Raw genomic sequence first — 144,179 nt, forward strand, 5'->3', positions numbered from 1 at the left:
AAGTTGAGGCTGGTACAAATGTTCAAGAGAAGAATATAAGTAGACAAGGGAGGGCAAGGACATAGCAGACAATTAGGGAAAACTGGTGGATTAAACTGCAGTTATTTCAATACAAAAGGCCAGACAGATAAGGCAGATGAACCCAGAGCATGGATGGGAACATGGGATTGGGATCCCATAGATATTACAGAAACACAGCTGAGGGAGCAACAGGAGCAGCTCAATGTTCTGGAGACAGATACTACAGGAAGGATAGAACAGGAGGCACAACAGGAGGAAAGCTGGTGGGTTTGATTGGGGGGAAACATCCCAGCAGTACCTAGAGGGAGGATTCATGTAGAATCGCCCAGTTAAACGATATTAGTGGAACCGAGAAATAAAAATTGGTCATTAGTTTTCTACGGTCGTACTACAGCGATAGGCAATGGGAGATGGAGGAGCAAACATGTCAGGAGATTTCAGATATCTCTTAGAATAATAGGGTTGTAATGATAGGGGATCTTAACTGTTCCAAACCTGGACTGGGATTGCTACTAAGTTAAGCATTTGAATGGAAGGTATTTGTTAAGTGTGTTCCGAAAACTCCCAGTCATTATGTAAGTGGCCCAACTGGAGAATGGGGCTAAACCTGACCTCCCCTTGGGAAACAAGGCAGGGAACGGTACTGAGGTGTTAGTGGGGGAGCACTTTGGAAAGTTACCACAATTGTATTAGATTGAAAATAGCGATGGAAAAGGACAGGCCTGGTCCACAAGTTAAAGTTATTCAATGGAGCAAAATAGTATTAGACAGGAATTTTTAAAGTAGATCTGGGGAGGCTATTTGCAGATAAAGGGAAGTCTGGCAAGTAGGAATATTTTAAACCCGAGATAAAAGGAGCGTTCAGGGCCAGCGTGTTCCTGTTAGTGTGCAGCTCAATGCTGACTGAATTAGGAAACACTGGCTGAGATTCGAGGCTGTGATCAAGGAAAAAAAGGGGTCACATGTCAGATATAACTGGCTGACTCAAGGGAATCCCTTCAGGAGCATCGGGGCTGTAGGAATACACTTAGAATGGAAATCAGGAATGAAAAAGGGGACATGAGATCGCTTTGGCAGAGACAGTTAAGGAGAATCCAAAGAGACTCTACAAGTGTATTAAGAGCAAAAGAAGAGCTCGGGACAAACCCGGTCTCCTTAATGATCAATGAAGGCAACGATGTGTGAAACGACAAGATCCAAAACAAATATTTCACTTTGGAACTTACTGTGGATAAAGACTGGGGCGCTCAGGGAACTAAACAGTGTTTGGCCTGACAACTATTGGAATACTGTGTGTAATTCTGGTCTCAATGCCATCGGAAGGATATCGTGGAACATGAAAGGGTTCAGAAGAAATGACCAAAGATGTTGCCAGGGTTGGAGGGTTTGTGCTTCAGGGAAAAGCCTGAATAGGCTGGGGCTGTTTCCAGTTGAACATGGGAGGCTGAGGAGTTAACCGATAAAAGGTGTTTAAAATCATGGTGGTCATCGACAGGGTCAATAGACAAGGTCATTTCCCCAGGCAAGGGAAACTTTTCAAAGGGGTCTAAAGGACAACTGGCTCCCGCAGAGTGGATGGAATAAGCTGCCAGAGCAAATAGTGGAGGCTGATAGAAATACATTTAAAAGGCATGTGGATGGGTGTATGAATAGCAAGGGTTCAGAGGGATATTGGGAAAATTGTGGCAAATGTGACTAGAAACGTCATGCAGGAGTTGGTCCGAAGGGCCTGTTTCGTGCTGTACATCTCTATGACTCAATGTCTTGAAATGAGTCCACATTATAGAAAAGGAGGTGCTCAAGGTTTTAAAACACACAGGTAGATAAATCCCCAGGACCTGATCAAATGGATCTCAGGACATTGTGGGAAGCTGGTGAAGAAATTGTAGGCCCCCTAGCAGATATATTTGTACCATAGAGAGCTATGTGTGATAGGCAGGTAGACTGGAGGGTGGCATTGTGGACAGTGAAGGTTTTCTGAGATTACAAAGGGATCCTGATGAAATGTGTGAATGGCTGAAAAACTGTAGATGGAGTTCAATCTGAATAAATGCGAGGAAATGCATTTGGTACAACAAACACATGCAGGACTTATACAATTAATGGCAAAACCTTCGGTAGTGTTGTAGAACAGAGAGAACTCAGGGTTCAGCTACATAATTCTTTGAAGTTTGCAACATGGAGAGACAGGATAGTTTAAAAAAAGGTGCTGGCCTCACTTGCTTTCATTGCTCAGTCCTTTGGATATCGGAGTTGGGAAGTCGCATTGAGATTATACAGGCCATTGGTGAGTCCTCTTCTGGAATACTGTGTCCAGTTCTGGTTGCCCAGTTATAGGAAGGATATTATTAAGTTGGAAAGGGTTGAGAGGAGGTTTACTGGGATGTGGCTGGGTACAAAAGGCTTCAGTATAAAGAAAGGCTGAATAGGTTGGTATTTTTCACTGAAACCTGAATGTTGACAGATGACCTCATAGAAGTTTATAAAATCATGAGGGGGATAGAGTTAATGGGAGTTATATTTCCCCTTGGACAGGGGAGTTTCAAGACAAGGCACTACATTTTTAAGTTTAGAGGAGAGACATTTTAAAAAAAGACATGAGGCACATTGTTACACAGAGGGTGGGTTGTGTGTGAAATGAACTTCCTAAGGAAGGGGTGAACATGGGGACAATTACAACGTTCAAAAGACATTTGGATTAGTACAGGAATAGGAAAGGTTTGAAGGGATATGACCCAGGAACAGGCAGGTGGGATGAGATCCGTTTTAGAGTATGGTTAGCGTTAACTGAACAGTGCGGTATGACTCCGACTATGAATATAATCTTTTGTCATTAATTAAGAAAGGCTGCAAGAGAAAGCCAGGGAACTACAGACTGATGAGCGAGACATCAGGGTGGGTCAGTTGTTCGAGGTCATTCTGAGAGGTAGGCCTTGGAAAGACAAGGCCTAATTACAGACAGCCAGCATGGCTTTGTGCGTGGGATAACATGTCCCACAAACTTGACTGGAGTTTGCTCAAGATGTGACCAAAAAGATAGATGAAGGCAGAGCAACAGACGTTGTTTCTGGCTTCTGCAAACCCTTGTTCAGGGTGTAACATGATACATTGGTTAGTAAGGTTAGATCACAAGGGATCAGGGAGAGCTAGCCAACTGGATACAAAATGGGATGACAGTGGGAGACAGAGGGTGGGGGGAGAGGGTTGTTGTTCAGACTGGGGCCTCTGACCAGCGGTGTGCTGTAAGGACTGGTGCTGGGACCACTGTTGTGCACCACTTACATAAACAACTAGAGTGAAAATATAGGAGTCCCTGTTAGTATGTTTATGGATACCAAGATTAGTGGAAGAGTGGGCAGAGAATATAGTTATCGAAGGGGATGTTAATCAACTGGGCCAAGGAATGAAAGATGGAATTTAATTCAGGTATTGGATTTAGTTCAGACAAACCAGGGAGGACTAACACGGGTAATGGTTGGGCCCTGGGCAGTATTTTAGAAAAAAAGAGACACCAGGGGGTGCAGTTACATTGTTCCTTGGACTGGCATCACAGGGCGACAGGGTGTTGAAAGCGGCAATTGGCACACTTGTCTTCATTGGTCAGAGCATTGAGAACATGAGTTGGAGATATTGGTAACACTGTCGTCAATATTTCTCCTGGGCAGAGGAGGCCACGGGGTGACCTTATAAAGGTTTATGAAACTATGTATAGTCTAAGTAAGGTAAATTGCCAAGGGTAGGTGAGTCCAAAGCTAGAGGCATAAACGTGAGGTAAGAGAACAAGGATTTAAAGAGGGAGCTGAGGGGCAACATTATCCACAGAGGATGGTGCATAGACAGAATGGACTGCCAGAGGAAATGGTAAAAACAAGTACAATTACAACACGGAAAAGACACTCGGGCAGGTACATGGAGAGGAGAAGGTTTGAAGGGATATGGGCCAAACACAGGCAAATGCGACTCATTCCATTCAGGAAATCTCAGCCGAAGAGTCATGCCGCACAGAAACAGACCCGATGTCTCCAGTTCATGGAGGAGGAGACTATCGAGACAAGGCATGTTGTAGAGACTGAAGCAAGTTACAGCGATACGAATGGTCATCTGGATGAGAGGTTTCAAATATGTGAAATAATTGGTGAGAGGGGAGGAGATGACAGAGATAGGAACAGTTATAGGAGTTAGAATGATTGAAGACACTGGTCATCAATACAAGCCATAGATACAGTGTTGGAGAGGGAATAGGGAACAGAAAGATCCCAGGCAGCATTACCACCCTCTCGTGGGAGGCCTGCTTTCCCCTCAGTTGTTCTGATGCTCCCTAAGAAAGCACAGGCCTGGACTGATAACTGGGAACTCTCGATGCTGTCTCATTACAACAAAACTTGCAGCAGGCGTGGTGATTGAGCCTGGGGTGTGTCTGTACTGTGCTCCCCCTGCAGCACTTTCTCTATGTCATGTCTTGTTAGCTGATGTTTGGATCCCTCTGCTCTGTGCACTGGAATGATCTTACCTGGCAGCAGGATTTATTGAAGACTCCCGACCTCCCTGACTTTGTCTTTCTGGCTGACCAACCATCGTCCCAACCAGTCGTTGGCCAGTCTATTGAGTCAAGAACACCATGGGTACCTGTAGAAGACACAGAAATAGGCAAAATGGGAAATTAGACGAATGCTTTGAAGGTTACACATACAGAATGGCACTGAGCCCACAGAGATCTGGAAAATCCTGACCTGTGTTGCCTCATCTCTCTGGAGTGGAGAATTCTGTTGGCTTATGATCTGGAGTAGCTTCAAAAGTGAGAGACGCTGACAGAGGCTGCAATTAGACACACACAGTGAGGGATACCACATGGAGAGGTACCGAGTCACATCACCAGAGTGCCGGGTCAAACAATTGTGCAGGAAGAAAGAGTTTTGATTCATGCTGCACCGGGATATACAAACTGTGAGCAGGCGAAGTGATGGCCTAGTGGCATTATTGTGTGACAATTTATCCAGAAACTCAGCAAGTGTTCTCTGGACACAGGTTCAAATCCCACCATTGCAAATGGTTGAATGTGAAGTAAATGCTTCAAAAACGATGTAATTAAAAACCTGTAAGTGAGTATTAAACAATTGCTGATGTTAAGAAAAATCCATCGGGTGCATTCCTGTCATTAGTGAAGTAATCTAAAATGGGACTGGGATATCACAGGTATTACAGAAACAGCAGCTGAGGGAGGGACAGGACAGGCAGCTCAATGTTCCAGGGGACAGATGCTGCAGGAAGGACAGAAGGGGAGCTGAGAGAGGAGGAGAGCTGCTGGTTCTGATTGGGTGAAACATCCCAGCAGGACTGAGAGAGGATATTCCTGCAGGACCGCCCAGTGAAGCTGTGTTCGTGGGATTAATCAATAACAATGGGGCTTCCCTTTCCTCTGATTGTTCGACAGACCCCGAGAGCCCCGCCCTCCTGCACCTTGACCTTCTCAAGATGGCGGCCATTAGCGCTCACTCTTCCCTCAAACAAATGGCGGCCGTGACTCTGGGCCCCTTCCCTGATCAGAGACCGCCGTCTCCTTACCCGGGCCTGGAGGGTCTTTTTCGAGTTATTTTTAACCTGATTCCAGGACTTGTGAAATCTCTCCGCTCCTTTCTCCCAGCTTGGCTCCCACACAACAACTCTGAGCGCCGCTCTCTGAAGCTGATCGCAGCCGCTGCCGGAGAAAGCAGCTCCATGTCTATCTTTCTCAGTGACCTGATCAATGTGACAGTGCGCATGCTCTGTATGGAAACCAAACTGCGCGTGCGTCTGAGATTGCCAGTGAGTTTATCGACAATATTCATAACTGCACAGGATTATGGGTGAAATAACAGTCATTAACAAATGCTCTGTCGAGTTGCAATCATTGAGTGGTTTATATGCAAATAGATTGATCGATCCAATTTAACCATGCTAGCCAGATATGTAAATTACCAATTGTTCTGGGAGTTTCAAAATAAGTTTCTTACTCGACTTGTGTAAACCGACCTGTGAATTATTCTCAGCTTGTCCCCATACACTATTTCAAAATCACCCATGTGTTTCTCTCAGGATTGTTTAAATCTCCCTAATGTACGTTATCAGATTCACATCTCAACTATTTCTTAAAAATCTCACATTGATTCATGGGAGAGGTGTCATGCTCCACTGTGTCGTGAGGATGATCAATTCTGCAAAATAGTTTGCTTTCTGACCAATCCTGAAGCGTTCAACCCCGAGAATGCTTTGGTCCCGCTCCTCACTCACTCTGGTTGGCGGACCGGCCGCTGCTCGGTCCTCCAGTCCAGCCCCTTCCTCCCAATTGCAGAGTTGATTCAGGCGTGACTCAGCAGGCTCAGGGACAAGGGAAGTTAGAGTCGATGCCTTGTGATATCTTGAAACTATCCCGAATCTTGGATCGAGAGGCCTGAGAGGTGCAGGTGTCCCGAAGATATTCCCTAAAGTGCTCTGCTCGGAGGTGTCCAGTCTCCCCAATGTAGAGGAGACCGCATCGGGAGCAACGGATACAATAAATGATATTACTGGATGTGCAGGCAAAACTTTGAGGTAATTGGAAGGCTCCTTTAGGGCCTTGGATAGAGGTGAGGGAGGTAGTGTGGGCGCAGGTTTTGCAATTCTTGCAGTGGCAGGGGAAGGTGCCAGATTGGGAGTGTGGGTAGTGGGGGGGCGTGGACCTGACCAGGTAGTCATGGAGGGAACGGTCTTTGCGGAAGTCAGAAAGGGGTGGGGAGGGAAATATATCCCTGGTGGTGGAGTCTGTTTTGAGGTGGCAGAAATGTCAGCGGATGATTTTGTTTATGCGAAGGTTGGTAGGGTGGAAGGTGAGCACCAGGGGCGTTTTGTCCTTGTTATGTTTGAAGGGGTGGGGTCTGAGTGCAGAGGTGTGGGTTGTGGACGAGATGCATTGGAGGGCATCTTTAACCATGTGGGAAGGGAAATTGTGGTCTCTAAAGAAGGAGGCCACCTGGTGTGTTGTGTGGTGAAACTGATCCTCCTGGGAGCAGATACAGCAGAGGCGGAGGAATTGGGAATACCGGATGGCATTTTTGCAAGAGGTAGGGTGGGAACAGGTGTAATCCAGGTAGCTGTGGGAGTCGGTGGGTTTGTAAAAAATATCAGTGTCAAGTCGATCATTATTAATGGAGATGGAGAGGTGTAGGAAGGGGAGGGTGGTGTCAGAGATGGTCCAGGTAAATTTAAGGTCAGGGTGGAATGTGTTGGTGAAGTTGATGAATTGCTCAACCTCCTCGCAGGAACACGAGGTGGCACCAATGCGGTCATCAATGTAGCGGAGGAAGAGGTGGGGAGTGGTACTGGTGTAACTATGGAAGATCAACTGTTCTACATAGCCAACAAAGAGACAGGCATAGCTGGGGACCTTACGTGTTCCAATGGCTACCCTCTTGTTCTGGATGAAGTGAGAGAATTCAAAGGAGAACTTGTTAAGGGTGAGGACCAGTTCAGCCAAATGAATGAGAGTGTTGGTGTAAGGGTACTGTTGGGGAAGTCGGGAGAGGAAAAAATGGAGGGTTTGGAGGCCCTGGTCATGGCGGATCGAGGTGTAGAGGGACTGAATATCCATGGTGAAGATGAGGCATTAGGGGCCGGGGGAACTGAAGTCTTGGAGGAGATGGAGGGCGTTGGTGGTGTCTCGAATGTATGTGGGGAGTTCCTAGACTAGGGGGGATAGGACAGTGTCGAGGTAGGTAGAGATGAGTTCAGTGGGGCAGGAGCATGTTGAGACAATGGGTCGGCCAGGGTGGTCAGACTTGTGGATCTGGGGAAGGAGGTGGAACCGGGCAGTGCGGGGTTCCTGGACTGTGAGGTTGGAAGCTGTGGCTGGGAGATTTCCTGAGGCGATAAGGTTCTGCATGGTCTGGGAGATGATGGTTTGGTGATGGGGGTGTGGGGTCATGGTCGAGGGGGCAGGAGGAAGAGGTGTCCTCGAGTTGGCGTTTGGCTTCAGCGGTGTAAAGGTTAGTGTGCCAGACTACCACTGCGCCCCCTTTATCTGCTGGCTTGATGGTGAGGTTGGGATTAGAGCAAAAGGATTGGAGGGCTGTGCATTGTGAGAGTGAGAGGTTTTAGTGGGGAAGGGGGGACAACAGGTTGAGGCGGTTAATGTCCCGGCGGCAGTTGGAAATGAAGAGGTCGAGGGCAGGTAATAGGCCAGCGCGAGGTGTCCAGGTGGATGCAGTGTGTTGGACATGGGCAAAGGGGTCCTCGGAAGGTGGGCCGGAGTCTTGATTGTGAAAGTAAGCTCGGAGACGGAGGCAACAGAAGAATTGTTCGACGTCACGGCATGTATTAAATTCATTGATGAGTGGACGGAGGGGGATGAAGATGAGTCCTTTGCTAAGATCTGATCGTTCGTCCCCAGTGAGGGGAACGTCTGGAGGGATGGTGAAAACTCGGCAGGTCTGGGAGCTGGGATCTGGTGTGAGTGTGGAGCTGGGAGTAGGGGCGGAGCCTGTAAATGGAGTGGGGGAAATGGAGGTGGAGTCATGAGCAGGGTTCCACCCCCATTCCCCCCATGCTGACGTCATCATCCTAGGAAAAATACCTCCATTGTCTACCTTTCTAATCCTCTGATCATCTTGTATATCTCTATCAAATCCCCTCTCGCCTTGTTCTTGCCAATGAGAAGAGTTTCAAGTCTCTCAGCCTTTCCTCACAAGACCTTCTCTCCAGACCAGGCAATGTTCTGGTAAATCTCCTCTGCACATTTTCTAATGTTTCCAGATCCTTCCCGAAATATGGGCACCAGAACTGAACACAATATTCCAAGTGTAGCTGCACCAGCATTTTGTATAGTTGCAGTATGGTATTTCAACTTCGGAACTCAATCCCTCCACGAATGAAGCCGAACACACCGTTTACCGCCTTAACAGCGCTATCAACCTGGGTGGCAACTTTCAGGGATCTATGTACATGGACTCAAAGATCCCTCTGCACACCACACTACCAAGATTTTTTCCATTGACCCAGTATTCAGCCTTCCTGATATTCTTCTCAAAGTGCATCACCTCACATTTAGTTGCATTGAACTCTATATTTGCCACCTCTCAGCCCAATTCTGCAGTTTATCCAAGTCCGCTTGCAACCTGTAACATTCTTCCACATTGTCCACTACTACACTGACTTTAGTGTCATCTGCAAATTTCCTAATCCATTCACCTATACCTGCAGTGGTCCCAAAACAGATCCTGGTGGCACATGACCAGTAACTGGACTCATCACGTTTGCCTCATACGCGAAAGGTCCCCAGTTTGAAACTGGGCAGAAACTGCTTTGTTATTCAACTGCAGAATTTTACATGGACAAGAACGGAGCTTTCTTGCTTGCTTTCCCATCTGCAAACCTGCCTTCGAATTTGCTTGAACAAATCTGCTCTCGTAGTGAGACTTGTTTCTATGCCTCTGCATTTTCTCCAACAGCCTACCATGTGGAACCTTGTCAAAGGCTTTACTTTTGTCCATGTATACCACGTCAAATGCCCTACCCTTATCTACAAGCTTGGTGACCGTCTCAAAAAACTCAGGGGTTTGTGAGACATGACCTGCCCTTGACAAAACCAAGTTGACTATCTGAAATCAAATTGATGTTTGCCAGATGATTTTAAATCTTATAATCCTTTCCTAAACCTTTCCTACAACAGAAGTAAGGCTCACTGGTCTATAATTACCTGGATAATCTCTCCTGACCTTCTTGAACAAGGACACAACATTTGCAATCTTCCACTGCTCTGGTACGAAATCTGCAGACAATGACAACTCAAATATCCAAGCCAAAGGCTATGCTACCTTCTCCCTAGCTTTTCAGAGAATCGTCGGATAAATCCCATCCAGCCCAGAGGACTTGTCTATTTTCACTCCTTCCATCATTGATAACACCTGTTTGTAACTAACCTTGATAATTTCTAGTCTAATATCTCACACCTCATTCTCCTCCTCTACAATATTCTCCTTTTCCTGAGTGAAAACTGATGAGAAATGTTCATTTAGCATCTCTCCGATCTCCACAGGGTCAACACTCACCTTCCCATTCTGTCTGTGATTGGCCCTATTCCGACCCTAATCATCTTTTTATTCCTCACATACCTATAGAAAGCTCTAGGGTTCTCCTTTATTCTATGTGTTAAAGACTGGTTGTGTCCTCTCTTTGCTCTTTTTAACTCTCTCCTTAAATCCTTCTCAGCTGATCTGTAATTCTCCATCTCCTCATCTGAACCATCTTGCCTCATCAACACTTAAAAGCTTCCTTCTTCTTCGTAACAAGAGATGCAGTTTCCACAGTAAACCAAGGTTCCCTTACCTTATCACTTCCTCCTGCCTGACAGGGACATACCTATCAAGGACACGCAATATCTGTTCCTTAAACCAACTCCACATTTCCATTGTCTGAATTCCCTGCATTTTGCTACCCCATTCTGTGCATCTAATTCTTGCCTAATAGCATTATAATTGCCCTTGCCCGATCAATAACTCTTGACCTGTGGCATGTACTAATTCCTTTCCATCACTAAACTAAACTTAACTGAATTATGGTCAATCTTTCCAAAGTGCTCACCTACAACTAAATCAAACACCTAGTCTGGTTCATTACCAAGGACCAGATCCAATGTGGCCTCCCCTCTTGTCGGCCCTTCAACATACTGTGTCAGGAAACCCTCCTGTACACATTAGATAAAAACCGATCCATCCAACGTATTAGATTAATAACATGTCCAGTCAATTTTGGGGAAGTTAAAGTCCCTCATGTTGACCACCCTGTTACTTTCACTCCTATCCAGAATAATTTTGCTAATCCTCTCTTCCACCTCCCTGGAACTCTGCAGAGGCCTATATATAAAATAAATTCCAAGCAGTGTGACCTCTCCTCTTCTGTTTCTAACCTCAGCCCACACTACCTCAGGAGACTAATCCTCATCAAAAGTTCTCTCAGCCACCGTTATACACTCCTCGACTAACGTGACATGTATGGACCCATTGCAGTGCTTCAAACTCCATGAGGCAGCCATACTCTCTGACAGACAGACTCAGTCTGGAATCTCCTCTGTCCTTAAGACATTATGCTCTGTCTGTGCTCCTCCATTTCCCCTTTGCACATTCCCTTTCCAACCCATCCCACTTGCATCACTCCACGAATGGTGCTGTCAAGGGCAGAAGTCTATGGAATACCCTCCCTCACCTTCTCTATCCTCCTTTTAAGATGTATTTTAAAATCATTCTCTTTAATCAATATTTTGATCATCCATGAAGCACCTTGGGAGATTTGCCATTGTAAAAGATTCCATTCAATGCAAATAGTTGTTGTTATTGCTGTACATTCGGAGAAACTGGAATGATGCATTCAAAATTCCAACAAGAAAGTCACTGACAGATGTTGTGTGCAGGCCACCAAATAATAACATCACATTGGGATGGGCAATAAACAAAGAAATAACTATTGCCGGTAAAATGGTACAGCTATTATCATGGGTGATTTTAATCTACATGTAGTTTGGTCGAACCAGCTCAGTCAGGGTAGCCTTGAGTTTATTAAGTGTATCCATGATAGTTTTCTTGAACAGTATGAAATGGAACTGACAAGGGAGCAATCTATCCAGCATCTGGCCCTGTGCAATGAGACAGGAATAATTAATGACCTCAGAGTTAGGGATCCTCTTGAAAGAAGTGATCACTGTATGGTTGAATTTAGAATACATATGGAGAGTGTGAAGATAAAATCTCATACCTGGGTCCTGTGCTTCAAAACAGGGAACTACAATAGAATGAGGGAGAACCTGGATAAAGTAGACTGGAAACAAAGATTTTATGGTGGGACAGTTGATGAGCAGTGGAAGATTTTCAGAGGCACTTTACAAAGTGCTCAGCAATGATATATTTCAGTGAAAAGGAAGGACTGTAAGAAAAGGCATACTCTGTGATGGGTATCTACGGAAAGCAATCAAATTGAAAGAGAAGGCATGCAAAATGGCCAAAAACAGCCTGAAACTAGAACTGGGAAAACTATAAAGGTCAACAGAAAGCCACAGAAGAGCTATAAAGAAAAGTAAGATAGAACATGAGAAAAAAAACTAGCACAGACTATAAAGACAGAAAACAAAATTTTATATTGAATGAGAAAAGAGTGGCTAAAGTAAATGTTGGTCCTTTGGAAAATGAGAAGGAACATTTAATTATGGGATATCACAGTGGAGGACACTAATATCTTGCCAATAATTAGCAAAGAGACAAAGATAGGTGAGGATTTGGAAACTGTCATTATTACGGAACAGCTAGTGTTGGACTGTTGGAGTTAATTGAGCTAATGACAGAAAAGTCTTCTGACCCTGATGGAATGCATCCCAGGGTACTAAAGGAGATGCCAGGAGAAATAGCAAATGCACTGGCAGTAATTTTCCAAAATTGACTGGACTCTGTGGCAGTCCCAGCAGATTGGAAAGCAGCAAAAGTGACGGCACGTTTTTAAAAAGGAGGTGGACAAAAGGTGGGGAATTATACACAAGTTAGCTTATTCTCTGTAGTGGGAAAGATGCTTGGGTCTATTATCAAGGAAGAAATAACAGGGAATCTTAATAGCAATTGTCCCATTGGACAACAGAGCGTGGGTTCATGTAGGGCAGGTCAGGATTCACAAATCTTTTGGAATTCTATGAAGACATTTTGAGCAAGGTGGACAACAAGGACCCAGTGGATGTGGTGTACCCGGATTTCCAAAAGGCCTTCAACAAGGTGCTGTGCAAGAGGCAGTTGCATAATATAAAGGTGCATGGTGTTAGGAGTAGAGTATTAGCATGGATAGAAGATTGGTTGGCTAACAGGAAGCAAAGTGTGGGGATAAATGAGTACTATTCTGGCTGGCAATCAGTGACTAATAGTGTGCCTCAGGGATCAGTGTTGGGTCTGCGATTATTTAGAATTGATACAGATGATTTGGAGTTGGGGACCACATGTAGGGTGTCAAAGTTTGCATATGAGACTGAGATGAGGAGAAGAACAAAGTGTGTGGAGGACTGTGAAACTTTGCAGAGGAACAGAGATACATTGAGTGAGTGGGCAATGGGCTGGCATTTGGAATAGAATGTTCATAAATGTAAAGTCATACTGTTTGGATGGAGTAATATTTAAAAAGAGATTATTACTTGAGTTTTAAAAAGTTGCATCATTTGCTATGTAGGGGCACCACCTGAGTATCCTTGTACATGAAGGTTGGTCACCAGGTACAACAATCAATTCAGAAAGCAAATGGAATTTTGTCCTTCATTGCTGAAGGGATTGTGTTTAAAAGCAGAGGTTATGTTCCAGCTGTATTGGGTGCTGGTGAGGCCACACCTGGAGTACTGCATGCAGTTTTTGTCTCCTTACTTGCTCAAGGATGTACCAGCACTAGAGGGGGTGCAGAGGAGGTTAACTAGGTTGATTCCGGAGTTGAGGGGGTTAGCTTAACAGAGACTGAGTAGATTGGGATTATATTCATTGGAAATCAGAAGAATGGGAAACATATAAAATAATGAATGGAATGGATAAAACAGAAGTAGAGAGAATGTTTCCACTGGCAGGTGAAGCTAGGACAAGAGGGCATCACTATAAGACTAGAGGCAGCAAATTTAGGACTGAATTGAGAAGAACTTCTTGACCTCTGTGGAATTCATTGCCCAGGGAAGTAGTTGATGCTAGTTCAGTAAACGTTTTTAAAGCTAAGGTAGCTTTTTAAAAAAGAATTAATTAATTAATTCAGGGATATGGTGAGAACATTTGTAAATGGTTCTGCGTCCACGAAATGATCAGCCATGATCTTAATGAATGACAGAGCAAGCTCAAAGGGCAGGACGGCCATCTCCTGTTCCTAGTTCTTTTGTTGTTATATTTTGCATTCTTCCCACACTCTTGACTTTCAGGTGCTGGTGTTAGATTAGGATGGACAAAATTAAAATTCACAGAACACCAGGTTATAGTCCAACAGGTTTATTTGGAAGGACTAGCTTTGCAGCTTCTTCATCAGGTGGTTGTGTGATTTTTAACTTTGTGTCTCACTCTTGTAACTGATAAACAGCAACAAAAGCCACGAAGCAGTGCGCATGCTCCAAGCAACAATGGGCCCCTGGTAGTTGATGTCAGCGGAAGACCAATGGAAAGGCAGGGGCACAGCTGGAGGACCTGGCGGGGCATTTGGTGCTCCGACCAATCAGAGTAAATGAGGGACGGGACTAGACTATACCACGTGATCATCCTCACGGTGGGCGCGGATGTGCGGGACATGTGGATGGAGAGCTGTTGGTAAGGAAAGAAATAAACAGCAGGAAGTGGGAGGGAAATGGTGTTGGTATGGGCTAAGAGGTTTTACAAACATTTGGTGCACATCGGAAAATACAAATTTGAAACTTACAGTCCTGTTTTTGCAGTAAACTGGAAAATAACCTCATTGTGTGATCACCGCCATCTTTATTCGGGGCAAAGATTCACTGGACACGTGCGCGGCCGCCAGCTTTGTTGGGGGCAAGGTTCAGAGTTATGTATGTGCAGCCCTCCCTGGTAGAGATTCATAGGGCAGGATTTACACAGACCACATTCAAACCCAGAGAAATGGATGGTTTTTTTTTCTTGGATTTGTTTCTTCATCCATTTAAATGATTTGATTGTGAATAGAGCCGGTACTGTTCGTAAGTTTGCAGATGACACCAAAATTGGAGGTATTGTGGACAGTGATAAAAGTTGTCTCAGAATACAATGGGATATTGATCAGATGGGCCAATGGGCTGCGGAGTGGCAGATAGGGTTTAATTTAGGTAAATGTGAGGTGCTGCATTTTAGTAAAGCAAATCAGAGCAGGACTCCCACTGAATTGTCAGGTCTTGGAGAGTCTTGCTGAACAAAGTGACCTTGGAATGCAGGTTCATAGTTCCTTGAAAGTAGAGTCACAGGTAGATAGGACAGTGAAGAAATTGTTTGGGATTCTTCCCTTCGTTGGTCAGAGCATTGAGTAAAGGAGCTGTACAGGACATTGGTTAGGCCACTTTTGGAATATTGTGTGGAATTCTGGTCTCCCTCTTATCAGAAAGAGGCACTGAAACATGGAAGGTTTGAGAATTGATTTTTTAAGGATGTTGCCAGGGTTAGAGGATTTGAGTTACAGGGAGAGGCATAATAGGCTGGGGCCATTTTCCCTGGAGTGTCATAGGCTGAGGTGTGATGTTGAAGAGGTGTATAAAATCGTGAGGGGCATGGATCGCATAAATAGACAAGGTGTTTACCCTGGGGAGGTGGAGCCCAGAACTCGAGGATATAGGTTTAGGGTGAGAGGGGAAAATTCAAAAGGAGCCTAAAGGTCAACCAAAATTGTAACATTTAAAAGGCATTTGAATAGGAAGGGTTCAGAGGGATGTCAGTCAAGTGCTGGCAAATGGGAATAGTTTAGGTTAGAATATCTGGTTTGCATACATGGGTTGGACTGAAGAGTCTGTTTTTGTGCTAGACATCTCTGACTGTGGGATCATAAAAGTGAACAGTGCTCTGATTCACCTCTGGGCTCCTTGATGTCCACTTGTTCATTATCTCGCTTCCTCAGTCTCACATGAGTGTATTTTTGCCATGTTTAGTATTTTACTACTGCGTTCACAGACCTTTTCATAAATGGATTGTCCACTGCTGCCCGACTCCTGACTGTATGCTGCTCCATTATCAGGTTATTTTTTCCACAATATCTTTGACAGTCAAGAATTCTTGTTTTCCAATAGGGAGTGGATTTTCCTTCCATTTCTGACAGTCAAATTCTGCACCATTTTCATTCCCTATAATTCATATTGCACTCCCTGAAACATCATGTGTATTTCTCCTTCCACAGAAACCAGTGATCATTGGCAAAGCCCTGTTGCCTGTGGAGAGGGTGATGTTTGACTTCCTTGTACAACTGCAGTTTGAATGGTGAAGGCGTTCCCACAATGTGGTTGGGTAAGAGACATTACAGACTAATCACTCAGCGATAGTGAAAAGTAGAATATACCTGTACAAATCAACATGTTTTTAATTTCACAAAAATATTGAGAACTTTTGACATAAGGCCACAGCTGGAGAATATTATGTCCAGTGACCAAACCCATTGCCAAATAGGCAATTTTTCAGGAATGCCTTAAAGGAAGAAAGCAGATCTTAGAGGGTGGGAATTCCAGACCGTGTTGCCTTGGAATCTATAGAAAGAGTCACACAGCTGAACTCACAAATAAACACATCATTGGGAGTCTAACTAAAATAAGTTATTGAGATATGAAAGGGTGTGTGGTGCAGGAAGATAGGAATGATTACAGCCAGGAATTAAATAAAGTGTGTGAAAGTAAATTGCTGTTGCTTATAAATGGGAGCCTTTTGATGGATCAGCAAGTTCTGGTACAAGTGAGCTTTTGGGCGGTAGAGTTTTCAATATTCTGGAGATTAAAGGGAGGATGATTGTGGGATGCTGGCCAGGACTGGGTTTAGATAATGAAATCTAGAGTTAACAAAATAAATGAATGAGAGTTTCAGTAAATGAGCTGAGACTGTGGTGAGGTCAGGTGATATCACTGAAGTCGAAATAGTGGCCTTGGAGTGGGACTGGGCTGTCACCCTCACCTCACCTCTGGAATTCAGCTGTTTGTCAGTTTGTGAACGGAGGAACGGAGTGGTCCTGGCAGAACCCAAACTGGGTGTCACAGAAGGTTATTGCTGAGCAGCTGCTTGACAGCACTGTTGATGACACCTTCCATCACTTCACTGCTGAGTGAGTGTCGACTGATGGAGGGAAATTGGCTGGGTTGGCTCTGTCCTGCGTTTTTGTGTTGAACATCCCTGAGAAATGTTCCACAATGTCAGGAGGTGACAGTGCTGGACTTGTCTTGGTGAGCAGCAATTACTGGAGCACAGCCATCAGTATTATTGCCACAATGTTGGTAGGGCTGACAGCCTTTACACTACTTCTCCATTTCTTGATCTGATTTGAAATAAGTTTTCAACCAAGTTGATTCACGTGTGTGATGTCAGGGACCAATGTAGAAGGCTCATCATTTGGCACTGCTGGCTGAAGATTGTTGCAAATCTGTTGTCTTGTCTGTTGCACGGATGTGTGAGACCCCTCCATCGGTAAGGGTGGGGATATCTGTGATGCTTCCTGCAGTGAGTTGTTTAATTGTCCATCACCATTCCTGTCTCGGTGTGGCAGAACTGCAGAGCTCAGAGCTGATCCATTGGTTGTTGGATCACATAGTTCTATTTGGTTTGCTTGCACTGTTTGGCATGCAGGTTGGGTAGCTTCACCAGGTTGGCACCACCTTTTTCGGTATGCCTGGTATTGCTCCTGTGGAACTCTCCATTGAACTAGGGTTGATCCCCTGGCTTGATGTTAATGGTTGAATGGGGATATACCAGGCCATGAAATTTCAGATTGGGCTGGAGTACAGTTCTGCTGCTGCTGTTGGCCCACAGTGAGGCGGAAGTTGCAGGGTCAAGAGGGCTGATTGTGTTGTTGTATTTTCCAGTGCATTAGTAGATGTAATGTGGTCCATCCAGTTTCATTCCTTTGTTGAGACTGTGCAGTGATTAATACAATGAGTGATTTGATGGGCCACTGTCAGGAATGCAACTTTTGAAAAAAGGTTTTGTGATTTACACATGAAAGAAGTGAAACTATCATGGTATTCGAACAGATGAAAGACTCAACAGACAATCAAGGTATTTTTCAATGGATAATTTCAGTTACATCACACTAAATTTTTGCTATAAATTCTGTGCCTTAGAATTGTGCCCTCCACAATCACCTGATGGAGCGGTGCTCCGAAAGCTAGTGTGCTTCCAATTAAACCTGTTGGACTGTAACCTGGTGTTGTGTGATTATTAACTGAGAATATTACAGCACTACTAACAGGGCAGCATGTAAACAGGCTCAGTCCAGTTAATCAATACATTCGGAAGGATTTCCTCCAAGTTTGAAGATGCAATATTCGTCAAAACCGTCAACTTCAACCTGCAAGGTTGTTATTAACAAAAACTTCAGGCTGACACAAATCTCCTCACCCCACTGCAATGTGGTACCCTGGGCCTGGCCCAGGAATTGGAACTGGGACATTTGTGGACTGTGATCTCAAAGGAAGGGAGCAAACACAATTCTGACAGATTAGTCCTCAAAAATGAGTAGCAAGTTTGAGACAAGGCAGGTGGTATACCATCTTGCACTTAGCTTAATCGCATTTCTTATTTACAGTCATTGTTTGCAAAGTATAAAGAACTATGTGTTTGTTTTCCATGGTTGGGGAGTTTTATCCAAATTGATCACAGTTGCTGCCTCTCGCTCCCCAAGTCAAATCATAGGATTGATAACAAAACAATAAACTGCAGGTGCTGGAGATCTGAATCCCAGAAACAAAGTGCTGGAGAAACTCAGCAGTTGTGAAGGCATTGGTGAAGAGAAAAATAATGTTACATTTCAATTTCAGTGACTCTTTGTCTGAACGGACAAATGATCATGAGACTTGGAGCTTCCAATGTTTTATTCCCCTCAGAGATGCTGCTGGACCTGCAGTTCTCCAGCACTGTGCTTTCTATAGTGAACTTTATTTACAAAACCGATCGGAAAAATACTAATCTCTGAAAGTGAAAGGTTCATTGCAAACATGAGCATAGTTTCCACACTTGAGTTACACAAGCACATCTCAGTTTAAAAACAAGATTTAACTCAAAATAATATTCCATCTCAAAATTAGCCAAGTTACACCAGTAATAAAGCTCCTCCACCCAATGAGGCACTTCAGCACAACATCCTGCAGTGTTTCACACAGGCACCTTTACCAAAGAATGATCACATGTCACAAAATTGAAGGCCAAGAGCATGTCTCTTCCAAGGAGCTGAAGTCAAACTCAATTTTTGGAAGGATTTTTATTAAACCTGATTTAAATCTCAGAGCATAATATTTGTTTAAAAAAGCAAAGTGTGTGGGAAATATCCCACATCTTGCTAAAGATTCAGTTCGGCCTGATACATAGAGCCAAAGGTCAAGCAAACATCACACTTTCCATTCACTTCTACAAAGGGCTGACATCACATTTCTTCAGGATTTAAAGTATTTTATAAATTGTTTGTGAAATCAATTGTCACATTAAAGAACTGGACAATAAATGCCATTGTATACAATCAGAGTGAAGCCTGTGACAGCAGATTTATCTTTGGAGGGCAGTGTGTGTGCTTTCTAAATTCTGGGAGCACTTTGGGAGACTGCTCCCAGATGGTGATCGTGAGCATATCTGGAATGCACTGTTTAGATTTGGGGATCCATGGGAATCAATCTGTGGTTTCACTAATACTTGGCTTGTGTTGTTGGTGTACAGTAAGCAATTCATAAAGTTACTTATGTATTGTTGTTGACTACCCGAATGGTATTCAAATTGACCAGATTGCCTTCAACAGTGTGAATGCATCTATTGTAAATATTTGGAATATTCCAGAACTGCCCAGTGCTTGGCAAATTCAGGAGGGACAAAAAATCACATTGAGTAATTTGAAATTAAGAGTCCAAGAGGACGTAACCACTGAAGTATTCAATTCAAATAGTTAAATGGAGTGCTCACATTTAAAATACCTGTTATCCATAGGAATGGATGGACTGACAGAATTGGGATCAAATTCCTAGCTGGGGAGTGTGAAATGTGCTTTGATAAAGTCACCTGCATTTACCAACAATAATTTGGCAAGCTCGGAAATTTAAAAAACAATACGAGCTTCATTGCTGCTCCAGTCGGGTCACAAACTCTGTGAAAAAAATAACAATGTTCAGGTTTATTGCATACACTCTGAAACACGTGTTTCTTCGACAGATCCTGCAAGTTTCCCTAATGTGCATAATCCATCCAAATGATGTTGCTAACTTTGGCCAACTCATTTCTTTCTGAGCCTCTATAACCTGAAGACTGACCAGAAGCAATTACTCCACATACGTGGGAACATTACCGACGAGGATTTTTTCCTTCAGAATTGACTTTCATATAGTCTGTGCCCAGAACAGATAAAAAGCTTGTTACCTTTTATAGAGCAATGATTCAGTGGGAGTAAAACGCCAACCTTTTCTTGCTTAACAATCACGCTGCCTAAGTTTTAAACATGAACACTTCTTAATAGTCCACCAGATCCTAACAAAATATTTTGTGTGAAACAAATCACATGATACATAGTTATTCAGATAATAAAACAAGTTTGTTCATTGAAGAACTCAGAGGAAAAGGTCATGAAACAATGTGATATACCTCAATCATCATTTCAAGTGCATTCTCTGCATAAATCCTCCTTTTCCTCCTCGAAGCATTCAACTTCTTGAATAATTGAGAGAATGAAGTCACAGTTGTACAACACAAAATCAGACCCTTCAGTCCAACTTGCCCATGCTGACCAGATCTCCAAAATTAATCTAGTCCCATTTGCCAGCATTTGATCCATGTCCATCTTTAACCCTTTCTACTGATTATCAGTTTATTTTACTTTAACAGCAGTTGAAATACTGACTTTTTTTTCTCCCAACATTGGTTAAAGAAATCATAAGTTCATTCATCCAAGTTAATTTTGTAATCTTTCACAAAGAAACAAGTGAGAACAACATATAGCTGAGTGCAAAACAAAATACTGCAGCTGTGCGATATCTGGGAACACTGTAAAGGTGAGGCACTGATACTGCACAGGTTTGTCAGCACGGTTTCAATTACTGACAATAATTTACTCATGTCTTAGCCTTCAGACAGTTAACGTACATGTGAGATATCTGAATTTCATGAATTGGTTCGTATTGCACTTTGAGAAGATTAAACCAAGAATAATTTTTGTTGATCAAAGGAAAAAGTGATGACCAAAGAAGTGGACATCAGAGTCGAAAAGTGTCATGCTGGAAAAGCACAGCAACTCAGGCAGCATCCGAGAAGCAGGAGAGTTGATGTTTCGTGCATAAGCCCTTCATCAGGAATCACAGGCTTCAGAAAAATAACTGGCATAGACTTATGCCAATACATATGTAGAAGGGTCAGAGCATGTTACTATCAGATTAGAGACTAATTTCAGATTTGGTACCATTCAGTGCAACATTTCAGTTTGATATTTACATATGTACCGAAAAGAGAAGTTGTCTAAACTTACAAGCTCTAGAATGATTATACAAGTAAACCTGGAAATAAAGCTGGTGAACAAGAATGGCAAAGTGAAGTCCCATCAGTATCGCCTTGGGCAGTGTCAAGTAAGAATTTGACAACAGAGTTGCCACTTTGCTGCAATTTGGCCAGACTGCAGGTTACACCAAAGATCAGTTCAGTTTTATCTGCAACCGATTGAATGCAAAATCCTCCTTGCACAATAATGAGGCAGCATTTTGGCATGTCATTTTTAAAATATATTATTTTCAAAGTTACTCACAATTAAGAGTGATCGCTTGGTGCTGTCTGCATAACACAGTACGAAAAGGAATTAACAAAAAAAAACATTATAACCCAAATTCAGAGTCACTAATTTATTGATATTGCATGGGTCCAGCATTTATAAGTAATCAATTTTTAAAAATAAATACAGATACATTTATTACCTATATTGGAGTACAGTCAAGTTTCTTACTGAACAGTGACAGGATTGGACAGAGTCCGCATGGATTTAAGAGAGGGGAATTATACTTTGCAAATCTACTGAAAGAATCTACAGAGTCGAATATTAAAGAAAGAAATTGCAGGACATTTGGAAAAGCTTATCATTAAACATGGGAGACTGGGTTTTGTGAAAGAGAAACTATATTTGACAAATTTAGCGACAGTTCATTGAGGAGATAACAAGCAGGGCTGATAAAGGGTAATCGAATGATGTTCTGGATTTGGATTTTAAAAGTGTAAATGATAAGGTGCTACATAAAAGTTAATTGCACAATTTAGGAGCTTGTGGTATCGGGGTAATGTATTAGCATGGACTGAGGATTGGTTAACCACACTGGCTGTTGCTGAGTCTTCACTTGGAGTACTGTATACAATGTTAGCTCCCATATTTAATAAAGGATAAACTAACATCGGACACCATTCAAAAAAGATTCACTTAGCTGCTTTGAGGACAAAAGGGTTGACCGAACAAGAATTGATAAGCAGGGGTGATCTAATGGAAACAAGATTCTGAGGAGCTTGACAGGGTAGATGTTGACTAGATCTTCTAGCACCAGTGAAGTCTCAAACCAGGGGACATTACATAAGGGAACATTCATTTTAGAAAAAGGAATGTATTTTTTCTCTCAGTGAATGGCTAGAATTTTCTCGCCCAAACAATTGTGAAAGTTAAATGTGGGAGGGGAATGGTTGGGTTACTCTTCGGAGGGTTGTTCTGGCTTGTTGGACTAAGAGCTTGTTTCCACATAGTAGGGAATCCGTGACTCTGTCTCAAATTATTTTAAAAGAGGGCAGATAGATTTTTGAAATATTGAGCAGTTGAGGGCTATGCGGATCAAGCATAAAAGAGGTGTTGAGGTCTGGATTGGCCAAGCCATGATCTGATAGAATGGGGAACAAGCTGAAGGCGATGAATGCCCTACTCCTGCTCCGTTTCCTTGAGGCTCCGTTTCATGTGTTTTTGTTTCTAAAGAAGAGCGTGATACAATGTGCTAAAGATCTCAGATGTTGTGAAAAGCAGTGAAAATGGGGTGTTTATGTACTGATTCAGATGGCATTGATTCATCAATCACAGCTATACAGACATGAGTAGGAAGGCAATTCCCTCCATGAATAAAGGAAATCTACTGCAGAGCTCACACAAAGGGATCCTTACCCTCAGTAAACTCTCCCATCACATTATCCAACATATCTGCAAAAGCAGGACACACTGCGCATGCTCTAGCCAACAAAGTGACCCGAGGGTGATTGATGTCAGCACCGGACCAATGAAAGCACGGTGGGCGGATCTGGATGACCTAGCGGGATGTTGGTCCTCCAACCAATCAAAGTGAATGAAGGGCGGTGCTAAACTAAACCATGTGATCACCCTCGCGCGCGGCGCAGAGTCGCTGGAATGAATGCTCGCGAAGTTATGGAGAGAAAGGATACGGTAAGGAAAGAAATAAACAGGGAAACGGGAGAAAAACTGTGCTGCTATGAGCGGAGAAGTTTTACAAACAAATTGTGCACGTCGGAAAACACAAATTTGAACGTCCCAGTCCCGTGTTTGCAGTAAATGAGGAATGGCCTCAGTGCGGCTGCAGACCTGAGTAAGCGCCGCCATCTTTATTCGGGACAACGATTCACTGGACACGTGCGGAGCCGCCATCTTTGTAGGGGGCAAGGTGCGGCCAGGCGCATGTGCAGCCTTTCTCTCGTATAATGTCTTTGGGACCATAGCAGCCAATCCTGCTCTGATTCACCTCTGGGCTCCCTCATAACCACTTTGTCAATATCTAGTTTCCTCAATCTCGAACCATGGGTGTATTTTTGGTCTGTTTACTCCTGTATTATTACTTTTATAGACCCTTTGTAAATGAGTTTTTCACTGCGGCCCGGCCCCTGACCATGTACTACTCTATTATCAGATTACTTTTTTCTTGAATATTTTTGACAGTCAAGAATTCTTTTTTCCAACAAGCAAGTGTATTTTCCTTCCATTTCTGAATATCAGATTCTGCACCATTTTCATTCCCTGTAATCCATTTTGCACTCCCTGAAACATCAACTGTGTTTCTCCTTCCACAGATACCAGTGATTAATGCCAAAGCCCTGTTGCTTGTGGAGAGGGTGATGTTTGACTTTCATGTACAGCTGCAGTTTGTGTGGTGAAGGTGCTCCTACAATGTGGTTGGGTAAGTGGTATTATAGATTATTCATTCAGCAACAGTGATAATTTGAAAATAATGTCCAAATCAACAACAGTTTGTATTTTTATTATCATGCTAATAATTTCACAAAAGTACGATTGAGAACTTTAGACATAAGGTCATAGATGGAGATATTAGGTCAAGTGACCAAAAGCATTGCCAAAAAGCAGGTTTTGAGGGATGTCTTAAAGGTGGAAAGCAGACCTGTGAGGTTTTGGCTGCAAATTTCAGACCAAGCTGCTTCAGGAACTGTAGAAACAGCCACACAGGTGAAGTAATGAATTATCAAATGGTTGGGAGTCTCGAAGAAAATGGGTTGTCGAGGTCTCAAAGTGTGTGTGGTGCAGGGAGCTAGGGATTATCACAGCCAGGAATTAAATAAAGTGTGAGAATTTTAATTTGAGGGATATTGGCCAGGTGCTGACAGGTGAGACTAGATTGGGTTGGGGTATCTGGTCGGCATGGACGGGTTGGACCGAAGGGTCTGTTTCCTTGCTGTACATCTCTCTGGCTGTATGCTGTTGATTATAATTAGGAGCCTTTTGATGAATCAACAAGCAGAGATTTAGACTTTCTTGAGATTACAGGGAGATTGAATGTGGGAAGCTGGCCCTGAGTGTGTTGGGAAAATGAAATCTGGAGATAATACAAGGTGGATGAGAGTATATGAGCTGATACAAGGGTAGAATCAGCTAGAAATAGTGGTCTTGGAGTGGGACTGGGCTGTCACTCTCACCTCACCTCACCTCTGGGATTCAGCTGGTTGCCTGATTGTGAATCAGGGCAGTAACACAATCAGGAGCTGAGTGGCCCTGGTGGAGCCTAAAATGAGTGTCGCTGAGCTGACTGTTGCTGAGCAGTTGCTGCTTGGTAGCCCTGTCAATGACATCTTCCATCACTTTACTGCTGGTCGAGTGTGCACTGATAGATGGAACTTGCCTGGGTTGGATTGCCCAGTGTTTTTGTGTTGAACATCCCTGGACAATGTTCCACATTGTCGGTAGATGCCAGTGCTGGAGCGGTACTTGGATTGGTGGGTGGCAAGTTCTGGAGCACAAGATATCAGTATTATTGCCAGAATATTGGCAGGGCCCGTAGCCTTTGCACTACTTAACCATTTCTTGATGTTATTCAAACTGCATCAAACTGGCTTAAAACTCGCATCTGTGATGTTGGAAACCACTGGAGAAGGCTGAGATGGATCATCCCGCTTTGCACTTCTGGCTGAAGATTGCTGCAAATGCTGTCGTCTTATCTGGTGCATGGGTGTGTGAGGCCCCTCCATCAGTAAGGGTGGGGATTTCTGTGATACTTCCTCCAGTGAGTTGTTTAATTGTCCATCACCGTTCACAACTGGGTGTAGCAGAACTGCAGAGCTCCGATCTGTTCCATTGGATGTAGGATCACTTAGCTCTGTTGCTTGCTGCTGATGCTGTTTGATATGCTGGTAGTTCTGTTTTATGGCTTCACCAGGTTGGCACTTCAGTTTTAAGTCTGCCTGGTGCTGCTCATGGCATGCCCTCCTTTCCTGTCCATTGTGATGGGTGCGAGCAGGATTTGCAAACCCATGAGAATACAGATTGTGCTGGAGTACAGTTCTGCTGCTGTTGATGTCCCACAGTGCCTCAGAGAGATCCAGTTTGAGATCCTACATCTTTTCAAAGTCTGTCCCATTTAGAACGGTGATAGTGTCACTCAACACAATGGAGGTTTTTCTCAACTTTAAGGCAAGTCTTTGTCTCCAAAATGAATGTGTGATGGTCGCTCGTACTGATACTGTCATGGACAGATGTATCTGCATCTGGTCAATTCATAACAATGAGATCACTCTTGTTTTTCCCTCTTGTTGGTTCCCTCACCACCCGCTGTAGACTCAGTTGAGCAGCTATACCCTTTAGGACCTGACCACCTCAGTCAGTAATTCTATTACAGAGCTAGTCTCAATTGTGGACATTGAAATCCTGTACCCAGAGTACAATTGACACCATTTTATTGCCTCGATGCTTCCTCCAAATGTTATTCAACATGAAGGAGAAGTGATTCATCAGCCAAGCAAGGACAGGATGTGGTAATCAGCAGGAGCCATGAGACTTCCCCCCTTCCCATTCTTCCAAACATTTACTGGGAGCACTGGGCAGTGGGAAGCAGACAGAGTTGCTATCTTTTTAGGGATACGCTTTGGAGTGATTGGGAGGATCTTCCTACCCATTGGTCAGGATGGAGACAACGTGCCCATCGTTAGGCATTAGCCTTTCACACCCGTGTCTTATTGATGAGGCAGAGCGGCAGCACGGAATGAAAGAAAAGAAAGTCATTCTTGTTCCCCATAACTCACTGACGCTTGGATCATTTTCTCCAATGTGTCAAAGAACAGCTGTGTTCAGTCACATGAGATCTCAAGTTGGAATCTCCTAGAAACCCACAGATTTCCCTCTGAGTTGACTGCTGATGTCCTCAAGGGTAATATGTACAGTAATCCTGGGCCATAAGGAGGGGATGTTGTGAGCTTCTAACTTGAACTGATAGTGACAGATTTTATAAACTTGTATTACAGAATATTACAGGTGGACATTCAGATGGTAATCTCAGTAAATATTCTGCTAAACTCTGATTGAATTACTCAGTATATCAGGATCTGGATATTCGCATTGTGTGTGTGAGTATTGTGTTCCAGATCAATCCCATTTGCTGCTTAAAAATTCTCCTTTGAATCGTCGCATTCTCTCAAAAGGTCTCCCCAAACCTTCAATGTGTCCTGTAATCCTTTTATGATGACCTGATGAGTGTATGGTTTATTATTCGAATGTGTAATTTTTGTATAAGGATGTCTCAGAGAGGGAGCAGAATATTCTTAAAGGGGAGAATAACCATTTTGAGGGGAGGCTGTTGTTTATTGGTATCAATGACATGGGAATAGAAGAGTTCACATTATCGGATCATTGGAATCTCTTGTGGGGTAGAATTGACCTCCATCAGAAGGATGGATTGTACTGGCACTGGAAGGGAACAATTGCTAGTGCTATTAAGGAGGCATTAAACCAGTGAAGGAATGTGGGTAAACCCAGAGAGAGAGTGAGCGAAGAGCTAAGTCTGATGCTTGTACAGTTCAGACGTCAAACAGTCAAGGCAGACAAGGGCAAGGAACAGAATGAGCAGTTACACTGCATATGTTTCAATGCAGGGGGCAGAGGAGCTCAGGGTATGGTTTTGAACATCGCACTGGGATATTATAGCAATTACAGAGGCATAACTTAATGATGGATAGGACCAGCACCTTAATGTTCCAGTGTATAGATGCTATAGCAAAGATAGAAAGGGGGCAACAGAGCAGGGGAAGAGGTATTTTTGATTAGGGATAACATTACAGCTGGGCTTCAAGAGGGTATTCCTGGGAGTACATCCAGGCAGGTTATACAGGTGGAACTGAGAAATAAGAAAGGGAAGATCTCCTTATTGGGATGGTACTATTGACCGCCTCCCCCCCACTTCCCCAATAGTCAGCAGGGAGTTGAGAAGCAAATTTACTGAGAGATCACTTATCTGTAAGAACAGTATGGTTGTGTACAAGACTTGACCTTCTTTGTTATTCATTCACAGGATGAGGGTGTCACTGGCTGGGCCCAAAGGGGCAGTAAAGAGTCAACTTCATTGCTGTGGGTCTGGAGTCACATGTAGGCCAGACCAGGTAAGGATGGCAGATTCCTTCCCTGAAGGATATTAGCGAATCTGATGAGTTTTTTTTTCGCAATAATCAACAATGGATTCATGGTCTTTAATAGATTCTTAATTCCAAATTTTTATTGAATTCTCATTCCGCTGTGTGCCGTGACGGGATCCAAACCCTGGGCCCCAGAACGTTACCTGGGTGTCTGGATTATCCATCTAATGATAATCTCACTAGGCCATTTGGTAGGGCGAGTGACTGAAGTATCCGTGGGGCAGCACATCAGCACCAAAGATCCCATGGTCTCTGCAGAAGATAGAAAGGGCTGGGGAGGGAGATATATCCCTGGTGGTGGGGTCTGACTGTAGGTAGCAGACATAGCAGAGGTTAATGGAGATTAGTGGGTGGCAGGTGAGGACCGGGGGATTATATTCTTATTGTGGTTGGAGGGGTGGGGGGAAGGCGGAGGTACAAGAAGTGGAGGATATGCGTTGGAGTGCATTGTTGATCAAGTGGGAGGGAAATGCGGTCCTTGAAAGAGGAAACCTTTCTGGGATGTCCTGGAGTGGAATTGCTTCTTTTGGGAGCAGATATGGCAGAGGCGGAGGAATTGGGAGTACAGGATCACGTTTTTACAGGAATGTACTCGAGGGTAATCAGGAGAGCAAAAAGGGGACTTGAAATATCTCCAGGACATAGTTTAAGGAGAATCCAAAGAGATTCTACAAATACTTTAAGCATAAAATAATAACCAGACAGAGAATAGGACCCCTTAAAGATCAACAAGGCCATTTATGGAACAACAGGATGTGGGAGAAATACTATGCTATTCTATTCTAGAGAGTTTGGAGAAATAAATAGTGATAACTTGAAAAGTGTCTATGTTACAGAGGAGGAAGTACTGGATGTCTTAAACAGTAGCAAGGTGGATAAATCCCTGGGACCTGATCAGGTGTATTCCAGAAATTTGTGGAAAGCTAGGAAGGTGTTGGCAGTGCCCCTCCCTAAGGTATTTATATCATTGTTTGTGACAGGTGAGGTGCTGGAAGATGGGTGCCATTATTTTAAAAAGGTGGGAAGGAAAGGCCAGGGAACAAGAGAACAGTCAACCTAACGTCAGTGGTAGGTAAGTTGTTGGAAGGGATTCTGAGGGACAGGATTTACATGTATTTGGAAAGACGAGGATTGATTAGGGATAGTCAACATGGCTTTGTGTGTGGGAAATTCTCTCTCTCTAACTTAATTGAGTTTTTTTGAAGATGTGACAAAGATGATTAATGAAGGCAGACTGTGGACGTTGTCTATATGGACACTGAACGATGTTCCACATAGCAGACTCGTTAGCAAGGTTAGATAACATGGAATGTTGGGAGAACTAGCCATTTGGATACAAAACTGGCTTGAAGGTAGGAGGCAGAGGGTGGTGATGGAGGCTTGCTTTGCGGACTGGAGGCCTGTGAGCAGCATTGTCCTGCAGGAATGGGTATTAGGTCCTTAAATAAATGACTTGGATGTGAATGTATGAGATATGATCAGTGGGTTTACAGAAGACACCAAAATTGGAGGTGTAGTGGACAATGAAGCAGGTTAGTTCAGAATGCAACAGTATCTTGACCAGATGGGCCATTGGAGTGAGGAATGGCAGACTGGGTTCAATTTAGACAAATGTAAGCTGTTGGAATTTGGAAAGGCAAATCAGAGCAGGACTTGTACACTTAATGGTAAAGTCCTTGGGAATGTTGCTGAACATAGAGACCATGGAGTGCAGGTTCATTGTTCCTTGAAAGTAGAGTCGAAGGTAGGCAGACTAGTGAAGGTGGTGTTTGTTATGCTTATATTTATTGGTCAATGCATTGAGTTCAGAAGCTGGGACGTCAAATTCTGGTTGGACAGGACATTGATTAAGCCATTTCAGGAATTATGTTTTAAGTTCGAAATTCCCTGTTCTGGAAAGGATGTTGTGAATCTTGAAAGAGTTCAGACAAGATTTTCAAAGACTTTGCTCGGGTTGGAGGATTTGGGCTACAGGGAGAGGGTGAATAGGCCAGGGTTAATTTCCCTGGAGAGGCAAAGACTGAGAGGTGACTTCATGGAGATCGATAAAGTCATGAAGGGCATGGATAAGGTGAACAGCCAGGGTCATTTCCCCCCAGTTAGTTGGGTTCAAAACAAGATCACATGGACTAAAGTTGAGAGGGCAAGGACTTAAAATGGATCTAAGGGGCAAAGTTTTCAAGCTGTGTGTGGTGTATGTGTGGAATGAGCTGCCGGATGAAGTAGTGGAGGCTGATACAATTACAACATTTGAAAGGCATCCGATTGGGTACGTGAATAGGAAGAGTTTCCAATGATACGGACCAATAGCTGGCACATGGGACTCCGTTTGTTGAGGATTCCTCGTTGTCATGGACAAATTGGACCAAAGGTCTGTTTCTGTGCTGTACATCTCTATGACACTAATAAATGAAAATAAGATGTGTTCCTCTTTTGTGGAGAGCTAGAAGAAGCACAGATAATTGTCCTTGGAGCTGAGAAGGTTAAGCAGTGATTTTGACCAGGTGCAAATTTGTTTCTAGGATATCTAATCTGCAGAGTGAGGGGAATTGTTAACAATGTCACAATTTTAGTAACTGTTTTCAGGTAATTGGCAAATAATGTGAATATGTGAACATTATTTTATTCAGTAAGTTCTGAGTATCTGGAACAGTCTGAATGGCAGCTGGACACAGACTCAGCAGTTATTCATAATCAGATTTAGAATTTTACTTTTTAAGGGAAGATTTGGGGGGCTATGGGCAAAGGGGAAGGGAATTGGGACAGATTTGCAGCATCTCCAGAGGAAGAGGGTACATCCCAAATGGGCTGAATAGCCCCAGCCCCTGTGCTCTGTGATACTGCCCCCATTGACTGTGAATGTTGAAGCTCATCCCAGGGCAGAGAGAGGGAGGATCCCACCACTCACCTCACAATGGGCCCCGAATGATTGATATCAGCGCAGGCCAATAGGGGGCAGAGGGCAGTACTGGAGGACCAGGTTGTACCAGTTTGTCCTCCAACCAATTGGAGTGAATGAGGGCATCCTCAAGGCTGGAACTAAAGAAAGGCACATATCACAGAGATCTGAGAAACTGGAGGACATGAGATAGGGAGCTTTCTGTGGCTGGTGAGGAATTATATAAATCAGGAAGAGTTGTGAGGCTGGATGAAGTGACAGTGATCGGGAGAGTTGTGAGGATGGAGGAATTTAGAGTTAGTGAGGATTAGAGTCATAATGTTATACAGCAAGGAAACAGGCCCTGTGGTCCAACCAGTCCATGCCAACCATAATTCCAAACTGAACTAATTGTACCTGCCTCCGCTTGGTGCACATCCATCCAAATATTTCCTATTTATGTACTTATCTGAATGTCTTTTAAATATTGTAATTGTATTCACAGCTACCACTTCCTCTGGAAGTTCATTTCACATGTATAATTTTTTTAAAAACCCTAATGTCTTTTCTGAAATCTTTCTAATTTCTTCTCAAAATGAATGCAGCACAGTTTTGAATCCCCCCCCCTCCCCCCCCAGCAAAACACTTTCTGATTTTGTAAACCTGTAATAAGGTGACCCCTCAACCTCGTGCACGCCAGTGAAAAAAATTCCCAGCCTATCCAGCCTCTCCTTAGAACACAATCCCTCCATTCATGGCAACATCCTGGTAAATCTCTTCTGAACCTGCTCCAATTTAATGATATCCTTCCTATAACAGCACAACCAGAACTGGACAGAGTATTCCAGAAGAGGCCTCCCCAACGCCCTGTACATCCTCAACATAACGTCCCAACTCCTGGACTCAAAGGTCTGAACAATGAAGGTAAGTGTGCTAAGCACTTTCTTAACCACCCTGTCTACATGTAACACAAATTTCAAAGACCTGAAGCCCTCGGTCGCTTTGTTCCCATATCACTACTCAAGGCTCTACTTTTATTGAGTGTAAGTCCTGCCCTCGTTTGTTTTGTCAAGATGTTATATTTTGCATTTATTCCAATCAAAAAAATTTTTTGAGTATAAAGGCAGTAGGAGTATAATTAAAAGAGAAATCAGGAGTCAAAAAAGGGCCGTGAGATAGCTTTGGCAAATAGGGTTAAGGATAATCCGAAGGGCTTTTGTAAATACATGGAAAAAAAAAGGCTAACTAGGGAGAAAATAGAGACCCTCAAAGATCAGCAAGGCAGCCATTGTGTGGAGCTGCAGGCGATGGGTGAGATAGGAAACAAGTATTTTGCATTAGTGTTTACTGTGAAGAAGTACATGGGAGATATAGAATGTGGGGAAATAAATGGTGTCATCTTGAAAAATGTCCATATTACAGAGGAGGAGGTGGTGCTGGATCGGTGGCTAAGGAGCTGGTGCAGGGGAAAAGGATTCACGTTTTTTGGATCATTATGATCTCCTCTGGAGTAGAGTTGACCTGCATAAGAAGGATGGATTGTACCTCAATTGGAAGGTGTCTAATATCTAGGCAGGGAGACTGGCTGGTGATACTCGGGAGGCATTAAACCAGTGAGGGAGTGGGTATAAACCCAAGAAGGTAGTGAGAATAGAGGTATGTCTGAGGCTGGTACAGTTCAGAAGTCAAATAGTCAATGCAGGCAAGGGCAAGGAACAGAATGAAGACGGACTGAGCAGTTGCACTGCATTTACTTCAATAGAAGATGCCTGACAGGGAAAGCAGATGAGCTCAGGGTGTGGTTTTGAACATGGCACTGGGATATTATAGCAATTACAGAGGCATCACTCAGGGATGGATAGGCCTGGCAGCTTAATGTTCCAAGGTATAGATGCTATAGCAAGGATAGGAAGGGGGACAAGAGAGGAGGGGGAGTGGCATTTTTGATTCGAAATAGCATTATGTTTTTGCTTAGGGAGGATATTCCTGGGAGTATGGTCAGTGAAGTTATTTAGGTGGAACTGGGAAATGAGAATGGGATGATCACCTTATTGGGGTTTTCTGCATGGATTTCGTCTGGGCCCTCTGGTTTCCTCCCACAGTCCAAAGATGTGCAGGTTGGGTGGATTATCCAGGCTGAATTGCCCGTAATGTTCAGGGATGTGCAGGCTCTGGGAAATGCAATGTTACAGGGGCAGGTTAAGAGGCTTTCAGGGTCAGTATCAATGTGATGGGCTGAATGACCTGTTTCCACACTGTTGGGATTCTCTGATAATTCTATTTTTAAAATATTTACAGAAAATAATAGACCAGATCGAAAAGTTAAGGTTCTGAATTGGACAAAGGCCAATTTTGATGGCACAAGGCAAGAACGTTCATCTGGCCCCTCAAGCCTGCTCTACCATTCAATAAGATCAGGGCTGAGCTTTTCATGGCCTCAGCTCCACATTCCTGCTCTCTCACCATAACCCTTAATTCCTTTCCTGTTCACAAATCTACATTTTGCCTTAAAAGCATTCAAGTTGATAACGTCAAATGCTGCACTCGGCAGGGAATTCCACAGATTCACAACCCTTTAGCTGAAGAAGCTCCTCCTGAACTCAGTCCTAAATCTGCTCCCCCTTATTTTGAGGTAATGCTCTGTAGTTTGAACCGACCCCAGTGGAAATAGCCTCCCTGCTTCTATCTTATCTACTCTCTTCATAATTTTATTTTTTCCTATCCAACCTCCCATTCCTCTAAATTACAATGACTATAGAACCAGTTTTCTCAATCTCTCCACATACACCAACCCTCTCAACTCCCAACTCAAACTAGTGAACCTCCTGTGCCAGTGCATCCTTGCTAATGTAAGGGGACCAAACCTGGACACAGTACTCCAGGTGTGGCCTCACCAGCATCCTGTACAGCTGCAACATAACCATACCTCTAGCAATGAAGGACAATATTCCCTTCACTGCCATAATTACCTGCTGCACCTGCAAACCAACTTCCTGAGATTCATGCACAAGGCCACCCAGCTCTCTCTGCACAGCAGAATGCTGCAAGATTTCACCATTTCATCATCCAGTTTTCTGTTCGTACGACCAAAATGGATGACCTCACATTTCCCAACATTGAACTCCATCTGCCAGATCATTCACTTAACCTATCTGTATCCCTGTGCAGACTGACAGTGGCCTCTGCAGACATTGCTCTACCTCATCTTTGTATCAAATGTGAACTCTGACACCGGACACTTGGTCCTCAACTCCAAAACATTTGTGTAAATTGCAAACAGTTGTAGTGCCAACACTAATCCAAACACCCATTTATCCCCATTCTTTATTTTTTGCTGGTTAACCGATCCTGTATCTATGATAATACATTACCAATAATGCTGTGCATCTTTACCTTATTCAGCAGCTTTTTGTGTGGCAACTTATCGGATACCTTCTGGAAATCCAGGTACACCACATCCACCGAGTCCACCTTGTCCAACGCACTCGTCGTATCCTCAAATAATTCCAGTAAATGTGTTCTACATGACCTGTCTTTCCTGAATCCATGCTGTGTCTGCTCAATGAGACAATTTCTACCCAGATATCTCACCACTACTTCCTTGAGAGGTTCAAGCATTTTCTCCACTACAGATGTTAAGCTAACGGGTCCTTTTGAAAAATAGTGGCACCACATTTGCAGCTTCCAGTCTGTCAAAACCATTCCAGAATCCACCAACTTTTAGTGAATTTTCACGAGTCTATTTGTTATTCTCCGCCCCCCCCCATCTCCTTTATTCCCTGGGATGCAATCCATCAGAGCCTGGATACCCATCTACCTTTAGGCTGTTATCTTTCCCAACATTACCTCTTTACTGGGAATGATTGCTTCTGTATCCTCATCTGCCATTGCCTCCATAGGCCTGCGACAATGAGAGTACACAGACAGTATGTTCCTGTTAAGGCCAAGGCTGGTAGGTGTACAGAATGCCGCCTGTTGAAAGAAATTGAGAGCCTGGTCAAGAAAATGAAGCAGGCGTATGGCAGGTAAAGACAGCTGTGTTTGTGTAAATCCCTAGAGGAGTATAGGGGCAGTAGGAGTATACTCGAGGTAAACCAGGAGGGCAAAAAGGGGACATGAGATAGCTTTAGGAAATAGGTTTAAGGAGAATCAAAGGTGATTGTACAAATACACTAAGGACAAATGAGTAACCAGGCAGATAATAGGTAACCGCAAATCAAGGCTGTCTGTGGAACCGCAGGAGGTGAGAGAGATTCTGTATGAGCGGAGAGGTTTTACAAACAAAATGTGCACATCGGAAAACACAAATTTGAACATCACAGTCTTGTGTTTTCAGTAAACGGGGAATTGCCTCTGTGTGGCTGCAGGCATGGGTGCGCGCCACCATCTTTATTTGGGGCAAGAATTCACTGGAAACATGCGGAGCCACCAGTTTTTTAGGGGGCAAGGTGCAGCCAGGCGCATGTGCAGCCTTTCTCTGGTACAGAGTCATTGGGCAGGATTTACACAGAGCACATTCAATCTCAGAGAAATGGATGTTTATTTCTGGATTTGTTTCGTCATTCATTTAAATGATTTGGTATCGTAAATGAGTTTGCAGGTCATACAAAATTGGAGGTGTTGTGGATAATCAAGAACGTTACCTCAGATTACAATGAGATATTGGTCAGATGGGGTATAATTTAGATAAATGTGAGGTGCTGCATTTTGGAAAACCAAATCAGGGCAGGACTTATACACTGAATGACAAGGCCCTGGAGATGTTTGCGGAACAAAGAGACCTTGGACTGAAGGTTCATAGTCCTTGCAAGTCAAGGATAGGATGCTGAAGAAGGTGTTTAGTATATTTTCCTTTATTGATTCGAGCATTGAGTATAGGATGTGGGAGGTCATGTTACTATACAGGACATTCGTTAGGTCACTTTTGGAATATTGTGTGCAATTCTGGCCTACCTCCTATCAGAAGGGTGCTGTGAAACTTGAAAGGTTTCATAAAAGACTTACAAGGAAGTTGTTAGGGTTGGAGGATTTGAGCTACAGGGTGAGGCATAAAAGGCTGGGGCTGTTTTCCCTGGAGTGCCATAGGCTGAGCAGTGATGTTATAGAGATTTATACAATCATGAGGGGCATGAATAGAGTAAATGAACAAGGTGTTTTCCCTGGAGTGGTGGTGTCCAGAATTAGAGGGCATTGCTTTAGGGTGAACGGAGAAAATTTCAAAGGGGCCTAAAGGACAACTCTTTCATGCAGTGGGTGGAATGAGCTGCCAGAGGAAGTGATGGAGGCTAGTACAATTAAAACATGTTAAAGGCATCTAACTAGACATATGATATGTTTAGGAAGCGTTTACAGGGATATAGGCCAAGTGCTGGCAAATGGGAATAGACTAGGTTCGGATACCTGTTTGGCAAGGATGAGTTAGACCGAAGGGTCTGTGTCGGTGCTATACATCTCTATGACTGTGGGATCATAACAGCTTATACTGCTCTGCTTCATCTCTGGGTTCCCTCATGACCACTTTGTCAATATCTAGCTTCCTCAATCTTGAACAATGGGTGTATTTTTGGTCTGTTTGGTTTTTTACTATTATTGTTACAGACATTTTTGTAAGTTAATTTTTCACTGCCGCCCAGCCCCTGACCATGTGCTGCTTATCAATATTTTCCGGAAAATCTTTAATGGTCGAGAATTCCTTTTTCCAATAAGCAAGTGTATCTTCCTTCCATTTCTGACTATCTCATTCTGCACCATTTTCATTCCCTGTAATCCATTTTGCACTCCTTGAAACATCAACTGTGTTTCTCCTTCCACAGATACTAGTGATAAATGCCAAAGCCCTGTTGCCTGGGAGAGGGTGATGTTTGACTTTCTTGTACAGCTGCAGTTTGTGTGGTGAAGGTGCTCCCACAATGTGGTTGGGTAAGAGACATTACAGAGTATTCATTCAGCAACAGTAAAGATCTGAAGGTAATGTCCAAATCAACAACAGTTCATATTTTTATTGTCATGCTTATAATTCCACAAAAATATTATTTCGAATTTTAAACATCAGGCCAGAGATGGTGATATTAGGTCAGGTGACCAAAAGCGTTGTCAAATAAGCAGGTTTTGAGAAATGTCTTAAAGGAGGAAAGCAGACCTGAGAGGTTTTGGCTGTGAATTTCAGAACGTGTTGCTTTGGCAACTGTGAAAGCAGCCACACTGGTGAAGTAATGAATTAACAGATCATTGGGAGTCTCGAACAGAATGGGTTGTCGAGGTCTCAAAGGGTGTGTGACGCAGTGAGCTAGGGATGATCACAACCAGGAATTAAATCAAGGGTGAGAATTTTAAATTGAGGGATGTGGGCCGGATGCTGGCAGGTGAGACTAGATTGGGTTGGAATATCTGGTCGGCATGGACGGGTTGGATTGAAGGGTCTGTTTCCAAGCTATACATCGCTGTAGCTCTATGTTCTTGATTATGAATAGCAGCCTTTTGATGGATCAACAAGTTCTGGTACAAGGGAGTACTTGGGCAATAGAGATTTAGTTTTTCTTGAGATTACAGGGAGGTTGAATGTGGGAAGCTGGCCAGGAGTATGTTTGGATAATGAAGTCTGGAGATAACACAAGGTGGATGAGAGTATATGAGCTGAGACAAGGGTGGAATCAGCTTAGTGGCCTTAGAGTGGGACTGGGCTGTCACCCTCACCTCACCTCTGAGATTCAGCTGGTTGTCAGGTTGTGAATCAGGGCGGTAACACAATCAGGAGCTGGGTGGCCCTGGTGGAGCCTAAAATGAGTGTCACTCAGCTGGCTGTTGCTGAGCAGCTGCTGCTTGATAGCCCTGTTGATAACATTTTCCATCACTTTACTGCTGGTCGAGTGTGGACTGATAGATGGAAATTGGCTGGGTTGTATTGCCCTGTGTTTTTGTGTTGAACATCCCTGGGCAATGTTCCACATTGTTGGTCGATGCCAGTGCTGGAGCGGTACTTGGCTTGGTGGGTGGCAAGTTCAGGAGCACAAACCATCAGTGTTATTGCCAGAATATTTGCAGGGCCCATAGCCTTTGCACGACTTAACCATTTCTTGATGTTATTCAAACTCAACCGAACTGGCTTAAACTCACATCTGTGATGTTAGAAACCACTGGAGAAGGCTGAGATGGATCATCCCACTTTGCACTTCTGGATGCAGATTGCTGCAAATGCTGTTGTCTTATCTGGTGCATGGGTGTGTGAGGCCCCTCCATCAGTCAGGGTGGGGATATCTGTGATGCTTCCTTCAGTGAGTTGTTTAATTGTCCATCACCGTTCACAACTGGGTGTGGCAGAACTGCAGAGCTCCGATCGGTTCCACTGGATGTAGGATCACTTAGCTCTGTTGCTTGCTGCTGATGCTGTTTGAAATGCAGATGGTCCTGTTTGGTAGATTCACCAGGTTGGCACTTCATTTTTAAGTCTGCCTGGTGCTGCTCATGGCATGCCCTCCTTTCCTGTCCATTGTGATGGGTGAGAGCGGGATTTGCAAACCCATGAGATTACAGATTGTGCTGGAGTACAGTTCTGCTGCTGTTGATGTCCCACAGTGCCTCAGAGATACCGAGTTTGAGATCCTACATCTCTTCAGAGTCTGTCCCATTTAGAACGGTGATAGTGCCACTCAACGCGATGGAGGTTTTTCTCAACCTTAAGCTAAGACTTGTGTTTCCAAAAGGAATGTGTGATGGTCGCTCGTGCTGATACTGTCATGGACAGATGGATCTGCAGCTGGTCAATTCATAACAATGAGATCACTCTTGTTTTTCCCTCTTGTTGGTTCCCTCACCACCCGCTGTAGACTCAGTTGAGCAGCTATACCCTTTAGGACCTGACCACCTCAGTCAGTAATTCTGTTGCAGAGCTCGTCTCGATAGTGGACATTGAAATCCTGTACCCAGAGTACGTTTGACACCATTTTACTTCCTCAGTGCTTCCTTCAAATGTTGTTCAACATGAAGAAGAACTGATCCATCAGCCAAGGGAGGACAGTACGTGGTAATCAGCAGGAGCCATGAGATTTCCTGGTGTCCGGAGTCCATGCTGAGTACTCCAAGGGCAAATCCTCCCTGTCTTGTGCCATGACCTCTGCCTGGTCTGTCCTGCTGGTGGGGCAGGACATATCCAGAGATTTCAGGAGAAAGTGAAGACTGCAGATGCTGGAGGTCAGAGTCAAGAGTCTGGTGCTGGAAAAGCACAGCAGGTCAGGCTGATAACTGGCTTAGGCTCGAAACATCGATTCTCCTTCTCCTCGGATGTTGCCTGACCTGTTGTGTTTTTCCATCACTACAATCTCAATCTCTTGGCATGGTGATGGTGGTGTCTGGTCATTGTCTGTAAGGGTTGATTTCATGAGTATGAGTATGTCGGGCTGTTCCTTGATTGGTCTGTGAGACAGCTCGGCACAATTTGGCACCAAACTCCAGATGTTAGTCTGGAGGACATTGCACCACTGAGAGGGCTGATTCTGTGGTTGTATTTTCTAGTGCCTTCTTAGATGACGAGTGGTCCATCCAGTTTCATTCCTTTGTTAAGACTTTGCAGTGATTAATACAGTGAGTAGCTGGCTGGGCCACTGTCAGGTTGGGAGGGTTTTTTCTGCCATTGACAATGTTTCCATGGAGATCAGGAGATTCCTAATTCCAGTTATTTTTTCTTGAATTCAGATTCCACCATCTGCCAAGATGGGATTCGAACCAGGACTTCAGTCGTTTGTTTTAATATTTTGGATAAAATTTAAATACATTAGGTTTGTTCACTCACTTTAAATATCACTTACCCAGGTTTGGTTTCTTTGTGAAACACTGTCCATCATCCTGTCTCCTCCATCCTTCTCTCCAACAACAAGAGTTTGGAGCACATGGAGGTTCTCTGTCACTAAGACTGAGATAATCCGATCTGCTGCTTCCCCCCCCCCCTCACGTGGTGTTCCTGGTTTTTGTCCAAACCTACATTTTTCTCCAATCTCATCTCCTGTCAAGCCTTATCAGAGCTCCTCTTGACCCTTTACCCTAATCTCACTAAACCATAGACTTTCCAACTCTCTTTTCTCCTCCACCTCATCAGTCCCCTTCACCTATTCACAGACATTGTTCCTTGTTCTGTCTTTTCTGGTTATGGTCCTTCTCTCCCATTCTGTGAAAAACTGATATTTGACCTCACGTTTGTTGGAAAATCCTGCTCCATCTCCACACTCCCTTTCCTTTCTGAATTCCATGCATTTGGTGTCCCTCATGGATCTATCCTTGGCCCCTCCTGTATCTTGCCTACATACTGTCAGGAGGTGATATTGTGCAAAAGCACCATGTTGGGTTTAACATGTACACTGATGTTGCCCAACTCTCCCTCCCCATCATCCCTCTCCATTACTCCACTGTTACTCAGTTATCAAATTACTTACCACATTCCCACTACTTGATTAGGTGCAATTTCCTCCAATGAAACATTGTCACAGTTAAACCCATTGCCTTACAAATTCCTTTTCCTAACTGCTGAACCTCTCCCTCTCACTGGGAATTATGCAGCAGAACTAGACTCTTCACAATGTTGCTGTTATATCTGACGCGAAGCTGACCTTCTTATTAGACATCTACACAATCCCAAACACCAGGAATTCCAATCTCTAAACCGTTGCTTATCTCCTCTTCACCCTAGCTCCATTGCTACTAAAAACCCTTACCCATGTCTGTGTTACCTTTAAACTTGACGAATCCAAAGCAGAACCCTTGATTCTGTGACTGGCTCAGAATCTGGTTTCAGACTCCCCTTTCAGTATTTACCCTCAGACACATCAGTATTTATTCTGTCAAACCCCTTAAGAATCTGGTGGTGCGGTCTGATTGTTGCTGGTGGAAATGGCAGAGGATGATGTGTTGTATCTGGGTGGAAGGTAAGGACTTGGGGTGGGGGGGGGGGTGTTCTATCCTTGTTGCAATTGGAGGTGTGGGTTTCAAAGGCAGAGGTGCAGGAAGTGGAGGAGATATAGTGGATGGTATTGACCACATTGGAGGGGAAATTGCACTCCTTGAAATATGGGGCCATTTGGTATGTTCTGGCCTCACTGGAACACTGCAGTAAGCATGAGACAGAGATGTTGGCCAGGGAACAGGCTCGTGTGTTAAAGTGGCAGGCAGCTGGAAGCTCGGGGTCTGTTTTTGCAGCAGAACGTAGATCATCAGTCGCCATTTCCGCCACCTCCACTGAGATGCTGCCAGACACAGGTTCCTGTCCCCTCCATTAACAGCTATGCACCCCCCCCCCCCCCCCCCCCAAGCCAGATGGTAATCCACTCCTTTGTCTTTCCAAATGTTCGAGTCTCTCTTTGGGTTATGTCCCTGCCTATTATTTACTCTTTAACCCCTATGATCTGCAGGTTAGTTGAATTGGCCAAGCTAAATTTCCCATAATGCTCAGGGATGTGTAGGTTAGTTGCATTAGTCAGGAGAAATATACAGTAATAGGGTAGGTGAATGGGTCTGGGTGGGATACCCTTCGGAGGGACGCTGTGGACCTTTTGGGCCAAATGGCCTGTTTCCACAGCGTCAGAATTCTAATTTTCCCAGCTCCCATCGGATCTGAGGAAGGGCCACTGGACAGATTTGTTCCCAGATGCTGCCAGACCTGCTGAGCTTTCCCAGCACCTTCTGCTTGTTGTTCCTGATTGACACCATCCATACACCTTCGGGGTTTGATTCAGACAGGGGGAGGATCCCACCACTGACCTCACAATGGGGTCCAGCTGATTGATGGCAGCTTCGGACCAATAGGAAAAGGTGGTGGGACTGGTGGACCAAGTGCAACTAGTTGGTCATCCAAACAATGGGAGTGAATGAGGGGCGTGGCCAGTGGGATGACACGTCACCAGTAACTCTGCTGATGCAGTGCCACGTAACTCGGCCGTCGGTGAATGTGGGAGACACAAACAGGGAAGGGGAGAGTGGCCTTGGAGACGGAGATAATGAGTCACTTTCGACTGGAAAGTTTTAATTACACTCTGTGCGGTTTGAAAGTCTGAACTAGAAACTCTTAATCCCCCGTTTGCAGCAGATGGGAAAGTGGCTGCGGCCCTCAGGCTGTGAAAGGTCCTGGGATATGGCCGCCATTTTTATTGGGGGTAAGGTATAGTGAGGCGCATGTGCATGTCCCCTTCCTAGGGTGGTGGGGGGGGGCGTGCAACTTGAAAAGAGGCATTTACACATCAAGCACATACCAAGAAAAAAGTGTGTCTTTATATTCTTCCTGTACTGACTGAGTTTTGTTTTGTGAATTCATTTCATAGGATATTAAATGAGAATAATTGGGGCTGGGATCTCAAAAGCAAGTTTTTACAGTCAATGGGGTCAGCAGGATCTGAATGTTATTGGCATTTAACTGTGGAAGGAGAAAGGTTTCTCTGCTCTGTTTGTGGGAAGATATCTCCAATATTTTTGTGAAGAAGAAAGATGTACAAATTCATGATTGGGTCACCCTTTGGGTATCTGCTGTGTTCTGGGCCCTACAGCTGAGGAAGGAGATATAAGCCTGAGAGGGAGCACAGATTTATCCAAATTACACCTCGTCTCTTTGTAAGAACTCTCAGATTTAGACCCAATCACCCACTTCATGATGTTAACCTGTAAACTTCATATTTTTAATTACCTGTAAACTTCCCATTAAAAATCCTTTTGGACTAAAATTCCATTACCTTTTCAGGTGGAATGTTCCAGCTTCTGACAACTGTCTGTTCATTCCGAAACTGCTGAGGTCCATGTTGACTCTGGGGTTACAAAGGGCTGAATTGAAAGATGAGGTGCTGTCCCTGAGCTCCCATTGAGATGCATTGGAACAGTACAGGAGGCTGAGGGCAGTGTAGGTGTGAGCAGACAATGAAAATGACAGGGCTGCACTGTGAGGGCTGCTTGGCTCAATGAGAGTGTTTTGGAGTTGGGTGTAAACAGAGTGGGGTGAGACAGGGAGAAGGTGAAGCTGAAACTCAGTTTTAGTTCAGGCCTTTCAGAAATTCACAGTCCCAATGGGAACAGCCAGTTTTTAAGTGATACCTGCGGAGTATTTTTTTAACAGTTTTTAAAGTATTTTTTTCCTGAGGGCAGTTGAGAGTTAACCACATTGCTGTGGGTCTGGAGTCACATGTAGGCCAGACCAGGTGAGAATGACCGTTTCCTTCCCTACAGGACATTAGTAAACCAGATGGGTTACTAACAATCAACAATAGTTTCATGGTCATCATTCGCCTTTTCATTCTAGATTGTATTGAATTCCGATGCTGCCATCAGCCATGTTGGGATTCTATCCCTAATCCTCGGAACACTGTACATATCACTCATCTGGCAGGAATACCATTAAGCCATTGCCTCCCTTTTTAGCAATGTTTAAAATAAAGTTCCATCATTCTACGTGTACAATGTGAGATAAAATACTGCAACGTCCATGTGTCAGCCTCTCCAAAAGGTCAATCAACAGAAATTTGTTTGAGGGCGAAATATTTCACTTATTTTTCGGGGGGGGGGGGTGGGTTATTAAACAAAAATGAATCCAAATAAAAACCTTAAGCCACGGCCATGTAATTTCTGAAGCCGGAGGGAGATTACAGAGACAGGGAGGGTGGTGAGGCTGGAGGGGGATTACAGAGACAGGGAGGGTTGTGGGGCCAGAGGGGGATTGTTGTCCAAACATCACTGTGGTGTACATGGACTGCAGCATTTCAGGGAGGCGGTTAACCACCACTTTCTCCAAGACAAGTAAAGGTGGCCAATAAATACTGGTCTGGGCAGCAAGGGCAACCCCCAGTGAATAAAACCAAGCAGTGACCTCTCTGAGCTGACTTGTTGTGAAGTTAAAAACCTCTCTGGAAATGGAGTGGGCAGAGAAGAGAAACAGTGACATTTCACAGCTGCCCTCAGAGAGACCTCACCCTTGGAAGTACTCAGAGCCGGGGATCAGCTCAGTGAGTTTCAGTCTCTTCAAATATCAATCTTAGTCGGTTTTATTTTATTAAATCTACAATCGTGAGTCAGGTGACTATTTCTTTTTAATGTCTTAGGGTCTCTTGATTAAATGTTTAAGATATAAAACGTAAGCATTAAGTTATTCTCGGGCAGTATTTTTCGAGCAGTAAGACTGTGCCTTTGTCTTGGTCTGTCGATTGTTAAGGCGGAGAGATGGCCTGTTGTAGAGTGGCGTGCTGTTCCTGTCAGATGAGGGAGATTAGGGAGAGTTTCAATGATCCTGATAATTGTCTGCAGGAAGTGTGATTGCAAATCCTATTGGAACGTATGGATTGGTGGAGGAGTGATTAAAGGCAGTGAAGAATTGACAGGAGCCGGGGGTGGGGTGGGCGGTGTGATAGGTGGCAGTCTCAGGAATGCAGGATACTGCAGATACAGTCAGGTAGATGGGTTACCTCCAGGAAAGCTAGGAGGGGTAGGTTGGTACTGCAGGAGTCTCCTGTGGCTATCCCCATCTCAGACAAGTATACGGTTTTGGAAAATGTAGGTGGTAATACACTTTCAGGGGAATGTAGCACTGACAGCCAAGTTACTGGTACTGAGACTGGCTTCTAACATAATGTGAAGTATATCCAGTTCCACACGATCGATGGTGAGAGGGGACTCTCTAGTCAGGGGCACAGTCTGCCGTTTCTGCAGCTGACAGTGAGACATCAGAATGGGGTGGTGCCGCCCTGGTGCCAGTGTCAAGGATGTCTCTGAGGGAGCAGAATATTCTCAAAAGGGAAAATAACCAGTGGGAGGTCATTGTACATTGGTACCAATGGCGTAGGAAGGTGAAAGCATGGGGTCCTGACGAGCAGGGAGATTTGCTAGTGCCACTCGGGAGGCATTAAACCAGTGAGGGAGTCGGGGTAATCCTAAAGGGATAGTGAGAAAAGAGGTGAGTCTGAGGCTGGTACTGTTCACAGGTCAGACTGTCAAGGCAGGCAAGAGCAAGTCACAGAATGAGGTGCGATGGACCAGTTACACTGCATTTATTTCAGTGCAAGAGACCTGACAGGTCAGGCAGATGGGCTCAGGGTATGGTTTTGAACAAGGCTGTCTATGGAACCACAGGGGGTGCAAAAGATATGCAAATATTTCACGTCATTTTTATTGGTGAAGTATATGAAGCTCGAGAGTTTGGAGAAATAAACACTGGTAACTTGAAAAGTGTCCATGTTACAGAGGTGGTGGTACTGGATGTCTTAAATCGCATCAAGGTGGATAAAGCCCTGGAACCTGATCAGGTGTATCCTGGAACTTTCTGGAAATCTAGGGAAGTGATTGTTGGGCCTCTCCTGAGGTATTTGTATCATTGATAGCGACAGGTGAGGTGCCATTATTTTTAAAAACGTGGTAAGGAGATGCCATGGAACAAGAGAACAGTGAGCCTGAAGTCAGTGGCAGGCAAGTTGTTGGAAGGGATTCTGAGGGACAGGATATCCATGTGTTTGGAAAGGTAAGGAATGATCAGGGAGAGTCAATGTGGCTTTGTACATGCACAATTGGGTCTCACTAACTTGAGTGAGTGTTTTGAAGTGACAAAGAAAATTGATTAAGCCAGGTAGTGAATGTTGTTTATATGAACATTCAACAAGGTTCCACAAAGCAGACTGGTTCGCAGGGTTAGATAACATGGAATGCAGGGAGAGCAAGCCATTACAAAACTGCCTGGAAGGTAGGAGACAGAGGATGATGATGGAGGGTTGCTTTGCGGACTGGAGGCCTGTGAGCAGCAATGTGCTGCAAGGATGGATATTGGGCCCTTAAATAAATGACTTGAATGTGAATATATGAGGTATGGTCAGTAGGTTTACAGAAGACACCAAAATTGGATGTGTAGAATAAAGAAGGTTAGTTCAGAATACAACAGGATCTTGATCAGATGAGCCATTGGAGCAAGGAATGGCAGACGGAGTTCAATTTAGATAAATGTGAGCTGTTGTATTTTGGAAAGGCAAATCAGGGCAGGACTTATACACTTAATGGTAAAGTCCTGGGGAACATTGCTGAACAAAGAGATCTTTGAGTGCAGGTTCCTAGTTCCTTGAACGTAGAGTCACAGGTAGGTAAGGGAGTGAATGCAGCATTTGGTATGCTCCCCGTTATTGGTCAATGCATTGAATGCAGCTGTTGTAACGTCATATTGTGGCTGGACAGGGCACTGATTGAGGCCCTTCTGGAATTCTGTTTTCAGTTCCAATCTCTCTGTTCTCGGAATAACGTTGAGAAACTTGATAGGGTTCAGAAAACATTTGCAAGGATTTTGCCAGGGTTGGACGGTTTGAACTTATTGGGCAAGGCTGAATAGGCTGTCTATTTTCCCTGGAGAGTTGGAGTCTGAGCGGTGATCTTATAAAATCATGAAGGGCATGGATAAGGTGAGCAGTCAGGGACTTTTTCCCAAGTTCGGTGGGTCCAGAACTAGAGGGTACAGGCTTAAGGTGAGAGGGAAAAGATTTAAAAGGGATCTAAGGGGCATCTTATTCATGTTGAGGGCATTGCAAGTATGGAGTGAACTGCCAGAGGAAGGGGTGGAGTCTAGTACAGCAGCATTTAAAAGGCATTTGATTGGGTACATGAAGAGGAACGATTTAGAGGGATAAGGGTGAACCGCTGGCAAATGGGACTCCATTAATGCTCTCCGTTATTGGTCAATGCATTGAATACAGAAGCTGGGATGTCATATTGTGGCTGGACAGGACATTGGTTAAGCCACTTCTGGAATTCTGTTTTCAGTTTGAATTTTCCTGTTCTGGGAAGGATGTTGTGAAACTTGAAAAGGTTTGGACAAGATTTACAAAAACGTTGCCAAGATTGGAGGATTTGGCCGACAGGGAGAGGCTGAATAGGCTGGGGCTATTTTCTCTGGAGAGTCAAAGACTGAGAGGTGACTTCATGGAGATATATAAAATCACGAGGGGTGTGAATAAGGTGAGCAGCCGGAGTCCTATTTCCTCAGGTTAGGTGGGTCCAAAACTAGAGCACCTGGGTTTAAGTTGAGAGGGGAAACATTTAAAAGGGATCTAAAAGGCAACGTTTTCAAGCTGAGTGTGGTGTGTGTATGGGAGGGGTTACCAGATGAAGTCGTGAAGGCTGAAAAATCACAACATTTAAAAGGCTTCCAATTGGGTCCATGAATAGGAAGGGTTTTGATGGATACAGGCCAATAGCTGGTAAATGGGAATCCATTCGTTTAGGATTCCTCGTTGGCATGGACGAATTGGACCGAAGGTCTGTTTCTTTGATCCTAATAAATTAAGATGCATTCCTCTATTTTGTGGCGAGCTAGCTGAAGCAAACATAAATATCCTTGGAGCTGAGAAGGTGAAGCAGTGATTTCGACCTGGTGCAGATTTGGTTCCAAGGTCTTGAATTTGCAGAGAGAGAGAGGAATTGTTAGCACTGTCACAATTTTTAGTAACTACTTTCAAGTAATTGGCAAATAATACAAGGTGAAAATGTGAATACTATTTTCCTCAGTAAGTTCTGAGCATCTGGAACAGTCTGAACGACACAGATTCAGCAGGTATTCTGAAACAGACTTGGAATTTTACTTTTTAAGGTAAGATTTGGGGGGCCGTGGGCACATGGGAGGGGACTTGGGACCGACTTGCAGCATCTCCAGAGGGAGAGAGTACAGCCCCAATGGGCTGAATAGCCCCCAGCCCCTGTGCTCTGTGATACAGCCCCATTCACTGTGAATGATGGAGCTCATCCCAGGGCAGAGACAGGGAGGAACCAACCACTCTCAATCGGCGCCAGCTTAATTAACGACAGCTCCAGACCAATAGGAGAGGTTGTGTGGTCCTGCAGCCAATGGGAGTGAATGAGGGGTGTGGCCAGCAAGACAGCGCCTGTCCATGAGCTGTGCAGATGCCGTGTCACTGTTTGGGGTTGGGAGAGACAGCAGAGACTGGGACAGAGGCTGTGGGACCTGAATTACAAACTCCCGGTAAATTAAAACCAAAAGAACTGCAGAAGATGTAAATCAGAAACAACAACCAGGAGGTTCTGGAAAAGCTCAGCAGGTCTGGCAGCATCTGTGATGAGAAATCAGATAAAGTTTCAGACCCAGTGTCCCTTCCTCAGGACAGATATTACTGAGAAAACAAGTCAGTTTTAGTGCAGAAGTTAGTGTGGGGGGAGGATAAAAGGAGTAAACGATAGGTGGGGATAGAGTGAGAAGAACGGTTGGGTAAAGGAGTGGATAACAATCTGTCTGGGGGAGGATGATTAGCTGTTAATGGAGACCTTTAGTGGCTAACTATAGGTAGTGTGTAATGGCAGACTGTGAGAACTGGTGTGTGGGGTAGGGGGCTACGACATGAGGTTGTTAACTTATGGTTAGCATCAATGAAGTAAACACAATGACTGCAGATGCTGGAAAGCAAATAGTGGATTAGTGGTGCTGGAAGAGCACAGCAGTTCAGGCAGCATCCAACGAGCAGCGAAATCGACGTTCGCTGCTCGTTGGATGCTGCCTGTTCTGCTGTGCTCTTCCAGCACCACTAATCCAACTCATGGTTAGCCACTAGCTGTCTCCATTGTGAGCTGTTCCCCACCTATATCACTCCACGATTGGAGCTGCCGAGGACACGAACCTTTGGAATATCCTCCCTAACTCCCTCTCTCCGCCTTAAAGATGTATCTAAAAATCGTTCTCTTTAATCAACGTTTCCATCATTCGTGAAGCATTTGAGGAGATTTGTCAATGTGAAAGGCTCCATACAATGCAGGTAGTTGTTGTTATTGTCTGACCTCAGGAGAAACAGGGATGAGCCCTCTCTCTCTCTCATACCTGATGAACAGCAGTAAAAGCAGGAAGCACTGAGCATGCTCCAGCCCACAGTGGGCTTCGGATTATTGATATCAGCGCAGGACCAATAAGAGTGGGGGAACTGTGGCTAGAGGTGCTCGTTGGTCTTTCAACCAATCAGAATGAATGAGGGGCGGGGCAATACTCAACCACATGATAAACTTCACTGACAGCACAGTGTTGTTGTGACCAAGGCATTGGAAATGTGTGAAGGTGCAGGGCAGGGGGAAGGAAAAACATATTGACCAGGAAGAGGAGGAAATTTTCATGGTATGGGATGAGAGGTTTTACAGAACTTGGTGCACGTAGTAAAACACAAATTTAAAAATCCCAAATTCTGCACCATTTTCCCTCCCGATAATGCATTTTGCACTCCCTGAAATATCAACTATGTGTTTCTCCGTCCACAGATACCAGTGATCAGTGCTAAAGCCCGATTGCCTGTGGAGAAGGTGATGTTTGACTTCCTTGTACAGCTACAGTTCGTGTGGTGAAGGTGCTCCTACAATGTGTTTGGGTAAGAGCTGTTATAGATTATTCACTCAGCGACAGTGAAGAATTGACAAAATGTGTGCAAATCAACAACAGTTGTTTTTTTTTATCATGTTTATAATTCCACAGACATATGATTGAGAACTTGTGACATAAGGCCACAGCTGGAGATATTAGGTCAGGTGATCAAAAGAATTGCCAAATAAGCAGGTTTTCAGGAATACCTTAAAGGAGGAAAGCAGGTCTGAGGGGGTTAGGGTGGGAATTCCATACCGTGTTGCCTTGGCAACGGTAGAAACAGCTAGACAGGTGAAGCATTGATTAAACATATCGTTGGGAGTCTGAAAGAAAATGAGTTGTCGAGGTCTCACAGATTGTGTGGTTCAGGGAGACAGGGATGTTCACAGCCAGGAATTACATCAAGGGTGAGAATTTTAAATTGTTGCTTGTTAATAGGAGCCTTTTGATGAATCAACAAGTTTTGGTACAAGTGAGCGCTTGGGCAGGAGGGTTTTAGATACTCTTGAGATTACATGGAAGTTGAATGTGGGAGGCTGGCCAGGAGTGTGTTTGGATAATGAAGTCTGGAGATAACACAAGGATGGACGAGTATTTCAGTAAATGAGCTGAGACTAGGGTGGAGTTGGGTGATGTCACTAATGTAGGAATAGTGCTTTTGGAGTTGGGCTGCTCCTCCTCCTCATCACTCCCCCTCACCGATTCACAGATATTGTTCCTTGTTCTACCTGTCTGTCTTTTCTGGTTATGTCCTTCTCTCCCATTCTGCTACAAACTAATATTTGACCCCACCGTTGTTGCAAAAACCTACTCCATCTTGACTCTCCCTTTCCTTTCTGAATTCCTTGTATTTGGTGTCCTTGGTCCCTCCTGTTTCCCACCTACATACTGCCAGGAGGTGACATTGTCCAAAAGCACCGTGTTAGGTTTCCCATGTACACTGACAATGCCCAGATCTCCCTCCCCATCATCCCTCTCCATTACTCAGTTATCAAACTGCTCATCACGCTCCCACTGCGGGATTGGCTGCAATTTCCTGCAACCGAATGTTGCAATGGTTAAACCCATTGCCTTCAGTTGCTATTCCAAATTCATTTCCCTTACTGCTGAGCCCCTCCCTCTCCCTGGGAACTGTCTGAGGCTGAACCACACTCTTGACAATATTGCTCTCATATCTGACCCTAAGGTGACCTTCTGATCAGACATCTACACAATCACAAACACCAGGAATTACAATCTCTTAAAATGTTGCTTGTCTCCACCTCACCCCAGCTCCATTGCTTATGAAACCCCTGACCTGTGTCGGTGTTGCCTTAAACTTGACGAATCCAAAACAGAATCCGTGATTCTGTGACTGACCCAGAATCTGGTTCCAGACTCCCTCATGATGAGAAACATCCTCTCAGTATTTACCCTGTCAAACTCCTTAAGAATCCTACATGTTACAATGAGATCCCCTCTCATTCTTCCCAAATCCAGTGAGTAGAGTCCCAACTTCTTCAGCCTTTTCTTAAAAAATAATCCCTGCAAACCAGGGATCATCCCAGTCAATCTTCTGTGAAATGCCTCTGATGAAATGATGTATTTCCTTAAATAAAGGGACCAAACCTTCTGTCATTACTCCAGATGTGGTCTGACTCGCACTTTATAAAGTTCCTCTCAGGTATATACTCCAAACAACTCCCTTTAAACTTGCACAGATGTTGTTGGAAATGCGCAGAAGATCATGCAGCATCTGTGAAGAAAAATCAGTTAAAGTTTCGGGTCTGGTCACCCTTCCTCAGATACGTTAACTCTAATTTCTTTTCACAGATGTTGCTAGACCTGCTGACCTTTTCCAGAAACTTCTGTTTCTCTTCCTGGTTTACAGCATCTTCAGTTGTTTCGTTTTCATATCCTTGAAACTTGCCATCTCTCTTATAGAATTTGTCATTTCCACCTTGGAAAAAAGATTCACATTTGTTTGGTCTCCCCTACCCTGAGGAAAAAAGAAACCATGGCTAGTCACCCTATCATTGCTCCTCATAACTTTATAAAATTCAATAAAGCCACCTAAAGTGTCCAGTGCTGCAGGGAAATAGCCTCAGCCGATTCAGCCTCTCCCTATGGTTCACGTGTTCCAATACTTGCAACACCCTAGTAAAACCATTCTGAACTCTTGCAAGTTTCCCAACATCTTTCCTATAACAGGGAGACTGGAATTGAAAGCAGTCTGGGGATTCCAAAAGTGGCCGAGCCAATAAACCGTACAACCGAACCATGATCTCCCAACGCCTATACTCAATGCACTGCCCAATAACAGCTAGCATACCGCACACCACCTTCACTGACCTGTCTACCTTCAACCACACTTTCAAGGAACTGTCAACCCACACTGCATGGTCTTTTTGTCTGTCAACACTTCCCAGGAACTTGTCATTCAGAGGTTGAGTCCTATTCTGGTAACATCTTTCTGAAATCAGGGAGACCACAATTGAATGTAATATTCTAAAACTGGCCTCCCCAATGCCCGACTCAGCCACAACGTGCCCTCCTAACCCCTATACTCAGTGACAGAATCCCTACAGTGTGGAAGCAGGCCTTTCGGCCCATGGGACCATACCAACCATCGGAACAGCATTCCACCCTAACTCTGTACCCTACCATTACCCAAAGCTCATCCAGCTAACCTGCGTGTCTTTGGATTGTGGGAGGAAATTAAGAGCACCCAGAGGAAGCCCACGCAGACACACAGGGAGAATGTGCAAACACCGCACAGACAGTGGAATCGAACCAGAGTCCATTTATTGGTCAGCGCATTCCATTCAATGTTAGTGTCCCAAATGCCATGTTCAGCACCTGATCTCTCTGAAACTCTACTTTCCAAGAACTAAGCAGTTGTTCTGAGCTCTTCGGAGGGAATTAAGGTCAGGATGAGAAAACAGGAACTGGGTTGAGTTTTAGATCTACAAAATGACTCTCCATCTTTCCACTCTGTTTCTCCCCCTCCCCCCACTCTGTCTGTTCCCCACGCTCTGTCTCCCCACCCCCCAACAGTCTGTTCTCTTTCTCCCCCCTGTCTGTCTGTCTCTCCCCCTACCTCTGTTGGTCTCTGCCCCCCCCCCCCTTCCCCCTGTCTGTTCCCCTCCTCTCTAAACCCACTTTCTGTCCCCATCTATCTCTGTGCCACCCCTTTCTATCCCCCCCCTCTCTTTCCCCACCCATTTCTGACCCACCCTTCTCAATCCAACCACTCTCTGTCTGCCGACCCTCCTTCCCAGTCCCCTAGTTCTGTACTCCCCCACTGCAGGGCAAATATCTTGTCTATTTACCCTATCCATGCCCAGCCTGATTTTAAAAATCTCTTTAGGTCACCATTCAGCCTCTGACGCTCCTGGGAAAACAGCCTATCCAACCCTGGCAACATGCTATAATTCTTTTCTGACCTCTTTAAAGTTTAAGAACATCCACCTGATAGGAAGGAGAACAGAATTAAATGGAATATTGATTCGGCAACTTTTGCAATGTCCTCTACAGTCACAATATGTCATCCTAACCCCTATACTCAATGCTCTGACTGATAAAGACAGGCAGACCAACTGCCGCCTTCACTATCCTATCGACTTGCTACTCTACTGTCAAGGAACTATGAACCTGCACTCCAAGGACTCTTTGTTTAGCAGCACTCACCAGGAACTTACTATTAACTGTATAAGTCCTGCTAAAGTTTGCTTTTCCAAAATGCAGCAGCTCGCATTTTTCTAAACTGAACTCCTCAGCCCATTCACCCATCTGGTCCAGATCCTCTTGTACTCTGAGGTAATCTTTTTCCCTGCTACTACATCTCCCATTTTGGTGTCATCTGCAAACTTACTTACAATACCTCTTATGTTCACATCCAAATCATGGATATAAATGGCGAAAAGTAGTGGATCCAGCCCCGATCCTTGTGAGACTCCACTGGTCACAGGCCTCCAGCCTGAAAAGCCCCCTCTGCCTTCTACCTTCGGGCCAGTTCTGTACTCCATGTGATCTAACCTTGCTGACCAGTCTCCCATGAGGAACCTTGTCAAACACGTTACTGAAGTCCATGTAGATCATGTCCATGCTCTGACCTCAGCAATCCTCTTTGTTACTTCTTCAAAAAAACTGAGTCAAATTCATGAGATATGATTTCCCATGCACAAAGCTGTTATTGGTATCCAGGATTTAACTCTGTACATTGGGGTCTGCGTTGCCCAGTTATAGGTGTTAATATTCTGGATGAAGTTCAAGGACGCCAGCATTTTCTCAGTGAGTCTGTATTGAGTCTTGTTCATGTCACCAACACAGGGGAGTTCCTTTTGAAAGGCAGTCCCTGTATCCCTTGCCCACCAGGAAATAGTGTACGTGTCCTTACCTCTGGATCAGGAGGATCAGGCTCAGAGTTGAGTAACAGCATCTTTGAAGAGGCTGATTAGTAAACCTGCCCAAGCCACCAGGCCATACTGTCTCCCAGCTGTCCCTGCCTGAGCCTCCAAACAGACCCTTCCTGTAGTTTCTCTCCTGTCAGACTCTCCCATTGCTCAGTTTGTCCAGGATCCCCTCCTGCTGCTGCACTGCTCCTGTCCCTCACTGACCTGTCCATCCCCCAGTGTTCACCACATTCATTCATTGTTTACAATCTTGTTGTCCCAGTCCTCCAGCCCCGCCCCCTCCACCCTATAGAGACAGCTCAGTGGTTGGCACTGCTGCCTCACAGCACCAGGTACCCGGGTTCGATTCCGGCCACGGGCGACTGTCTGTGTGGGGTTTGTGCATCCTCCCACAATCTAAAGATGTGCAGGGCAGGTGAATTGGCCATTCGAAATTGCCCATAGTATTGATTAAATTAGTTAGGGGGCATAGGTCTGTGTAAGTTACTGTTTGCAGGGTCGGTATAGACTTGTTTGGCCGAAGGGCCTGTTTCCATACTGTAGGGATTCTGATATATTGGGCAGCAGCTGCTGTCAATCACCTGGACTCCTGTATGATCGGGAGCTCGTGCTGTAGGAGGGGAGACAAGTGCATGGGTGCAGTGCTGGCAATTGTGGGATTATGCACAGTATAGGTCAGTGCCTGGGAAGGAGGCTGTGGGTGTGAGGGATTAATCTATCATTAGCAGCTTCATCCCTCTAGGAGCAGGACCCAGGGGAATGGCCCTTCTCTTGCTACCCTGATATGTGATCAGACTATCAGTGGTGCAGCGTTTTGCAGAAAGTTATTAGAACTCTTTTGTGAAGATTCAGGGTTGTTATGGAAAGGGACAAGGATGGGCCTGCAATTAGAATTCTAATTTGGCTCATTTTAGTAAGATGGGTCTTGGCCAGAGTGTGCAGGAAGCTGTGTATGCAGGATGGTTCTCATCAGGAGCTAGGAAACTGGATTCGAAGAGAGAGTGTGTGAGAACTGGGTGTGGAGGAAAGGAGTGGGGGGATTGGTTTGGATTTCAGTTCACAGAAGAGAGAAATTGTGAGACTGAGGTTTAAAGCTTTGGGGGAAACAAGAAAACTACAGTTTAATACTACAATTGTCTTATGAATTTCCATCCTGTATTAACAGTGGTAACTTGTGTGCTCTGTTGTATGGTACTGAAAGGGTGGATTTGCGGATGAGAAATACAAATTGAACTTCATGGTCAAATCTGATAGTTACTTGATCCGTGCCGATCTGAATATCATTGGCCTTTTCATCTGGATGGAAAGGTGTGCATTCTGTCCGTGGGCAAATATTTCAAATCTCAATGTGACTGGAAAAGTACTGAGACACAGCCAAGTCCATGTCAGCGTGGTGAGTGTGGAGAGAGAGTTCATTTGTTTTTGAAAGTCTGAAAAATCATGGCACATTTCCCAGGAACAATGAAGCCACAACTTTGCTTTGTAAAAGGACAAGTCTTTAATTAACCATGCAACCAGAAAGACACAAGGATACCTGCACCATGGGGAACACTATGAAAACGGGATGGTTGTAAAGGGGTTCATTCTCGATCATGGATTGTAATCCATTGGCATTGTCCCGTCGGTTCCAGCCCCGCAGGGAAACACTGGAAATATGATGGATGTAATGGAGGTTTCAGTTATTAAACTGTAAAAAGTGCAGAACAATTTACAAGGATGTTACCAGGGCTCAGGGGTCTGAGTTATAGGGAGAGGTTGGACAAGGGAGGATTTTATGTTTGGAGCAGAGGAAACTGAGGGGATTCTTTTCTAGAAGTGTATAAGACCATGAGAGGCATGGATAAGGTGAATGCACTCAGTCTTTTTCCCAGGAACTCAAGGATTGGACGGCTTGATTGGATCAGTTGAAGGTTAGAGGAGAAAGAATAAAAGGGAAGCTGAGGGGCAACTGTTTTACACAGAGGGTGGTATGTATATGGAATGAGCTGCCAGTGGAAATGGTTCAGGCAGGAACACTCACAACAGGTAAAAGACATTTGGACAAATACATGGATAGGAAAGGGTCAGAAGCAAATGGGCCAAGTGCAGGGAAATGGAGTTAGCGTGGATGGACTTTCTGGTCAGCATGGGCCAAAGGGCCTGTCTCTGCTGTCAGACTCTATGACTCTAAGTGCATTTGCTATTTCTCCCACTAACTCTGTTGGTATCCTGGGATGTATCCCATCAGGGCAATGAGACTTGTCTACCTTTAGCTACATTAGCATATCCAGTTCTAACTCTCACGATAATGGTTATTATCTAGGTCCTCACCTTCCTCAGTCTCCTTATCAATTACTGGCATGTTCTTCGTATCCTCCACTGTGAAGACTGACTGCTGTGTGCTCATATTCCTGAACCCTGCTGGATAGGAATAACTAGGCACAGAACTCAGAGAGGTCTTCTTTGAGACTTTATTGATGAGACATGGCAGTTACCTGGATATGTACAAGCAAAACACCTTCAGGCAGCATCAAGTAACTCCCCACCTGTCCAATGTACAGCTCCCACTCTTATACCTTTGTGGTTTGGGACTTTGAATAGAGACTGTCTCTCAGTATTATCTCCATGGCAACGGCAGTTAGAAAGTCTAGTTCAGTTCAGCACTTTGTGGTTAAACCACACACCCCTCCCCCACGCCCCTGTGGCTCCCTCAAGTATGTGATAGGCACTTCAGTTTCAGTGGGGCTGTCTATCAGGATTCTGATGTGGAGGAGCCGGTGGACAAAGTTTAAAAGCCACACAACACCAGGTTATAGTCCAACAGGTTTATTTGGAAGTACAAGCTTTTGGAGTGTGCTGTGATTTTTAACTTGCTTAGGATTATCTCTATGGTAACAGTTCAGTGCTTCAACAATTAGAGGCCATATGTTCCCCAAACATCATGTTCCCCTCTAGCAGTATAAACTGTTATTCCAGCCCTGGGGATAGCTATTAATCACTTTTCTCCCCCAATCCCATCTCGCTTTCTGTTGATCTTTAAAGTTTTTCTAATCTCCATGGTCATTGCCAATCTGTATGCATTCTATTTCAGTTTGATAGACTCCCTTATTTCCTGAGCCACCCATGGCAGATTATTCCTTTTTTCCTAAAGTCCTTCCTTTTCCCTGATATATACTTTTGCTGAGCACTTCAAAAAATTTCTTTGATATTCCCGCACTGTCCGTCAACTTTCCCACCATAAAGTCTTTGTTTCCAGTCTACATTAGCCAACTCCTGCCTCATCCTATTGTCGTCTCCTTTTGTTTAAGCACTGGATCTTGGGATTGGATTTAATCTTCCAACTTTTCATCTTTGTTCTAAATTCAACCAGACTTATCAGAATTCTTTTATCAGATTACGTGGTGAGGCGATGTTTCCTGGGTGTTTTGGTTTTCATTGTCAGTGACCTTGGCTTTGTAATAAAGTACAGGATGGACATTCACACTGCGAATGTACGACACAATCTAAAACCATAAATCACTGTCTCCCCTCAGTTTAAAATTGCAAAATCATTATCTCCTACACGCTTCCTCACTATCTAAGATTGGAATGCTAATCCACCTGACTATCTGTCATTTTCCGAAAATCTCCTTTGGTGAAGGTGGTGATTTTTGGATTCAGCTTTCCAGTTATTACCGCCTCTCCAAGAACACCCTGCTTTATCCTCAATCATAGAATAGCCTTTATCCACAATCATAGAATAGAATCTCAACAGTGTGGCAGGAGAGCATTGGCCCATCAAACCCCACCAACCATCCAAAGAGCATCCCACCTGGAGCACTCCATCCTTTTAACACTGCATTTCCCATGGCTGATCCACTGAATCTGCACAATCATGGAGACTGTGGACAAGTCCACACGACCCGCCGAAGCGCAACCCACCCATACCCCTACATTTACCCCTTACCAACACTACGGGCACACACAGAAACACAAAAGGTAGCATGTGTACCTGAGATGAATGAACCTGGACTTAGGAAAATGTGACAACAATCACAACTAGTTAGAATTACAGAATCCCTTAGGCGCACAAAGAGACTATTCGGTCCATCGAGTCTGCAATGACCTGCTGTCCCACCCAACCTCCATAACCCCACATTTAGCACGGCTAACACAACCCACCTTACCTACACACTACAGGCCATGTTAGCACAGCCAATCCATCAAACCTGCACATCTGTGGGAGGGTCACATATTATGTCTAAGTGCTCAGGATTGTGGATGAAGGCTCACAAATACTTGACTCTGACGCAAATCCTCTTTTATTTACAAAATAAAATCTGGGGGAAATTGCAGCCAGACAGATTTCCAATTATCTCATGAGGAAGAGAATTCACAACTTGTGCCCCTGACCCAGGATGCGCAGTGAAGTCACAGAGGTCTGGGAACCATCAGAAATGTAACAAGTTGTGTGCAAGGTGGGGGTGAGACAAGGACAAAAAGACAGTCTGTCACACGGGGGAAGGCAGGAGAAATTAAATTGCAGAAATGGTAGTCCCTCAAGGCCATGGGGAATGGATTTAGGGCTGGGAAAGAAACCAGGAAACAAGGTGAGCAGCTCTGAAAGAAATACATTGAAAAAACAGATTATAACAACATAGAGGGCAGAGTACACAGTCTGAAATTGCTGCTCTCATTGGTGAGTACATAACGCTGTAAAGCCTGGGTCATTCTATTACAGCCAACACATGCAGGATAGGCCAAGTGTCCTCGATCTGTGCTGAACTTTCTGATAAATTTATTCTGACATTTGGAATTCAGGTCGGATGATGTTCATAAATTCTCAAATTGGACTTGACTTTAATATTCTGGAGAAATGTTAAATCAATCACAATGATCCCATTCTGCAGACTTTAGTCCGCAGCCCTGCATGTTCCAGCATCTCAGTTACATCCATGTCCTTTTATTCTAATGTGATGCTGGTTACTGCCTCTGCCACCACATCAATGAGTTCCTGCTCCCCACCATCTCTGAGTGAAATGAATTCTCCTCTCCCCTTCTTTCTGGGAATTAGTTTCAATCTAAATCCTCCAGTTTCTGACCTCTCAGTTAATGAATAGCTCCTTCCTAGACACTCGATCTGGATTCCTCAGCATTTTATCACTTCAATTAAATCTCAGCTCATCCTCCTCAGAAATCATCCCCAGACTATCCAATCTCTCCGCAGAGCAGATATTTTCCAATTGTAGAAACATTCTGATCAATCTCCTCTGTACCCTCTCTGGTGTGATCACATCAACCCTGGAATAAGGGGATCAGAAATGTGGGCAGTACTTTAACCGCAGTCAATTTCAGGGTTACCCTTTATTCTGTTTGCTAAAAACTGCTCGTGTCCTCCCTTTGCTTTTCTTAACTCTCTCTTTAAATCCTTCCTAGCTGATCTGTAACTCTCTATTGCTTCATCTGTACCATTTTGCCTCATCAACACATAAGCCTCTTTCTTCTTTTTAACAAGAGATACAATTTCTGTAGTAAACCATGGTTTACAAACTCTGTGCCAGTTGGGTCACCCCACAGACATTGACTTTCCAAAGAGAACAATCCGAGATTTTCGAACCTCTCCCAATCCAGGCAACATCCTGGTAAACCTGTTTCCACCTTCCCAAAAGCCTTCACCTTCTTCCTATAATGTGGTGATCAAAACGGCACACAATCCCCGAAAGGTGGCCTGATCATAGTTTTATTATCACTCCCCTGACTAAAGAAGGCAAGCCTGCCATTCACCTCCTTCACCACTTTCAGGGATCTTTCAGCTTGCAACTGAAGATCCCTCTGTATATCAGTGTTGCTCAGGACCCTTCCGTTTATTGTACAAATTCCTCTTGCTTTGTGTCTTCCAAAATGCATCACCTCACACTTGTCTGAATTAAAATATATCTGCAATTTCCCCACAAAACTTTCTGACTCATCTCTTTCTTGCTGTATCCTTTGACATCATTCTTCACGATTCACAACTTCAACAGTTTGTGCCATCTACAAACTTGCTAATTAAAACGTTTACATTTTCAAACTTTTCATTTATATATATTACAAGCAACAGATGTCCCAGCTCTGACCCTTGTGGAACAGAGGCACTGGTCACAGACCTCCAGCCAGCAACATACCCCTACACAACTGTTACTGGAAGAAATATCAAAGAGGAGCCTTGAGTTCTGTGCTGAGCACCACGACCAATGTTTATTCAGAGCTCCTTACTAATACAGGATGGGAAAGGTCCCTCTCTGGCTCCCCCAGATAAGTCCAGCATTTTGATGTGTTTACTTCATACGATCCAGTAATATTTTCCCCCTGACCTGAACTCCAGAGTTTGGAATGTCAGCTCGGATATTTCCATGTTTCCTTTCCCAGTCTCTGATTCTCTCAGCTCATGCGGCTGCTTTGCCAGTTCTTTTACAAATGGTTTAACCCTATCCTTGTCATTGCACATCTCCGGCCCTCCCACTACCATACCCTGTGGTATCTGCATAGTCCATCCAGTCACTAATTCAAAGGGGGACTGTCCCGTCCCCTTTGCTGGGGTTGTCCTCAGTTTTATTAGGCTGCTAAATAGTACTCTAACCCATCGCTGTCCTGTCTCTGAGAGAGCCTTAGTCAGACTAGCTTTCAGTGTCTGCGTCATTCCTTCTACTGTCCCAGAGCTCTGGGGGTGGTATGGGGGATGGGATTTCTGTTCAGTACCAAACAGGGCACATAGCTAAAGAGCTATGTTCCCTGTAACATTTGTCCCTTGGTCAGAATCTGCAGGGGAATGCTTCCACCCATTGAGTAAACCTATTTACTAAAACCCAGCAGGACTTCCTTCCCTGGGATTGGGTGTGTGTGTAAAATCCATCTGTAATTGTTCCCATGGGCCTCTGGGTCCCTGCTGCTGCCTCCATTTTATTGCTTTCCCTGGCTCACACTGTGAACAGACTACACACCTTCGACAAAACCTTGCTGTATTTCTCCCTGTTCCAGGCAAGGATTGTAGTGGATCATCTGATATTGCATTTTATCCTCCCCAATATGGGCCAGCCCATGATATGTTTTTAATAATGTTTGTCTTATACAGTGTAGTGGCACTGCTGGATCATCCAGACTCTGACGTGTCCTATTACTGCCCCACCCTTTTCCCATTCCTGTTTCTGCTGTTGTGGGACTGTTTCTGGGAATATCTTTAAACCTTCCTCTCTCACTTCTGTAGCTACGGCCATTGCCATCTCCTCAAATGTCTGCACTATTTCAGTCAGTATTTCACATATAAGATTATTAAAGGATTGGACACTCTGGAGGCAGGAAGCAAGTTTCTGCTGATGGGTGAGTCCTGAACCAGAGGACAAATTTTAAAAATAAGGGGTAGGCCACTTAGAACAGAGTTGTGGAGAAACTTCTTCACCCAGAGATGGTGGGTATATGGAATGCTCTGCCCCAGAAGGCTGTGGAGGCCAAGTCTCTGGGTACTTTCAAGAAAGAATTGGATAGAGTGATTAAGGATAGTGGAATCAAGGGTTATGGGGATAAGGCAGGAGCAGGATACTAATTGAGGATGATCAGCCATCATCATAATGAATGGTGGTGCTGTCTCGAAGGGCAGAAGGGCCTACTCCTGCACCTATTGTCTATTCACCTGCCTTATCCACAAACTTACTGCCCCATTGGTGTGGGGTTTTGACTACCTTGTGAGCTCTAATTCTCATTATTGCTGCTTCACTGGGAAAGTTAGCTGCTTCCACTAACTCTCTGACCTGTCCTTCATGCTCTACGTGCCCACAGACAGGGTGATTTACCCTCACCGAGCCCAGGCTATCACTTGGTCATGAACTATACCAAAGGCATGCTGTCTCTCTGTGTATATGCTGACTGCCTGACACCTGGCTAATGTCCGCGCTTCTGTCAGGGCTCGTGATGGTTCTGCCATTTCTGGGTAATTCTCCAAAAAAGTCCTCCAATAATTAAACAATCCTAAAGTTTGCCTTAACCCCTTCACAGTGTGCGGGTGGATAGTTTTGAAATCATGGTCTTTCGTTTCACTGGGATTGTCCCCCTCCATTCCTGATTTGATCTTCCTGATGTGATGTCCCAGGTACATCTCTCCCTACCTTCCCACGCTCTGTGGGTTAATTTTAAGCCCGGCCTGCCTGACCTGACCCAATACTCTATGTAATATCCGGATATGTTCTTTCTCACCAACTGAGGCAATGAGGTGTTGGTAAGATTAAATCGATGCACTCCATCAGCCATATATCGGTGGGATATACTGGAATATTATGAGGTCCCTGAGGTAACTGGATCCAGGTCTACTGCTTTCCTCAGACAGTAAATACTAGCTTATTCTGACCGTTCTAGGTCCACAGTAACCCATTCACAATATCAAGGGCTGAGACTGTATCCTGTTGCAATTTTAATCCATTAAATAAAGTGGTGTGGTTCACTACTGTAGGATACTCTTTAGTGGCAGATTTACTGAGGGAGGTCTAATCAATAGTGAGGTGGGATGAGCTGTCCGGCTTCTGTGAGTTAGTCTGGGATACTGTTGGTCTGACTATTCCCTGCTTCTCTCAATCTGTTACTGTCACAATTATTGCCTTCTCAGCCCCAGCTTTAATGGGATCCAGTTTGGGTGGGGAGTGAGAGGGCCCTCGATCTTTACAGGATCTACAGATAATAACCCACATTCCTGTTTGAGTTACCCGCCCTGCTGTTTGGGTCCTAGCTATATCTCCCCAGATTCTGTGACTGTTCCAGTCTCCCTGCAAGGTAACTACTCTGGAGATGTCGCCTCTCCTTTGCTTCCTGTCCTGGGCCTGGCCAGATTGTACCCATATTAGAGTTTGTGCCTCTACATCAATAGTTGCTCTGAACTGTTCTAAAATGGCAACTTCCAGAATGGTCCCTTCCTCAGTTTCACACTCCCATATCTGAATATATTTTGCCATATCGATGATCTGCATTGGGACAGATTTATTTCATCCAGCTTCCTTGATTCCCTCTCCAACTGCTCTCATTTTAGTAATTGAGGGGTGAGGGGCAAATCCGTTTCGGTAACTGATATAGATGCTCCTTTTATTAATATTTGTTCTGCTGGTTCCCAAACACAGCGTCAATGAATATTCATGTGCCTACGTGAACACAGGCACACACACAATGTGAACATCTATCTCCCTCTCTCTGCCTACGTTCCTTGTCTATGTGCCCTTTCCTGCTTCCCTTGTAACATTGTGGGTCTGGTTACCCTCCCTGTACTGCAGTACCCTCCCTGTACTGTACTACCCTCCCTGTGTTTCTGAGTTTGTCTCAGCTCTCATGGCCCAATTCAGAATGTGATCAGAATGATCTCCCACTGGCAGTCCCACGTTTATAATTACAGTTAAATAGGGTCCCATGTCATCTGTTAAATACATCAAACCTATTTCATCATCACAGGTTGGGGTTTGGTAATCCCCCGTGGTCCTTACACACCTCAGGCTTCCTCTCTGTATGAGCCTCGATAATACCCTTGGTTCCCTGAGACACCAAGGTTATTTTAGCCCATTCAGTCTGTCCCCTCCCCAGTGTATCCCTGTAATATCTGTGAATGCCTGGAGTGAGTCATCGGCTGTGCACTGGGGGGGGCTCAAACCCTCACCCACTCATTGCAGAGACAGGTTCTGCTGTACACGTCCGGGCATCTTGGCATAAAGGATTTTGGCCTAACACCATCATCGGTGAGACTGTACCTCAACTAATTCATCCATATTGTCCCAATAAGGCCCGTTATTACCATTTCTCTATCAGGCTGGGTGTTAACACACCAACATCTGTTATTCAGCAGGTGAACGGTTCATGTTTGGTTTCTGTCAGTTCCCTTTGTTGCTCCCTACTGTCTGTCCAAGTTGACCTTTGATGCCCAGTGGTGCCACAGACACGGCCTTCTGGACCTTATAGGGCGGTGGGTCATCCCACCCATTGTCGTCCCTCTGTCCATACGTGGATGCTTTGTCATCTAACCCGTTCCAGTCAGTGTCACCATCCTCACTGCCTTCTGAGGACAGCGGGGCACTCGGTACCTCCCCCACTGTAACTACCACCTGGCCCTTTGGCTTTAAGGCCTCACGTCAGAGAGCCACCACCTTCACTTGTTCCTGTTTCCCATAATAATTCAACACATCCTGTCATTCCTGGAATAACACAGAGCAAAATGTGAATTTGGTTTTACTTGAAATATTAATAATTTGACATTCACTTTACATATCTTTAAAGGTGAAAATTCTACTCTGATTATTTAAGTGAATTTAACATGATCATACAGTGAAAATAACCCTCATAATCAACGATAATGAATGAACTGAATAATATGTGATTATTTGTACAAGTTCTTGCATTGAAAATTCAATTTTATTTAATGTTTGTCACCCATTACACCATGGGCATTGTTATTAGGGAATAAAGTAATGGAAGGATATCAGAGAAAATAAATAGACTTGAATTTTAGCTTCACTGGAATAATGAACCAAAACAATATTTGGAAATATGGGTAAACTACATAACAAAGTTTCCAGTGTCATTATTGACGTGAAAACTATTTTAGTTTGCTAGTTGTTTTGCACTAAGAATAATTGGAACTGAATTGTGATTATGAATTGACCATTTAAAATATATTTTAAAGAGAATAGTCATATATATTTTTTGGAGGAAATTAGGAAAGTAAATAAATATGTATACATTGGTATTAATAGTTTTAAAATGTTTAGAAGTTGACTGGGATTATTTGATTGAGAGAGGCTGCATGATTATTAAGACTAATTCACCTTTTTCATTGCATTGTTGGTCTCACTAGAATCTGTTGTGGTCTAAGCTCTTGTTGTGTGCAATGGACTGTCACTCATAGCTTAATTAACCTGCGAGTCCCTGATCAGGTTTCCTTTGTCTGTAAGACAGTCTGTAAGTTTGGGGCACACCTGCTTTTCTGAGGGGAAACAGAGATTCTTTTCAAAGGAAATAAGTGGCAGTTCTCACTGAGAATGTTTTCTACCACACACCATAAACAGGGAAGGGTTTTTCTGAAGAATTTCATTGTCTATCTATAAACTGATGGTACCTGTGTTTGTCAGTTTGTGGAGGATTCAGCACATTTGTTCTGAGCTGTTTTTATACAAGCAGTTGGCTCATTCTGTCTTTGCCAAAAATGTTGTTTACTTTCCCCTTTTACTGTGATTCTGCAGGTTAGAATATTCTGAGAGTCAATAATGTCCAATAACTGAACATTGAATGATTTTGACTCTAACAGAGCAGTGGCCTTGTTTTCAGCTCATTATTCACTTTCCATTTCCTGGTTGTGTTGAATGTTACAGAAACAGGCTCTGAGCAATGTTTCCATTCACTTGTGTTGGAGTCACTGACAGCCACGTGGTCAGTCAGTTTCAGGCTGATGGATCAGTTTCTCTGTCCTATTAGATGGTGGTCACTTGCTCAGTTTCCGATGGCTCACCTGAGCGTCAGTCCATCAGCTGCTGAAACCCTGCATCCAGCATTTGTTCCCTCTCACAGTGACTACTCCAATACAGTCCCAGCTTGTCTCCCACATTCACCTCCATATACTCATGATCACCTCAGATTCTACTGTCTGTGTCCTTGCAGCAAGTTGTGTAAGACACCTACTTCAGTTTTAACCTGATCTATATTATGTTCAGAAAGATCATTTCAAAATGTGGTTCACTGCTTCTTCAGGACCTTCCTGAAGAAGGGCTTATGCCCGAAACGTCGATTCACCTGGTCCTTTGATACTGCCTGACCTGTGCTTTTCCAGCAACACATTTTCAGTTGTAATTGTAGTAACCAGTTAATTACAAGTTACTGACAAAATATTTTAAGAGAAGCTGCTATTGGTGGTGGAAATGCTGCTGGTTGGTATAAAAGAGGGCTGGGGTGAATACTGTACTTGGTTTTGATGAGAATGTTGAGCAATGTAAGATTCTTTTATCTTTGTTAATAAGAAGAGGCAGAGATTGTAGCTAGGACATCCACAAACATCTACCCTCACCACCACTGATGTTCAGTAGCAGCAGTGCCAATCAAGCGGGCTGCTTTATTCCGATGGTATCAAGTTTCTTGAGTGTTGTTAGGGCTGCACTCATCCAGGCAAGTGGGAGTATTCCATCACACTCCTGACTTGTGCCTAGTCGCGTTTGGACAGGATTTCAGGAGCCAGGAGTTGAATTACTCTTGTAGCCACTGTGTTTATGTGGTGAGACCAATTCCATTCCTGATCAATGATTATTCACAGGATAATGTTGATAGTGGGTGTTCAGTCATGGTAACACCATCGAATGTCAAGGGATGGTGGTTAGGTTATGTCTTATATGTGATAGCCTGCATTTGTGTGGCATGTATGTTACTTGCCTCCTGTAAGCCCAAGCCTGGATATTGTCCAGATCTTGTTGTACTTGGACTTGGACTGCTTCAGTACCTGAGAAGTAAATTATTTATTAACACTAAATAGTCACGAGATTATGCAAATTCCTTTTTCTATCAAATGTCACGGACTGTATCTTATGGTCACTCTCCTATTCACTTTCATTATCTTTTTATTTTCTTCTTAATTCAGACACAAATGTTTGAACATCGATCAGTATAAAATTACATAAATTAAAATCACATAGCATGTTTCGACAAGTAAACTAATTGAATGAAATACATTACTTCTGTATTGTCTGCATTTTGACAAAAAATAATTCTCTTCAATAACTATTGAATGGCTCATTTATTGTCCTCAATCCATCAATCTAAGTATTATATTTCAGTCTTCAGTTTACCGATCTTAATGTACGTCTAATCAACATCAGAGCAAAGTGATTTTAAAATATTGAGTCAATTTATTTGTTCAGAATACAACATTTATTAGGAATTCACTATCCTTATAATAATTGCAGAATAATTTGTTTGTCTTTCTAATGTGTTTCGTCAGATCCATATATTATTTTAATCCATATTTTAATTTAATCCATTGAAACAATGCGATTGTTTTCAGGTTAACTATCCCACAATGGAACCAATCATTTTGCATGCAAAACGCTTTGTAAACTGACTTTTGCTGTTTTGAATAATCACAGTAATCTCAGCCTTATGAATTCAGAAAACTGGAACGACTTTTCACTGCAATAATTCCTGTTCATGTCTGCACATTGCACAGTCATGTAGCAAAATTAAATTTCTCCTTCTTACAAGTGTACTGATAGATTTTCGAAAATCTAAGTGTTGCTCTATCTAATTATTGTTCAGTTCAGTAGGGGGTATAAATGTGTAATAATGGCTCAGTACATGAAGTAATGTGAAGATATTGCAATGTACAAACTCACAATGATTGTGAATATCAATTTTTATTTTAACCATGGAAACACAGTTGAATTGATTAAATTATATTTCACTTCAATGCTCACATTCATTGTATTTCTAATTACAATAAGAGCAAACTATTTCATGTGACAAAATTATTTAAAATTCATCTCACTTTTTTATGGATACAAAATAGAATTAACACCCGTTTGTTCTTTCCTTGACCAATCACAGTGAAGTTTGAATTGTAGAATGCTAGACTGATACAGCACGGAAACAGGCCATTCAGCCTAACTTGGCATTCCGGCCAAGTTTCCTAAACTAAACTAGTCCCATTTCCCTGTGTTTCTCCCATACCCCTTTGGACGTTTTCTATCCAATAAACTGTCCAAAAGTCTTTTAGATGTTGTAATTGTACCAGCCACTGCCCTTCCTCTCACAGCTCATCCCAATATGTGAAAAACAGTGTGGAAAAGTTGCCCCTCAGACCCCTTTTAAATCTTTCCTCCTCACCTTAAAGATTCTACGGTGTAAATAATTTTTAAGACTGCAAAGTTATTAAAAGTTGAGAGGTATTTAGAAGCAGCATAATACTTTATTCATACTTTATCGGTGTTCAAACATTTGTGTCTGAATTAAGAAGAAAATAAAAAGATAATGAAAGTGAATATGAGAGTGACCACAAGATACAGTCCATGACATTTGATAGAAAAAGGAATTTGCATAATCTCGTGACTATTTAGTGTTAATAAATAATTTACTTCTCAAGTACTAAAGCAGTCCAAGCCCAATTCATACTTTAATCAGTGATGTGAAGCAAATAAATTCAAGATGTTGTGATCATTATAATGAACAACAGTTACAAGTTGAGACAATGTTGGTTGAAAAGCAATTCAGTCGACACTTAGATATTTTCTAATCAACTCTGAGGTGTTTTGACACATCTCTGTTGAAGGTGGGAATTGAACCCATGGCTCCTGGTCTACTAGTACACACATTACCATAATATTCCCATGCAGGAAGGGCAGGACTATAATCACATACTTACTGTGTTTATTCACAGGGAAAACTGCTCAGATATTTATTGTTATAATTGGACTAGGATTGTATTAGACAGTTCCATTGTGTAATGGATAAAAAGAATTAGTAATTTCTAATAATGATGGAACGAAGCAACAATGGTCTTAAATAAACATAAATCTCATGATAATCAAGTAAGTCAATTTGTTTGAAGCAGTTATTCATGTGCATAAGTTAAAATTAACCTGCTTTTTAATGCACATGAATTGGAAATAAAGCATTAGTCATTCAATGTGACTACTCAGCGATGGACAACTTCCCTCATTTTCAAAAAAATGTGATTTCTAAGAATTCAAGATTTATTGTAAAAGCATAGAACAAATATTTGTTAATTCTGGTTTATTTACACAAGGAACACGTGTAATTTAAATAATGCTTAACATGAAAAATACTTAGCTCTTATTGTAATAATCAGAACTGTAACAATGTTAGAATTGAAGTGAAATACAATCAATACAAGATTGTAAACAAAACTGTGGATGCTGGAAATCACAAACAAACTCAGTAATTGCTGGAAAATAACTCAGCAGGTCTGGCAGCATCTGTGGAGAGAATTGGGCCCAGTGACCTTTCTTCAGACTGCACTTTTTCTTACAACCAATTCAATCCAGCTAAGATTCCACACTTAAAATTATTTTTGCTAAGATTAAGAGATTGTAGAGTGCAATATTGTTTGTATCAGTTGATGTACTGAGACATAGTTCCACATATACAGCTGGAGATATTGGATTTCAACAATGATTACCGGTTAGATTTTGGTAATAATTAGTTTTAAAATGGCTGATAACAAATTTAAGAATGATGAGAAAACCCCTATTGCAATGTAATTGTGCAATATGTTGGAAAAAAATTAAATATTTATGTGAAAAATAGTTAGCAATTTCTTAATTGATAAGACTGATTAATGATCCTTCCATTAATACGAGAATTCAAATAAAAGAGAATGAGAGAGTTAAAATGAGTGTTGGGTGAGAGAACTTTGGTTGATTGCAGGTGTGTTGACCTGAAAAGAATGTCAATGTTTCATTATGATACTGGCCTTAATAAATAATGGATTGAACGAAAATGTAAATCTCATGATGGTGTGATAATTGAAATGACAATTAAATAATATTTAATGTGAGAATGCAACACTTAAGATGATACAATATTTTCAAAGCAGTTTGTACTGGATAATGAATTAAAATATTGGGTTAATTTTTAAAAAAATCTCACTTTAGAAGATTATTCATCAGAATTATTCTGTCATTGAAAAAACCTCATTTCTTCAAGAATTCTGCATTTCCCTCATTTCCTGTCTTTTTTCCACAGGGATCTGTACTGGAACCCTTCTGTTTGCGATGCAATTATATAGAAGTGACATGGATTAAAATCTAATTGGGTGAGTTAATAAGTTTGCAGATGATATAACGTTCAGTGCAGTTGGGGACAGTGTAGAGTGTTGTCAAATGCAGCAGGAAAAAGAGAAATTGCAGATATGGGCAGAGTAATTAAAGGTGAAGTTTAATCCATACAAGTGTGAGGTGTTTCACTTTGGAAGCTCAAATGTTAAAAAAAAGTAGATAGTTAATGGCAGGACCCTAACAGCTTTATTATTCAAAGGGATCTTGACGTTCAAGACCATGGCTCCCTGAAAGTGACCATGCAAGTAATTAGGTGGTTAGGAAGGCAAATGGCATGCTTGCCTTTATTGGTCAGGGAACTGGTTACAAGAGTCAGGAAGTCATGTTGTAACATTTTAACACTTTGGTTAAGGCATACTTAAAGTATTGTATTCACTTTTGTTCGCCATGTTCCAGGAAGGGTATGGATGCTTTGGAGAGGGTACAGAGGGCATTTACCAGGATGCTGCCTGGATTTGGAGAGGCGAGAAAAATTCACATTGCTTTTTTGTGAAGTGGCGGAGACTGGGGGAAGACTTGATGGAAGTCTGTACAATCATTAGATACGTAGATAGGGTTGACGGTCAGAAAGTTTTTCCCAGAGTTGAAGCGTCAAAAACTACGTGACATGTGTTTAAGGTTAGGAGGGAAAGTTCAAGGGGCATGTAAGGGGCAATTTGTTTTGTACACAGGGAGTGATTGCTGTCTGGAATGGACTTTCAGGGTTGGTGGTGGAAGCAGATACATTAAGGCTCTTTAATGTTCATTTCGATAATTTGGAAGGATATGAACCAAGGGTAGGCAGAAGGGATGAGTTTCTTTTGCATTATGTTCAGCACAACATTATGGGCCAAATGGCCCATTCCTGTGCTGTACAGATCTTTGAGAGAAAGCTAATGTCTATCTCATATGACATTTAATCTAATCAATATTTAGCCACTGGTGTCAGAAATAGGAAGGAAATAAGTAGATAACGAACTTGACTATAATCTAAAAATATAGTCAATTAAATTTACAGAGGTAATTTTTTTATATTTGTTCTGAATTATCAGATTAGCAACTTTGATGGAGATGTGTTTAAATTGTTTGCAGTTATTGATGTTCTGACCCAAAATTACCCTTGTTAAACTGAAGATTGGACCAGAAACCTGTTAGAAAACTTGAAAATATTCAGTAAGGTGCGATGCACATCATAATTTCTTACTGCCTATACTACAATAACAAAATCTTTCAGGTCTACACCAAAAAGCATTGATTTGCAGCCAATGCTCATTATAAATATCTGAATGCTACTCGTTTCAACAATCAAAGTAATCTCAGCCTCATTTATAAAGAGATATCTTAGACATTTCACTAATAATTACTGTTTATGTTGACACATTGCTCGTTCAAACATTAATGAGATTTCTCATTAATATTCAGTTCAATGATAGCATATTAATAATTTAGTTATTAATATCTAATAATTGATCAATCCAGTAAGGGATATAGCAGTGGAATTATGGCTCAGTACATTAACTGATGGAAAGATATTGTTGTGTTCACTCTCCCAATTATTGTGAATATCGATGTGTATTTTGATTTGATTTTTCTTCAACATGAAGTTTTATTGTATTTCTGATCACAGTAATAGTTAAATTTTTTAAAGCTAAAAAAATTCAAATTTGTGACTTTTTTGTCAACAAGAAAAAAGAATTTACATGCGTATGTTCTTTTCTTTATCAGAGTAAATTTTGAATTGTTGGAAGTTATACATATGTGTAAGGAAGGGGAGCTGCCTGCAGCTGAATAGTCACATTGAATGATTTTTTATTGCGATTACATCCTGCTGCTAATCATTCTAGTTATCTTTTCATTTCAGGAAAAACTGCTTTAAACATATTCCACAGTTGTGTTTTGCATGAATTTACAATAAGCGCATGGTATGTGTATTTATCTTTCTTTCATTTCCATGATTTTAATTTTTAAGTAAGAGCATATGTGCTTAGTACCATATCACAGCAAACCCGTTTGGAAATATTGAATCACTTAATGTGTCAGTGTTCTAAAATAGATTACCAATTCATTGTTAGTCCAACAATCACACAGTAATTTAATTTAGGTTTTGTAACAAATATCGTGAGATTCACATTTCAATTTAAATCATTATTTCATAGTGCCAATTTTACTAAGAAAAAATTATCTTTTATTCCAGGTCAACACAACCACAAACCAAGCAATGATCCCTCATCCAACACTGACAGGAAATATCTGATATCTTCTCATTTGAATGTTCACAGAAATCATTGGATTCATATTCAGCCTTACAAATGAAGATACATCTGATTGTTTTCGACTCCAATTCTACATGTTGCGGATTGTAATATGACATTTCTAATCATTTTAAGTTTACAGTGACTAGTTTTAACACTAATTGTTACTTATATCTAATATGTAATCATTGATCAAATCAGTATAGTCGGCTTTAAGTGTGGAATTAAGTCTCAGTGACGTAAGCATATTGCATGGTACAGTTTCCTAATGGTAGCGAATGTTGATTTTTATTTTAATGCTGAAATCCTTATTGATTTGCTGCTGTAGGGAAGCCCTGAGTAGCCTGCCTTGGAATTAAAACACAAAATGGTGGAGGGGAGATAAATAAGACCAACAGTGTGTTTCAGTCTTAAGTTAAAAAAAGAACATTTTGTACAATCCTACTCCAAGTCCATAAGCATGCAATTCCAGACAGTCATATTCCAGATAGTGATAAGAGAATGCAGGCACACAGAAAAATGACCAACCCTGACTTTCATTAATGAAAGAATAATTGTCCCAGTGAATGAATAAACACCAACTGCAGGATAGAGCCCAGCTAACTTCCACAGCGGCTGTCAGGGAAACAGGCAGGGTTTGATTGTCAGAAATAGTTACTATTTTAAAATTGCTCAGAACATTTAAAACTTTTCTAATTACATATTCTTGAGAATTGTAAATAAGGCATAGTGAGAGGCCCAAAGGACTGCAGAAATTAATTTTGTAATGTGAGGAAATAAAATGCACAGAGATCCCAAGGCCTGGAGATTATAGCACCTGTAAAACACCATGAACCAATAGGAAATTCGGGCTATCCATATTGATGTTCATCCAAGATTAGGTGTTCTACAGGATTGGGTGTCTGTATCATGATGGAACGACTGTAACCACATTGCATGTGGACATTGTAATACAGAAGGTGTGTAAAAATACTGCTTTTTACTGTACACATTAGTGTGTCATGGACCTCCCTTCCTAGATTGGCCTCGGGGGGATGATCCCTGCATTAACTCATTGCAGCATGAGTAAACATCTTCCACTTGCCTGAGTTCGGCCTATCTCCTCAGTCTTCATTCCCTGTCAGGGGAAATCACTCCTACAGCTATGGTGACATTTAAATTCAATACAAACACTTATTATCTGTGAAATTATTCCTTGCAGAGCGATATCATTTTCATGTTAATTTTTTAAATTTTTGTTTTCAAGAAAACAATGGAGGAACATCCATTTGTTATTTAGTTCAACTTATACTAAATTTTAAATTATTGACAGGACTACACATGGGGGTGGCGGGGGGAAGAACGATTCTTCAGCTCAAATGTCACATTAAGTGACAATTTCCATTTTTCAAATCATGTGACCTCCAAAATGATATTTATTTTAATTTCATTTTGAGGTAGTTTTATTTTCTTCCAACATTAGTTGTCAATGAACAATAATCACACAATTATTAGTTTTTTTTGCTACAAAATGACTCCCTGTACCAAATGTCATTAACTCGATGTTTAGTGCATAATAATACTCACTTTCCCATCCTCATAATTTTCTTCCTAGTTCTGACATTTATCTAAACATTTATCATGATAAAAGTTACATTAATAAAATAGACATGAACCGACCAAAAAAAAGTTGAACGATGTTCAATTGTTGCTGAGATTTTTTAATTATTAAAGCCACGTTTTATATTTTAATTTTCAGTTTATTTATCTTAATGAATAGACAATCGACATCAGAGCAAAGTGCATTCAAAATATTAAGTCAATTTATCTATCAGGATTTTAGAAACAATTATCAATTACAATAATTACGCAATACTTTAACTTAGGCTTTATAACAAGTACAATGTGCTTTGAATACCTTCCATATTTCTTAGTGTGAGTGCTACAACATTAAAACTTGTTTGATAAGGCCAATACGCCCACAAAAGACCAATAATTGCCATTGCAACATCATTTGTAAGTATCTGACTTTTGCTCATTTGAAAGATCACAGTCTTCTCAGCCATTGAAATTCAGAGAACACCAGTTAATTTACACTGCAATATTTCTCTTCATTTCTGAACATTACTCAGTGGAATAGTAAGAGGAGATACCTCATTATTCTTAAATTCATTAATAAAATATTTCAAATCGATTTGTTGCCAAAACCTAATAATTGTTCAATTCGGTAAGGGGTGTACATGTGGAACTATGTTTTCATATAATAACTAATGCAAGGACATTGCAATGCACAATCACTCAATCATTCTAAATATTGCTTTTCATTTTAAACTTGGAAACACTTTTGAATTGATTTGATTAGAAATCACTTCAATGTTAACATTTATTGTGTTTTTAATCACAATAACAATTGAATATTTTTCACGTGCAACATCATTGAAATCCCCATGAATTTTTTGAAGCACACAAAAAAGGGTTGGCATCTCTCTTCTTTCATTAAACAACCACAGGAAATGGTGACTTAGAAATCGTGTATTTTAGAAAGAATGAAAGTTGTCTTCAGCTGAATAGGCACATTGATTGACCAATTCATCATTTTGTTCCAATTTACGTGTAGATCAAAAGCATTGTAATTTGCATTTCTGAAAATGTGGAACTTATGAACATATAGAATAATTATATTCATTTTTATTTATAATGCACAGTAATCACACAATTCTGTCAAGTTGTCGTTCCACAAGTGATCATAAAAATCATGTTAAATTAAGACATTTGTTAACTCCCATCATTATTGTAAATTACTACTGAATTTTCAGAAGATTGTACACAGTATCCAACCATTTAATTCCAATCCAATTATCGCAATAAACATCTGATTAGTTTTCAGCCCTGCCCAGCCTGGTTGGGAATGTTATGAAGGAATCTAGTGCAACTCTGGTCGTGTATCTGTTACCAGACCAGAGTTGTCTGGTCGTGTCTCTGTTACCAGACCAATTTCAATTCCCACCTTGCACAGAGCTGTGCCAGAGCAGCTCTGAATGTTGAGAAGAAAATATCTAAGAATCGAATGAATTGCCTTTCAATTCAACATGAGATATGTTTTCATTTGTTGTTCATTCCAATAATCACAGTATCTGCTATATATATTCTTCAGTCCGCTAATAACAGAATGTATCTAATTACACTCAATCGATATTCTTTGCAAAATATTTGATAATGTTGCATTCACAAAGATGAAATATGCAAAGTAAAGATAGAACTTGATGCTTCAAAGGTATAAATATTAGAAAAAAATTAAGTTATTCTTCAGTTAAATAAACAAATGCCACTTCCTACTATATATCAATTTTTAGTTATTGATCTGTTTATGAGTTGTCTGAAATTTGTTTTTAGTTTTCCATTCATCTATTTATATTGAATGTACGATTGAAATGTTCTGAAAATATCCGAGTGCATTCATTTGAAAATTGAATTTGCATATTTCTCTCTAATCCAGTTTATTGCATGATGACTTAACAGTGTTTTGTTCAGCAAACCTCCTGAATTCCGAAAAATTGTCTAATCTTAAATAAGATCTTTCACACCCAGTTATCAGTCTGTTCCTAATTCATGTAAATATCTAAATTTATTGAAATCAATGTTCACACAAAACAGTGCACATAAAGCGACACAAAGATATTCATCATCAGCTGATTACTATTCAGTGGAATAACCTGAGTAAGTATCTTATTGTTCCTAGGACAAATGACAACAATAAACATTTATTTACTATTCTATGCAGTTAATGCAATTGAGGTGCTATATTTCAGCTCAGTCGTTAATGTTGATTTATATTGTTTAAACCAATAATTCTACTTTATCACAGATATTGACTATACTACAATAATGTTGTAAAGCAAATCTTTGTCAATCTAACAATCTTTAAGCTCCTTTTTTGTTGTGTGTGTACAAGAGACAATTCAAATTATAACCATTTTTATTACAAATTGAACAAATACTGCATTTTAAATTTGTGAACTTCCCACATTTTTGCAAAAGGGTTAGCCTTCACTGTATATGTCACATTTAAAAACCTGCTATTTCAAATAATGAGTGCTACAAAATGATTATTGTTTTCATTTCATTGTGAGAAAAGAACTGCTTTGACCATGTTGATTTTTTTGGCATTTCTATTCCAACATTATTCATCATTGTACAAAAATGACAATATTATTAAAATCACATATACGCTACATGTCATTGACTACATTGTTCAGTTTCAAGCTCACTTTCATGACTTACGAATTCTCTTCCTAATTCTGACACAAATCTTTCAACATTGATCATAATATTGATCATTTAATTGATGTAACATATCTCTACAAGGAATCCGTCTAATGGAAATTCACAATTCTTGTATTACGTACATTTTTTACTTAAAAAAAGAATTTTGCTCAATAATCACTGAATGGCTCATTTTTCTTCAATCCATAAAGCTAGGTACAATGTTTTATGCCTCAATTTACTGATCTTAATAAATATCCAATCAACATCACAGCAAAATGCTTTTGAAATATTGATTCATTTTAATTCTTCAAAATACAGCATTCATTATCAAGTCATTGCCATTACAATAATGGCACAATTATTTTTAAATAAGTCTTTTGAACACATACAATGAGATTCACATTTAGATTTAATCCATTATTTCTGAGTACTAATAGTACAGTATGAAAATGCCTTTATTTTTCAGGTCACCTACCCCACAAAGGAACCAATGACTTCCCATTCAACGTCATTGCAAGTATCTGATGTTAGCTCATTTGAATGATCACGGTCATCTCAGTCTTAAAATTCAGGAAAATGTAATTACTTTTAACTGAATTAATTCCAGTTCATTTCCAAACATTGCTCAATCACTTGCAAAAAGAGATTATTCATTATTCTTTAATGCATTGACAGACTTTGATAATTCAATTGTTGCTGATTTAGAATAAAAATAATAATTATTCAATCTAGTAGGTCGCGCAAATGTGGATTTACGGCACAGTATATGAACCACTGCAAATGTATTGCAGTGCACAATCTCTCAATCATTGTAAATATCAATTTTTATTTTATCTGTTGAAACATAGTTGAATTCAATTGATTATATTTGACTTCAATGCTCACATTTATTGTGTTTGTAATCATAATACAGCTTACGGATGTTTCATGCAACAAAATCAAATGAAAAAGAATTAACATCTCTATTCTTTCATTCAACAATGGCAATAAATTTTCATTTTTTAAATTTTGAACATTTTGGAAAGAAGGGATGTTGTCTTCAGTTGAATTCTTGCAATGACTCAACTAATTCACAGTGTCCGCTACTTATTCTCTTTGGGTTCCTATGAAAAGAAGTTAACTAGTTATTCTGGTTGTAATTTCCTGGAAAATATTTGACAAATGTTGTGGTTTTAAAGCTGACAAGACTAAGTGCTCGTAAGTCATCAGTTATTTTGTTAGAAACAGCTTGATTCAAACATTTCGAACACAGACACACACATACACACACACACACACACACATTGTTATTCTGCTGTGTAACAAGAGGGAAAACAAGTCGCTTTCTTCGGCATTAAGTAAATATATGCCACTTCCAATTATTCATTAGTCAGCTAATTACCTACATTTGTCATTAAAAATTGCAATTCGTCGAAACATTGTTATGAACTTTGATCAAATTAAACTTTTAATTATTGTTTATTCATGAATTGGCGGGATTTTGTATTTTTTATTTTCATTACACCTATTCGTATTGAATGCAAGATTGACATTCTTTGACAATGCCGGAGAGTGTTCATTTGAAACTTGTTTTTGACGTATCTTTCACTGATTTTACTTATTGCAAAAGATTACATGGTACCTCAGTGGTTAGCAATACTGGCTCACAGCGCCAGGGACATTGGTTTGATTCTCTCCTCGGGGGACTGTGGGGACTTTGCACGGTCTCCCCAAGTCTATGTGACTTTGCTGTGGTGTCCTCCCACAATCCAAACATGTGCAGGTTAGGTGAGCTGGCCATGCTAAAATGCACATTGTGTTCAGGGATATGTGTATTAGTCAGCAGTAAATATGAAGAAATATGATTGGAAAAAGTGTTTGGGTGGGTTACTCTTTGGAGGGTCATTTTATTCAAACAAATGGCCTGTTATCGCACTGAGGTAACAGGGATGCTTTCGTGGCATCGCTAGTATTAAGGTGCAGCCCGAGATATAAGCCATGTTGGAACTGAAACGGAGGAATCTCCAGAGAGGCTGCAGAATGACATCGCATCCATTTGAGTTTCTTTAAATCACTGACGAGCAGGAAAATGTAAACGGCGAGGGCGAGTGGGGAAGTGAGGAAGTTGCAGCTGTGGTGAAAGTCCAACGGTCCTTCTGAGAGTGTAATTTCTTTCATTGCTGTTGCTGATTGAATGAGCCACTAACGTGCGAACTGCTCCAAAATATGATTCAGAACCTCTGGTGCCAATTCTCGCAAGTTGAATAACGACAGACACCTTCCAAATGAGGTCTTTCACAGACGACTTTGGGGTACATTTGACAGACAGACAAGTTCAGGAATCCGTGGTGCATTGTGACACCAGCACATCAGCTTCTTCCCTGTCTTTGAACCGGGCCGCGTGCGCAAGGAATGCGAATGCGGTAATGCTTTTCTTGGACGGATCAGAAGGGGGTAACTACACTCTCAAACAGAATGGCATATGATCAGAACGATGTTGGAGAAAAACTTTACAATGCTTTGCACTGTTAGTAAATGGAAAATGGAATTGCATTGCATTGCACTACGAGAGAAGATTTATTCAAGCAAACTCGAAAGCAGGTTTGCACATGGGAAAGCAAGCAAGAAAGCTCCGTTCTTGTCTGTCAAAGGCTGCAGTTGAAGAGCAAAGCAGTTTCTGCCCAGTTTCGGACTGGGGACCTTTCGCGTGTACGGCGAACGTGATGACCACTACACTACAGAAACAAGCCTCGGTCGCCCCCCGCCCTGCGGCTCAGTGGCATCCAGCACTGAAAGTTGAAGCCATTCTACCTTTCACCTTTCTGTTTCCATGAGCTCGTTGTTTAATGGGACTTGTTTAATTTTGGCTATGTGGTGAGCATGGACGAGATACACCGAAGTGTCTGTTTCCACGCGGTGTACCCCAATAACGTTGTGTTGCTTACACCTGCTTTAAAGAATTTCGTGTTTGCGGAGCTTACCGTCGCAGTCTGTGGCAAAATCATTTAGTCTGTTCGACTGCTCACGGGAAAGGTAGTATTGTGAAACACTGCAGAAACGAATGACACCCTTAATTTTGCTCCGACTGACCATACTCCGTGAAAGTTTCCCAGATTCTCAGTTAAGGATTTTTGCAGCTGGAAGTTACCTCAGAAACCCTGTTAATTCGTAATGGATTGAGCGAATCGCAAAACAGAAAGCATTTAACACGGAACACAAACAAAACTGGAAAACCAAATGCATTTTCAGACACAGCGAGCATGAATGCTAAATGTGAGACAGTCCGGGGGCATGAGCCATAAAGTAATCACACAACTAACAACAGGGCAATTCCAAACTACTCTTTCAAACATACTGGAGCCTGAGTGCACCACCACTTCCCAGACAATGCTGCAAAGAGACAAAGAAAGAACATAATAAGAATGGGCCATAAAAAGTGAATTTAACCAATCACAGTCTCGATTAGATTACCTTTCCCTTCCGATGACTCCAGGACGGAAATGAAGGAAGTGGGAGAAATTCAATAACATATCACATCGAAATACATTGGAACGATTTTCTCATTGGCCAGAAAACCAAATAACGACGAGTCGACTCACCGTAGGACCCTGTTTCGCAACAGCGATGAAATAACAGTCTCCATTCGGTTCCAGTAAAAGCTCAACTTGCCTGGAACTGAAAGCAACAGTAGAGCTGCTTGCGATTTTCCTTGCGGGAGGCGACCACGATCACGACAGCACAGACACTTTGGAAAATTCGGCACTTTCCCACACCGCAGTCAATTCCCCGGGAAGCAAATCCATTTTTCTTCTGTTTTAAACAGAAATGCAGCAGGGATTGAAACAGCATTTTAACAAGCTGTGCCTTTGGAGCTGTTCAGCAGAAACAGCAGCGGTGGGATTCGAACCCACGCCTCTGTCGAGGCGGGAGCCTTAATCCAGCGCCAATGTTTTGCACTGTAAGTAAATGGAATTGCATTACATTTCACAACGAGAGCAGATTTGTTCAAGCAAATTCGAAGGGCAGGTTTGCACATGGGAAAGCAAGTAAGAAAGCTCCGTTCTTGTCCATGTAAAAGGCTGCCGTTGAAGAACAAAGCAGTTTCTGCCCAAATTCGAACTGGGGACTTTTCGCGTGTGAGGCGAACGTGATGACCACTACACTACAGAAACAAGCCTCGGTCGTCCCCTTATTAGCCATGTGATTGCATAAAGGGTCTGTACTGAGTTGTAATGGTCCATTTTCTATGATTCTTACTCCCTGTATTATCCGAGCAGTTCCATATTGGGCCTGTACTGCGGTGTAATGTTCTATGTTCTCTGAGACTAACTTCCTTTTTTAGCCGAGCGGTTCCACGAAGGGCCTGTATTGCGCTGTAACGCTACATGTTCTATGAATCTAACTCCCTGTATCAGCCGAGCAGTTCCATATTGGGCCTGTACTGCACTGCAATCTTGTATGTTGTATTTGTCAAACATCCTTTATTCGCCAAGCAGTTCCACGAAGGGCCTGTACTTCGTGATAATGCTCCATGTTCTTTGAATCTAACTTCCTGTATTAGCTGAGCGGTTCCATATAGGGCATGTACTGCGCTGTAATGTTCTATGTTGTATTCGTCTAATGTCTGGTGTTAGACAAGGGGTAGCATAAAGGCCTGTACTGCACTGCAATGCTCCATATTCTGAGTGTAACTTCCTGTATTAGCCGAGCAGTTCCATAAAGGGCATGTGCTGTAATGCTCCATGTTCTATCTTCTGGTTATCCTAGACCAGTATGGGCCGAAGGTGCTGTCTTTATGCTGTCAGACTCGATGACTCTATGATTCTATGACATTTCCTTTCCCAGATAATGACCTGATAAGGCACTGCAAAGTGTCAAAGTGGTGGAGACAGGCCTTTCCATGAGTTTTTATGATGTACAATGAGTGATGGTTTCATCTGGGAATCTGTTATTACAAGAACCAGTTTTGATCGGCTCTATCTCAGTATCAAGTCCACACAGTGAGAGGATGGTGAGGACTATATTCATGACGGTCCCCACAAGTTGATCTTGGGGCCTGTAGGAATCCTAACAAGTATGCTGACCAGTGAATGTTGGCTTTCAGTTATTGGAGTTTAAAAACAATTTGGCTGATTTCGCAATGAATGTATCAAGGAAAGGGTACTCCATTTCAGTGGTGAATTTTAGCATCAGGTGGCGATCATCGAGCTTTATAAAGAAACTCTTTAATGCAGATTCAAATGTCGCAAACATGTCATCTACATGTTGAAGATATGCAAATGGATAGAGGCTAGGTATCATGCCATCAGAGATGTGTTTTGCATGGTTACCAATAAAGATGTTAGGAAGAGTTTTCCCTCGAGAATATCCCATGGCAACACTATCTATTTGGTCAGACACGTTGTTATTGGAACTGAAGTCAACTGCACAAGGTGCTCAGTTCATGTGTATCATAGACTCCCAACAACGTGGAAACAGGCCATAGGCTTAAGAAGTCCACACCGATCTTCCAGACAGTAAGCCACCCAGACCCATTCTCCTATTACTCTACATTTATCCCAGACTAATGCACCTAACCTGGAACACTATGGGCAATTTAGCACAGCCAATTCACCTAACCAGCACATCTTTGGATTGTAGGAGGAAACCCATGCAGACCTGGGGAGAGTATCCAAAGAGACACGGGGGACAATATTCACACAGACATTTACCCAAGGCTGGAATTGAACCCAGAACCCTGGTGCTGTGTTAACCAGGAAGCCATGATGCCACCAGAAAGGAAAAAAGAGATGATGTTTGGTGAACACTGAATCAGACACAAGTGGTATGTCTGAATTTCAATGGCTTATTTGAACTGTAATAATAATAAGCTGGCAATGTTGAAAGAGCACGTGGGCATGTTGTCACTCTCAGAACGTAGCTCTCATGTGGTCTTCGTAATCATGAGGGACTCCTTCACTGTGCATGTGGAAAACTCATTTAGATATGATTATAATAGTTTCACAAAGTATTCAGCCAATTCAGGCTGTGCAGATTCAGTAACAGATATGATAGGACAGAAAAGGGACATGGATTTTACATGTCATGGGGAACCCAGACTTGGTGGGTGCAGTGAACCGTGAGAACAATTTCTATCATTGGCATCATTCGGCAGGTTACCACCTTCAAACACGCAAGATCAACAGCTGGGTGCATCTGCGCATGCGTTAGAAGCAACAAATATAATTCCGCAGGACCCTGGTTCATGTAGGCAAACAGAATTTTTACAGACATTGCACTTATTCGATAAGAAATGCATCATGGAGACAACCAACCACTGCTGTATCCCCATGCTGACACCCCGACCAATCAGAGTCCACCTATCGGGTCTGAGAATTAAGATTGACGGCTAACTGTTTTTGCTGCAATGCCATTTTAATGATGAGCTAGCCAATCAGCATCACCTTTCACATTTCAACTCCTTTTGCAATGTTTTCGAAACAATAGAACTGGTTGCCACCTGTACGTGAGCAATATTACTGATATAGTTTGCTTGAAAGACTGGGATTACAGTTTGGGATAAGGTTGATCACTTTTTGTTGCCTTAGAAATTCACCGTAAACAGAGTGGCTAGAAATTTGGTGAGTTCAGTGAATCTCTTTCAAAAAGTTCAAATTTGTTTGACTTTGAGACATAACAGCTTAGCTTTAATAAACATTCATTAGTGCACAAAACCCATCCATTCTGCAGCCGAGCTTTGAAACTGTTCTTTTAAGAAATGACCACAATTACAGGAATACTGTGAAGTTCAGAGACACAGAAAAAAACTACACCAACAAAATTAATGCTGGGAGAAAGTGAGGACTGCAGAGGCTGGAGATCAGTGTCAAAAAGTGTGGTGCTGGAAAAGGAACAGATGGTCTTGAGGAAGAGCTTATGTTGGAGACATCGACTCTTCTCATCAGATGCTGCCTGACTGGCTATGTTTATTTAGCTCCACACTTTTTGAACAAAATTATCAATTATAAATTCCACAATTTACATCCCACAGGACCTCAAGTAGTAATCAATGTCATGTTACAGTGCAGAAGGTGGCGGTTTGGCACATCGTTTCTGTTCCAGTTTGTTAAATGTTATCTTTTTTATTAATTTGTGGGATGAGGGTGTTGTTGTCTCAGCCAGCATTTATTGGCCATCCCTAATGGTGCAAAGAGCAGTTCAGATTCCACCACATTGCTGTGGGTCTGGAAAAACATGGAGACCAGACTAGGTAAGGATGGCAATTTCCTTCCCTAAAAGCCATTCCAGAATAAGTTGGGTTCTTCAAACAATCAGCGATGGATTCATGATCATGATTGCTCTCATACTTGCAGAATTTTCTGAAATTCAAATTCTATCATCTGCCATGGCAAGATTTGAATCTGGGTCCCCAGCACATTACCTGGGTCTCTGGATTAGCAGTCCAACGATAACATCACTGGGTCATCGCTTGACCTGCAATATTAGATTATACAGAATAGCACTTATTCTCTAAACTGCAGTGAACAGCAGTCCCTGTGTATGCTATACTAAACAGCAATTTCTGAGTATATGAAACAGAAGTCCCTGTGTGTATTACAGAGAGTAGCTGTCCCTGTCTGTATTATAGAGAAGAGCAGATCATGTGCATATTGCCGAGAACATTTGTTCCCATGTATTTTCTAACCCTTTCAAGTTTCATAACATGCTTTGAAGAGAAAGAAAGCCTGATATGCAACACAATAATCCAAAAGTAGCCCAACCAATGTGCTGCACAGCTGCAATATGACCTCTCAACTCCCATATTCAATGCTCTGTCCCATAAAGGAAAACATACTAAACACCTTCTTCACTAACATATCCATCTGTGACTCCCCTTTCAAGGAACTATGAACCGTGTTCCAAGGTCTCATTGGACACTCCCCAGGACCTTACCATTAAGTGTATAAACCCAGTCCTGATTTTCCTTTCTAAAGTGCAGTACCTCTCATTTACCTAAATTAAACTTCATCTGCCACTCCTCAGCTCAGCAGCCCATCTGATCAAGATCCTGTTATACTCTGAGGTAACCTTCATCGCTGTCCACTCCACCTCCAATCTTGGTGTCATCTGCAAATTAATAAATATACCTCTTATGCTCACATTCATATAATTTATATAAATGACAAAAAGCAGTGAACCCAGCACCAATCCCTGTGGCACCCCAATGGTCACAGGGCTTCAGTCTGTAAAACAAACCTCCACCACCACCACCATCTGTCTTCTAATTTCAAGCCAGTTGTGTATCAAAATGGCTAGATTTCCCTGTATTCCATGTGACCTAATTTTGCTAACCAGGCCACCATGAGGGAGCTTGTCAAAGCCTTCATCAATCCTCTTTGGTGATTCTTCAAAATACTCAATCCAGCTTGTGAGACATGATTTCCCATGCACAAAGCCACATTGACTATCCCTAACCAGCCCTTGCTTAACCGGATGTGTGTAAATCCTATCCCTCAGGATCCCTCCAATAACTTGCCCACAACTGATGTCAGGCTCACCGGTCTATAGTTCCTGAGAATAGCAGGGTATAGCATAGAGAACAACAGTCCCTGTGAAAACAGAGAACAGCAGTCACATTGTATAATGCAGAGAACATGAATCCCTGTGTCTAATATAGAGAACATGAGTCCCTATGTATAATACAGAGAATAGCAATCCCTCTGTCTATTATCAGTGCATGTGTAGAATATAGAGAACAGCAGTACCTGTGTATAAGAAAGAGAACAGCAGTTCCTGTGTCTTATCTGGAGAACAGCAGTACCTGTGTATAATATGGACAACAGCTGTCCCTGTGTATCATATAGAGAGCAGCAGTCGCTCTGTCCAATGTAGAGGTCAGCAGTTCTTTTCCCTGCGGTGGGGGGTCCAGAACTAGAGGGCATAGGTTCAACATGAGAGGGCAGAAAAAAATCAACAGGATGTAAGGGGCAACTTTTTCATGCAGAGGGTGGTGCATGTATAGAATGAGATGCCAGAGGAAGTGGTGGAGGCATTTAAATTAAATTAAACTAAATTACAGCATTTAAAGGACATCTGGTTGGATATATGAACAGGAAGGATTTAGAAGGATATGGACCAATGCTGGCAAATGGGACGAAATTAGGTTAGGATATCTGGTTGCCATGGACGAGTTGGGCTGAAGGATCTTTTTCTGTGCTGCGCATCTCTCTGACTCTGTGCCTTAAATACATCAGATCTTTGCTTCACATTGTTCTTAAAATCTCTCATTTAATACATCAAAGTGACTCTCATCATCATCAAAATCCGAACTGTTGATTACTTCAATAGCTTCATGTTCTCCCTTTTGTTTTCTGAAATGCCGTTTGCCATTAGGTAGAGCTGGTGGGTAACTTTGTAAAACTTCTGTTGTTGGGAATTGGAGTTGGTGGGAAGAGGCAGCATGTACCGGGGATGAAGTGACAACATTAAGAGTGAGTGCTGAACATAACACGCAGAAAGACTCAAACGAATCGGATGGTAGAACAAGCTGATTTGCACGAAGGCAAGTCTGACTTGACTAACCGAAAGCTTTCCGTATTCAGATCATATAGAATACAACATTTAAAAAAAATCTACCGTTGGCCTTTTTTAGTGGGGAGGTGCACCATTCCCAGAAACACTGCAATACTGGGATGATGCGTGAAGTTATCGGAGCAAGCTCCTGAAACAACTTCGTCCTGCAAAAATCAGATTAATATTCAGTCCCTAAATCAGGGACTTATCAGATATTAAAACTGACAAGAACAGAACTTTTTTTTTATTTCAAAAATATACTTTATTCATAAATGATTTGATGGTCTGTACATTGGATCATGCCATACATATGTCCATATTTACAAACACAGATTCGACTTTATTCTTGTCCTTTACAATCCTGTGCATTTTTTCAATCTTGTATATATACATATATTTGGCTGAGGCATCAGCAGAGCCCAAAAAAACGTCTGTATGGGCCCCCTGTTCTTCTTTCGGCAGGCCGATCTTACACGGTGGTCTTTCCCCACCGTGCCTTGGCGGCAGCTGCCCCAAGCTTCAGCGCGTCCCTCAACACGTAGTCTTGGACTTTGGAATGTGCCAGTCTGCAACACTCGGTCGGGGTCAACTCCTTCAGCTGGAAGATCAACAGGTTTCGGACCGCCCAGAGAGCGTCCTTCACCGAGTTGATGATCCTCCAGGCGCAGTTAATGTTCGTCTCGGTGTGAGTCCCGGGGAACAGGCCGTAGAGCACGGAGTCCCGCGTCACGGCGCTGCTCGAGACGAACCTCGACAAGCACCACTGCATTCCTCTCCAGACGTCCTCTGCATAGGCACATTCCAGAAGGAGGTGTGTGACAGTCTCGTCCCCCCCGCAGCCACTTCGAGGGCAGCGTGCGGTGCGGCAGAGAGTCCGGGCGTGCATAAACGATCTCACAGGCAGAGCCCTTCTCACCACCAGCCAAGCCACGTCTTGGTGCTTGTTGGAAAGTTCTGGCGATGAGGCATTCTGCCAAATGGCTTTGACAGTCTGCTCAGGGAACCGCTCGACAGGATCCGCCCTCTCCTTTTCCCGAAGGGTCTCAAGGACGCAACGTGCTGACCACTTCCTGATGGACTTGTGGTCAAAGGTGTTTTTCCTCAAATTTCTCCACGAAGGACAGGTGATACGGAACGGTCCAACTACTCGGAGCGTTCCGCGGCAGCGAGGCCAGGCCCATCCTTCGCAACACCGGGGACAGGTAGAACCTCAGTACGTAGTGACACTTGGTGTTTGCGTACCGGGGATCCACGCACAGCTTGATGCAGCCACACACAAAGGTGGCCATCATGGTGAGGGTGGCATTGGGCGTGTTTTTTCCCCCATTGCACCGGTCTTTGTACATAGAGTCTCTTCGGACCCGGTCCATCTTTGATCTCCAAATGAATTGGAAGATGGCCCGGGTGACTGCAGCGGCACAGGTCCTGGGGATAGGCCAGACCTGTGCCACATATAGCAATACTGAGAGTACCTCACACCTGATGACCAGGTTTTTTCCCGCGATGGAGAGCGACCGTTGCCCCCATCTGCCTAGTTTCTGTCTCATCTTCCTGATCCGCTCCTCCCAGGTCTTGGCGCACGCCCCAGCCCCCCCGAACCAAATACCCAGCACCTTCTGGTGGTCAGTCCTGACGGTGAAGGGGATAGAGGATTGGTCGGCCCAGTTCCCGAAGAGCATGGCCTCGCTCTTGCCTCGGTTTACCTTGGCCCCCGAGGCCCGTTCGAACTGGTCGCAGATGCACACGAGTCTGTGCACGGACAGCGGATCCGAGCAGAAAACAGCGACGTCATCCATGTACAGGGAGGCCTTAACCTGCAGGCCCCCACTGCCAGGAATAGTCACCCCTCTCAGGCTCGCATCCTTCCTGATGGATTCAGCAAATGGCTCTATGCAACACACAAACAAGGCGGGTGAGAGGGGGCATCCCTGCCTGACTCCAGATCTTACAGGGAAGCTATCTGATTCCCACCCATTGATTGAGACTGCACTGACAATGTTGGTGTAGAGCAGTCTGATCCAATTTCCGATTCCCTCCCCAAAGCCCATTTTGGAGAGGACATCCCTCATATGTATGCGATATCCTGTCAAAGGCTTTCTCCTGGTCAAGGCTGATGAGGCAGGTGTCCACCCCCCTGTCCTGCACGTAGGCGATCGTATCCCTGAGGAGTGCGAGACTCTCAGAGATCTTCCTGCCCGGTACAGCACAGGTTTGGTCCGGGTGGATCACCGATCCCAGAGCAGACCTGACCCGGTTGGCGATGACCTTTGACAGGATTTTGTAGTCTGCATTTAACAGTGAGATCGGTCTCCAATTTCTAATTTCCTCCCTCTCCCCCTTCCGCTTGTAGACGAGGGTGATGATGCCTTTCCTCATGGATTCACTCATGGTACCTGCCCGGAGCATACTGACATACACCTCCAGCAGGTCCTGGCCGATCAAGTCCCAAAGAGCGGAATAAACCTCGACCGGTAAGCCGTCGCTTCCGGGAGTTTTATTCTTTTCGAAGGACACGAGGGCCTTGGTCAGTTCATCCAGAGATAGCGGCTGGTCCAGCCTCTCTTGTGTTCCGTCATCTAGGACCTCCGTGATAGAGGACAGGAACGACTGGGAGGCCGCGCTGTCGGTCGGCTTCGAGTCATACAGGCTGGCGTAGAAGGATTTGCTGATCCTCATGACGTCAGCCTGAGATGACGTTACCGAGCCATCTTCTTTCTTCAGGCTGCTGAGCACGGAGCTCTCTTTGTGCACCTTCTGGAAGAAGAAACGTGAGCACGTCTCGTCCTGCTCCACCGAGCGGACCCTGGACCGGAAGATTATCCTGGAGGCCTCCGACGCAAAGAGCGAGGCTTGCTGGCCCTTCACCTCCTTGAGGTCCTCCGTGACATCCATCCCCATCGTCTGCAGCAGGAGCAGGTTCTGCATACTTTCCTGGAGCTGGGACAGTTTTCCCCGCCTCTCTCTCGCCTCCTGGACACCTTTGAGGATAAAGAACCTCTTGATGTTCCCTTTTACCGTTTCCCACCAATCCGCTGGAGACTCAAAGAGGGGCTTCACGGTTCTCCAACCTGCGTAATCCCTCTTGAGCTCTTCGATGTTTCCCGGGGTCAACAGCTTAGTGTTCAGTTTCCACGTTCCCTTGCCCGCCCGCTGTTCGTCCTGTAGGTGACAGTCGGCCAGCAGGAGGCAGTGGTCAGAGAAGAACACCGGCTTGACGTCGGTGGATCTGACCGAGAGCGTTCGGGACACAAACAGGTAATCTATCCTTGAGCGGATAGACCCGTTTGCCCGTGACCAGGTGTATCTACGCTGCGCTCCGTCTGCAGGGGCGCTGAAGACGTCGTGCAGCTTGGCGTCTTTGACCGTTTCCATCAGGGCCCTGGACGTAGCGTCCGGTTTACTGTCCCCCCCGCCGGATCGTCCATCAGCATCAATGATGCAGTTGAAGTCTCCGGCCAGAATGACCGGCCTGGACGTAGCCAGCAGCAGTGGAAGCTGTTGCAGGACGTCCAACCGTTCACTCTTACCCACTGGGGCGTACACGTTGATTAGTCTCACGGGAGCGTTTCTGTATTTGACGTCCACGACGAGGAGGCGCCCGCTCACCACCTCCTTAACCTCGGAGATGGTGAAGTTGCCTCCCCGCAACAAGATACCCAGGCCGGAGGCGCGGCTATCGTTGCCCCCCGACCACACTGACGGCCCGTGGGCCCACAAGCTCGACCATCTCCTGTAACTGCTGAGGTGCGGTATCCCACACTCCTGCAGAAACAGGATATCAGCTTTGACGTTGGCCAGGAAGGCCAGCGTTGAAACACATCGCGTAGCCGCTTTAATGCTACGCACATTTATGCTGGCAATTTTAAACCCCATTTTAACAGTTTACGGGGTTACCAGTGTCCATTTTCTTCTGGTCTTGCTCCAGTGGGGTAGCTGCGTGCATCCCCGTGGTGACAGCAAACTGCTGGACCTTCCAAGGGCTGAGGTAGTTGTCCGGCTCCACGCTGGAGTCATTTCCCCGCTCTGGTGTCATCGTGTCAGACCCAGGGTCCGCATCGCCCCGTTCTCCATCTGACAGCAGGGCTGTCACTGGGACACTGCTCCCAGTTCCCTGGAGCTGTGGGCCGGTGGGTACCCCTTGGTTCTCACCGGGTAGGGGGAGGCCTTCACCCATCCCCTCAGAGGGATCGTCTTTTCCTTCTTGGGCGGTGTTGCCCTCCTTTCTCCCCACGGCGCTCTGCCTCTTCCTCCGGAGGCAACCCTTCTTGCGCCCGTCCTCACCCTCGGAGGAGCTGCCTGTATCCTCCTCTTGGAGGTGTCTCTTCCCCCTTCGCTTGGTGGCTTTGGGGCCCTCGAGAGGTTTCCTTTTCCTGTTTTTAACGATAATCCACTGCTCTGCCTCCTTTGATCCCTCCTCTTCCATTTCCTCCGTCTGACTTGCAGGAGCTTGGGTCGGCTGCTGCATCTCCCCGCTGTCTGCCGCCTGCTCCTCTACAACCTTCCCTTCCTTCTGGGTGCCTCCAGGCACCGTTCCTTTGCTGATTCGCGGTACCTCGTTGGACTTTGTCGGTCCGCGGCTCGTGTTGCCACCTCCGGCCATCTGTGCGTAGGTGGCGGCTCCTCGTCTTGGGCAGACCTTGTACATGTGGCCCGCCTCCCCGCACAGGTTGCAGCTCTTTTCCTCCCGACAGTCCTTTGTCAAGTGACCCTCCTGTTTGCAGTTCCTGCAGATGGTCACTTTGCAATCCACCGCCACGTGTCCCGACTTCCCGCAGGTTCGGCACAGTTTGGGCTGCCCTGCATATGTCAGGTAGCCTCTGCTCCCTCCGATTGCGAAGCTCGAGGGTGGGTGGAGTATGTTCCCACTGTCATCGGCCCTCAGAGTTACCTTGACCTGCCTCTTACTGGTCCAGATCCCAAAGGGGTCGATCACATCAGTGGCTTCTCCCTCGACTTGGACGTACCTTCCCAGGAAGGTCAGGACATCAGCCGCTGGAACGTAGGGGTTGTACATATGGATTGTAACAACCCGATTCCTCTGTGCAGGACGGACACACAATGGGGTCGCCGACAAGATGGAAAACAGCGGCTCCCCTTCCTTCTCCTTGAAGACCTTCAGGAGCTGTTCACACTGCTTCACGCTTCTGAAGGTCACATCGAAGTAGCCTGCCCCAGGGAAATCCTGCAGGCAGTACACGTCTGCGGCTGCAAGGCCGCAACACTCCAGCAGAACTTTCTTCACAAACACCGTCCGATCCACCGGTGTGTGCTCCTCCACCTTCTTCACAGTCAACCTGACTGTGTTCCGAATGCCCTGGCCTGGGCGGAGAGTGGCTGCTGAGGCCATAGCTCTGAGGTTGGCTGGTCCCTGAATTGGCGTTAGGCCGAAGCCAGCATGAGGATCCACCAAGAGCAGGTCAGCACAACCAAACGATCCTCCAACGGCCAATCACGATCCAGCGATGGTCTGCAGCAGCTACGACACCTCGCAACACGACCCCCGCAGTTTTTCCCCCGCCAGCACGCTTCTGCTGCGTCGAACCTCCAACACTCGAGCAGAATCTCTTCCTCTGGTCCTCAAGGACGACACATATTCCGAACCAAAAGGAATATAGAACTTGAACAAACTGAGCTGTTAATGGTAACAATTCCTGCCTCTCCACAAGGCAAATCAAGGCAAACAATTGAAACGGGTTCTAATTCTGATCGAGTACTATCACTGCCTGGAAATATTAGGCGACTGTTCTGAACGGAAATCCTTAGACTAATCCATCCTTCTTGTATTATGTCAACTCTGATCTCCAAACCATTAAACTCTGCCAACCCCGTCAACTGAAATGAACAGAACCATGGTGGACCTGAAGTTCGATCGAGTGAATCAGGAGTAATCCAGATATTATTACTCTCGAAGACCTCCTTTTTAAATTCCTGTCTAACACTCTATTTTCTCCCTTCAGAAAATCATCCTTTTTCCTTCCTATGTCATTAGTTCCAAAGTGTACAATGACCTCCTGCTGATCCCTCTCCCCTGAGAGAACATTCTGCACCCTCTCGGAGACATCCTTGATCCTGCACCAGGGAGGCAACACATAATTCTGATTTGCTGTTGCTGGCCACAGAAACGTCCGTCTGTGCCTCGGACTAGAGAGTGTCTGAACACAATCGATCTCTTTTTAGATTAGATTACTTATTAAATATTAAAACCTGTTCGATCAGGCCAATATACCCACGAAAGACCAATAATTGCCATTGCAATATCATTTGTAAATATCTGACTTTTGCTCTGTTGAAAAATCACAGTCTTCTCAGCCATTGGAATTCAGAGAACACCAGTTAATTTACACTGCAATATTTCTCTTCGTTTCTGAACATTACTCAGTGGAATAGGAAGAGGAGATACCTCATCATTCTTAAATTCATTAATAAAAGTTTTCAAATCGATTTGTTGCCAATACCTAATAATTGTTCAATTCGGTAAGGGGTGTAATTGTGAAACTATGTTTCCGTATAATAACTAATGCAAGGACATTGCAATGTACAATCTCTGAATCACTCTGAATATTGCTTTTCATTTTAAACTTGGAAACACTTTTGAATTGATTTGATTGGAAATCACTGCAATGTTAACATTTATTGTGTTTTTATTCGCAATAACAATTGAATGTTTTTCATGTGCAAAATCATTCAAATCCCCATGAATTTTTTGATGCTTACAAAAAAGGGTTGGCATCTATCTTATTTCATTAAACAATCACAGGAAATGGTTACTTGTTAGAAATCATACATTTTCAGAAAGAATGAACGTTGTCTTCAGCTGAATAGGCACATTGATTGACCAATTCATCATTTTGTTCCAATTTACGTGTAGAACAAAAACATTTTAATGTGCAATTCAGAAGATGAGAAACTTATGACCATACAGAATAATTAAAATCATTTACATATATATATAATGCACACTAATCACACAATCCTGTCAAGCTATCGTTCCACAAGTGATCATAAAATCATGTTTAGTTAAGACATTTGTTAACTCCCATCATTATTGTAAATAACTACTGAATTTTCAGTAGATTACACACAGTATCCAACCATTTAATTCCAATCCAATTATCACAATAAACATCTGATTAGTTTTCAGCCCTGCCCAGCCTTGTTGGGAATGTTATGAAGGAATCTTGTGCAACTCTGGTCGTGTCTCTGTTACCAGACCAGAGGGTACAATTTCAATTCCCACCTTGCACAGAGCTGAGCCAGAGCAGCTCTGAATGTTGATAAGAAAATATCTAAGAATCGAATGAATTGCCTTTCAATTCAACATTAGGTATGTTTTCATTTGTTGTTCATTCCAATAATCACAGTATCTGCTATATATTTTCTTAAGTCTGCGAATAGCAGAATGTATCTAATTCCACTCAATCAATATTCTTCGCAAAATATTTGATAATGTTGCACTCACAAAGATGAAATATGCAAAGTACAGATATTCCTTGATTTTCTTTTGTTCTGGAGAGCTGAGTTCAGATTGCACATAGAACTTGATGCTTCAAAGGTATAAATATGAGGGAAAAATCAAGTTCTTCTTCAGTTAAATAAACAAATGCCACTTCCTACTATATATCAATTTTTAGTTATTGATCTGTTTATGAGTTGTCTTAAATTTGTTTTTAGTTTTCCATTCATCTATTTATATTGAATGTAAGATTGAAATGTTGTGAAAATATCCGAGTGCATCCATTTGAAATTGAATTTGCATATTTCTTTCTAATCCAGTTTATTGCATGATTACTTAACTGTGTTTTGTTCAGCAAACCTAGTGAATACTAAAAATTGTCTAATCTTAAATAAGATCTTTCACACCCAGTTATCAGTCTGTTCTGAATTCATGTAAATATCTAAGTTTATTGAAATCAATGTTCACACAAAACAGTGCACATAAAGCGACACAAAGATATTCAGCTGATTACTATTCAGTGGAATAACCTGAGTAAGTATCTTATTGTTCCTGGGACAAATGACAACAGTAAGTATTTATTTACTATTCTATGCAGTTAATGCAATTGATGTGTTATATTTCAGTTCAGTCGTTAATGTTGATTTATATTGTTTAAACCAATAATTCTACTTTATCACAGATATTGACTATACTACAATAACGTTGGGAAGCAAATTTTTGTCAATCTAACAATCTTTAAGCTCCTTTTTTTTATTGTGTGTGTACAAGAGACAATTCAAATTATAACCATTTTTATTACAAGTTGAACAAATACTGCATTTTAAATTTGTGAAGTTCCTACATTTTTGCAAAACGGTTAGTCTTCACTGTATATGTCACATTAAAAAAATTGCTATTTCAAATCATGCATGCTACAAAATGATTATTGTTTTCATTTCATTGTAAGAAAAGAACTGCTTTGACCATGTTGATTTTTTGGTATTTCTATTCCAACATTTTTCATCATTGTCCAAAAATGACAATATTATTAAAATCGCATATACGCCACATGTCATTGACTACATTGTTCAGTTTCAAGCTCACTTTCATGACTTACGAATTTTCTTCCTAATTCTGACACAAATCTTTAAACATTGATCATAATATTGATCATATAAATTGATGAAACATATCTCTACAAGGAATCCGGTGTATGGAAATTCACAATTCTTGTATTACGTACATTTTTTACTTAAAAAAAGGAAGAATTTCGCTCAATAATCACAGAATGGCTCATTTTTCTTCAATCCATAAAGTAGGTACTATGTTTTATTCCTCAGTTTACTGATCTTAATAAATATCCAATCAACATCACAGCAAAGTGCTTTTGAAATATTGAATCATTTTAATTCTTCAAAAGAGCATTCATTATCAAGTCATTGCCATTATAATAATCGCACAATTATTTATAAAAAAGTCTTTTGAACAAGTAGAGCGCGATTCACATTTACATTTAATCCATTATTTCTGAGTACTAATAGTACAGTATGAAAATGCCTTTATTTTTCAGGTCACCTACCCCACAAAGGAACCAATGAATTCCCATCCAAAGTCATTGCAAGTATCTGATGTTTGCTCATTTCAATGATCATAGGAATGTCAGCCTTAACATTCAGGAAAATGTAATTACTTTTCACTGAATTAATTCCAGTTCATTTCCATACATTGCTCAATCACTTGCAAAAAGAGATTTTTCATTATTCTTGAATGCATTGACAGACTTTGATAATTCAAGTGTTGCTGATTTATTTAATAAAAAATAATTATTATTCAATCTAGTAGATTGCGCAAATGTGGATTTACGGCACAGTACATGAACCACTGTAAAGATATTGCAGTGCACAATCTCTCATTCATTGTAAATATCAATTTTTATTTTACCTGTTGAAACATAGTTGAATTCAATTAATTATATTTGACTTCAATGCTCACATTTATTGTGTTTGTAATCATAATACGACTTACGGATGTTTCATGCAACAAAATCAAATGGAAAAGAATTAGCATCTCTATTCTTTCATTCAGCAATGGCAATAAATTTTGATTTTTTAAATTTTGAACATTTTGGAAAGAAGGGATGTTGTCTTCAGTTGAATTCTTGCATTGACTCACTAATTCACAGTGTCCGCTACTTATTCTCTTTGGGTTCCTATGAAAAGAAATTAACTAGTTCCTCTGGTTGTAGATTCCTGGAAAAGTTTTGAGAATGTTGTGGTTTTAAAGGTGACAAGGCGAAGTGATCGTAAGTCATCATTTATTTTGTTAGAAAGAGCTTGATTCAAACTTTTCGAACAGACACACACAGACACACACACACACACACACACACACACAGTTATTCTGCTGTGTAACAAGGGGATAAACAAGTCGCTTTCTTCGGCATTAAGTAAATATATGCCACTTCCAATTATTCATTAGTCAGCTAATTACCTACATTTGTCATGAAAAATTGCAATTCGTCTAAATAAAATTATGACCTTTGATCAAATTAAATTTTTAATTATAGTTTATTCATGAATTGCCGGGATTTTGTTTTTTATTGTTTTCCATACACCTATTCATATTGAATGTAAGATTGACATGCCTTGACAATGTCGGAGACTGTTCATTTGAAACTTTTTTATTCGTATCTTTCACTGATTTTACTTATTGCATAAGATTTCATGGTACCTCAGTGGTTAGCAATGCTGCCTCACAGCGCCAGGGACATTCGTTTTATTCACTCCTCGGGTGACAGTGGGGACTTTGCACGTTCTCCCGAAGTCTATGTGACTTTGCTGTGGTGTCCTCCCACAATCCAAAGATGTGCAGGTTAGGTGAGCTGGTACGCTAAATCGCACATTGTGTTCAGGGATATGTGTATTAGTAAGCAATAAATGTGAAGAAATATGATCGGGAAAAGTGTTTGGGTGGGTTAATCTTCAGAAGGTCATTTTTTTTCAAACAATTGGCCTGTTATTACACTAAGGTAACAGGGGTGCTTTCGTGGTGTCGCTAGTGTTATGGTGCGCCCCGACACCTAACCCATGTTGGAACTGAAACGGAGGAATCTACACAGAGGCTACAGAATGACATCACATCCATTTGGTTTTCTTGAAATCACTGACGAGAAGGAAAATGTAAACGGGGAGGGCGACTGGGGAAGTGAGGCAGTTGCAGCTCTGGTAAATGTCCAAAGGGTCCTCTGAGAGTGTAATTTCTTTCATTGCTGTTGCTGATTGAATGAGCCACTTACGTGCGAACTGCTCTAAAGTATCATTCAGCATTCTAACCAGCTGCGCCATTGGAGCTGTTCAGCTGAAATGGCAGCGGCGGAATTCGAACCCAGCCTCTGCCGAGATTGCAGCTTAAAATCAGCGCCCTAGACCGCTCTGCCACGCTACGAACACGCCCAGCGCACCATTTTCTTGCACTTCCAATTGTGCTCCTGCATAACAACAGATGGAAACTCAAGTGAAAACGGTTCCATGATCACACCTGGACATGAGCCTCATGGATACCAACTGAGTTGGAAACCTGTGTGGGAATCGATGAGAAAAAGCGACTCAATAAAGTTTAAAAGTTCCATGGTGCTTTTTAGAAATGCAGTTTCTGTTCACCTCAATCCAAAAGGCAGTTTCTGAACATCGTCACAGAAGTCAAAAGGTAATTACCTCACCCCGCCCCCACTCCGGAAGAGGTGCTAACTGCCCTTGATTGCTTTTTGTTCTCGATGTGAAGAGCTCTCACGCCTGAGTCACCTTCACGTCTTTGGTTGCTGAGTGAATCACAAAGAAGGACTTTCTCCAGAGCTGCAACTTCCACACTCGCCCTCCCCGTTTACATTTTCCTGCTCGTCAGTGATTTTATCTCTCCATGCTGCAGGCTCACTGCCTTTATTCCTGATGAAGGGCTTTTGCCCGAAACGTTGACTTCGCTGCTCGTTGGATGCTGCCTGAACTGCTGTGCTCTTCCAGCACCACTAATCCAGTATTTGATTTTCGGCATCTGCAGTCATTGTTTTTACCTTGTTGATTTTAACCCTACTGCGAATCCTCTTGCAAGGATGCCTGCCTTGAAGAAGTTTTCCTCCTATCTCTACAAGAATCTCAGGGAGTCCCTCTCCCACTGCAACTCCCAGGTCATTTCCTCAGCTCTGAAGCTCTTTCAACCATGTTGTGAAAGCTCCTCTAGCTTATCTCTCCATGCTGCAGGCTCACTGCCTTTATTCCTGAAACCCCTGCTTTTGCCCGAAACGTTGATTTCGCTGCTCGTTGGATGCTGCCTGAACTGCTGTGCTATTCCAGCACCACTAATCCAGTGATTTAAAGAAAACCATATGGATGCGATGTTATTCTATAGCCTCTCTGCCGATTCCTCCGTTTCAGTTCCAACGTGGCTTAGATCTCGGGGCGCACCTTAATACTAGCGACGCTATGAAAGCACAGGTCCAGAGGTTCCTCTGAGAGTGTAATTTCTTTCATTGCTGTTGCTGATTGAATGAGCCACTAACGTGCGAACTGCTCCAAAACATGATTCAGGACCTCTGGTGCCAATTCTCGCACGTTGAATAACGACAGACACCTTCCAAATGAGGTCTTTCAGAGACGACTTTGGGATACATTTGACAAACAGACTAGTTGAGGAATCCGTGGTGCATTGTGACACCAGCGCATCAGCTTCTTCCCTGTCTTTGAACCGGGCCGCCTGCGCAAGGACTGCGAATGCGGTAATGCTTCTCGTGGAAGGATCAGAAGGGGGTAACTACACTCTCAAACAGAATGGCATATGATCAGAACCAGGTTGGAGCAAAGCTTTACACACCTTTGCACTGCAAGTCAATGGAATTGCATTGCACTGCACTACGAGAGAAGATTTATTCAAGCATGGGAAAGCAAGGAAGAAAGCTCGGTTCTTGTCGATGTCAAAGGCTGCAGTTGAAGAGCAAAGCAGTTTCGGCCCAGTTTCGAACTGGGGACTTTTCGCGTGTAAGGCGAACGTGATGACCACTACACTACAGAAACAAGCCTCGGTTGCCCTCGCTGCAGCTCAGTGGTATCCAGCACTGAAAGTTGAAGCCATTCTACCTTTCACCTTTCTGTTTCCATTAGCTCGTTGTTTAATGGGACTTGTTTAATTTTGGCTATGTGCTGAGCATGGACGAGATACACCGAAGTATCTGTTTCCACGCAGTGTACCCCAATAACGTTGTGTTGCTCACACCTGCTTTAAAGAATTACATGTTCGCGGAGCTTACCGTCGCAGTCTGTGGCAAAATCTTTTAGTCTGTTGGACTGCTCACGGGAAATGTAGCATTGTGAAACACTGCAGAAACGAACGACTTCCTTACTTTTGCTCCGACTGACCATACTCCGTGAAAGTTTCCCAGATTCTCAGTTGAGGATTTTTGCAGCTGGACGTTACCTCAGAAACCCTGTTAATTCGTAATGTATTGAGCGAATCGCAAAACAGAAAGCATTTAACACGGAACACAAACAAAACTGGAAAACCAAATGCATTTTCAGACACAGCGAGCATGAATGCTAAATGTGAGACAGTCCGGGGGCGTGAGCCATAAAGTAATCACACAACTAACAACAGGGCAATTCCAAACTACTCTTTCAAACATACTGGAGCCTGAGTGCACCACCACTTCCCAGACAATGCTGCAAAGAGACAAAGAAAGAACATAATAAGAATGGGCCATAAAAAGTGAATTTCACCAATCACAGTCTCGATTAGATTACCTTTCCCTTCCGATGACTCCAGGACGGAAATGAAGGAAGTGGGAGAAATTCAATAACATATGACATCGAAATACATTGGAACGATTTTCTCATTGGCCAGAAAACCAAATAACGACGAGTCGACTCACCGTAGGACTCTGTTTCGCAAGAACGATGAAATAACAGTCTCCATTCGGTTCCAGTAAAAGCTCAACTTGCCTGGAACAGAAAGCAACAGCAGAGCTGCTGGCGATTTTCCGCGCGGGAGGCGAACACAATAGACAATAGGCAATAGGCAATAGACAATAGATGCAGGAGTAGGCCATTCTGCCCTTCGAGCATGCACCGCCATTCAATATGATCATGGCTGATCATTCCTAATCAGTATCCTGTTCCAGCCTTATCTCCATACCCCTTGACTCCACTATCTTTAAGAGCTCTATCCAATTCTTTCTTAAAAGAATCCAGAGACTGGGCCTCCACTGCCCTCTGGGGCAGAGCATTCCACACAGCCACCACTCTCTGGGTGAAGCAGTTTCTCCTCATCTCTGTCCTAAATGGTCTACCCCGTATTTTTAAGTTGTGTTAACACAATCATGACAGCACAGACACTTTGGAAAATTCGGCACTTTCCCACACCGCAGTCAATTCCCCAGGAAGCAAACGCATTTTCCTTGTGTTTTAAACAGAAATGCAGCAGGGAATTGAAACAGCATTTAAACAGCAGAAGTGGCGGCAGTGGGATTCGGACCCACGCCTCCGTCGAGACTGGAGCTTTAATCCAGCGTCTTAGACCGCTCGGCCACACTACCAACACGCCCGTGCGTCCATTTTCTTCCACTTCCAATTGTGCTCCTCCATAACAACAGATGGAAACTCACGTGAAAAGTGTTCCATGATCCCTCTCCGACTCGCACAGCTGCTGGGATGTGCCCGTCTACAATGTCAATTTTTCAGCAGTTAACGATAGCCCAACAATCCAGACAAAAATCACTGGTAAACTGAGTCTATCTTCTCAGATTGGATTCAGCTACAAATGTATCTGTGAGTGCGTGAGAATATTCGATCGGTTATGATTGGGTCAAATTACCATGAGATACTTGACATTACTGCAATTTCGATGTTGCAAGGGGACTAATATCCTGGCAGGCAGGTTTGCTAGTGCTACAAAGTAGGGTTTCAACTCGATTGGCTGGCGTGGGGGACGGCGTGGGATCCTCAACAGCAGGGTTGCAAGTGCGAGGCTGGAAGGAGATACCGTAATCACAAACAGTAAAGTGCAGAGATAGGTTAGGCAGGAACATGACAGGGAGCAAGGAATGTCTGTTGGATCAAATTGCATCTATCTCAATGTAAGATGGTTGACAGGTCAGGCCGATCAACTCAGTGTGTGGATCGGTGCATGGGACTGGGAAATTATAGCCATTACAAAGAAACATGGCTAAGGGAGGGACAGGACTGGCAGCTTAATGTACCAAGGTACAGGTGCTTTATGCTAGACAGAGTTGGTGGAAGGAGGTGTGAGGGTTTCATTTTTGATTAAGGCGAGTACCACAGCCGTAATCAGAGATAAAATAACTGATGGATCATCCAGTGAGGATTTGTGGGGGAAGCTAAGAAGTAAAAAGGGAATGATGATATTATTTGGGTTGTACTATAGGCCCCCAATAGTAAACGGGGAATTAGAATAATTAAAATATGTACAGAGATTGGGGAGACTTGCAGGGCCAATAGGATTGCCATAGTCGTAGATTTCAATTTTCCTAACACTGACTGAGAATTACATAGAATTATGGACTGAGATGGGATGTATCTATTAAATGTGTTCAGAAACGTTTCCTCAAGCAGTATGTAGAGGGTGCAATTCGGGAAGGGGTAAAACTTCACCTACTCTAAGAAATAGGGCAGGACAGGTGACTGAGGTGACAGTGGGGGAGCACGCTGGGACCAGTGACCATAGATTTAAAATAATTGTGGAGAAGGACAAAACTGGCCCACATATTCAATTTCTAAATTGGGGGAAAGCGAATTTTGATGGAATTAGATAGGAGCTTGTAGGGGTTGGATAGAGGAGTTTGTTTGCAGGCGAAGGGACCTCCGGCTATTGGGAGGCCTTGAAAAGTGAAATGACTGGAGTTCAAGATCTATATGTTCCTGTGAGGGTAAAAGGCAAGGTTGGCAGGAAGAGGGAACCCTGGATGTCCGGAGATATTGAGGCTTTGACAGTCGGAAAGGAGGTGTGGATGAGATCCATGCAGCTGTGATCAAGGGAATCCCTGGCGGTGTACAGGGAATACAGGAGTTTACCGAATAAGGAAATCAGAAGGGGGAAAAGGGCGCACACAATAGCATTGTCTGAGATGATTAGGGTGAATCCAAAGAGGTACTTTAAATATATTCAAGTTAAATGAATAACTACATGAGATGTGTCCCCCCAAGGTCCAAAGTGGACATGCAGGTCTAGAACCACAGGAGATGTGTGGGATTCTCAATGAATATTTCTCCTCTGTCATTACTGTGGAGAAATACATGAAGACTTGGGAGGTTAACAAAGGTAGTGGTGATATCTTGGGGTTAGTCATTATCACAGGACAGGACGTGTTGGATGCATTAGAATGTATGAAGTGGATAAATCTCCTAGTCCTGAACAGATGCATCCAAGAATGCTGCAAAAGGCTACAGAAGAAACTACGGGGACCTGCATAATATTTTTACATCATCATTAGCCGCAGGTTAGGTTATAGAATATTGAAGTGTAACAAACGTTGTGCCATTTTTCAAGAAGGGAAGCAAAGAAACATCTGGGAACTATCGACCGGGAAGCCTAACATCTGTAGTAGGTAGGTTACTTGAGAAAATTCTGAGGGATAAGATATGCACACGTTTGGAAAGACAGGGTTTGATTAGAAAAAGCTTAGTTTTTTCAATTTCCTATAGTATGGAAACAGGTTATTTGGCCCAACAATACCATACCGACCCTCTGAATAGCAACCCACCAGTCTCATCCCCCTAATCTATATTTATCCCTAACTTATGCACATAAGGCTGTGGCCAATTCAACTGACCTGTACATCTTTGGATTGTGTAAGGAAAATGAAGCTCCCAGAGCAAACCCACACAAACACTGGGAGAATGTGCAAACTCCAAAAGAGAGTCACCCGAGGCTGAAATCAAACCCGGATCCGTGGCACTATGAGGCAGCAGTGCTGACCACTGTGCCACCACTCCACCCTTGCTTTTTTTATGAACGCAGTTTAATGACACAGGGACAAAATCTATTCTACCCTTCACCAATGATGCACGTTTCAATGCCACAAACCTTGGATAATTTATTGTCCACTGAAAATGTCATCTTACTATTATTTATTATTGTTTGTTGTTAATTATTTTAATAATTATTATTAATAGTTGTTTTTAGACTGGAACGATTGCATGACTTTGTGAGTGGGAGATCATGCCTCACAAATTTATTTTGTGTTCTTTGATGAAGTGACCAGGAATATTGATGAGGGCAGCGCGGTAGACATAGACTGTATGGTTTTTAGTCAGGCCTTTGACAAGATTACTCTTGATAGGCTGGTCTGGAAGGTTAGAATCGTATGGAATCCAGAGGGAGCTGACAAATTGGATACACAATTGGCTTGATGGTAGTAAACAGAGGGTTATAAGTGGAATGATGCTCTCGGACTGGAGACCTGTGACACATGAAATGCCTCAGGGGTCAGTGCTGAACCCATTGTTGTTTATTATCTATTTCAATGATATTCTTTAGAATGTACAAGGCATGATTAGTAAATTTGATGATGACACTAAAATTGGTGGTATTGTGGACAGTGAGGAAGGTTACCAGAAATTGCATCAGGACCTTGATCAACTGGAGAAGTGGGCTGAGGAATATGTTTTGCAAACTTAGATCAATGTAGGAGTTTCATGGTGAATGGTAAGGCCTTAAGCAGTGTCGTTGAGCAGACGGTCCATGAAGTTCAGGTCCACCGTTCTCTGAAAGTGGAGTCACAGGTAGACATGGGCAGTGAAGAAGGCTTTTAGCTCACTGGCAGTCAACGGTCAGGACATGGAGGAGAGAAGTTGGTAAGTTATGTTGCAGTTATACAGGATGTCGGTGAGACTGCACTTGTAGTGTTGTGTTCAATTTTGGTCACGTTGCAATCAGAAGGATGGTTTTAAATTGAAATGTGTGCAGACGGAATTTACAAAGATGTTGCCAGGACTCAACAGTATGAATTATAGGAAGAGGTTCGACAAGTGAGAACTTTTTTCCTTTAGAGTGTAGGACACTGAGGGGGATCTCATAGAAGTGTACAAGATTATGAGAGGCATGGATAGAGTGAATGGACTGTGCCTTTTTTCCCAGAGTTGGGTAATTGAGGACTAAACAGCATCAATTTAAGGTGAGATGGGAAGGAATAAAAGGGAAACTGATGGAAACTGTTTTACACAGAGAGTGGTACACAAAGGGAATGAGCTGTCAGCCGAAGTAGTTGAAGCTTTTATTTTAACAATATTTAAACGGCATTTGGACAATTACGTGGACAGGAAAGGACGACACGTGACATGTGCTAGGAAAAGAGGTTAATGTGGTTGGATATTTGTGTCAGCAAGGACCAGTTTGGGCCAAAGGGCCTCTCTCCATGCTGTAGGACTTGATGACTCCATACGTAGAATAGCATTTGGGTCAAACTCTCATTCTTCCTTTAGTCATGAGTTCGAATAATACTTGGAAAACGTTCTTTCAAGATAACTTTGCAGAGATTTTCCTTTTCAGTTTGATATCAAACAGACGTGTGTGTGTCTGTGTGTGTGTGCGCGCGCGCGTTTCACATTATTTTTCAAAGGGAAATATTAATGTACATATTTGCAATATCCACTCGTCATTATTCTTTTCATCATAGTTTGAGTAACTTTGCTTTGGTCATATACATGTTGTTTTAACAGATTAAAGAAATCTGTCTGACTTGTTCCTAACATTGACCCTGAGACACTCTGAGGACTATATCATTGGCCATATCACCAATCTAGTTATATATATTTTTTGTGGCTAGTGGACAAGTGGGACTAGAAAAGGAAACAGCGATCCAAACACACAGGAAATTATCGACTCAGTCAGCCTAATGTCAGTGTAGAGGAGATTGTTTGAGGGAATTCTGAGGGATAGGATTTACATGCATTTAGAAAGACGAGGACTTCTTAGGAATAGTCAACATGGCTTTGTATGATAAAATCATGTCTCATTAATGTGATTGATATTTTGAAAAAGTGACGAAGAAGATTGAGGAAGGCTCTGTGATATTCATTGTTCACACAGACTTCAGCAAGGCATTTAATAAGGTTCCTCATCGTACATAGAATACTAAGGTTAGGTCATATGGAATTCAGGAAAGGCTAACCAATTGTATACAAAATTGGATTGAAGGTAATGCGTTGTTTTCCAGACTGTAGGCCTGTGGGTCGGGGTGTGCTGAAAGAATCAGTGCTGAGCTCAGTGCGTTTCATCATGTATAGAAACAACTTGTATGTGATTATCGGAGGCATGGTTGTAGGTTTACAGGTAACATCAATAAAAAAGTGGGGCAGTGGACAGTGATGATTATTTCAGAGTACAACGGTACCCTTGACAAACAAAGGGTCAAGGACTGGCAGATAGCATTTAATGAAGACATTTGTGAGTTTTTGCATTTTGGTAAGTTAAAGCAGGGTAGTGCCCTGGGGAATGTTGCTGAACAAAGAGACCTACGGATGCAGGTTCATAGTTACTTGAAAGTGCAGTAGCAGGTAGACAGAGTATTAATGTTCAGTCAGAACATTGAGTAAAGGAGATGGGGTAGCATATTACGCTTCAACAGGACGTTGGTGAGGCCACGTTAAGAATACTGCATACAATTCAGTTGGCACTGCTAAAGGATGGATGTTGCTAAGCTTGAGAGGGTGCATAAAAAATTTACAAGGATTTTCTGGAACCTGAGGAATTGAGCTGCAGGTGAGGATGAACAGGTTGGGACTTTTCCCCCTGGACTGTTGGAGGCTGAATAGTGACATGACAGAGGCTTATAAAATCTTGAGGGCCATTTATAGTTTCAATGGCCAACATATTTTTTCCCAGTGTAGGGACTTCCAGAACTAGACGGCAGAGGTTGAAGGTGACAGGGGAAAGATTTAGACGGAACCTGAGGGGAAACTGTTTCATGCAGAGACTGGTGGGTGCACGGAAAGTGCTGTTGTGAAAGCAGGTATAATTACACGTTTAAAATATATCTGGATAGATACATTAATAGAAATGGTTCAGAGGAATATGGACCAAATGCTGACATTGGGACTAGGTCAGGTTAGGATGCCTCATCGGCATGGAGAATTTGGACAAAAGGATGTGTTTCCATGCTGCATGACTCTCCTATTCTATCACAGTGATGAGGAAAAATGCTAAAAGGGCTTTTGAATGGGGATTCTCTTCCCCAGAAGTTTGTGGTGCCTCTCTGATTGCAAGTATTCACAGCTGAGTTAGTTAAAGGTTTGACAGATAATGGGATACTAACAGGAAAGTGGGGCTGAGACCAAACCTGATCATCCACAATCTTAGTGCCTGGTGGAGAAGGCTCAACGTATCTCAGGACCCACTCCTACTCGTCAGTCCCCTGTTTCTGTGTTCCATTCAGACCCTCAAACCTGATGGATCTGAGCAGTTGGAGGTTACTTACTGCTATCACCTGGTGCACAGAAACAGAGGAGAACATTCACTCTCTCATGACTGTCACACACGGTTTGGGAGATTTGGAAAATGTAATTGGAAAACCCAGGCTGGATATGAAAGCGGTACGTCATTTCTCTTTACAGAGCTTCCTCTCTCTGTAACTAGTGCTGCATTTGTTGTTCGACGCAAATTCACTGTGAATACAGCCCCCATACAATACCCAGAAATGGCTCACAAAGTCCTCTGGGCTCCTTGACTGCAACATTCCATAACAGACCTTCCAGGCACCTTCCTGTAAGTAATCTAATCTAATCTAATCTAAACTAATCTAATCTAATCAATTCTAATCTAATCTATTCTAATCTAATCAAATTTTCCAATAGCAGAATGGGAGAATATCAGAAACAAAGGCAGTTCGTTCACCTCCCAAGCCTGCCTTGCCTGTCACTAAGATCATGGCTTCATAGCCCTCACCTCTCTGATACATCAAAACCCGTCTCCAACCTCTATGAGCACTTCCATAGAACACAGAACAAAGAACAGTAGAGCACAGTACAGGACATTCGACTCTCGATGCTGTACCACCCGTTTATCCTACTGTATGATCAGACTCTCCTACATGCTTCCATTCACTTTCTTCCATATGCCTATCCAAGAGTCTCTTAAATTTCCCTCACGTAATTGACTCTACTTCCACTGTTGGCAGTGCATTCCACACACCCACCACTCTCTGTCTAATGAACCTACTTCTGATATCTCCCCTAAACCTTCCTCCAATTACCTTAAAATTATGACCCCTTGTGATAGATATTTCTGCCCTTGGAAACAGTCGCTAACTATTCACTCTGTCTATGCCTCTCATCATCTTGCACACCTCTATCAAGTCACCTGTCATCTTTCTTTCCTCCAATGAGAAAAGCCCTTGCTCCCTCAAGCTTTCTTCATAAAACTTGCCCTCCAGTCCAGGCAGCATCTTGGTAAATTTCTGTTCTAAAGCTTCCACCTCCATCCTATAATGGGGTGATCATAACTGAACACAATATTCCAAGTGTGCTCTATCCAGGGCTCTATAGATCTTCAGCATAACCTCACGGCTCTTAATCTCAAACCCCCTGCTAATGAAAGCCAACCCACCATATCCCTTCTTAACCACACCATCAACTGGGGGAGCATATTTGAGGGATCTGTGGACACGGACCTCGAGGTCGCTCTGTTCCTCCACACTGCCAAGAATCCTGTCTTTAACCATGTATTCTGCATTCACATTCGAGCTTGCAGAGGGATTCAATTCACACTTTTCCAGTTTTAACTCCATCTACCACTTCCCAGCCCAGCTCTGCATCCTGTCAATGTTCCGTTGCAACCTACAAAAGCCCTCCACATTCTGTACCACTCTAACAACCTTTGTGTCATTGGCAAACTTGCTAACCCACTATTCCACACCCCCATCCAAGTCATTTATAGAAATAATAAAGAGCAGGGGTCCGAGAGCCGCTCCCTGCGGAACACCACCGGTCCCTTTCAGTGATCTAGCTCCCCTAACTCTCTGTGTAAGAGAATTCCTCACATTCACTACCCTCTATTTGAAGAAAGCATTCTCTGCTTCTACATCATGACCTATTGATATGAGCAATAGAGGGAACACAGGGGCTCAGGTAAGAGAGACTGGTCCTGAACTCAAGGCAGTATTTGAGTGAGATTGGGATCAAGGAGCCTGAGGAAAATCACACTTAATGACAATCTATTGTGACCTCTCCAGAGTTTGGAGTCATTCACGGCACAAGAGAAGATGATTGCCAGTGGTGGGCATCAATCATCTCGGCCATGGGGCATCTCTGCAGGAGATCCACAAGATAGCTCCCTCAGCCCAGGCATTTTCTGTTGGTCAGCGGGGAATCCTGCAGTTTGGAAGGAGGCCTTTCAGCTCATTGAGTCAAAACTTAGCAGAAGTGGGGATATTCACTGAAGTTTACATAATGTTTAGAACAAGTTGTTCCTCTTCAGCTCTTGAAGCAGTCTGTGTCCATGTGCAAGTAGACCTGGACAACATTCAAGGTTGTGCTATTAAAATCTGGGTAACTTTCACGTTACAGCACTGTACATTTCCACAGTAAAACGAGGAGCACATTGAGCACTTCAATCTGGTTTCACAAGAATATAAGAAAGCCATTCAGCCCATCAAAACTACTGAGCAAAAAGAGGGATAGCCCATTCAGTCCCTCCTGCCTATAAAACAGGAAGAGAAGGAATCTGCTCACTCCCACACCCACTTGCAAAGGATCAGAAAGAGACCATTTTACTCCCGGTGTCATTAAAAAGGAACAGGAAGAGGTCATTCAGCTTCTCAAGCCACTAACACAGGAACAGGAAAGGGTCAGAGATGTTTTAACGTTGCAAACAAAAGGAGCAGGGGCTGCACAGATAGACTGCTCCAAATTGATCCACATGACTTAATTACTCATAGTACGTAAGTATTACTAAAATGTGGTTTTCTGGCATTCGAAATGAAGCCAACCTTTTAAAAGTATTTTCCAAATAATTGCTTTCAATCTCCAAGAAGGCAGACCCATGTCTCCATGGAGGTCAGAAGCTGGTGAGGAATGACTAACTCTTTCAAAACGAAGTCATAGTAGCTGCTGACAGGATTGTGCACAAAGTGACATTCAATGCAGTGTCAAACACTAACTGTACATTCAAGTGTCCCGAGTTCACTCAGAGCCTGTAGCTCTCTGTCAATCGACATGGGGCTCTGCAGATACATGTAAACTCTCGGGAATCAATCATCCAATGAAAAGGATGGAATGTTCACACTATTCAGCTGTTTGGGACAGAATGAATGTCCGTCCATAATCATCAAGTTTCAGCTTTTTATTTTCTCAGGGCCCTTCACATTAATCACACAGTCACTGCACTCACTCTGAGTGGTCACTCACCCATCATGCCAGGGTTTAGTCTGGTAAAACTCCTTGGTGCTGTCCCGGTGACAAGGAGATCATTATCTATAAAGCTGACTAAACAAATACTCTCTCAACAAAACACCACCAATGGGAAAGATGTTCTAATCTGGTGTTTCAATTATTTTGATTGAACAGCCACATATCACTTACTTCCTGCCCCATAAGAATTCTGTTTGCGAATTGTGACCAAGGACGTCCAGGCCCTTTTCAACAATATCACTTCCCAATCTCTCACCATTTAACAAATATAAATGTACATGATGATATTTATTGTTCACGTCTGAATCATTTTTATACCTTGTAAACAGCAATTGCCCAAACACTGATCCTGCTGCCACCCATCAATCCTTCAGTCCAGAGAAAAACAGTATTATTCTCATATCTCCATTACCAATGTTATTCCATATGGTATATATTCCTCCCCGACATACCCATGGACTCTCACATTCCCCACTCACCTGTATTCAATCAGGTCAAGCGTCTTCTAAAAACTCAAATAGTCCACTCCCATCGGTTCTCAATTGTCGATGGCACAATGCACAATCTCCACAAAAAGGTTTATCGACGACCATTTCCCTTTCCTGAATCTAGGCCGATTCTACCAAATCATATCATTATTTTCCAAGTGTCGAGTTGTCACGTTCCTTATAAAAGGTTCCAATTACTTTTTTTATTTTCTCACAGCTAACATCAAGCTATTTCGTTTTATGTTTTCCCTCTCCGTCCTGTTTTAAATGTTTATGTTTCCAACAGCTGCTTTCCAGTCTGTAGGATCCTTTCCAGAATCTATCTAGCCTTGAAGAATAATCAATAATTTTTTCACTGGCTCTGTTTTCATCTCCTCAATACTCTGGGATGTAACTCATTAGATGCAGCAACTTGTGAAACTTCAATTCAATTACATCTCCAAAAGGATACCCTGCATTAATTCTAATTTCCTGCATTTCCTCATTTTCACCAGTCCCCCTTCTCTCTAGTATATCTGGAAGGTAGTTTCTGTACCTTCCCCTGTGGAGATGGAACCAATGCGTTCCTCTCAGCAGGCAGGTGGCTTCTGTCAGCTCGTTATATATCGGAGGACTACACTTCAGAGATGGTGGATACATTACCTACTCCTGCCTGGAAAGTTCCAGAATTAAAACAGGTAAATTCATAGTGAGAGTCAGCACAGTCGTGTCCCTGGTGTGAGGCTACAGGTTATACTGAAGGAAGGACACAGCTCAGTGAGCACCTCATGTTTGAGACAAGCTGGTTGCACACTTTACTCCTCAATGGGTCCAGCTTAGACAAATGTTCCTGGAAATCCCAGGAAGGAAAGTACAGTGCTTCGCTCCTCCTTGTTTCCAGAGCTTCCCTTCTGTGTAGTCTTCGCTCCATTTGTTTACCGTGAACCCAGACACTCTGTAAATGCAATGTCCAGAGTGCGGTCACCAGACCCTTGGGTCTCCCTGAATGAACTCAGCAGCTGACAAAACAAACCTGAGAACACCATCCACAGAAACTCCACTGACTTTCTAATGACAGCAGCAAGTCAATGCCCCACACACATGGTGCACCCATTCAGTGTTGAAAATGGCTTATTCTCCTTAGTTTCTCTTCCTGGATGAGAAAGCGGTTGCATCTCTGTACAGTCCCACAGTAACAGTTCCTCTCTCCAAAGAAGCATTTGACACTTTAACATTACCTTTTTCTGTATCTCAGCAACTGTCAGGACAGCACCAGTATTGCCAATGGAATAGATCATCACACTCAGAGAAAAGAGACAGAGGGAACATAACTCACTTTAATCAGGGATATACCTAAAATAGACGTGATATTTGGGAATATGGGAAAGTCAGGAATATTAAAATAGCTTCCCATTGTATTTTCCTTCAAGTCCATCATCAGCAATCCTTTTGTTTTCTTTTCCTTTGTCTCTCCCTCTCTGGACACGAGAGAATTTTATTTCAGATCTCCATTACCCACAGTTCCTTGGTTTATTTCACCTTTAATGTTGTTGTTTCATGGTATGTCAGCATCACTGGCAAGGGCAGCATGTATTGTCCATCCTAAATTGCCCTTGACTGTGAGGCAATTTGTCAAGACAACATGGAGCCAACTATTTTATTGTGCAACTGAAGTCGCCCTTAGTCCAGACCGGGCAATAATGTTAAGTTTCTTTACCAAAGGCTATCAGTGAAATATTAAAAGAAATCCTGATTGTTTATTTTTTCCATCAGTGAAATTTCATTCCAAGTTTTGTCATTCGACTTTAAGTTCAGTCATCTGCTATGGTAGGATTTCAAACAAAGCCTTTAGAGTCATCACCTTTGCATCTGAATTACACCTGCAGTGACATTATGAATCTCATACAGAGTACCTGTTGTGAAGTACCTATAGTGATGGCAACAGGTTTGTGGTCAAAATAGTTGTCACGGGTAGCGCAGTCAGAATACAACGGGAGCCGTAAATTCTGAAGTTAACAAAGGGCTAGAAGATGTTTAATTCAGCAATTGCATTGAGGCAAAGGTCGAGACTGGGGATATTATCGAGTTGGGTGTGGGCAGATTCGATGACAGATGGAATACCGAGACATAAAACAGTTCAGGGCAAAAGTAAGGTTGAGGTTGTGAACAGTCATGTTCCTTCTGAGATGTTTATGAGTGAAGACTCTGAAATTAATTTAAAGGAAGTTGAGTTTGTGACTGAAACTGAATAAAATACTCTACGTCTTTGAGAAATATTAGTAACAGAATTAGCAATGATTTTCACCATAGTTTATAGAATTGACAGGGATAGACTTACCAGGAACAGCAAGAAGAGCGAGTATGGGGTAGTAATAATCCTCAGCTTGAATAATCCTCAGTACAGCTTCGATCCGCAACTCTAACGATGGCCAATCCTGAGAAAGTCAGTAAAGACCCAAAGCTAAACTCCCGTTCATTGTAGTAATATTCCAATGTAATATTCTCAGATTCTGATCCATTGATGGAACATTTCAGTCTATTGTTCTGATTCACTTCCTCTCCCTCTCTCTGGAGCTGCTGATCCCTATCATGTTGAGGATCATGCTGCCCCTGATACTACGGGACAACAGGTTCAAAGAAGCCCTTAATTATGGACGAGGGAAACTCTCCAGTGACACAGTTAGTGTCCATGGAGACTGACATCAATCATAGTCATTGAACAAACAGCTCCAGTTAACCCATTTCACTGCATCCCGTATAGATCACAATAATACTTAGTCTGGGTGGGGTATTGACATCGCTGACTATTGGGTGAATGGCACTTCTCCAATTGTAAAGTTCGAGGTGACGGAGTAGATGATGCTTTCTCTTCACAAGCTCGATGATTCTACTGCGTTTTGGCAGGGTAGGAATTGCTGGGTTCCCGAGACCGTCTATGACTGATCACCAGGCCTGCTGCAAACTTTCGTTTTATTTATTTATGTTTAACTTTGACATTTATCTTACCATCATTTAACGGTTTCGGTGCGATTAGGCATTTTTGAGAGGCTCCTGCAGTGCCATAGATGGCGTAGATAAACTCCATTCCTTGTGGTCTTTGAAGCTGCAGCCTGGCCCTGTGGAGTGATGGCCAAGCTCTCCTAGAAGCAGGATTTATAGTTTTACCTTTTGCCAGTTATTGCTCGGGTCTCAGTAGGGTTGGAAGGCAGGAAATCTCTCCCGATTGCTGCACTCTCGCTCTGAGATTTGTCTCAGAATTGTCTTTTGATGTTCGTTCCTCCTAGATTGGAGAACTGCATGTGAGACAATCTGTTTCCTGAATTAGTTTTGTGAAAAGTGGGTGTTTATTGGATGCTGCCATTTTGGAGTAGTTACTTTATAGTAGTTAAATAATGTATTATTCTGTTATGTTTTCCTATAGAATTAAGTTATTACAAGTTGCTCCTGCTTTTGTTGCATTTTATCGACGGTGTTTGATTATATTGTATTTTGATGAATGTCGAATATTTTGACCAAGCGAATTGCTTCTGAAACAGAGCATCTCATACTTACCTTTAAAATAAGAAAACGTCCGGGTTGAGACAACCTTCCTCATATATTTTCAGGTATGTATGCTCATGTGCATCGCAAGAAGGACAGATATTCATGTTTTAATTTGATAATTACTTAATGGACAACATGTTGCAGAAATACGCGGTTTAACAGCGGACTGCGCCGAGCTGAAGGAGTGATAGCTCGATAAAGAATGATACCGGATACTCAATCCACTTCACAGATCCAGCCCAGACACGTATAAACCTAGATAAGATAATTGCTCAGCACGGAGCACTGTGCAGACCAGTCTCAGAACAACCCAGCAATCTGTTCAGAATGGAGCACTGTGCAGGCAAAGGCCCAGTACAACCCAGCAATCTCTCCAGGATGGAAAACTGCATAAGTCTCACCAGGTCACTGGCTATCTGTCCAACATGGGGACCAGCACGGACCACACAGGTGCATGGATTCAGTAACCCAGATGAAACTGTCTGTCCAGCATGGGGTGATATGCAGCCCACACCAGTGTCTTGTTTTATAAACAGGTTTCTGTTCAGTATGGGTAGCTGTACAGTGACAAGCAGCGAATTGGTCGGTAAACCGGGAGCAGTTGCCCTCCCAGCATATAGAGCTGTGCACACCACCCCAGTGCATTGTTCAGTAACACTGTGTTAGATCACTGACCAGCGTGGGGAAATTTGCAGCCCACACTGGAAGTGAAAGGATGTGCAGCTCCCATCCATTTCCAGCTCCATATCTCCATTGTGACATGACAACGGGTGCTGTGTGTATGAAAATCACTGCCAGAGAGAGATGGTGGGGAAATCAGTTTAAATAACAACAAACAAAAGAATTTTGGGAAAAAGAGAGAGGGAGATTGAGAGAATATTTCATTGAAGATCACACGTTTCAGCATGCTGATATGAAGTTATTTCGACAGTACCCTGCAACATGAGTCAGTATTCCCAGGATTGTTGGGTGAACCGGATATTGGTGTGTGAGTTTAGATGATGGGCAGTTTTGAATGAGCATTTGTTCTACAGCTCTGTAGCTGAAAGTGGGCACAGCAGAGTCTCTGACACATTGGGCTGAATATAACAGTAATTTATCTTTGTGTGGTTTTCAATGTGTGTGACAGATGGTTTGTCTGCACGAGGCTGAGCTACTTTCCTGGTATTATCGTATCTAACTCACCTCATTAACTACTCAGCCACCCCATGGTGTCCCTGTCATTCAATGCCAGCCCGATCCCACCCATCATGGCTGGAGTTACTCACGATCGCCCGGATGCCCGATATTCCATGATCCCTGGCACTGGTGCCATCTTTTAAAGCTAATGGACCCACGATTGAGCTCTCTCATTTTGGAGCTGCCCTGCACAGTTTCCCCCGAGCATGGCAGATATGGGGCAATTACACCACGGTTTGTCGACAGGGACACGGAACTCCTGGTGGACGGGCTAGTACAGAGGGGCACCATTCTCTTCCCAGAGGGGCCACACCACCAGACCCACCAAGCATGGTCTGAGCTCACCAACCAGCTCAGTGCAGTATCTGCGGTCTGAAGAAATGTTCAGCAATACAGGACAAGCTTCAATAACCTTCCCCACTCTGTCAGGATAAGGGTCACTGTATTCTCCCTGCTCCCTCACACTCACTGTATATCTGTTATAGCACCGACAGCCGAACACGATTCATGGCCCACAACTCTCATTACTACATGCAAAGCCTTCTCTCTCTCTCGCCTTTGCAATGCTCCCATGTGTTGAGTGAAAATTCTGAAGAATGCTGATTTTGGAATGTTCAAGTTAGTGTTCCAAATAATTCCCATTTTCAGGAAAATGTCAATTCCCCAGCATGTAACACAGAAGGAGAAGGAACAAAGTTGTACAGTTTTCAAATCACATGCAATTCAAATCAACCATGAGGCAATTCAGCCCTTCAGACGTATTCTAGCATTTAAGAAGATTGTGGCTGATCTGATGCTTTTCTCAGTTCCATGTTACATGAATTTCCAGTCATTCAACCCCCTGGGTTCCTCTCACTGAGCAGACAACACTCAGGCACTTTTTCCCCAGTTTTCTTCAAGCGCCTGCTAGAGGGCATTTCCCAAGGAGACGCACTCTCCCAACAATATATTCCATCAGCTTTCTCCATCAATGTAATGGTAAGCACATTTTACACAGAGTGATCAAAAATCTTCACGGATTTTATGGTTATCGATATCCAATCACACTTCGTAATTCTGGTTATTTCAGTTTCTCACCTTACCGTATTCAGCCAAAGACAGATTTGAAATACTTGTCTCATTATAAAATACAATTTCGAGCAGATGACGCTTTTACCCTCAGTCGTTATTTTGACTGTTATCTGAATTGTACCTTTTTCCTTGTTATGAAAGTTTCTCTTGCCCTTTGTCTGTGACTGTTTCTGTCTGTAGCAGTTACACTGTCTCCCACTCAGTTGGCTGGACGGCTGGTTTGCGATGAAGATGGAGTACAACAGCGCCGGTTCAATTCACCACACTGACTGATGGGGACGCTGTCTCACCCTCAACCCATCACCTGAGGCGCGGTGACCCTCAGCTTAAACGACCGAAAGTGGTCTCTCTCTAATGACAGAGCAGTCTTATGGTCCCTTGGAACTCTGTTCTATCACCGTTAGCATTTTAAAATGTTTTCTAGATTACCATCTCATTTTGCTGGATGTTGTGAAGCAGTGTCATTTTGTACGATTGTCAATATTTCCCCATGCTGCACATTCCAGCCCATTCCCTGAAAATCTTTGACTCTGTTGTTACTTATGAATCTTCCGTCTGTGCCTCAACGATATTCAATATCTCTGCCCCCAATGGTCTGCGGGGAAGAGAGTTCCAAAAACTCATAGCACTGAGAAAACAAAAAAAAAATGCCTGACCTGGGGTGTGAGGTTAATTTTTGTCTATTTCCCTGAGGTTGGATATAATTATATTGGAAGCAGTTCAGCGATGTTTCACTTCATGTATTCCAGGATGAAGGCCTTATATTATGGTTACTCTGAGAAAGAGAGGTGATCTTACTGAACGTTACAAAACCTTCAGCAGAGTGTATCAGGTAGATATCGACTGTGTATTTGTATTGTCCAAACTTCTTGCCATTGTTCTAGAACCTCAACCGTGGGCATTCTACCCATCAAATCCACACTGACCCACCGAACAGCAGCCCAGCCAGACCTGCCCCCCATCCTATCCATGTAACCCTGCATTTCGCAAGACTAACTCACCTAACATACACATCCCTGGGCACTATGGGCAAATTAGCATGGCCAATCCACTCTATCTGCACATTTTTGGTCTATGGAAGGAAACACAGGGAGAATGTTCAAACACCACATACAGGACGCCCGAGGTTGGAATTGAACCCAGCTCCTTTGTGATGTGAGGCAGCAGTGTGAAACACAGATCAACCATGCTCCTCCATTAGTTATACACATTATTTGTGTCTGACTAAAGAAATCTGCTTGACTTGTTCTTATCACTGAACCAGACATAGTCTAAGACTTTTATCATCGGCCATATCACCAACCGGGTCACATTTAAAATATGATGTGGGTAGTGAAGGAGTGGGACTAGAAAAGGAAACAGTGACGCCCTCCAACCTCCTCAGAACCGGAGTGAGGAGAAATTCACAAAGTGGGAATTTATTCACATAGGAATTCTCCTTCCCAGAAGTATGGGATCACTGAAGCTTTATATTATCTCGAGGCTGACTTCATCTGATTTTCCATAGACAGGTGAATCAGGGATAATGCTGCATGGAGAGAAAAGTGCAGCTGGGACCACAATGAGATGAGCCACGACCTTATTAACTGGTGGAATAGTGTCAAAGGGCCGAACGTCCCACTCATGTCCCTCAGCCTTATGTTCTGATGTTCCATTCAACCCTTCGGACCTGCTACACAGGGGCAGATCGAGGCCACCCCGATAGTTAGGTGTAGTTTGGGAAATATAATTGGAAAATCCAGGCTGAGCCAGGTATTGACCCGCACCCCAATCCCTTTTTTCAGGCTTCCCGTCTCTAACTTCTGCTCCAGATGTGGGTCTTGTTACAGACCCACATTCGCTGTGAATACAGCCTTCTACCCGCATCCAGCGTTAGCTCAAAGAAATCCTCTGCTCTCCCTTAATGCAACATTGTATAACACTATTTTCAGGAAAATAACCAGTTACTTTCCAGAAGAATAACATAAGAATGTAAGAAATATAAACAGGAGCAGAATATTCGGCCCCTCAAGCCTGCACTCTCATTTAATAAGAACATGGCTGATCTCCTTCAGGGCTCAACTCCACTTTCCCGCTAACCCCTTGTATCCCTCAACTCGCTGATATGTCAAAACCCAATCCAGCCAGTCTGTAAATACATTCAGTGACCCAGTCTCCACAACCTCTGGCTTAGGGAATTCCAGGCATTCACTACCTTCTGAAAGAAGATGTTTCTTTGCATCTCAGTTTGAAATGGATAGCCCTTATTCTGTATCTACAACCGTGAGTTCGACTCTCTGCCTTGGAATTGATCCACATTCTCGAAAGCTACCTTGTCAAGCCCCCTCTTTCTCTTGTCCATTTCAGTAATATCATCCACATTCATTTCAACTACAATGAATAAACGCCTCACCATTTTAGATGTACTCAATAATTAATCCCTTTCATTCCAGGAACCCTCCTAATGAACCAACCTAGTTACTTGCTGCATCAGCATGCTGACGTTATGTTTCAGACACAAAAACAATCCCATCCCTTTGCACTGTTCCTTTTGTGGGTGTCCTCTCCATTAAGTAACTGCCAGCCTTTTGGTTCTCAGTGTCATCCTCAAACTCGGATATATATTGCACTCAGCTCCGGCTTTCAGTATAGATTGTAACTAAATCTTGCATTGGACTGATATTTGTGATACAGATATATTTCATCAGGAAGATCCATTAACCCTGACAGTCCGATTTCTATATGTTAACCAACCGTCATCACATGTTAATATATTAGCTGTCAAATTAAGAACGTCTGTCTTGTGTAGCAAGTTTTATTTCGTGAAACCTTATGAAAAATCTCGAGAAAGCCTCGTATCTACGAGATTCCCTTTATCATGTCCGCTTGTTACATTCTCAGGAATCTCCAGAAAAAAAATGTTGCATGATTTAACAGACAAAATATAGATCGCCTTTCACAAAACCATGTTGACTATGCGTGAGGCTTTTCTAAATGTCCTGCAATTCCTTCCTTAATAATAGACTCGAGCAGATTCCCAACAATAATGTTGAGGCTAAATGGTTACTGCTTTCAGTCTCGCTGTTTTCTTGAAAAGAGGCGCCACATTGTAGGGTCTCCTGTTTCACTGGAACATTCATGTAATCCAAGGAGTTATGAAATATTTCTCACAGGAACACCAGTCACTCTGTAACCGCCGCTTTTAAAACCAACTGTGATTTACTGCTGACCTGTGTACCCTTACTCTTATCTGTTTATTAAAAAGCCTTGTTCCTTTTGTTAGAGGCAGTTCAAGAACTTCCCTCCTATTGCTATTTTGATTATATCATTGAAATACTTACAGTACCTTCTAATGTGAGGAATGATATAAAATTCTGGTGTAAATTATCTGTCTGTTCCGTCTAGGCATAAACTCCAAACGTCCTCCTGACTTCATTTCTACCAAAGGGCATACATTCATCTTGAATTTCTTTATATACACAGAAAAGCTTGCGCTGCTTGCTTTTATATTTCTTGCCAGTTTTCTCACATCATATCCTTTCTTCCCCTTTTTCCTTGCTTTCTAGATTCATAAAGTCATATCGCGCACAACCAAACCCTTTGGTGCAACTTGTCCATGCTGACCAAGCTTTCCAAACTAAACTAGTCTCATCTGCTTGCATTTGGCCCATATGCTTCTGAACATTTCCCATTTATATGTTTATCCAAATCTCTTTTGAATCTTCCTCTGGCAGCTCATTCCATAAGCAAATTATCCTCTGTGTGAAAACGTTGTCCATTTGTCCCTTTTAAATTTCCTCCTTTTAACCATAAAGCGATGTCATCTATGTTTTGACTCTCCTATCCTCTCAAAAAGACCTTGGCTATTCACCCTATCCATGCCTCCCATGATATTAAAACTTCTCGAATGTCACCCCTCAACACTCCATCTGATTCTAGATTCAAGAACAAGCATTTAAAGATAAGCACTGCAAATTTGTAAGAGTATTAAAAATGACAGGAAAACAGCACTCAGCCCAAACTTCATAATGTGATTTGTTTTTCTCCATGTTACAAAACTAAGGCAGCTTGCAACTCTTACTAGTGCTAATAAGACGTCAAGCAAACAAATTCCTTTGTTTAAAGGGGGTGATGATCTCTACAGGGAAAACGTATCTTTGGCCAGTTCTATGTAAAAAAAAGGACTTCTTATACCATACGGTCAGCATGCACCTTTAGCAGAGTGAGATGAAGGCTGGGTGTACTTTTTGGATTTGGGATCACAATGTGAATTCAGTGCACAGGGAGAATAGTGTTTTCAATACGGTTTACTCCAAGAATGAAACTTTCCGGAGTGAGATGTGAGTGGGAGGTCTAAGACAGCATGAATGAAGAGGCCAAGCCACACTCAGACCAGAGGCAAGGTGGCAGGCCAAAACGCAGATTGATGCCAGTGCAGGGAAGGTAGACTGGATCAAAGAGCTTCAGGTGAAGTGGGGAGGGACCATAATGTGAGAGAATGTGCTCTGTAATTTGAGATGGAGAACCCGGAATCAGGAAGGGGAGAGGAGCAGGGAAAAGGATGGAACAGCAATGACAGGCGTTTCTGGGGGGGGGGGGGGGTGGGGGGGGCATTCAGGAAGCACAGTTGAAAGTCATGGCCAGCATCTGCTTATGATCTCTGAAATAAACATCCTAAATCTGGCCCTATACTAATGCTCATCATAGTATCCTTGTCAACCATGGGTGGTACATCTTCTAATCGAGTCCTTCTTTTTGAACAGAAACAACAATTTCTGAGCGTTATTAGATATCTACTTGAATGTCTGCTCACGTATACCCACTGACGTTCCTCTGGGTCTACTTCCACATCCCGCGTCAGATCAGATGTGAGACAGAAAGCATCAATTTAGATATCTGGTTCTTTTCAATCATTCGGGGGGACTTCTGCATGCAGCTGTACACATGATCAGCGGAGGCTGACTCCATTCTCCCAGTTTCTCCATCTCTGTTGTTTCTGTTTGATGACGCCACATTCCAGTGAACTGCCTGTGATGTGACCTCCTTTTCCTTCAAATCAGAAATCCGCTAATTCCGGTGGACAGGACCTTCAGCTGTGACTATCCCATCTCCCACGCTTCTGTCCTCACTCCCTCCCCTCCTCGCCAGAACAATGATAGATCTCCCCTCGTCCTCACTTCTACTGTACTAGAATCCACATTCACAGAATCATCTTCCACCATTCCACCATCTCCAATGGCACAGCACTATCAAACACATCTTCCTCTCGCGACCACTGACAGCATTTCACAGAGACCATTTCTTCTGTAACACCCTCCATCATCCCGAACACTTCCCAACTCCCCATGACACATTCCCATCCAATTACAGAAGCTGAAACACATGCCCATTCACCTCTTCCATCCCCACTGTCCAAGACCCCAAACACACCTTCCAGGTGAAGGAGCATTTCACTTTTACTCTTTCAATCCGGTCTCCTGTCATTGCTGCTCACAATGCTGTCTCCTTTACATTGGGGAGACCAAACAGAGACTTGTTCGAGGACCACTTCCACTCTGTTGAAATGACCCTGAGACTCTCATTGCTTCCGATTTCAATAACTGACCTTGCGCTCATCCTAAGAGTTTGGTCCTGAGCTGCTGAAATGTTCCATTGAAACACCACCCAAGCTCGAGTAACACCTCACTTTACACTTTGATGTATTACAGCCTGCAGGAGTTAATACACAATTCCAAATTCACAGCCTGACTCCATTATGGCTGTCCTCCACTTTTCATGTATTCTACTTCCTGGCATCCCAATGATCTCATCTGTGTCTGGTTTATCCTGCACTCAATAGAGACAACCCATGTCTGCCATCTACACTTTAAGTTACACCAATTTTATATCTGTTTCTTTTTCAGCACAATTAAAAGCCCATTCCTCTGTGCCATTGCGTCTCCACATGCTCTGTTTCCTATCATCCCTCATCCACTTTGCCAAGGCATTAAGCAGCCCTTTTCAGTTCTGAACAAGGGCCACGCTGGACTTGAAACGCTATCTCTGTTTCTCTGTCTGGACAGATGCTGCCAGACCTGCTGCGTTTCTCCTGAAATTTCTGGTTTTGAACATTTTCAAAGGTATATGTCAAAGCTGCTCATATGTCCTGACCCACTTGGATTGCCGTACACTGGGAAGTGTAAAATAACAAAAGATGCACAAATATCTTGGTTCTGAAACTACATACGACTGGAATCATTGACACTACAAAGTTCTTAATGAAAGTCATGGAGAGAAGCAGAGTGAAGCACATTCAATTTAAACACCGAAAGTGGCATAACTGCAAGGGAAAACATTCAGATGAATGTTAGAATTAGAATCGCTACACTGTGGAAACAGGTCCTTCAGCCCAACAAGTCCACACCGATCCTCTGAAGAGTAAACCAAGCACACCCATTTTCTTATGCTATACTTACCCCTGACTAATGCACCTCACTTGGAATTTTTTGGTTTGTGGGAGGGAACCAAAGAACTCAGAAGAATCCCACAGGGAGAATGCGCCAGCTCCATAAAGACAGTCGCTAGAGGATGGAATCGAACCTGGGTCCCTCGCGCTGTGAGGTAGCAGCACTAAACACTGAGCCATGGGGCTACCTCACGGAATATGTTTTGGAGTTTTGAAAAACATGACAAGTAAGATGTGTGACACAATAAACAAACGCTCAGAGGAATGAGAATATGAAAATAGAAGTGCTACAAGATCAGAAACCAGAGTAGCTCACGGGGTAAGGGTCAATGGGTCTCGGTATGAATTGGGCGACAGACAGCAGAATTGCATTGCAGAAACTGCAGCTCAAACCCGGGAATTCATGTAATAGTGTAGATCACGGTTGGACAGAAGGAGAATTGTACTGATTTATAATCTGTAACTTTTTTTCCCAGGATAATTCCTCAGTCCATTATTCCCATTAAGCTGAATGATGTTTCAGTCACGAGTGTAGGTGAACATACCAGGGTCAGAGCCGTGTGGACCTAAAACTGATGACAACCCATTTAAATCTACCACACTTGACTACTCACATACATTGCAAACAGCAGGACTAACATCTGATAGAGAGGACGAAATGATTACAAAGCAAACAGATCAGATCGAAGCTCTGCAGTCCTGCCACAGCCAGTTAGAAATGGAGTTGAACTATGAAACAACTGACGAAAGAAGCGGATTGTGTCGCTGGGTCGGTCATCTTTTATTGCCCGGAGGGTAGTTAAGAGTGAAACTCATTGCTCTGGGTCTGGAGGTACAAGTAGGCCAGAGCAGGAATGAACAGCAGTTTCCTTCCCGAAAGGGCATCTGCGAAAACGATGGGTTTCCCACACAATCAGCAATTGTTTCATGATCATCATTAGACTCTTAATTCCAAATATTTATTGGATTTGAATTCCACCATTTTCCTGTGGCAGTATTCGAACTCAGATCACATGAGCATTGCCTGGGTCGCTACACTAACAGCTCAATACCACTAGGTTATTACTTTGCCATTCCCCGAAAGAATGGAACTTTGCTGCACATCAGTGTAAAAGACAGTATGCAATGTCTGCACCATCCTCAGCCAGAAGTGTTCCTTAGATGATGCCCACAGAATCACAGATGCCAGTCTCCAACCAATTCGATTCGCTGCACCTCACATGAAGAAACACAGTAGGTACGAAAAAGGCAATGGGTCCTGACACCATTCCTGCAATAGGACTGAAGACTTGTGCTGCATAACAAGCCGTGTCCCTGGGGAAAGTGTTTCATTCTAGCTCCAACTCTGACATCTCCCTGACAACGTGGAAAATTCCTCATCTATGTCCAGTCCCTTAAGAGAAGAATAATTACAATCTGACCATTTACCACCCCTCAGTCCCATCACGATAGACAAAATGGTGTGAGTTATTTTTGACAGAGCTGCCAAGCAGCACAGAAATTATCTGCTCAGTGTGGATTCCGATTGGTCCCCATGTGGAGATGGTGCTGTTGTGGAAATGTCATTGGATTACCAAACCCGACCAGGCTAATGGTCTGTCAGCTGGTGGAAGTTAAAAACAACTAATAAGATAGCGAAATCTAAAATCTGCTGTCAGTAACAGTGACCTTGAAGCCAATGTCGATTGCAAACACCAATTGCCTTCCCAATGTACTTTCAGGCAGTGAATCTCCCCTGCTTTCCTGTTCTGGACGAAAAGTGCCTCCAGACGACAGACATGTAGCAAACTCTTCAACGGTCTCTAAAATGCCAAGCAAGACATTCTATTGTATCAAACTGTTCCGAGCCCTTCATGAATAAAATTGGACAGAACACCCAGCACCAGTTTCGGTATCAGAAAAGGGAATGGGAAACACAGTCCTGTTGATCCAGCACATGCCTCCTTCCTAGCAGCTGAGAGCTTGTGACACATATACAGAGTTTTCCCACAGACTGCACAGAAACAGTAGGAAAGGAGTAGGTCATTCAACACATTGAACCTCCCCCATTCTAGTTTTTGGTCTAACATATCTTCAATTGTTTTTTCACAAACACTGCATACTGTATATGCTTTGAAGTGATTAATTATTGGAACAATATGAATTAGGAACTTCAGTCCATCAATTTTGCTTTCCCATTCAATATAATGATGGTTGATCCTTTCTCCCCACACCAAACTTCTGCAGCAATCTCGTCCCTTTAGTATCAAGAAATACTTAACGAAATTCAGTGCCTTGGCTTCCACAGGCTTGTGTAGCATAGAATTCCCAGATTCACCAGTCTGTGAGTGCAGACATTTACTCTCATCTCAATGCAGAGTTCCCTGACTGTACCTAATACTGTGGCCGCTTGTTTTAGACGTCCCAGCCAGTTGAATTATCATCCCTGTTTCCAATATATCTCGTCCTGTCAGAGTATTATATATCTCACTGAGATCTCGACTCATTTTCCTAAACCACATGGAATACAGACTCAGTCGCCCCAAACTCTGCTCCCACAACAAGTTTGTCATCCTAGAGATCAGTCTGGTCATTCTTTGCTGCTCTCCCTCAATGTCGGGTTTGTCCTTTATTAGGTAAGGAGACCAAAACTGCACACAGTACTGCACAATGTTCGAGATGGGGTCTCACCAAGGTCAAGTAGAGCTGTAATAAGATACCCTTATGCCTGGACTCAAATTCCCCGGAAATGAAGGTCAACACATCATTTACCTTCCTAACTGCTTTCAGTTGCTCCAATAATGCTTTCAGTGACTGGTGTACAGGGAGATCCAGGTCCTTTTCAATGTTACATATCCTCACTTGGTGGGTCTATGTACACTGGGCAGCGTGCCAATTCCAATCCCAGTATTGACGTCTGGCTTCAGAGTTCACTGCTGTGAATGGACTCAGAGATCGGTGAAGTAGTCAACACAAGTATGCACGTTAGTATCTTCACAGATCAACATTTTCACATCAATTCCTTTTCAAATACTGGCCTGATGTTATATTTTTCCAACCAAAATGTTCAGTGTTACGTCCATCCACATTGTTGTTCATCTGCCACGTATTTGCCCATTCCCTCCACGTGTCTCAATTACCTTGAACTTCTTTGCATCCGCCTCACCCAATCAATTCTCAGTTTGGTGCCATCAGCAGATTTTGAAAGATTACATTTAGTTCCCTCGCGCAGATGTTTAATCTGCTTCCTGAATAGATGGGTGCCAAACATCAATTCCGGGATCATCCTGTTCATCCCAAAAAAGGAGCTGTTTCGACTCTTGCTTTGCTAAATGATTTCACCCATTGCTCGAAACAGGACAACTTTCACGTTTACACGGAACATGAAACACACCGGACTACAGGGAAAATGCAGGGAAAATACATTTCCACCGTCTTTCGAGATTTATTGGGTTGTAAGAAGGCCATACCACTCAGAACCATCCCTCTCTCTATATATGCTAATTCATTTAATTGTATCACAGAGCAGCTTCACGATTTCATATCAACACTGTCCCAATGAGCACTGACAAAATGAATCCATTCACTGTAGCCTCTGGGTCCATGCACAAATTCGCACTGTGTTCCACAACCTACTCTTTCTGTCATTATCAATTCACCCCTAATGTCACTGTGAGGTACTTTCATATTTTTATTTCCTCTCTTAGCACTCCTCTCTCCCAGGCAATTAGCCTGCAATACGATTTGGAGGAGTGTGGATGAGCGTTGAGAAGCTCAGAAATAAGGAACACCCGACTGTGCTGAGTGTGGGGCAGTGGGATTCATTTGGGATGAGCACACGGAAGCTGAGGAATAAACCTCAGTCCTGCAGCATGAAAATATCCCTTTGATCTGGCAGGTCAGTCACACGAAACGAAAACTCCAACACTGGGAAAAGAGGGTGGTAATCAAATGAAGGCGGTCTGTTTGAACACAGTCTCTGGAATCTGGACGTGGGAGTCATTGCTGAGCAGGGTATGTAGGAAGCAGAGGCAGAAATGTACTGAACAATTTCAGATATTCCTCTTAGACCACAAGACATGGGAGCAGAAATTAGGCCATTCAGCCCATCTGATAGTATGGCACTCAATCAGTACTGACTCTCTTACAATGCAGGTATCCCCCAGACTGATGCGCTGACAGTGCAGCACTCCCTCAGTAATGATCCTCTGACAGTGTGGCACTCCCTCAGTACTGACTCTCTGTCAGTGCAGCACTCACTTAGTACTGACCTTCTCACAGTGCAGCACTGCCCCCAGATTGATTCTCTGACATTGCGGCAATCCCCCATTACTAACCCCCCTGAGAGCGCAGCACTCCCTCAGTAGTATCCTCTGACAGTGCAGCACTCCCTCAGTACTGAGCCGCTGACAGTGCAGCCCTCCCTCAGTACTGACCCTCTGACAGTGCAGCACTCCCTCAGTGCTGACCCGCTGACAGTGCAGCACTCCCTCATTACTGGCCCTCTGACAGTGCAGCCCTCCCTCAGTAATCACCATTTGACAGTGCAGCGCTCCCTCAGTCATGACCCTCTGACAGTACAGCACTCCCTCAGTACTGACCCTCTGACAGTCCAGTACTCCCTCAGAACTGACCCTCTCACAGTGTAGCAATCCCTGAGTACTGACCCTCTCACAGTGCGGCGCTCCCACAGCATAGACCCTCTGATAGTGCAGCACTCCCTCAGCACTGACCATCCGACAATGCAGCTCTCAACAGTACAGACCCTCTGACAGTGCAGTACTCCCTCCGTACTGACCCGCTGACAGTGCAGCAGTCCCTCAGTACTGACCCTCTCAAAATGCAGCACTCCCTTGGTACTGGCCCTCTGACAGTGCAACTCTCCCTCAGTACTGTTCCTATGACACTGCAGTAAACCATCAGAACTGACCCTCTGACACTGCAACAGCCCCTTGGCCCTGTGCCCCTGACAGTGCTGCAATCCCTCAGTACTGCCCCTCTGAAAGTGCAGCTCTCCCTCAGCACTGCTCCTTTGACACTGCAGCACACCCTCAGAAATGACGCTCTGACACAACAGCATTCCCTCAGTACTGACACTCTGACACTGCAGCACTCTCTTTGCACTGACATATCTATAGCGCAGCATTCCCTCTGTACTGATACTCATACAGTGTGGCATTCCCTCAGTACTGACCATCCGACAATGTAGCCCTCCCTCAATACAGATGCTCTTACAGTGCAGCACTCCCTCGGTACTGACCCTCTGATAACGTGGCATTTTCTCAGTACTGACTCAGTACTGCAGAACTCTCTCAGCACTGACACTCTGACAGTGCGGCACTGCCTCAGTCCTGCACTTCTGATAGTCCGGCAATGCCTCCGTACTGACCCTTTGGCAGTGCAGCACTCCCTCAGTACAGACCCTCTGTAACAACACTCCCACAGAACTGACACACTGACCGTGTAGCGCTCTCTCTTTAATGACCCTTTGAGTGTGCATCACTCTCTCAGTACTGACCCTCTGGCAATGCAGCAATCACTCAGTACTGACTGTCTGACACATAGTGTGGATCTCCCTCAGTACTGACCCCCTCACATTGCGGTGGTCCATCAGTACTAATCCCTTCAGACTGCGGTGCTTCCTCAGTTCTAACCCTTTCACAGTTCAGCGCTCCCTCAGTAGTAACCCTCTCACAGTGCGACACTCTGACAGCATGGCCATCCATCAGTACTGACTCTCAGAGAGTGCGCACTTTATCATTACTGACTCTCTCACTGCACAGCAATCCCTCCATCCTGACTCACTGACAATGCAGCACTCCCTCCATACTGATCCTCTGACAATGCTGCACTCCAGCCACACTGACCCTCTGACAATGATGCACTCCCTCCACACTGATCCTCTGACAATGCTGCACTACTCCCACACTGAACCTCTGACAATGCTGCACTCCTCCCACACTGACCCTCTCACAATGCTGCAATCCCCCGTCCTGACTCTCTGACAATGCTGCACTATCTCCACACTGACACTCTGACAATGCTGCACTGTCCCCACACTGACCCTCTGACAATGCTGCACTCCCTCCACACGGACCCTCTGACAATGATGCACTCCCTCCACACTGACCCTCTGACAATGCAGCACACACTCCATCCTGACCCTCTGACAATGCTGCACTCCCTCCACACTGACCCTCTGACAATGATGCACTCCCTCCACACTGACCCTCTGACAATGCTGCACTCCCTCCACACTGATCCTCTGACAATGCTGCACTCCCTCCATTCTGATTCTCTGACAATGCTGCACTCCCTCCATTCTGATTCTCTGACAATGCTGCACTCCTTCCATCCTGATCCTCTGACAATGCTGCACTCCCTCCATCCTGATCCTCTGACAATGCTGCACTCCCTCCACACTGATCCTCTGACAATGCTGCACTCACTCCATTCTGATCCTCTGACAATGCTGCACTCCCTCCATTCTGATCCTCTGACAATGCTGCACTCCCTTCATACTGAGCCTCTGACAATGCTGCAATCCCCCGTCCTGACTCTCTGACAATGCTGCACTCCCTTCATACTGACCCTCTGACAATGCTGCAATCCCCCGTCCTGAGTCTCTGACAATGCTGCACTCCCCCCACTCTGACCCTCTGACAATGATGCACTCCCTCCACACTGATCCTCTGACAATGCTGCACTCCCTCCATTCTGATCCTCTGACAATGCTGCACTCCCTCCACACTGATCCTCTGACAATGCTGCACTCCCTCCATTCTGATCCTCTGACAATGCTGCACTCCCTCCATACTGATCCTCTGACAATGCTGCACTCCCTCCACACTGACCCTCTGACTATGCTGCACTCCCTCCACACTGACCCTCTGACAATGCTGCACCCCTCCACACTGACCCTCTGACAATGCTGCACTCCCCCCACACTGACCCTCTGACAATGCTGCACTCCCTCCACACTGACCCTCTGACAATGCTGCACTCCCTCCACACTGATCCTCTGACAATGCTGCAAGCCTCCATCCTGACCCTCTGACAATGCTGCACTCACACAAACTGACCCTCTGACAATGCTGCACTCACTCCACACTGACTCTCTGACAATGATGCACTCCCTCCATACTGACCCTCTGACAATGCTGCACTCCCTCCACTCTGACCCTCTGACGGTGCAGCACCCCCTCAACACTGACCCTCTGACAATGCTGCACTCCCTCCACACTGACCCTCTGACAATGCTGCACTCCCCCCACACTGACCCTCTGACAATTCTGCACTCCCTCCACACTGACAATCTGACAATGCTGCACTGTCTCCACACTGACCCTCTGACAATGCTGCACTCCCTCCACACGGACCCTCTGACAATGATGCACTCCCTCCACACTGACCCTCTGACAATGCTGCACACCCTCCATCCTGACCCTCTGACAATGCTGCACTCCCTCCACACTGACCCTCTGACAATGATGCACTCCCTCCACACTGACCCTCTGACAATGCTGCACTCCCTCCACACTGATCCTCTGACAATGCTGCACCCCTCCATACTGATCCTCTGACAATGCTGCACTCCCTCCAAACTGATCCTCTGACAATGCTGCACCCCTTCACACTGACCCTCTGACAATGCTGCTCTCCCTCCACACTGACCCTCTGACAATGCTGCACCCCTCCACACTGACCCTCTGACAATGCTGCACTCCCCCCACACTGACCCTCTGACAATGCTGCACTCCCTCCACACTGATCCTCTGACAATGCTGCACTCCCTCCATACTGATCCTCTGACAATGCTGCACGCCTCCATCCTGACCCTCTGACAATGCTGCACTCACACAAACTGACCCTCTGACAATGCTGCACTCACTCCACACTGACTCTCTGACAATGATGCACTCCCTCCATACTGACCCTCTGACAATGCTGCACTCCCTCCACACTGACCCTCTGACAATGATGCACTCCCTCCACACTGACCCTCTGACAATGATGCAGTCCCTCCACTCTGACCCTCTGACGGTGCAGCACCCCCTCAACACTGACCCTCTGACAATGCTGCACTCCCTCCACACTGACCCTCTGACAATGCTGCACTCCCCCCACACTGACCCTCTGACAATTCTGCACTCCCTCCACACTGACAATCTGACAATGCAGCACTGTCTCCACACTGACCCTCTGACAATGCTGCACTCCCTCCACACGGACCCTCTGACAATGATGCACTCCCTCCACACTGACCCTCTGACAATGCAGCACACCCTCCATCCTGACCCTCTGACAATGCTGCACTCCCTCCACACTGACCCTCTGACAATGATGCACTCCCTCCACACTGACCCTCTGACAATGCTGCACTCCCTCCACACTGATCCTCTGACAATGCTGCACTCCCTCCATTCTGATCCTCTGACAATGCTGCACTCCGGCCATTCTGATCCTCTGACAATGCTGCACTCCCTTCATACTGACCCTCTGACAATGCTGCAATTGTCCGTCCTGACTCTCTGACAATGCTGCACTACCTTCATACTGACCCTCTGACAATGCTGCAATCCCCCATCCTGAATCTCTGACAGTGCTGCACTCCCCCCCCACTGACCCTCTGACAATGCTGCACTCCCTCCATTCTGATCCTCTGACAATGCTGCACTCCCTCCATACTGATCCTCTGACAATGCTGCACTCCCTCCACACTGATCCTCTGACAATGCTGCACTCCCTCCACACTGATGCTCTGACAATGCTGCACTCCCTCCATTCTGATCCTCTGACAATGCTGCACTCCCTTCATACTGACCCTCTGACAATGCTGCAATCACCCGTCCTGACTCTCTGACAATGCTGCACTCCCCCCACAATGACCCTCTGACAATGCTGCACTCCCTCCACACTGATCCTCTGACAATGCCGCACCCCTGCATACTGATCCTCTGGCAATGCAGCACTCCCTCCACACTGATCCTCTGACAATGCTGCACCCCTTCACACTGACCCTCTGACAATGCTGCTCTCCCTCCACACTGACCCTCTGACAATGCTGCACCCCTCCTCACTGACCCTCTGACAATGCTGCACTCCCCACACACTGACCCTCTGACAATGCTGCACTCCCTCCACACTGACCCTCTGACAATTCTGCACTCCCTCCACACTGATCCTCTGACAATGATGCTGTCCCTCCAGAATCACCCTCTGACAATGCTGCACTCCCTCCACACTGACCCTCTGACAATGATGCACTCCCTCCACACTGACCCTCTGACAATGATGCTGTCCCTCCACTCTGACCCTCTGATAGTGAAGCACCCCCTCAACACTGACCCTCTGACAATGCTGCACTCCCTCCACACTGATCCTCTGAAAATGATGCACTCCCTCCACACTGACCCTCTGACAATGCTGCACCACCTCCACACTGATCCTCTGACAATACTGCACTCCCTCCATACTGACCCTCTGACTCTGCTGCACTCCCTCCATACTGATCCTCTGACAATGCTGCACTCCCTCCATTCTGATCCTCTGACAATGCTGCACTCCCTCCATAAAGATCCTCTGACAATGCTGCACTCCCTCCACACTGATCCCCTGACAATTCTGCACTCCCTCCACACTGACAATCTGACAATGCTGCACTCCCTCCACACTGATCCTCTGACAATGCTGCACTCCCTCCATTCTGATCCTCTGACAATGCTGCACTCCCTTCATACTGACACTCTGACAATGCTGCAATCCCCCGACCTGACTCTCTGACAATGCTGCACTCCCTCCACACTGACCCTCTGACAATGCTGCACTCCCCCCACACTGACCCTCTGAAAATTCTGCACTCCCTCCACACTGACAATCTGACAATGCTGCACTGTCTCCACACTGACCCTCTGACAATGCTGCACTCCCTCCACACGGACCCTCTGACAATGATGCACTCCCTCCATACTGACCCTCTGACAATGCTGCACACCCTCCATCCTGACCCTCTGACAATGCTGCACTCCCTCCACACTGACCCTCTGACAATGATGCACTCCCTCCACACTGACCCTCTGACAATGCTGCACTCCCTCCACACTGATCCTCTGACAATGCTGCACCCCTCCATACTGATCCTCTGACAATGCTGCACTCCCTCCAAACTGATCCTCTGACAATGCTGCACCCCTTCACACTGACCCTCTGACAATGCTGCTCTCCCTCCACACTGACCCTCTGACAATGCTGCACCCCTCCACACTGACCCTCTGACAATGCTGCACTCCCCCCACACTGACCCTCTGACAATGCTGCACTCCCTCCACACTGATCCTCTGACAATGCTGCAATCCCTCCATACTGATCCTCTGACAATGCTGCACGCCTCCATCCTGACCCTCTGACAATGCTGCACTCCCTCCATACTGACCCTCTGACAATGCTGCACTCCCTCCACACTGACCCTCTGACAATGATGCACTCCCTCCACACTGACCCTCTGACAATGATGCAGTCCCTCCACTCTGACCCTCTGACGGTGCAGCACCCCCTCAACACTGACCCTCTGACAATGCTGCACTCCCTCCACACTGACCCTCTGACAATGCTGCACTCCCCCCACACTGACCCTCTGACAATTCTGCACTCCCTCCACACTGACAATCTGACAATGCTGCACTGTCTCCACACTGACCCTCTGACAATGCTGCACTCCCTCCACACGGACCCTCTGACAATGATGCACTCCCTCCACACTGACCCTCTGACAATGCAGCACACCCTCCATCCTGACCCTCTGACAATGCTGCACTCCCTCCACACTGACCCTCTGACAATGATGCACTCCCTCCACACTGACCCTCTGACAATGCTGCACTCCCTCCACACTGATCCTGTGACAATGCTGCACTCCCTCCATTCTGATCCTCTGACAATGCTGCACTCCCGCCATTCTGATCCTCTGACAATGCTGCACTCCCTTCATACTGACCCTCTGACAATGCTGCAATTCTCCGTCCTGACTCTCTGACAATGCTGCACTACCTTCATACTGACCCTCTGACAATGCTGCAATCCCCCATCCTGAATCTCTGACAATGCTGCACTCCCCCCCCACTGACCCTCTGACAATGCTGCACTCCCTCCATTCTGATCCTCAGACAATGCTGCACTCCCTCCATACTGATCCTCTGACAATGCTGCACTCCCTCCACACTGATCCTCTGACAATGCTGCACTCCCTCCACACTGATGCTCTGACAATGCTGCACTCCCTCCATTCTGATCCTCTGACAATGCTGCACTCCCTTCATACTGACCCTCTGACAATGCTGCAATCCCCCGTCCTGACTCTCTGACAATGCTGCACTCCCCCCACAATGACCCTCTGACAATGCTGCACTCCCTCCACACTGATCCTCTGACAATGCCGCACCCCTGCATACTGATCCTCTGACAATGCAGCACTCCCTCCACACTGATCCTCTGACAATGCTGCACCCCTTCACACTGACCCTCTGACAATGCTGCTCTCCCTCCACACTGACCCTCTGACAATGCTGCACCCCTCCTCACTGACCCTCTGACAATGCTGCACTCCCCACACACTGACCCTCTGACAATGCTGCACTCCCTCCACAATGACCCTCTGACAATTCTGCACTCCCTCCACACTGATCCTCTGACAATGCTGCACCCCTCCATCCTGACCCTCTGACAATGCTGCACTCACTCACACTGACCCTCTGACAAGGCTGCACTACCTCCACAATGACTCTCTGACAATGATGCACTCCCTCCAGAATCACCCTCTGACAATGCTGCACTCCCTCCACACTGACCCTCTGACAATGATGCACTCCCTCCACACTGACCCTCTGACAATGATGCTGTCCCTCCACTCTGACCCTCTGATAGTGAAGCACCCCCTCAACACTGACCCTCTGACAATGCTGCACTCCCTCCACACTGATCCTCTGAAAATGATGCACTCCCTCCACACTGACCCTCTGACAATGCTGCACCACCTCCACACTGATCCTCTGACAATACTGCACTCCCTCCATACTGACCCTCTGACTCTGCTGCACTCCCTCCATACTGATCCTCTGACAATGCTGCACTCCCTCCATAAAGATCCTCTGACAATGCTGCACTCCCTCCATAAAGATCCTCTGACAATGCTGCACTCCCTCCACACTGATCCTCTGACAATGCTGCACTCCCTCCACACTGATCCTCTGACAATGCGGCACTCCCTCCATTCTGATCCTCTGACAATGCTGCACTCCCTTCATACTGACACTCTGACAATGCTGCAATCCCCCGACCTGACTCTCTGACAATGCTGCACTCCCCCCACACTGACCCTCTGACAATGCTGCACTCCCTCCACACTGATCCTCTGACAATGCCGCACCCCTCCATACAGATCCTCTGACAATGCTGCACTCCCTCCACACTGATCCTCTGACAATGCTGCACCCCTTCACACTGACCCTCTGACAGTGCTGCTCTCCCTCCACACTGACCCTCTGACAATGCTGCACCCCTCCACACTGACCCTCTGACAATGCTGCACTCCCTCCACACTGACACTCTGACAATGCTGCACCCCTCCATCCTGACCCTCTGACAATGCTGCACTCACCCACACTGACCCTCTGACAATGCTGCACTCCCTCCACACGGACCCTCTGACAATGATGCACTCCCTCCACACTGACTCTCTGACAATGCAGCACACCCTCCATCCTGACCCTCTGACAATGCTGCACTCCCTCCATTCTGATCCTCTGACAATGCTGCACTCCCTTCATACTGACACTCTGACAATGCTGCAATCCCCCGACCTGACTCTCTGACAATGCTGCACTCCCCCCACACTGACCCTCTGACAATGCTGCACTCCCTCCACACTGATCCTCTGACAATGCCGCACCCCACCATACAGATCCTCTGACAATGCTGCACTCCCTCCACACTGATCCTCTGACAATGCTGCACCCCTTCACACTGACCCTCTGACAGTGCTGCTCTCACTCGACACTGACCCTCTGACAATGCTGCACCCCTCCACACTGACCCTCTGACAATGCTGCACTCCCTCCACACTGACACTCTGACAATGCTGCACCCCTCCATCCTGACCCTCTGACAATGCTGCACTCACCCACACTGACCCTCTGACAATGCTGCACTCCCTCCACACGGACCCTCTGACAATGATGCACTCCCTCCACACTGACTCTCTGACAATGCAGCACACCCTCCATCCTGACCCTCTGACAATGCTGCATTCCCTCCACACTGACCCTCTGACAATGATGCACTCCCTCCACACTGACCCTCTGACAATGATGCACTCCCTCCACACTGATCCTCTGACAATGCTGCACTCCCTCCATTCTGATTCTCTGACAATGCTGAACTCCTTCCATCCTGATCCTCTGACAATGCTGCACTCCCTCCACACTGATCCTCTGACAATTCTGCACTCCCTCCATTCTGATCCCCCGACAATGCTGCACTCCCTTCATACTGAGCCTCTGACAATGCTGCAATCCCCCGTCCTGACTCTCTGACAATGCTGCACTCCCTTCATACTGACCCTCTGACAATGCTGCAATCCCCCGTCCTGAGTCTCTGACAATGCTGCACTTCCCCCACACTGACCCTCTGACAATGATGCACTCCCTCCACACTGATCCTCTGACAATGCTGCACTCCCTCCACACTGACACTCTGACAATGCTGCACCCCTCCATCCTGACCCTCTGACAATGCTGCACTCACCCACACTGACCCTCTGACAATGCTGCACTCCCTCCACACGGACCCTCTGACAATGATGCACTCCCTCCACACTGACTCTCTGACAATGCAGCACACCCTCCATCCTGACGCTCTGACAATGCTGCAATCCCTCCACACTGACCCTCTGACAATGATGCACTCCCTCTACACTGATCCTCTGACAATGCTGCACTCCCTCCATTCTGATTCTCTGACAATGCTGAACTCCTTCCATCCTGATCCTCTGACAATGCTGCACTCCCTCCACACTGATCCTCTGACAATGCTGCACTCCCTCCACACTGATCCTCTGACAATTCTGCACTCCCTCCATTCTGATCCCCCGACAATGCTGCACTCCCTTCATACTGACCCTCTGACAATGCTGCAATCCCCCGTCCTGATTCTCTGACAATGCTGCACTCCCCCCACACTGACCCTCTGACAATGATGCACTCCCTCCACACTGATCCTCTGAAAATGCTGCACTCCCTCCATTCTGATCCTCTGACAATGCTGCACTCCCTCCATACTGATCCTCTGACAATGCTGCACTCCCTCCATTCTGATCCTCTGACAATGCTGCACTCCCTCCATACTGATCCTCTGACAATGCTGCACTCCCGTCATACTGACCCTCTGACAATTCTGCAATCCCCCGTCCTGACTATCTGACAATGCTGCTCTTCCCCCACACTGACCCACTGACAATGCTCCTCTCCCTCCACACTGATCCTCTGACAATGCTGCACCCCTCCATACTGATCCTCTGACAATGCTGCACCCCCTCTACACTGATCCTCTGACAATGCTGCACCCCTTCACACTGACCCTCTGACAATGCTGCTCTCCCTCCACACTGACCCTCTGACAATGCTGCACCCCTCCACACTGACCCTCTGACAATGCTGCACTCCCCCCACACTGACCCTCTGACAATGTTGCACTCCCTCCACACTGACCCTCTGACAATGCTGCACTCCCTCCACACTGATTCTCTGACAATGCTGCACGCCTCCATCCTGACCCTCTGACAATGCTGCACTCACACAAACTGACCCTCTGACAATGCTGCACTCCCTCCACACTGACTCCCTGACAATGATGGACTCCCTCCAGACTGACCCACTGACAATGATGCACTCCCTCCACACTGACCCTCTGACAATGCTGCAATCCCCCGTCCTGACTCTCTGACAATGCTGCACTCCCCCCTCACTGAAAATCTGACAATGCTGCACTGTCTCCACACTGAAAATCTGACAATGCTGCACTGTCTCCACACTGACCCTCTGACAATGCTGCACTCCCTCCACACGGACCCTCTGACAATGATGCACTCCCTCCACACTGACCCTCTGACAATGCAGCACACCCTCCATCCTGACCCTCTGACAATGCTGCACTCCCTCCACACTGACCCTCTGACAATGCTGCACTCCCTCCACACTGATCCTCTGACAATGCTGCACTCCCTCCATTCTGTTCCTCTGACAATGCTGCACTCCCGCCATACTGATCCTCTGACAATGCTGCACTCCCTCCACACTTATCCTCTGACAGTGCTGCACTCCCTCCATTCTGATCCTCTGACAATGCTGCACTCCCATCATACTGACCCTCTGACAATGCTGCAATCCCCCATCCTGAATCTCTGACAATGCTGCACTCCCCCCACACTGACCCTCTGACAATGCTGCACTCCCTCCATTCTGATCCTCTGACAATGCTGCACTCCCTCCATACTGATCCTCTGACAATGCTGCACTCCCTCCACACTGATCCTCTGACAATGCTGCACTCCCTCCACAATTATGCTCTGACAATGCTGCACTCCCTCCATTCTGATCCACTGACAATGCTGCACTCCCTTCATACTGACCCTCTGACAATGCTGCAATCCCCCGTCCTGACTCTCTGACAATGCTGCACTCCCCCCACACTGACCCTCTGACAATGCTGCACTCCCTCCACACTGATCCTCTGACAATGCCGCACCCCTCCATACTGATCCTCTGACAATGCAGCACTCCCTCCACACTGATCCTCTGACAATGCTGCACCCCTTCACACTGACCCTCTGACAATGCTGCTCTCCCTCCACACTGACCCTCTGACAATGCTGCACCCCTCCACACTCACCCTCTGACAATGCTGCATTCCCCCACACTGACCCTCTGACAATGCTGCACTCCCTCCACACTGACCCTCTGACAATGCTGCACTCCCTCCACACAGATCCTCTGACAATGCTGCACCCCTCCAACCTGACCCTCTGACAATGCTGCACTCACTCACACTGACCCTCTGACAATGCTGCACTCCCTCCACACTGACTCTCTGACAATGATGCACTCCCTCCAGACTGACCCTCTGACAATGCTGCGCTCCCTCCACACTGACCCTCTGACAATGATGCAGTCCCTCCACTCTGACCCACTGACAGTGCAGCACCCCCTCAACACTGACCCTCTGACAATGCTGCACTCCCTCCACACTGATCGTCTGAAAATGATGCACTCCCTCCACACTGACCCTCTGACAATGCTGCACTCCCTCCACACTGACCCTCTGACAATGCTGCACCACCTCCACACTGATCCTCTGACAATACTGCACTCCCTCCATACTGACACTCTGACTCTGCTGCACTCCCTCCATACTGATCCTCTGACAATGGTGCACTCCCTCCATTCTGATCCTCTGACAATGCTGCACTCCCTCCATAAAGATCCTCTGACAATGCTGCTCTCCCTCCACACTGAACCTCTGACAATGCTGCACTCCCTCCACACTGATCCACTGACAATGCTGCACCCCTTCACACTGACCCTCTGACAGTGCTGCTCTCCCTCCACACTGACCCTCTGACAATGCTGCACCACTCCACACTGACCCTCTGACAATGCTGCACCACTCCACACTGACCCTCTGACAATGCTGAACCCCTCCACACTGACCCTCTGACAATGCTGCACTCCCCCCACAATGACCCTCTGACAATGCTGCCCTCCCTCCACAGTGACCCTCTGACAATGCTGCACTCCCTCCACACTGATCCGCTGACAATGCTGCACCCCTCCATCCTGACCCTCTGACAATGCTGCACTCACTCGCACTGACCCTCTGACAATGCTGCACTCCCTCCACACTGACTCTCTGACAATGATGCACTCCCTCCACACTGACCCTCTGACAATGCTGCATTCCCTCCACACTGACCCTCTGACAATGATGCACTCCCCCCACACTGACCCTCTGACAATGCTGCACTCCCTCCACACTGACCCTCTGACAATGCTGCACTCCCTCCACACTGACCCTCTGACAATGCTGCACCCCTCCATCCTGACCCTCTGACAATGCTGCACTCACTCACACTGACCCTCTGACAATGCTGCACTCCCTCCACACTGACTCTCTGACAATGATGCACTCCCTCCAGACTGACCCACTGACAATGCTGCACTCCCTCCACACTGACCCTCTGACAATGATGCACTCCCTCCACACTGAACCTCTGACAATGATGCAGTCCCTCCGACGGTGCAGCACCCCCTCAACACTGACCCTCTGACAATGCTGCACTCCCTCCACACTGACCCTCTGACAGTGCTGCAATCCCCCGTCCTGAATGTCTGACAATGCTGCACTCCCCCCACACTGACCCTCTGACAATGCTGCACTCCCTCCACACTGATCCTCTGACAATGCCGCACCCCTCCATACTGATCCTCTGACAATGCAGCACTCCCTCCACACTGATCCTCTGACAATGCTGCACCCCTTCACACTGACCCTCTGACAATGCTGCTCTCCCTCCACACTGACCCTCTGACAATGCTGCACCCCTCCACACTCACCCTCTGACAATGCTGCATTCCCCCACACTGACCCTCTGACAATGCTGCACTCCCTCCACACTGACCCTCTGACAATGCTGCACTCCCTCCACACTGATCATCTGACAATGCCGCACCCCTCCAACCTTACCCTCTGACAATGCTGCACTCACTCACACTGACCCTCTGACAATGCTGCACTCCCTCCACACTGACTCTCTGACAATGATGCACTCCCTCCAGACTGACCCTCTGACAATGCTGCACTCTCTCCACACTGACCCTCTGACAATGATGCACTCCCTCCACACTGACCCTCTGACAATGATGCAGTCCCTCCACTCTGACCCTCTGACAGTGCAGCACCCCCTCAACACTGAACATCTGACAATGCTGCACTCCCTCCACACTGATCGTCTGAAAATGATGCACTCCCTCCACACTGACTCTCTGACAATGATGCACTCCCTCCACAATGACCCTCTGACAATGCTGCACCACCTCCACACTGATCCTCTGACAATACTGCACTACCTCCATACTGACCCTCTGACTCTGCTGCACTCCCTCCATACTGATCCTCTGACAATGCTGCACTCCCTCCATTCTGATCCTCTGACAATGCTGCACTCCCTCCATAAAGATCCTCTGACAATGCTGCTCTCCCTCCACACTGATCCTCTGACAATGCTGCACTCCCTCCACACTGATCCTCTGACAATGCTGCACCCCTTCAAACTGACCCTCGGACAGTGCTGCTCTCCCTCCACACTGACCCTCTGACAATGCTGAACCCCTCCACACTGACCCTCTGACAATGCTGCACTCCCCCCACAATGACCCTCTGACAATGCTGCACTCCCTCCACACTGACCCTCTGACAATGATGCACTCCCTCCAGACTGACCCTCTGACAATGCTGCATTCCCTCCACACTGACCCTCTGACAATGATGCACTCCCCCCACACTGACCCTCTGACAATGCTGCACTCCCTCCACACTGACCCTCTGACAATGCTGCACTCCCTCCACACTGATCCTCTGACAATGCTGCACCCCTCCATCCTGACCCTCTGAGAATGCTGCACTCACTCACACTGACCCTCTGACAATGCTGCACTCCCTCCACACTGACCCAATGACAATGCTGCACTCCCTCCACACTAACACTCTGACAATGCTGCACTGTCTCCACACTGACCCTCTGACAATGCGGCACTCCCTCCACACGGACCCTCTGACAATGATGCACTCCCTCCACACTGACCCTCTGACAATGCTGCACTCCCTCCACACTGATCCTCTGACAATGCTGCACTCCCTCCATTCTGATCCTCTGACAATACTGCACTCCCGCCATACTAATCCTCTGACAATGCTGCACTCCCTCCACACTGATCCTCTGACAATGCTGCACTCCCTCCATTCTGATCCTCTGACAATGCTGCAATCGCTCCATTCTGATCCTCTGACAATGCTGCACTGCCTTCATACTGACCCTCTGACAATGCTGCAATTCTCCGTTCTGACTCTCTGACAATGCTGCACTCCCTTCATACTGACCCTCTGACAATGCGGCAATCCCCCATCCTGAATCTCTGACAATGCTGCACTCCCCCCACACTGACCCTCTGACAATGCTGCACTCCCTCCACACTGATCCTCTGACAATGCTGCACTCCCTCCACACTGATCCTCTGACAATGCTGCACTCCCTCCACACTGATCCTCTGACAATGCTGCACTCCGCACACACTGACCCTCTGACAATGCTGCACTCCCTCCATTCTGATTCTCTGACAATGCTGCACTCCCCACACACTGACCCTCTGACAATGCTGCACTCCCTCCATACTGACCCTCTGACAATGCTGCACTCCCTCCACACTGATCCTCTGACAATGCTGCACTCCCTCCACACTGATCCTCTGACAATGCTGCACTCCCTCCACACTGATCCTCTGACAATGCTGCACTCCCTCCACACTGATCCTCTGACAATGCTGCACTCCCCACACACTGACCCTCTGACAATGCTGCACTCCCTCCATTCTGATTCTCTGACAATGCTGCACTCCCTTCATACTGACCCTCTGACAATGCTGCAATCCCCCATCCTGACTCTCTGACAATGCTGCACTCCCCCCACACTGACCCTCTGACAATGCTGCACTCCCTCCACACTGATCCTCTGACAATGCTGCACCCCTACCTACTGATCCTCTGACAATGCTGCACTCCCTCCACACTGATCCCCTGACAATGCTGCACCCCTTCACACTGACCCTCTGACACTGCTGCTCTCCCTCCACACTGACCCTCTGACAATGCTGCACCCCTCCACACTGACCCTCTGACAATGCTGCACTCTCCCGACACTGACCCTCTGACAATGCTGCACTCCCTCCACACTGACCCTCTGACAATGCTGCACCCCTCCATCCTGACCCTCTGACAATGCTGCACTCACTCACACTGACCCTCTGACAATGCTGCACTCCCTCCACACTGACTCTCTGACAATGATGCACTCCCTCCAGACTGACCCTCTGACAATGCTGCACTCCCTCCACACTGACCCTCTGACAATGAGGCACTCCCTCCACACTGACCCTCTGACAATGATGCAGACCCTCCACTCTGACCCTCTGACGGTGCAGCACCCCCTCAGCACTGACCCTCTGACAATGCTGCACTCCCTCCACACTGACCCTCTGACAATGCTGCAATCCCCCGTCCTGACTCTCTGACAATGCCGCAATCCCCCCACAATGACCCTCTGATAATGCTGCACCACCTCCATACTGATCCTCTGACAATGCTGCACTCCCTCCATTCTGATGCTCTGACAATGCTGCACTCCCTCCATAAAGATCCTCTGACAATGCTGCACTCCCTCCACACTGATCCTCTGACAATGCTGCACTCCCTCCACACTGATCCTCTGACAATGCTGCACTCCCTCCATTCTGATCCTCTGACAATTCTGCACTCCCTTCATACTGACCCTCTGACAATGCTGCAATCCCCCGTCCTGACTCTCTGACAATGCTGCACTCCCCCCACACTGACCCTCTGACAATGCTGCACTCCCTCCACACTGATCCTCTGACAATGCCGCACCCCTCCAGACAGATCCTCTGACAATGCTGCACTCCCTCCACACTGATCCTCTGACAATGCTGCACCCCTTCACACTGACCCTCTGACAGTGCTGCTCTCCCTCCACACTGACCCTCTGACAATGCTGCATCCCTCCACACTGACCCTCTGACAATGCTGCACTCCCCCCACAATGACCCTCTGACAATGCTGCACTCCCTCCACACTGACCCTCTGACAATGCTGCACTCCCTCCACACTGACACTCTGACAATGCTGCACCCCTCCATCCTGACCCTCTGACAATGCTGCACTCACTCACACTGACCCTCTGACAATGCTGCACTCCCCCAACACTGACTCTCTGACAATGATGTACTCCCTCCAGACTGACCCTCTGACAATGCTGCATTCCCTCCACACTGACCCTCTGACAATGATGCACTCCCCCCACACTGACCCTCTGACAATGCTGCACTCCCTCCACACTGACCCTCTGACAATGCTGCACTCCCTCCACACTGATCCTCTGACAATGCTGCACCCCTCAATCCTGACCCTCTGACAATGCTGCACTCACTCACACTGAACCTCTGACAATGCTGCACTCCCTCCACACTGACTCTCTGACAATGATGCGATCCCTCCAGACTGACCCTCTGACAATGCTGCACTCCCTCCACACTGACCCTCTGACAATGATGCACTCCCTCACACTGACCGTCTGACAATGCTGCAATCCCCCGTCCTGACTCTCTGACAATGCTGCACTCCCCCCACAATGACCCTCTGACAATGCTGCACCACCTCCACACTGATCCTCTGACAATACTGCACTCCCTCCATACTGACGCTCTGATTCTGCTGCACTCCCTCCATTCTGATCCTCTGACCATGCTGCACTCGCTTCATACTGACCCTCTGACAATGCTGCAATCCCCCGTCCTGACTCTCTGACAATGCTGCACTCCCCCCACACTGACCCTCTGACAATGCTGCACTCCCTCCACACTAATCCTCTGACAATGCCGCACCCCTCCATACACATCCTCTGACAATGCTGCACTCCCTCCACACTGATCCTCTGACAATGCTGCACCCCTTCACACTGACCCTCCGACCGTGCTGCTCTCCCTCCACACTGACCCTCTGACAATGCTGCACCCCTCCACACTGACCCTCTGACAATGCTGCACTCCCCCCACAATGACCCTCTGACAATGCTGCACTCCCCCCACAATGACCCTCTGACAATGCTGCACTACCTCCACACTGATCCGCTGACAATGCTGCACCCCTCCATCCTGACCCTCTGACAATGCTGCACTCACTCACACTGACCCTCTGACAATGCTGCACTCCCTCCACACTGACCCTCTGACAAAGCTGCATTCCCTCCACACTGACCCTCTGACAATGATGCACTCCCCCCACACTGACCCTCTGACAATGCTGCACTCCCTCCACACTGACCCTCTGACGGTGCAGCACCCCCTCAACACTGACCCTCTGACAAGGCTGCACTCCCTCCACACTGACCCTCTGACAATGCTGCAATCCCCCGTCCTGACTCTTTGACAATGCTGCACTCCCCCCACACTGACCCTCTGACAATGCTGCACTCCCTCCACACTGATCCTCTGACAATACTGCACTCCCTCCATACTTACCCTCCGACTCTGCTGCACTCCCTCCATACAGATCCTCTGACAATGGTGCACTCCCTCCATTCTGATCCTCAGACAATGCTGCACTCCCTCCATAAAGATCCTCTGACAATGCTGCACTCCCTCCACACTGATCCTCTGACAATGCTGCACTCACTCACACTGACCCTCTGACAATGCTGCACTCCCTCCACACTGACTCTCTGACAATGATGCACTCCCTCCAGACTGACCCTCTGACAATGATGCACTCCCTCCACACTGTCCCTCTGACAGTGCTGCTCTCCCTCCACACTGACCCTCTGACAATGCTGCACCACTCCACACTGACCCTCTGACAATGCTGCACTCCCCCCACAATGACCCTCTGACAATGCTGCACTCCCTCCACACTGACCCTCTGACAATGCTGCACTCCCTCCACATTGATCCTCTGACAATGCTGCACCCCTCCATTCTGACCCTCTGACAATGCTGCACTCACTCACACTGACCCTCTGACAATGCTGTACTCCCTCCACACTGACTCTCTGACAATGATGCACTCCCTCCAGACTGACCCTCTGACAATGCTGCACTGTCCCGACACTGACCCTCTGACAATGATGCATTCCCCCCACACTGACCCTCTGACAATGCTGCACTCCCTCCACACTGACCCTCTGACAATGCTGCACTCCCTCCACACTGATCCTCTGACAATGCTGCACCCCTCCATCCTGACCCTCTGACAATGCTGCACTCACTCACACTGACCCTCTGACAATGCTGCACTCCCTCCACACTGACTCTCTGACAATGATGCACTCCCTCCACACTGACACTCTGACAATGATGCAATCCCTCCACTCTGACCCTCTGACGGTGCAGCACCACCTCAACACTGACCCTCTGACAATGCTGCACTCCCTCCACACTGACCCTCTGACAATGCTGCAATCCCCCGTCCTGACTCTCTGACAATGCTGCACTAACCCCACACTGACCCTCTGACAATGCTGCACTCCCTCCACACTGACACTCTGACAATGCTGCACTGTCTCCACACTGACCCTCTGACAATTCTGCACTCCCTCCACACGGACCCTCTGACAATGCTGCACTCCCTCCACACGGACCCTCTGACAATGATGCACTCCCTCCACACTGACCCTCTGACAATGCAGCAGACCCTCCATCCTGACACTCTGACAATGCTGCACTCACTCACACTGACCCTCTGACAATGGTGCACTCCCTCCACACTGACTCTCTGACAATGATGCACT

General features: G+C 44.6%; 1 long non-coding RNA gene and 1 pseudogene across 7 annotated transcripts; one reads left to right on the forward strand and one right to left on the reverse strand.

Annotated features, from left to right (window-relative positions):
• The first annotated feature begins 23,033 nt into the window (after positions 1-23,033).
• On the forward strand, positions 23,034-76,482 carry LOC140454081 (uncharacterized). 7 transcript variants are annotated; one of them, XR_011952628.1, is made up of 10 exons: positions 23,034-23,112; positions 23,751-23,857; positions 27,470-27,557; positions 31,288-31,392; positions 32,767-34,493; positions 36,282-36,387; positions 39,157-39,239; positions 48,709-48,815; positions 68,902-68,971; positions 71,167-76,482. It is a non-coding gene; the product is annotated as an uncharacterized lncRNA (long non-coding RNA). The 7 variants fall into 7 exon arrangements; XR_011952626.1 differs by lacking the exon at positions 32,767-34,493 and having other exon boundaries at positions 36,282-36,435; XR_011952625.1 differs by lacking the exon at positions 32,767-34,493.
• Positions 76,483-85,081: 8,599 nt separating this feature from the next.
• On the reverse strand, positions 85,082-85,259 carry LOC140454100 (U2 spliceosomal RNA; annotated as a pseudogene).
• Between the last annotated feature and the right edge of the window lie 58,920 nt (positions 85,260-144,179).

Source organism: Chiloscyllium punctatum, chromosome 28, assembly GCF_047496795.1.
Source record: "Chiloscyllium punctatum isolate Juve2018m chromosome 28, sChiPun1.3, whole genome shotgun sequence".
Taxonomy (NCBI): domain Eukaryota; kingdom Metazoa; phylum Chordata; class Chondrichthyes; order Orectolobiformes; family Hemiscylliidae; genus Chiloscyllium; species Chiloscyllium punctatum.